Below are 144,179 nucleotides of genomic sequence, written 5' to 3'. Positions count from 1 at the left end.
ATTGTACAGGAGATCTCCTGCCGTTGCACCAGCAACAGTCCATCCTTACTGCGTCACTGGCAGCAGGGCTCCTCTGGACTGGGATCAAGGATTCCCACTGTTGTGCTGTCTGGACCAGCCCTGTGCTGAGTTCTACAAACGTGTGGAGGAACTTAAAGGTGGATTTTTGGGTATAAAAGGACATAGAAATACAGGGTGGATGGGGAACTGTGGGCCTCCAGCCAACATCATAGGGAGAGCAGAGTTAAATCTTCCTAAATCTTTGTTTTCTCAACAAAACTAACTTAAATTTTTCAAACTTAAATTCTTTTCTAACTTCAATTCCCTGCAGCACCTAGTACCATAGTTAATATTCATGCATGTAAGAAATACCCTCTATGCTATTTTTTAAGCTGAAGCAGTTCACTGTGCAGTGTACCAGCCAATGCTGCTGCCTGGTTAGAAATGTGTAGGGGCACAGTGACAGGTCACACTAAATAAAGCTCTGTGGGTTTCTGTACTTGGGAGTACTATATGCTCTTACTGTCCATCACCATCTGCATCAGGAAACACATAAACTCACTATTTTTGTCCACATTCAAACTGGTCATAAATTTTTATAGCCTAGTTTACTGAACTTTCCCATACAAATGCTGCAAGCAGAATAATGAAGCACACCAGCTCATGTTTCAAACGCAACTCACTTCAGCTAGCAATTTATCATGGGCTCTTTTGCAGACCCCTTTTTGCAGGCCTCTTTTTGGTCTGCTCACAAGGCACACACCCTTGCTAAAGACTCCCATGTGTTCTGGCTCAGAGGGATGTGATTTGGTGGGCATTGCCCTGAAACGAGTGAATGCGCTCATTAAAAATGATTTCTGGTTAGAAATTGAGACAAGTGGCACTTAGAACATCTCCTTATTGTGACCCTTCTTCTCCCTGAGGAGATAGGATGTGCAAACATGGCTCAGAGTAATGATAACTTATTAGAAAGAATGAGCACATGCTGGAGGCAGGGAAAGGATTTTTTCGATTTTGCTCTATTCAATGTATGCTTCTACATACTTGACTTGCCTAAGTGAAATTGCCTGACGAGAGTCAAAAATTTGCATTTCTGAGTATACAAGAGGAATGGCCTTCAGCTAATTAAATAAATAAAATGCAGCATCTCTGTGGTTGGATTAAAATGCAATTAAAATGGTATTTCTCTTTCAAAACTGTTCATTTTAAATACATGTCTTCAGATGGTAAAATTCAGCATAAACTTGGACAGGTTTTAAAATTCTTTCCTCAGGAGGCTGGATTATGACATGGAACTAAATGTAAATAATTTGGTTTTCTATTAGGCTATTTTTTTACTTTTACACCATGTTACTAGATTTGATTAACTTTTCCTGACAAAGTTAAATAAAGTGGATATCCTGTCACGTCACAGACCATGCCATATCAAGTGAGGAAAATCATGCACTGTATATGTTATTTAACTGTTCAAGTACAGAATTTACTGTCAAGTAAATGAAGTTCATGTTTTCCTCACCACTAAGGTATATCAGATATTCTAAATGCTTGTTAGAATATGTGAGTAGGCTCTACACTTAAAACATGAGGCTTTATCTGTCTGGTACTTGCAGTACTCAGTTTGAAACTCAGAGATAGCTGTATATTATGAAGATTGAAAAACATTATTAACATAGCATCTTAACATAGCATTCCCTGTTTTAAATGGGAATTACTCTTTCTGTCTGTGTTATTGCTTTGAAATATTTTAGTTTGTAGAAGCGACCCAGGAAGTTGCTAACAAAAAAGCCCTAAAGCATGATAATTACTGCTAACTTTCTCTGCTTGCCCCTTTCTTCACAGTGTATTTCTTCCAGCAAAACACTGCAACAGAATGGAAAAGTTGAACCTTCCCCTCTGGAAGCCTTTTAAAAGGGAGTCTATAAATGTTTTATATTGCATCTCAGGGTATTATGCTACTTCCCCAGGAGGCCGAGTGTTCAACAGGCAACCATCAAAGTGCTGTAGGTTAGTTACCTGCTTCCTCATTTACCTGCATGATCATGACATCCCTTATACTAACCACCAGTAATGAGTGGCAAGGAGAGTAATATCTTTGGCTGTATGAACACCTCTCTTGGAGACAATTATACTTGCAAATGAAGCGATCTTTCTGTCACTGGTATTTTTCTACATCTCATCGCTGCTGATCAGCATGAAGAGCCTTTACAGAGAGCTCCCATTTCCATCTTAAGGGGTCTTTTTCCATGGTTATTTTATTTTTCAAAGAAAAATTTCATAAACATGTGAACCTCCTCTTCTCCTTGAAGGTCCATCATTGACCCTCTCTCTTTACAGCCACAAAAATCCTAGTGGTTTTTCATCAAAATGGCTGAGGACATTAGGCATTGGTCAGGCATTAAAAGAAAAAGATTTTTTAAAAAATTCTTAATTTTTTTTGGTTAATTTTAATGTTTTACCTCTGGCTATACTGAGAGTGACATCATAGCTCTTCCTTGAGCAAAAAGAGAATTCTGAGTGAGCCTTAAGAATTTATGTACCTATTTGCCTACCATGCAACTAGAGGCACGTGTAGCAAAGAAGTCAACTCATGCATCTGCCTAAAAATTCCATCTGGAAAACCCAGGACTCAGTTTGGGTTGCCATGTCTCCATGTGATCCCAATAGGCATCTTTCCACCTCATGTGAGACCTAATTGTGCAGCACAACCTCCAGACCCTGTTCCCTCTCACTTCTGCCACATTAGGCTCTATGCTGATATTTTTATTGTCAAAAAACCTACAAACAATTGCACTGTAGAGGGCTAGAAAAGATTTTGGCCATGATATTTGCAACCCATGACAGTCCATAAGGAGCAGAATGGCCTTAAATGCATCATGAATACAGCTGTGATCATGGTAAGGCGAACCTTCACTGCTTGGAAAGCCACAGATAAAAAGTAATTTGATACTACTGTTCAAATTTTAATAGTATTTGTTAAACTTCAGAATTAACATCTACAGCTATTAATGAGGACAGTTTCCATCTCTTAGAATTACCATCTTGTTGAAACTCCTCTGTCTGAATCTGAAGGTGACCTTTGTAACTGTAGAGGTAAGGTATTAATGAAAGCTAATTCATTAACTAATTAATGAAAGCTAATTATGCCAGGGCTTAAAAGGAGTTGTGGAACTACATATTGTGTTTGTATTACTGCATTAAACATTGAGCTGTGACTAGTGTAAACAAGCTTAGATCACCAGACTATAGGCAGCTCTTGTTGATGAAAAGTGAAATGCAATAAATTTCTCCATCCCAGTGTAATTTCTTTACTAAGGTTAGATTTAATGAACAAACTTTGTCTAAAATAAAACATATAGATGATTAATAACAGTTTCATATTATATAAATAAAAATATAGCTTTTACAGTTTCCTGTAATAATTACTTTGCAAATACTACCAGTGAAAAACTCAATGAGAATGCATTATAATGAAGTGTATTATACAGCATGAAGTACTTTTACTGCTTCGTAAAAACATATTTTCTTGGATAATAAACAACGTAGAACTGGTGTGATCATTTTAATGAAGAAGGCCAACTTTAGCATTACTGAATAACTACACTGAAAATTGTGCTGATTGCCAAAGCTCAACTGGAGTTGAAGCTGGCCAGAACTGTAGAGGAAAATAAAAGAGATTTTTCAAATATATTAATGTCAACAGGCAGCGTAAAAATAACATCAGCTCATTACAGAGTAAGGATGGTCACCCCACAAGCCCAGACATAGACAAGGCACAGGTGTTTAATGCATTCTTTGCCTCTGTCCTCAACCTGGATGATGGACCAAGAGGCTCTCAGTGCCCTGAGCTGGAGGTTCACGACTGCGAGAATGATCAATTAACAGCTGACCCTGAAACTGTGTGGGATCTGCTGCCCCAGCTAGATCCTTGCAAATCTATAGGATTCATCCAAGAATCTTCAAAGAGCTGGCTGATGTCATCCTAAAGGCTCTCTCAATGATTTCTGAGCAGTCTTGGAAATCTGGAGAGGTCCCAGCTGACAGGAAGCTATGGAGTGTATGATCTAGCAGCTCACTGGAGCTATTGGACTGCACCAAACACTTCCCTCTCTTCATGACGAAGTAGAAAAGTTCTTTCCTGAAGGTAATTCCCAGAAGGCACAATTCTTGTCTTTCCAAGCCATGGAGGGCACATAGAGCCATACTGTGACTACATACCATCACAACGCAATCACTATCTACTTCATGGTTTTAACTGGCAGATCTGCACATGGACCAGGCAAAGTTATTTGGCTTCAGACATTTAGGAAGCTGATGTCTCCATAACCTTAGAAACCTGTGAGCATTCTTCAACCTTTCCTCTTTTCGCCCCTGCTCTATAAGATCCTGTACCACAGACCTCCTGCTTGAGTGTTCAGCCACTTCCTTCAAAAGACAGCAAAAAGATGTGTCTATAGGAGCAAATCTGGGGGAAAGGTCCAGTCACAGGAAGGAATTGTCCAAGGGAACATCTTGGTAAGCAGGGGCTCATCGTTGCTTGAATTAGTTTGCCTGTTTCCTGAGCCAACAGGTAAAATAACTGCAAACTGCATTACATGTTCTCTAAGTCACAATGTCCTAGAACTATTTCAGTCTTTCCTAAAGGGTTGTATGTATAATTACATATGTCTGGCATATAAATGTGAAATATACATGAAAAGTAAATTTGTGTAATAATTTGATGAGCAAATCATATTAACTTTGGTGATGGAGTTTTTAAGGATATTTATCAGCAGTACAAGACAAGTCTTGGGATTTACTAGGGCCTTTGGGTGATATAAAAGTCTAAAAATTTGACATAAATCACATCATAAGAGAAGTGTACTAGTCTCATTTTACTAATAAAGTAATAACTATTTGGTTTAGCAGCTCTTTGTATTAAACATATTTTCTAGAGATGAGTTAGAAAAATTAAGAGACAAATCACAATCTGCTCTCAAAACAGATGTAAGTCAATCAACTGTCTCTCCAAGCCCTTCTCTCCACTCATGAATTAAAAGGCATCATTGATGCAACATGATCAGAAGCAGAATGTAGCTGAGCTATTTCAAGGAACCAGAGGCACAGTGTCCAAAGAAAGTACATCTACTTGTTTTCCTTCGGAGTGGAGTCAAAATTTACAAGACAAAAAACACTTGGGAAAACTATCCTCTACCTCCTGCTGCAGTGTGTTAAGGCTCTTTTCCTTGTAAAAACAATGCATTACTTTGTGAATGAGTTGCTCAGAAGTTCAGGACATGCTTATTTTGCTGGCCAGGAATATAAATAGTTCGCTCAGAGAAATCACCTGCTTGAAGTACTGGATACACATTTCTGAACTCTCAGCTACTTTCAGATACTATACATGCAGCTCCCACTGAAGCTGATTAATTACATCTCCATACACAGACTCAGACCTTGGGAAGTTCAGCTCTTTTGAGAAGGGTAATGTAAGGTGGCCAGCTGGAAACAGAGGAATGGAGCAGCTGAGCACCTGCCTTCCTCAAATGCCTGCTTACAAGGGCTGCTGTGTGCTCAAAAGAGCTCAGTTCCAGCAGAGGATAAATATTTGTTACAGCTAACAGATATCTTCGCATAAAATTAGCACATTTGGAAGCATGTGAAAGAAAATAAATGAAAGAGAAGCAGTGCAGTGTTTACGTTACTTTGATACAAGCACTTCAAAGCAAACTAGCCACAGTCCATATGACTGACTGGGCCAGAGCATCCCTCAGAGGTTTCTGCAAATTCTCTTGCACAGACATTTTTATCAATTTATTTATTAAAAGAAGGCTCATGATAGGGTTCACAGCTGTCCTCCTCCACAGGGAATTTGCTATGAGCACAGGTGCTGTGCTGAAGGACTGGGCACACCTGGCTGTCCCCAGAAAAGATGGCACGGACTGGCTGGGCTTTGACAAGGAACCCTGGGCAGGCATTGATGATATTCACAGCAGTATGGATTCCAGCAGAAAACCTGCTCCTGGTAAAATCTAAATCATCTGAGATGATTTCATCCTCTTTCACTGCAGTCTTTTCACAACCTAATTCTTGTTCACTAAATAGGACATCCCTTTACAATTATTTTTGCGTAAGAGATCTGTCCTGTGTTAATTTTTCAATATACTTTTAAATAATTGTTATGGCAAAAAAGAAGGTATCTTTCTGCTGTTGTTGCTGTAGCCTTGAAAGAGGCAGTCTCTCTGGCAGAGAAAATTCTCTTGCAAAGAGTTCTGTATTGTCACAGCTAGAATTCTCATGCACAAAGCAATGCACCAACTTGGGAATCTTTGCATTACATTGGAGGATTACCCCCAGTTTAGAATGCAGTGTTTATCTGTTTTAAGAATTTTTAGACCTGTCTCAAATTTCCTCATACAAAGATCTCTTTCCTGGCAAAGCCCTCTTATCATGTTAAGTACTTTTTACCCAAAGGTAGTATTTAGTCTATGGTAAGTATTGAATGAGGAGGCTTTGGCATTTGGGGGATTTGTTACATTATTTCAAAAGAACTGGCGATGTTAAAGCAGTGAGTGTTATTGGAGAACTAAGAAAGGAACTTATCTGCACAGCATTGCCATTTGTAGCATTTGGATGCTCCTGACAGAGAGTAGTGACCCAGTGTACCCAGGCAATGTGGAAATACAGAACAGAGCTACTCCCTCCTCCAAAAAGTTCACCGAAAAAATGTCCCCAGGTGGCCAAGAAGGCCAATGGCATCCTGGCCTGTATCAGCAATAGTGTGGCCAGCAGGACCAGGGCAGTGACCCTGTACTCAGCAGTGGCGATGCCACACCTTGAGTGCTGTGTCCTGTTCTGATCTCCTTTACTACAAGAAGGGCATTGAGGTTCTGGAGTTCAGAGAAGGGCAACAGAGCTGGAGAAGGGTCTGGAATGCACATCCTATGAGGAGTGGCTGAGGGAGCTGGGTGTGTTTAGCCTGGAGAACAGAAGGTTCATGGGTGACCTTATCACTCTGTTTAACCCTCTGAAAGGAAGGTGTAGTCAGGTGGAGGTCGGCCTCTTCTCCCAGGCTACCAGCAACAGGACAAGAGGAAATGGCCTCAAGCCACACTAGGGCAGATTCAGGTTGGACATGAGAAAAAATTTCTTCACTGCAAGTGTTGTCAAGAATTGGAATGCAATGCCCAGGGAAGTTGTAGAGTCACCATCCCTGGAAGTATCCAGGTTATAACTGGACATGGGACTCAGTGCTATGGTTTAGTTGGCATGGTGGTGTTTGGTCAAAAGCTGGACTCAATGACCTTGGAGGTCTTTTCCAACCTTAGTGATTCTATGATTCTCTGATGGCATGTTTCTAAAAATATTGCTCCCAGTGTAGGCAGAACACTCACCTAGTCCTCCTTTAAAATACTTTATTGTTGAGTCATAAATTTGACCTCCGCGAACTCCTCATTTTTGCATTATCACAAGTTCTGCTTTGTATTATCCACTAGTAAAAATAAAGTTTCAAATGAAATCAGGGTAAGTGCCCTGTCTTTTCCCTCCCTTTTTCAAAGGCAGCCCTCTCTGTTATTAGTTTGCGCTAATGGGAAACTGGCAACTGATGGGCCAAAGAGAGCTGCCTGAGTACCTAGCACAAATTACACCTTAGAACATTTTTTCTGTCACTGCTAGAACTCTGCCTCCACAAGCAAATCTAAATTATCTCTGCCAAGAACAATTTATCCCCAGAGCTTGAATCTCCTTTTCTCGTTGTTGGAGTGCCCCAGGTCACACTGTGGATCACACATTTTTGTGATTTTGGAATAAGGATGGAGGTCTAGTCCTCCTCTGTAATCAGCTTGGTTTATGTCTCTTCGGCAGTACAAAACAGGCACCAAGCCAGAATAACTGGCCACAAAAGGATTACTGGCAGTGTAGACAGACCAGATGCAAGAAGACCAAAGAGCTGTTGCATGATGCCCCACACAACCTCCTTCACTGCAATGGGTCTGGAGACCTGCAAGGTGTTGCTATAATGGGAAGGCCTCTCTCCTTTAGAGCCCAGAAAATGGGCAATCCAGGACAAAAACAACACTGGATCTTACACCACCTTTCACAGAAGTGCCCTTGCTCCCCTACCACATTTGAAGATGGGGACCCTTTCACGTTAGAGAAGAAGGATGTGACATCTGCACAATGTACCTGCCATACTGACACTCTCTCACAATGCACAAACACCCACTCTCCCGCTGACAAATTGTATCATCTCTTCGTAATTATCCTGTCGGTGTTTTGACAAGAAAATTCAAGAATATCCCAGTCCCTTGCTCTTTTTCTCTGAAGGCATACCATCAGAGAGATGCAGATTTTAAGGAGAGAAAAAGTGTCAAAATATTGGCAGCATCCTCATGCTGAAGGAGCAATAAAAACAAAGTGAAGTCAAGGGAGTATTTTGTGCTAAACTGTTCACCCAGGATAGGCTTCTGTCTGACTGTTTTACAAGTTACAGAATTCTAAGCTACTCAGAAGACTTAATAGATGCTAAAAATTTCCGTGCTAGCCTGAACCATCATTCCCGTTATCAAAAGTGTTTATTGCTAAGCTTATTGCAATAATTAGTTCTAAACTAGTAGACTCTATTTCTTTTATCTAAAAAAGTGAACAAAATATAAATAGCTTTCAATTAGTATTATTTGCAAAAGCCTGCACATGAGATAAAACTGAAATATTGTTTTCCAGCAAGAATAGCATAGCCTGTATATAAGAAACATGTGTTTTTGTAAATATCAAATATGCAAGAATTCTAAAATGTACTATGTAAATATACATGTATATATATATACAAATACATGTACATAGAAAAACTGAAAATGCAAAAAATGTATTTTATTATTTGTGCCATTATGAGGTGAAGATACGAAGAGCAAAATTGTATGGACATGTTTCCCCTCATCCTTTAAAGCTAGTAAGAGCAATTCACAAGCTGACCAAGTTGATTGTGCATTACCAATTTACCTTGTATTCTTCACTCAACTGCAAAGCTCAGATCAGCACATACTAAATTTTGGCTGATGTAAACAAGACATTGAAACCAACTGTGAGCTGCAAATATTGTTTATCAGGAAGGTATCATTCATGATCTTTTATTATGACTTGCTTTAAAAACTTATTTAATTGGTAGGATCTTTACTCATTTTTTCACTGTTTCTAAGCAATCATTTTCCTGTGGGTTCCATCATGGCACAGAATTTATGCACAGCTGACCCTCTATTTCCTGATGCAAAACATAATTTTAAGAGTATTTATCATATTCCTTTGGAAAGATGAACTTCTAGGACTAAATTAAAGAGGAGAAGAATGTCCCTAACATTTTCTTATAAAGCAGACAAAAGGCTTATTGCATGGAAGGCAAAACTTTCTCCAAACAGCAGGCTTTGCAAAGGAACTTACTCGTACTTGCAAAGGAACTTTGAAAAGGGAATTAGGGAATATCATAAAGCAAATCCACCTTTAAGTGCAAGATGCTTTACTTTGCTTATGCCTTCTCTCAGAAACATAAGGCAAGACAGTGCATAAAGTATCCCTTGGGAGGGAAGGAGAGAACAACAAGCACTTCATGCATTACTGGAAGGCACAGAGTGCTGTGTAAAAACTACGGGAAAAATGTATAGCACATTCTGGCATTGGTACTTTCTGGTGACCTAGATTAAATGTTAATGCGTGAATTAGCTCTGGCTCCATCAACACAAAACCCTGAATAAGCCTAAATAACCTTAAACTTATGAAAGAAACCATACTATCTTCTACTATCACTATTGCTGCCACATCCTTCTTCAGTAAGTATAAAAAGGACAGTCATTACAGGAGATTTTTGGCTCTACCACCTTCCTTTCTTAAGCAGTTTGTTCTGTCAAAGGTTTTCCCTTTTCTACTTCTTCCTTTCCCATGGCAGAATAATGGAAAATAAAACTGGGAGGGATCTCAGTAGCACTGATATACTATCCATTGATCTCCTTGTACTAAATATACCCTCTGCAAATTTATGTGCTTTCACTGTTGAATGTATAACAATAAATAAATATGTGAGGCAAATATATTTCTGTGAATATATTTCTTGAATTCTCATCAACAATAAGATCACTACTATAATTATTTTGAGAGATGAGATTTTTGTCTATTGATTTGATTTACATCAGCCAGTTCTTGTTTACTTCAAAATTCCTTCTAAACCACAGGGCAGACATGCAGGTTGTGAATTAGTATATAACTTGTATACAAAAAACCCTAGAACTGGATATGGTGCTTCACACCTATATAAGAAACCTTTTGGATATACTATATTCCACATCAACTGCTAAATGCTAAGGATAGTTTGTATAGCTCTCTACAGTGACTAATACTCAGTCTTGAGTCCTTTCCTGCCAGTTAAAATTATTCTAGCTGGTGAAAGCACTAGTACCATCCACTCTAAGCTGGTGCACCACTGCATCATCTGTGTGCGTTTGAAATAGGTCACTTCAATTCATGTTACCCAGTGTCATTTATCAAATCCTATCTGCTATCTCTGTGATTTTGATCAGAAAAATTGCTAAAACTACAAAATCTAGAGAGCTTTATTAAGAACAACAGTAACCCCTACTGGATTGTGATTGTCTCCCTGGAAACCTAGGAGAAAAAAAACACCTTGCACTGCTTTGTGAAAAAGGCATAGTCCGCATAACTGTGATGAAGAACGAGTTATTTCTTTGCTTGCAATAAATTTCCGTGTCATCATCTCCTGGATTAAATTGGAAATCCTGCTGAATTTACACTTGAGCTTGCTGAAAGACATCTGTTCCTCGCAAACTCAAATTCAGAGCATTTTTTTTTGTATTTACAGATAAGTTATGAAACCAGGCATATGCCAGCTAGTTTTTTCTATGTTAAAAATTACAAGTACTAGAATGTATTTCTTTATATGCTAGAAAATAAAGGGACTTCACATATGATTAATAATATAAACAAATTACCACAATCTGCAGAATGCATGACCTAAGCTCATCCGGGTCCTGTTCGAGCACATCAGAGTGTGTGTGGAGCTGTAGGTAGGAAAAATCGGAGCAGAGGTACCACAAGCTATTGTAACAGAAACCTCACGGGCTCGTTAAACAGCATCTACATCAGTATCACAAATTCAGCATTCCAGCCCTTTCTGCACATAGAGCGTTTCTGACAAATGATGAATATGTTAGCAGAGCTATTTTCAGTGACATTTTACTATACTGTCAGAAAAGTTCAAGCACTGTTTCTGCAAGTTTTTTTCAAGACTATCATCTCAAAATAAGATCTCCTTGATCGTTACTGGAAAGTGGAATCGGAGAGTTCCTCTGGGCTAACACAGTGCTTTTTAGTATGTTGAAAAGCTAAACATAAAGGGACAAACAGCAAAAGGGAAAACCTGAATGAAAGACTGGCAACAAATATAACCTTAATAATCTGCTTGGTGATAATTATTGAGTATTTGATTTTATGCATTACTTGTTTCCTAGGAATTCTACCTTTGCTTACCAATGTGAAGTAATCAAGTTTGGTCACAAAGGTGAAGGATAAAAGTAATCTGGATTAGGTATGATTAAATAAACTAGAGAAGAGGAAAGATATTCTGGTAGGTGGTGTTACAGAGATCTCAATTTGAGAAATTACAGAGAGAACAAAGACTGGGGAATTTCAGGAGTTCTTACAAGTATTTATATTTTCTCTCAAGTGTATACCAGACATACACCTTTTCACGTTGAAATTTGGGTTCTTCTGCATTTTGTTCAATTTACCTTAAAAAGGAAACAAGTGTAATTTTCCAGATGGTGTTCAAGAATGTTTGAAAATGAAGCCCCTTTAAGCTACTTTTAGAGCAGTACCCCAGACTTTGGAAAATCTTGACCACTCAGCACCAGTCTTTGTTAACTTGCTGCTAAAGGTTACACTAGGTGTGCAGCAAAATGAATCATGTCTTATGCGCTTCTCAGAGGCATAGCCACTCCCTTTAGGCATTTAGGTCTCCTTTCCAATCTGTGAAAAAAAAACCCTAAGCTAGCCAACAGAATGTTGGACAGGAGAGATGGCGTGCCTTGGATTCTACTCCTCTTCTTTCCCCTCTAGTTTTGCATTATATAAATGTATTTATACATGTATGTGTGTGTATGCAAAATGCTTCTGTATACATATAAAATAAAAAATTCTTGTCTTCTGATGTTTAAGAGTTCTTAGTACCCTCCAGGCTAACTAAGCACACACCTCTGCAAAGATGGAACTAGAAAATCAGTGGGGTAAAACCCCTGACTGAAATATATTTAAATGTGTAACTATCTGTAGGATTCAGTTATTGCTTGTTCATGAGCTATTAATGGGAATTAATGAAGACACCTGCCTGAAGAATAAAACTGTTAATGCAATAGCTTCTTCTTTTTCTTTTTCCATCTTCAGAGGCAACTTAAATTACTCAAATGCTCTTATGTGGTGTCAGTTCATGACTGCTTACAGCATTCTGGCAATAAATGTTATTTTTTCTTATTTTGCTATTTCACTACCATAACTTGATGAAATATAGAGTGAATTATGTTGAAGTGTCTATTTGACTTTTGATAATGTCCATTTGACAAAGGAGTCAAATGTATATATGTTGTATACATTTATTGTATACACGTCCATGACATCACACAAAGCTACCCTGGGCTATGACACAGAAGGGAATTTCTACTGGAACAAATGGAATACCTGAAGCAGACTGTGGCCAGATACTAAGTTCAGTTCTGTGACAAAACTTAGGACAGATCAGGCTACCATGTGTGAAGCCAAACATCCTTCTGTGTTAGCTGTTCTAAGAACCAGTAAAAAACAATGACAGCAAACAATTTAGACACAAAACTAAGTTATCAGCTATGTTCCTGGGACAACCCCAAAAAATTGTTCCTACCTAACAAAATTTTGGACATCTGTATTAGCTATCTATGAGAAGATAAACCGCTGTTCTTCCGTTTGATTTCCATGAGGTTACAATATAAAAAATTTCATTAAAAGAAGTTGCAGGAATAAAAATTTGTCAACTGAATGCTTTTTTGTACCCCTCTGGTTTTCACCTGTTTTCTCTGTTTCAACAGCATTTTTCCTTAATAGCTCCATCAGTAATAACAGTGCCTTTATATTTCACTATGTAAATATGCATTTGAAGACTTTAAAACACAGTCTGATCCAGTAATGAAAAAGATGAAAATACATTACTGTTAAATTTAGAATTGGCACCTAGCTTGAAAATTAATACCACATATATTATAACCAAAAAAATCTATTAAATTAGGTCTGAAATAACAAGAACAATTGAAACACAATCTCTTATATTTACTGGCCAAATTTCTTTCTAAGCAAATAAATGAGACCAACTATATAGACCTTGTTTTTTCACTATTCTATCATGCAAATTCATAGCCCAATCATCACTTTGGGCTAAAAGGAATACAACTACACTTTCAATAAAGACCTCAATATCTGTAAGGATTTATAATAATAAAATAGACAGAATGAACATATAACATTTATAAACAATCTGGTAAATATTTTATTGGGGCTTTCCTCATTAATATTTTTTTATTAGGAAACCAAACTTCAATCAGAAAAAGTTACAGCTGTTTCTTGCACATCTAAAATTTCTGCAACAGTGAAATATTCTAGAACACAAGATTTCTAGCATTTTCATCACCGTATGTACTGAAATATTGCTAATTTATTCAGATGCTTTCATGCATAATTACTAGAAACACAAATCTGTTATTCTGTTAGTCTATCATCAGAGAGGAAAAGCTATCTAGTGAATACTTTGAAACATGTAAGTAATTGCAAATATTAAATTATTAACTATACCACAGATATGCTGGCTAAAGTACTGGTTTAATTTCCTTAATAGTTTGCTTTTTCTATTTAGACTAACATTGGGAATGCGAAGACTGATTTCAAGCTTTGCCTACGCAACAGATGACTTCTGGCACAGCAAGGTTTTCCAAGGATGTGACAACACATAAATTGTAACACAGTTGAGAAAGTGAAAGTCCTTTTTAAGGACATACTTACACTGCAAACCTGTATTCTTCCTTCTGAAGGCTTGGTAGGGTTTTTTTCAACGTGGGAGAGAAGTGCTGTTAGGTTTATTATGTTGGTATAAAGCATCACTTTTCTGCTTCTGCTGTATTGACTTGGGAAGCTAACAGAGTACACTTACTTCTGTATCACCAAAGGACCCTCAGCTCTCACATGGTTTATCTCTTTTCTGAGTGAAGTATCTGATAAATGCTGCACTCTCCAAATGTTCTGCTTTCTATCTCCCCTGTTTTTTTATTGGGCTTTTATTGTTTGATTTCAAGCCAAGGTCTTTTCCCCTTGTAAGCAGCATATTTGCAAAAAAAAAAAAAAAAAAAGGGATTATTAAGTTATGAGCCTGATCTGGTCATTATTAAATCAGCAGGCACTGAATTAAATTCAATCTTCTATTATATTCCACAAAAAACTCACAGTGGAAACACCTGCACTGCAAATATTGTAAGATGGGACGCCACTTGTTAACAAAATGTTTCTATTTATAGCAACAGGAAGAAATTAGAGCTGAACCTATAAAAATTACCAGAACATAACAGACAGATTCAATCAGGAATTGTTCCTGCCATAGCATTGTGACTTCCAGGGCTGACCCATTATGAAGAGGGGTTTCTTTTACAAGCCTCTCTTTCCTTTACAAATTTCTCCTTTCCACTTTCTCTCATAGAATATAAATGTCATTGGGAAGCTTGAAACCAAAACATTTTTCTTACCAAATGCTATTTTCCTTCATCATATGCTGAGAATGAATGGTTCTTCTTGAACATTCAGCTGCTAAAGAGAAAGAAAAAGTGTGTATCAAATTTTCATTCTGTCCACTTTGACAAAGGCTCTTTTCCACATTAAGGCTTAAAGAGAAATAAAGATGCTATACCTCAAAATATTGGTGCAGTCAGACTGATTTCTCTACCTGTGCAGATTCATGATACTCTTTTTAATGGATTTCTTGAGAAAATGAGGCAAAAAAGAAATTATGCAGATGCAGAAAGATTGGAGTATACCACAGGGAAAATACTAGAAGAATAATGAGAGTTGGGAACCTAGTGCAGTCATATTTTGAATAATTTGCCGTGCCTGTTTTCAGTGACATCTCAGTCAACAACAGAACGTGGGTCTGAACAGACTGCTCTGCTTGCTGCCATGTCACTGGGGACTGTCACCAGTGCTTAAAAAGTAAATTACCCTGAATGAAAAGATTTAAAGCAGTTGTTGCAAAACTTCAAACCACTTTCTGGATGACAGAATTACTGGTAATATTATGCCTTGGCAAAATAAAAATTATCTAATAAAATACAAATTATCTCATTTAAAGCTACCTTGATTAAATGAGGTTTTGGGGAATTTTTTCACCTGGCAACATCACTTATCTGAAGTGTTTTAATAAAATACATTAAAACTATTCAACTCCTTGTGCTATTTTTCTAAGAAAATTCTAAGATTGTTACAACTAAAACTACCTTCAACAAATCAGCTAATCCTTGGAAAAAAACGACCCTTTCTGCTTAGCTGTGCAGCCTTTCATGAAGATTTACCCACTACTTTAGTCTGGATGTTTTTCAGTGACAACTATGTCACGCAGAACTTAGAGGATTTATGTATACAAAACCCATTTTAGAGGCATTTAGAACTACATGTGTTTTATTGAAGAATGAATGAATAAGCTGTTTTGGAAATAGTCAATTGGAAGTAGTCAATTGGAATCTTAGGTGTCAAAGCAGAGTATAATTATAAAATGTGCTTCAGAAGAACATTGAAACTAATTTTTTAAGTGTTTAGTTTTTTAATCATGTTCTGAAGTAGTGTGGGAGTTACTTTTATGTGTCTTCTGAGTACCATTGTTAATTATTTTGTAAAAGAAAAGCAAAACAAATTTCAAGCACTGTTTATGGAAGGGAATTTAAGATCAAATAATGCATTGTACAAAACACCAAAGCATTCACTGTTGGTCAAACACTGTAGGGGAACATCATCCAACACAACACTGACACATGCTAAATGTTACATACTAAGAAATACACAAAGTAAGCAAATGACAAAAATTATTTTAAAGTAGCTGTCACCAGATCTCTAATAATTTTCTATTACATTGACTAAGATACAAAAATAATAGTAATAATAATCTTTAGAATAATATGTGTAGTAACAGTAACAACAGTTACACTTGCCCACTATACGAATACTTGCTCCAATGGTGAGAGACTGCAATTAAAGTCGTTGCCTGTCCTTACACAACTCTACAAATGCATGGCAATTACATTAACACATCATGGATAATTGCTTTTACTGTAGTTACTTTAAAGTATCTGTAGACAAAACTCAGGAAATTGCCCAAGAAATGGCTTGGTTTGCACATATTTTATCTATTATATTACAGGAGCATCCTAAGCAAGGATGATGCTCTACTCCTCTTGGCACTGTACAGGTAAGTGTAAATTGATAATCTCCAGAATAAGGGATACAACAAAGCACACTGCGTAGCTACTGTAAATTCTAGCTTCTTACATAACCTATCTGATGTATACCAAGTATGAAGGGTTTGCATAGTGGCAACAGTAATAGTTCTTCACACGGGGGTTTTCACACTATACTTAAAATACGGGCAGCTAATATTCAGATGGGCAGCCTGCTTTATAAGAATCCACAAATTTAATTCATATGCCGTTAACCAGATATTGCTCATACATTTAAATTACAGCAGGAGAAATATGCTATCACTTATTTCACATTAATTGCAAAATATATTGATTTACAAAACAATAGTTGTACTAAATATCCATTCTTTTTTTACTTTTAAGGGTAAATGCACATAAGTACATAAAAAAATCACTGCTGTTAAACAAATCCAATTTAAAGCAGAAGAAAATTAATCAAAAGCAAGTTGTGCTACTTGCTTTGTCTGAAGTTGCAAGATGAAAAACACTTTTGAATAATACTGATGCCCAAAATAGATTATATTTCTTCTGATACTTTAAACACTATTTTATATTTGAGCTCTTACCAGATGTATACATCTATGAGAAAACTGTCACTTCTGAAAGCAAAAGGAATTAGCCAGCATTTCGTAAAATTTGAGAGATGCTCAAGAGCTTCAAGTAACAGTGACCATGGAAAAAGCTCCACAGATAAACTGATCTATATCAAGTCACATCACATTTTTACAGCTGGTGTATTTTATTTTTTCATTAAGAAACCATAAATATATTAGAAAAAGAGCACTAATTATTGGCAGCCACAGCAAGGTTCTTGCTAACCTTTCTATATGTGGTCAGAGTTGCATCTTGAATTAGGCATTCTGAAGGGTTCTTTTGCATGCTTTATCTATTTACAAGAAAATGCATTCCCAAGCAAGTAGCAAGCAACATATCATAGTGAAGTGCACCTGTTAAATGCATTAAGGTAAATGTAAAGTTCCATCAAGTTACTGGATGCTGGATGTAGATCACTGCAGAACTTCACAAGTACCAAGACCTTAAAAAGGAAACAGCAATCTAATAAATGCTGTAGTGATGCACAAGCCTAGAGCTTCCTGACCGCACGATTGAGCTGCATTTAATTTAGTTCAGGACACATAAGTATGTTTTTTTATAATAAGCCATTCCATTCAAGTAAAATTTTCTTTAACTTACGTAGTCCGCAATTTAATTTGGTTGTTTTTTTTTTTTTTTAATTTGGTAGAGAAGACCTTATGAAAATTCTATTAGCTTGTACCTTCCCAGAAAAGTGGACCCTAGCATCTGTCTTGACATTATGCAGGTGCTTTCAGAGAGCAGTCTGAGGGGTTTGTGCCAAGTGAAACTGCTCCTGTCGCTTAATCTCAGTGTAATTAAGCTCCGTGTAATTCTCCTAGCATGTATCACAAATCGAACATTTATGGCTCTAAGCTACACATTCATATAAACTTTTATTCATATTTCTATGGTGTGGCTATTACTTCAGAGACTATAGAGCTATTCACATTCTTAGATGTCCATACTTTTCTCATTGAACAGCAAACACGACAGTTCTTGTAAGACTGTTTATTGAATTTAACAGTTCAGACTGAGTTTAGATGTAGTTTAGATGCACTTTGTATAAAAAATTCTGTCAAGTCATGTAAACTGCAATCAAAAATAACTACAAAATAGCAAGAGACTTACTGAGATCATAAATTTCCTAACATGTAAAACTATACTGTATTTGTGCATGCTTGCTATTCGATTTCCTTCCGAAGAGCTGTTAAAAGGAGTTTGTTTGGTTTTTAAACTCTCAAGATAGTCAATGAAATGTAATCATTGCATCTCAATTCAGATATACAAGATCAAAACTGGCACAGAGGAACATAACGTTTTTTTTTCCCAAAAAGTTGAGGCAGCTTTTGTTGAATGGCGTCTGCATCAGTAAACGTTTATAAACTCTGGTGGCTTTGGATCATCAGAGAATCGTTTTTTTCTTTTGACATCTTGAAAAAAAATTTCCCGCAAGTGCAGACAGGTAAGGAGGAAAAAAGTAGCAGCTTGTTTCCTACACACAGCTGAACGCCATGCTCAGCAGTCCAGTGTCTCAAAACAAAAATTAAGTTGACATCACAGGGAGGCTTATCTCCCTCAAGTTACAAGCACGTCTGAGACTTTTCAGGGGAGATGGAAGCAAGCATAAGGGTAAAGCACAAGTCTACTTTTCATGCATAGGTACTTTGCACTGCCCTGCATCCGGGGCATTTTGTCAGACATCTGAGTTGGAGCTGAGGTTTGTTAACCTGGGGTCTGCATTGATCTCATATCTGTAGTGGTAGCCCTCCATGTGATCCCTACAGGCATCTCTGATGTTGTGCATCCACTTTTTGATTCCTTTTCGGTTCAAGTACAAAACTAGGAGGAATATGGCCCCAATGAGAGCCAAGACTATCCCCAGGAAGACGTATGAAGTCTGTAGCTGGGAAGGCAGGTCTGTGGGCGCAGAGCAGTTCAGGTCCGAGCCATTGATCTTCAGCAGGGCTTTGCCCAGCATCTTGTCAGGGGAGGCACAGGTCAGGGCTTCTTTGCCCTCCACCTGGTCGCTCTCTTTCAGCCAGGCCACCAGGTCCTCGATGGCACAGTCACAGACCCAGGTGTTGTGGTGCAGGACGACGTGCCGGAGCGCGGGCAGGCTGCGGAACTGGGCCAGGGTGCTGTTCCACAGCACACCCAGGGAGTTGTCGCTGAGGTTGAGGCTCTGCAGCTGGCCCAGTCCCTGAAAAGAGACATTCCGCAGGCCCACCAGGGAGTTGTTGCTGAGGTCCAGCTGCCGCAGGGCCGGCAGGGCAGTGAACATGCCGGCGGGCAGCAGCAGCAGCTCGTTGTCGGCCAGCTCCAGGCGGCTGAGGTTGCGCAGGACTCCGGACTGCAGCAGGGCGGCCAGGCTGAGCAGGACGCTGTGGTTGCGCAGGGCCCCGCGGAGGGCCAGCTCCTCCAGCGGGCTGCCGCCCTCCCCGAAGGCCTGCGGGCTGAAGGAGCCCAGCGCGTTGCCGCTGAGGTCCAGCTGCCGCAGGGCGGGCAGGGCGAGGGAGCCGGCCTCCACGGTCCGCAGGTGGTTGCCACTGAGGTTGAGGGAAGCGAGGTCGGGCAGGCGCTGGGCGGGGAAGGCGCCGGCCGGAAGGTCGGTCAGGGGGTTGCCGGTGATGAAAAGGCTGCGCACGTAGGGCGGCAGGTCGGGGGGCACCGCCGTCAGGTTCCTGTTCACGCACTTCACCGTCCTGGCCGGCTCCGAGCACTCGCAGAGAGCCGGGCAGCCGCCGGGCTGCGCCGAGCCGCAGCCCAGCAGGACGGAGAGCAGTAGCCCCAGGCAGAGCGCGCCGCGCCCCGGCATCGCGCCCGGCCCGGCCCCGCACACAACTTTTCCCTCCGGGCGCCTCCGGCTCCGGGCGGCGCGGCGAGGCCGGGGCCGGCTCTGGGCAGCCCTTTCTTCGGGGGCAGGCGTTTCCGCTCCGCTCCGCTTCCCGCAGCGAGACCTGCGGCAGGGGAGGAAAGGGAGACGGCAGCGGCGGGGCGGCGCGGCTCCTCTTGCCCGCGCCCACCCGCCCTCCCTCGACCCGCGTCTCGTCCCCCGCCCCCGATACGCGGCTCTCCGGGGTGGCCTCGGCCCCGCGGCAGAGCGGGAGAACACGCGGAGGAACAAGTTTTCGCCCACTTCCAGTCCAAGCCGCCACCTTCCCACCCGGCCGTCGACTCCACCGGCGCAGCACGGAGAGGAAGAGGAGGGTCTGACTCGCCACCGCCCACCGTGTCCCGCGGCTTCCCACCTGCCGTGCCTGCCCCGGGGCTCTTCCCCTCCGCTCCGCGCCTTGGCCGCTACAAACTCCCGCCCCCAAAACCCACCGCGGAGCGGAGCCGAGCCCGGTCCCGGACCCCGTCCCTCACCTCCCGCCCCTCGTACAGAACAAACTCCGCCGCAGCTCGCCGCCGACTGTCCCCAGCCCTGCCGCCAACTCCGCGCCCACCCTCGCCGCGCCTGGCCCTGCCTCCGCTGGCAGGAGAAACCAAGCGCCGCCCGGCCAGGGGGAACCACCGCCCGCGCCCCGCCCGGCTCCCGCCCGCCGCCCCCGCGCTCCAGCTCCGCCGCCGCTGCCGGGCTGCCTCGCCCGGGAGCTCGCGGGAGGGTCTGCTCGGCGTCCCGTCCCCCTCGTCCCCCGGCCCAGGTGGTGCTTGCCGGAGACTCACCTTGCCGCCGAGCGGGGCTGCGCCATGTGGAGCCGCGCCATGCGGGGCTTCAGCTCGGCTCGCTGGGCGCGGAGCGGGTCCCGCCCGCCTCTCGAAGGGAGAGCCCCGAGCTCCGCTCCCCGCCTCGCAGCGCCGTACTTGTGCCTGCCCCGCCGCGGCTGCTGGGCGCCGTTCCCCGCGGTTTCCACGATGGGCGCGCTCAGGCCAGCGGCAGGATGGGGAATCCCGGCGGGTTTCGAGCGCGGGGGTGCCGTGCTGGCTGCTGGCGGCCGCTGCCCCTGCCCGCCTACCCAGGATCGTGTTTCGGGAGAGGAGGGAACTACAGCAGCCACGAAATACAGCGAGTGAGCTCCAAAGCTAGAGAAAAAAACAAACAAAAAAAAAACCCCAAACACCCCCCCCCAAAAAAAAAAAAAAAAAACCACAAAAAATAACCCACAAAAAAAGCGCACAAAAAACCCGAAAAACAAACAAACAAACAAAACCCTGAAATAACACCAAAACTACACTTAAACCCACCGGGAACTTTAGAGGTCCTAAAATATATAATAATAGTGATTTTTAAGAAAATAAATGGACCTGCAAATCGACAGTTCGAGACTGAGATTTAAACTTTATTATGGTGAAGAAAAGCCTGTAAGTACCTGTCTGTGTGTAAAATGTTTACCGGCTTCAGTCGCTGTGGCTGTCCCAGAACCGTCCTGGCAGGGCTGAACAACCAGGGTGTAGCAAAGTCTGGTTTGCAACCGAGTAACTCCCTTGCCTTACCCTACAGAGGGGGTATTTGAGGAAGTCGTGAATGCTGTGTGTTGCCGTGTGGGCTCTATTTGGTCACTGGTCCCTAGAAAGTTATTTAGATCATTAAGTAACACCTAATTAACACAAAAGATCCACCAGTGTATACAAAGTAACAGTTTCAGCAATGTAAAACAGAAAGTTTTGGGGTGACTCCTTTGGGCTTTCCTTTTCCTTCTGTTGACTCCCTACACAAGATTTCCTTCTTCCCGTATGCCAGAGTTACACTCCTTCTGCTTTCCTGATAAACTGTGTTCCTTTTTTTGGTAGAGTCAGCAGGAATCTCAGAGCTGCCAAAAGCCGTAGGGGAAATGAAGAGATGAATCCAGTATGAAGTCTTGGTAAAATCAGCCCCAGAATCTGGAGAACAGTGAATTAAAACACCAGTTTCTTTAGGATTGTTCTCCTCTCTCTAGCCTGACAGTGGGTGTAATGGTGCAGCAAAGTCTGGGACTGGGGTGACAGGCAAGGGCTGTTCAGCTGATAGAGCAACATGCTGTTGGCATGAAGATTATGGAGAAAAAATATGCAGTGGCTGAAGTAATAGTGATACAAATGAGATCTTGGACTCACAAGCAGTTCCAGAACTTTGGGAAGTTATTGCTTTGATGTTGGGTGAGAAAAACAGTGGCACTACACTGCAGGAATTTTAATTGGTTGAGAGGCTGTTGACATGCCTCTTAGTATAGTGCTCAGGAAAAACAGATAGGTAAAGATATCCCGCAATTTGTTCTCCTAATCTATGAAATTCTTTGAAAAAGTTAAACACCCCTGCCCCCGAATTGTCTAACTAGACAACAGTAAAATTCAGTGACCAATAAATAGTTTCCAAAAGGAGATGGCCTTTAAAAATAGGTAACTGACTATATTATCAAAAATAAATAATACAAAAAATATGAAATCAGCATAACCATAACCACCTTTTATAAAATGTTTAGATACAATGTCATTTTGAATTAAATAATTCAATTAAGAGCAATTACAGTGATCTGCTCATTGACTTGACCATAGTTTTCCTAGCAGTTTGGGCTCTTCCTGACTGTCTAGATGGGACTTTGCCTCTTGTCATTCACAGCAGGTTAGCTCTTTGGGCAGGGGACATGGTTTCCTTCCATCTCTGTGAAGTGCTCACTGACAGGTGTTTGAATGTGCTGCAGTAATGCAAATAATAGATAACAAGCATTTCCCTATTCTTTCCTATTATTCCAGTAGTAAATTGTAGCCGCTAAACTGCTTAAGCTTGCAAGAGGAAGAAAAACACTTGTAATATGATATTATTTTCTTCTTGTTAAAAAAAAAAAACAAAACTTTTCTTAGAGGCATACTCTGAAAAAAATATGGTACTTTCTGGTAAATTCATCTATACTAAGTGGATTTCCTAGATGTGTTTGTAATATATACTAGGAAAATGAAAAAAACCCAACTGGATGTGTTTTCAGGTCAGTTTTGGCTATTATGATTGACTGATTTGTGAATTTGCATTGCACAGCCCATAGAATCTCATCTCACAGTTTTTTGCATAAAGGTTATGCAAAACTTCTGCCTGAGTTAAAGCACAGGATTAAAAAAAATATTGTCGTGGTTAAAGATGCAATCTGGAAGTTAATTTACCATTAGGAAACTGTTCCTGTGGCTGATATTTCCAGGGTTGACTGAGAAGCTCATGTTAAAGGGTGTGAGGGTTGAGACAATGCTTCAGTCTGCCGCTCCAGGCTGAGGCTGGATGACATGCTGGTCATTGGAATAATGAAGGAAACATCTGACCATCCTTCTCCAGAAGGTTAAGCCTTGCTTCATGTGACAGTGATGAGATCTGCTTGTTTTTGAAAATCAGTACTCCAGTAATTCACCTTCCACAAAGTAAAAACCTACCTAAGGGGCTGCAGAAAGTCAAGGGGACAATCTCTGATAACTGCATTATTTGACCATTTTGGTGTTGCTATTCCCCTTTTAAGGCTCTCAGCTTAGAAAGGAATAAAGTATCATTTGTAGATGCTTCTGTCACTCCACCGTCCTTAGGAAAATCTGAAAGATTATTTTAGATACTGAAATTTAAGACTGTTAATTAAGCTCATTGAGATGGATCCCATTCTAAATAATCTTCTCAATGCCCCCTTGGACAGATACTAAACAATGCTGGATACCCTTTTTGAGAGGCCTGACTGCAGCTGATATCCAAGGAGTTGGAATAACTTGGGGTAGGACTCCATGCACTAGTGGCCTTTTTTTTTATTATTATTTATCAACAGGGAGATTTTTGTTTTGTCTGTGAAATGTTTCTACATTGCCTCAACATTGCATGAAGATATTCAGCACTTCATAGGAAGTGACCTTGGAAGGGTATTTATAATGTGCTAAAGATAATAAATCAAGTGAACAATTGCACATAGACCAGAATTCTTTTCTTCTACCAAAAATATCTCCCCACAAAAGTGGAAGAACAAGCTGCAGGTTCTGTCTGCTTCCTCACATAGAGAGATCCAGCAGGTCCTCCAAGGGACCCCTGTTTCCCTTGAGACTTGGCTTCCTTTGAACAAACACCATCAGAATCCTTAAGATTGTGTCATAAAACTACTTAGGCAACCAAATGTTGCCTCAAATTCTTGTTTGAATTTTATTCAGCATTCACATGTTCACAGCCATAAACATTCAGGCTCCAGTTTTCTTTTTAGGTGCATTTAAATTCATGTGATAGTTTTTGATTGAAGCTGTACAGAAGACAATCTTCAAGGAATCTATATTTGCATTTTCTTGTATGTGTTCCATTTTTTATATTGAAAAAATGAAAGTTAATACAGAGAATGCTGATTTTTAATACTGTGAAAACATATTAAAGTTTGCCAGAACTAACAGAAAAAATTATTTTAGCCAAAAGTAACCTTTTTTGGGGGTCTTTAAATATGTTAATTGGGTGTTTTAATTTCTGGAGACTCCTGTATGCTTAGCTGGGAATGGAAGGGTCCACAGGAGACAAAGTGCCCCCATCTGAATGTAAGCAATGCTGAAAACTGCTGAAACTGAAGATGGACTCTTTAGGTGGTCTCCAGGTTTCCCAGTAGTGTTTTATTGTTAAAACCTTTTACTCAAATGAGAAAGAAGCAATGGTGACTTCCTCCAGCAAAACCAGGTACCAGACCTGGAGTCAGGAATGTACTAGGAAAAAAGATTGGGGAAGAGGAGTTGCTGTATTCCAGATGTGCACTGTGTGCTTATCCCTCTGCCTGTACTCCAGTTCGACATGTTCTGACATGTAGTGTATCTGCAACATGAGCCAAGCTGAATAACTGCTTACAAGTTCATCACAATGTAACTGAGAATTTTGCGTGCTTAAACAGGTCAGGCTAAATTTTCAATCATGCTTTTATTCTTTCTTTGCTCAGGAACAATTAATGACTTACTTTTAAGCTATCTTTGATGGACTCCTATATGGATTTTAAAATGGTAATTTCTTTTAATTATAAGTATGCAAGTTTAGTTCTTAGACCTAGGCTATTTTCCAAATAAATTCTACTTGGAGTAAATCACTACAGAGAGTAAAACTTCCTTCTACAAAATAAGCCTTCTGATTTTAGTCCTTCTTGAATGACATGCTTTCTGATTACTTCTTATTACTCTGATTCACAATGCAGAGTGGAAGATATGACTAGGCTTCAGCTGGAAATCGTGTGTATTTGTGTTCTCTTGGGATGTCAATCTAGATGTCTGAAGGCAAACCTGGGAAATTGTCTGAGCAGATTATTTGTTGGATTAGCATTGCTCTGGACCATGGTGACCTGCCTTGCTACACACAGTCACTCGGAGCTGATCCTGTACTCAAAATCCTTTTTGGCCAACTGGCAGTGTTGTCTTCATTACAGTGTATAAGGAGGGCACCATGTTGTATTGAGGTGCTGGGTTCCAGTTCACATCTGTTCATGCTTTCTAGAGGACTCCTAAAGGAGTTGGAGCAGTCCCTGAGCTGTAGGGGAGAAAGGAAGGGAGAGCTGAAATATACTGCTTTCTTCTTTGTCTCCAAAAACCAGAAACCCAGATCTGAAGGGAATTTGGGCCAATGTGTTCCTCACACTTCTTTCAACAGTCCCACTCGTTCCTCACTCTGCAGGCAGTGCCGTGCCAAGGTTTTGCAGCTGCTCGTGGTGCCAAGGGTGTTTCCCGGTTTGCCCTTGCTTCCCTGGCAAATAAGGGTGGCTGACTCCAGCACTCAGGGTTGTGGGAGCTCTAACCACAGAGGACACAGCAAGTTGTGAGTATTTCCATGGAAAGCCTTTTTCATGAAAACATTTTCATCTGTTGAAAATGAAAGTCTTTGTAGGGAAGAGTTAAATTTTATGAATACCCCATTAAAAAAAAAAAACAAAACAAAACAAACAAAAAAAAAAAAACCAAAACCAAAAAAAGGCATATAAAATGCTCAGCAGATTTGAAAACATATGGGGTTTGATTCTCCTCTGTCTTACACAGTGTCATTGTTTATGATCTAACAAAGCAGACTTAAAATGCAACCTCTCTGCCTGGGTAGGATTCTCCTTCACAAGTAGAGAACACAATATTAAAAAGCTTGGTGAATCAGTCCCCTGCTTCTTTTCATTTATGATTGTTGATCATTTGTTACCTGCATTTGACCACCGTGATACATGTAGGTTTATATAATCCTCTTCCACTGAACTCTTCCTGTTTTGCTTTGTCTTCCCATCCTTCTCCAGCTTTAGCTCAAGACTTTGTATTTTTCTGGGTTACTACATCTGAAATGTTTTGAAAGGAATGCATTCATAGAGATTGGAAGAGGGTTGGAGGAACAAGGGATACAGTAATTTTTTTTGTGGAGATGGCATATTCTGTCAACAAAGGAGAAAGATGATACCTTCCTTACCCTTTAGCATTGATGACTACACCTGAAATCCTGAATTCCATTCTGGCATCCTATGACTGGAAAAAATTGTAAGAAATAGAGAAGGAAGGAGGGAAGGAAGGAAGGAAGGAAGGAAGGAAGGAAGGAAGGAAGGAAGGAAGGAAGGAAGGAAGGAAGGAAGGAAGGAAGGAAGGAAGGAAGGAAGGAAGGAAGGAAGGAAGGAAGGAAGGAAGGAAGGAAGAAGGAAAGAAAGAAGAAGGAAAGAAAGAAAGAAAGAAAGAAGGAAAGAAAGAAAGAAAGAAAGAAAGAAAGAAAGAAAGAAAGAAAGAAAGAAAGAAAGAAAGAAAGAAAGAAAGAAAGAAAGAAAGAAAGAAAGAAAGAAAGAAAGAAAGAAAGAAAGAAAGAAAGAAGGAAAGAAAGAAAGAAAGAAAGAAAGAAAGAAAGAAAGAAAGAAAGAAAGAAAGAAAGAAAGAAGAAAGAAAGAAAGAAAGAAAGAAAGAAAGAAAGAAAGAAAGAAAGAAAGAAAGAAAGAAAGAAAGAAAGAAAGAAAGAAAGAAAGAAAAAGAAAGAAAAGTGATTTGGAGGCTAGAGGTATGCTGACTTATATGGAAAGACTGAAATAAATTTTAAAAGTTTAGGCAAAGACTTTCCCAAGGAAAAGGACTATAGAAGATACCTCTGTTTCAAAACAGGCTAAAATTGAGTGAAGAGGGGAGCTAGCTGTAGTACTTCAAGGTGGGTAGGGGTGATTGGATGACATTCAGGAAATAAAAATGCAAGCTTAGTATAAAAAGTAAACTTGCCTACACTGTAGAATTCTGCCCTTAGTACACTGTATTAGTGGTAGTTTACTGTACGTTGTTAAAGAAAGTACTTCAGAATTCATAGTAAATTCCCTGTGCTACAATCAGCTGACTGAACTGGTGAAGACATGACTCTAATACATGCTTATATTTCTGTCGTGCCTGAAAAGAGTCTCAAATATCACAATGGCTGGTGGGTGTATGTGAATCTATCTGTACGAAAGGCAACTCTTATTTTTTCATGACTTCTTGTAACTTGGGGAATCTCATTCCATTAGTTCATGGCTGTGAACATTATTTCTTGCTATTACTTCAGTCCAAGAACCTCTCACTAGAGTCCAGTCTTTATATACCTTGGAAGTTCTGTATCTATCGGTCAGTCCACTATGGTGACAGATGAAAAGGTAAAAGGGAACTAATGTAGTAATGGAGTGTTTTTAAGGAGTGCATTCTTAAATTTTTCCTTCTCTGTTTTTGTGATGTCATAGCCAAGAATCACAAGATCCTCTGCAATTATATGTAGAACATATAATTGTAGTCTGTTCTGGCACTCTTTTTCCAATAAAATTAAAGTCTGGATCAAAAGACCTCAGCTTTCTTTGGCCAAATTTGCATGCTTAAAAATATGCTATATTTAATGATTTAGTGTAATAGTGAAGCATGATGTATGTCATCACCAACTAGCCATGGAAAGTTAATGTCACTGGGCTAAACTATTTTAGTATCTTTTATGGGTAATACAATGTATTTTACATTACAAAGTCTGTTATAATTATCAGCCCAGTGTTGTATAACATTTGAGGTCTACCCCATTAGGTTTCTTATTTCTGAATGTAAATTGAAAAGAATTTCAGTTCCAGAAAAAAAAGCCAAACTCTTGCTATGGCATTGGAGCAAAAGTCTGCCTAGTCCAGCATATTGTTTCTTATTGTGGCCAACACACATTGCTGAAGAAAGACAAACATGACCTCTTCAATATTTTTTCCCAAACTCCATTCATTTGTGGCTGAGGGACTTTTGAATCAGAGCTTAAACATCTTCAGTACTATGAACATAAGTACTGTTAGCCAATTCTTTTCACTTGGAAGATTTTTACTATGAAAAGATTCTCTGTTGAAATATTATTCTTTTTCAGCCTGAAGTTCAAAAACAAAATCATGCATCCTTAATATTTTGAAGGTTTTTTTATAAAAAGTAAAATAGTTACAAGTTTACACCATCTCTTTTCATTTTCTAGCTCTGAAAGATTTCAATCATGGGATGTCAGAAGAATGGGAAAAAATGGAAGTGGAGCAGTGGTCTTAATTAGTCTGTTTACATTCTGTGGCAAAACAGAGAGAGAGAGATGACAATAAAGGGGACAAAATTAGAAAATATCTAAATTTGTAAGTATAGAACATAAGGAGAAACAGAAAACGTTTGACTTTTTAGATCTTTTTCTGATTTATATTTCCATACAATACTATTAACAAGTGACAAGAAAAAGTATTTGAACATTTTTCTGGGAGAGATTCTATTTTTAACCAATTGTAGTAATGACTTTCTCTAGCCATCTGAATATGTCTATTAAAATATTTATTAAGAAATTCAAGAGTTCCTGCCTTTAAAATTCAGTTGCTAATATAATGTTAAACACATGAATTTTAAATTTCCATGTATTTGTAATACACTTCAGAACCATTGCGTATGCTTGCTATGATTGAATAAACTGTTGGAAATGCACAATTTATGTCCTGCAAACTCCTTCAGAAAAATTTGTTGGATGGTTTCTTTGTTTCATTCGGGTCTCCCTGTGTCATATTCAGGGCAAAAATGCCCTCTAGGGCATAAAATGGCTTTCTGAAGTTCTTTCCCTTCTCTGGGTGCAGACGGCCTCTAGAGAAAATGGGGCATGGACATAGAACATTTTGAAAGGAGTACTAGTTTGAGACTGAACCATATATACCTGCAATTTATTGTTTGAATATTGAGGGCAGCAGAAACTAACAGACTGATCTGACTCACATTTGGGACTGAACAGCCACAGCCTACAGCACAGACTAAGACTCTCAGTCCCTATATTCTTTTTTCTACAATTCATATCCACAAAAGGGCAAGGTAAAAGGAGTAATTGGAAAAACCAGCTTCCTGTTGTGTATAACCTCAAGGCATTATGGACACACAGATACAGAGGTTCCCCTAAGTGGAAGAAATGTATCACTGGAAACACGGAAGAGTGGGGATAAGATGGTAGCTTCACAGCCTGCAATGGAGGCGATGCAGGATACATATCAAAGGTGTTCTTGCTGAGCATTTCCTGCTTGAAGAGATTTATGACATGAAATTAGATCCAGGATTGCAAGAGTTGTTTCTTTTATGACGAGGTTAAAATATTCTGAAGTTTGGAATGCTAATACCAAGTATATAAACATGACACTTGAAAATTAATGTGCTCCTGGAGAAAATGGCTGGGAAGCAGTTGTTAAGATAGTTAAATCATCTTTAGGTCACATTGAAAAAAAAATGCACTGAAGTTTTCAGTGCTGTATATGCTTTATTGTTTCTCATATAGAGGTTGCTGATGGTAGTTTTTTACCATAACTGACAATTGATCACACTGGGCATGGAGGTCATGGCTGCATTTAAGCTGGACTAAATTATACTAAGCTATGAGTGCTTTCTTGAATGGAAATCAGTTTCAGTATTAGTAATTCTAATGTGAAAAAGAAAGTTTTTAAAGTTTTTAGTATTTGCAAAACTGCAGGGGCATGACTTATGATATTTATATATTCCTATTCAAATGAATGGGAGCTGCAGAACACCTTGGCATTTTTGAAGCTGCAAGTAAAACTTTTTCTTTATTTTCTTTTTTTTCTTTTTTTTAATTTACCATTCTACAGTGACAAAAAAGTAGTTTTCTCCCTTTTTTAAGTACTTTCAGTATTTTCTTTATTCCTTTCAGTCAACATGTTCTTTCTGACTAGCTTAGACAAACTGCTAACTCACGTACCTCTACAGAACTGCTGCAATCCAGGAAACAGAGCCAGGCAAGGTGGTAGGGGAACCGAAAAAGGACAGGATAAATTAATTTGTTCTTTACAGTGTTTTTGAATGAAACTGAAAAAGTATTAGGAGGATTACAATTTATTGCTAACATATAGTAGTGGTAGATTTTCTACATGCCATGAATGCTAAATCTCTAGTCAGTTGGCATTTTGTCCATCATTTAGTATCAGTTTGAAAAATGCCTTCACTTTGCCAATCTCATGTTGCCAAGTCGTAGTTCAGAGCTGCATGAGAACAAAGGCAAAGTCAATTGCTGAAAAAATAAGAGAGAAAAAAAGACTGGCCTCAGGTAAGATTTCATTTAATGCTGCTAGAACATCTACTGTTGGCTAGATCTGTTTCAAATTCCTGTATTATTATTACTCTTCCTTCAGGAAACAGTACTTTAGCATATCTTGAATACAGTGGAGCCACCCAATGGAAAACTCACTATATAATGATGGAACATTGCTTATTTATATATTTGCCCTAGATGGTGTGTGGTAATATTTTAAAAGTGTTGGCCAGTGTAGAAAATGAGTCTGTGTAAGTAGAGAGGGAAGAAATATTTGAAAAGCTATCACAAAATAATAGGACCAGCATTTTAACCAAGACGTGTATGAGACAGATGATGTTGTAAAGTTTTGAAAGCCACAGGTAATGTGACACTCTGCAGATGTTTTTAATGAGTGTAGAAGCCCTGTAGAAATGTTTTTGTCTGATTACAAAATTATTTATGTTGCAGGCTCAGAATTAAATTGTTTCCCAATTCAGATAGGACGAAGTAATTCCCAGGTTTTATTGTTGCCATTTACACTGGCAATACTACCTGTGAAGGCTAGAACAATCATTTTGTTATCTGAAATATTTTTCAGGTTTTTCAAAAGAATTTTAACTCATTTCTTCCTCAGTTTAAGTCCTTTGTTTTCTTCAGGTTAATTGATAGTAGGCTAATGAATAATCCATCAGCATGTGAATTCAGATTCTGTCTGACGATGAATTGTTTCATTCAGAAAAAAAACAACACTTTAGCAAATCCTACCCTTGTTGTGGTTCCAGGCATTTCATTCATTGTAAGTAACTAAATTCTCAAGTCAGGGCACTTTGTAGGGCTTCTAACTATTTCCTTGCTACAGAGATGTTCTTGTCCTCAATATTCACAGTTGGTATTTCTACAAGGTAAATATATACTGTTTGCAGACTCCAGATAAGTAGAAGAGCACTACTCAAAAAATAAAGGTTCTAGATATAATAACAAAATATCTCCCTTGGGAATTGGGAAAAAATACAATTAGCAATTTTTGTTATTGATTAAAATTTTCTACTCAGTCTATAAGGAAAAAATTATATTTATGCTTATTAACTCTCAAGCCTTACCGTGCCAAATATAATCTTAAAGAAGGTTTATTAATTGCTCAGGCAATGCACTAATAGTGAAACATGAATGGGGAGAATGTATCCCATAATTACTTTTCCATGGTAGCTTCTTCTTGAAAGAAAACTAAAAGTGCTGTAATTATTTAATCTAAAAATAAAGTTAATTTGTAAAAAGCAATACTGAGTGTGTAAAAAGGTCAAATGTTGAGCTTCAAAATAAAAGAGCTAAATTTGTCAAGGCATGTGCTAATTGTATGTAAGAGAAGTCTTTAGTTGGATGGGGAAGAGAACTAGATTTTCATTCAATTAATTAAAAAAATAACCTTATGTCAAAACTTGGACTAGATTTGAACAAATAATTTTTTTTTTCATTTAGATTATATTTGCTAAAGGCTGGGACTTTTTTAAGCTGAGATGTCAAGTGAATTTTGATAGGAGTACTTTTAGTTTGGTAAGGCTACAGCTGACATTTTGTATCTCAGTGGTTGTCTTGTTTACCTGCAATAATAAAACATTTCTCGTTCTGGAACTCTAACCTCTCTTATATTTATACACTAAGGCTCATTTATATTTTTGACTAATACAAAACCACTTTCTCATAGATCTATGCTGCCTCTGTAAATGAGCATGGGCCCATGTATATAACTCCAGCCTGTGGGGAAGAGGGGAGATTTGTAGGAGAAAACCTTTGCATGTGGCTTTCTTAGGCTGTAACCTCAGCCATTACACAGAATCCTTTTTTTTTTTAAATTAACCATTTCCTCTCTGGCAGTGACATTTGCCCTCCTGAAACCGATCATGTTGTGTAATATGTAAATGTTTTTTCGTGTAGATAAGTGATGTTGGACTGTTGCACATGCTGTCAGATAGCATTGGCAATCAATGAGCCATTCAGACTCTGTAAATTTTAAGTTAATCAGATCTTTTCATTTTATTCAAAATTCAAAATTCATCACTTATGTTGGCTTCTTTTGTTTTCTATACTGGTTGCTCCTTATCGACCTGCTGTAGCTATTTTAATTTCTTTTGCATATGAGATTACTTTGACTGTGTTAATATGATGAGACCTGCTATTTTTATAGGAACAGAGTATATTTTTTTATTTTTTCGTTCTCCATAAGAATATTATATAAAGCACCTGACGGCTTAAGAATCCCAGAGATGTATTACATGGAGCTGAAGTAAAAGTCTGCCTTTGTTGAAATGGGCAGAAATTATTTTGGGTGCAATGCTAAGTGCATTATAGAATATAATACTTTGTTTATGAGATAGTCTTTGTAAAATCATAATAATGTGAAAATAGGTAAAAACATTATTTTTCAACAGCTTAGATGACTTGTTTACTGTTTCTTTTTGAAAAGTTAACATCTTTGAGCATTTTCCATTTTTGATGAGGCAGTCTTTATCATGTTCATTTTTGCTAAAGTAACATTTCTTCAACCTCAGATACAGTTCCTATTACAGTGACGATAAGCTTAATTATAGAACGGGAATAACTCTGCTGGGTCAGAACAAATTTAAAATTACAAAAGCTGCTTGACTAAGTTTCAATGCTGATTCTACAAACAGCTCCATATGTTACATTCCTGTTCCTAGCCCAGTCCCAGGAAGAGAGCTGCATTCCAAACTGGGCACTGTCTATACAGAGACAGAAAGCAAATCGGCCCTGTACTAGCATTTGTATCAACTGAAATATTTCTACTTGCCCATTATTCAGTGTAAGAGTAATAAAAATACAGATCCTTGGAATAAGGCAGTGCTTATTTCTCAACACCTTGAGATAATTTTAATTTATGAAAACAGGTAATGAATAAAAAAGGATTACAGGTACTGTTTTTTTAAAGAAACCATCCTGCATTTTTCCTCTGGAAGGCACTGATTCCATTCAAGCAGAGTTAGTGCTGAATTCTTTTAACACATTCATCTTCCTTACTAGTTTCTCACTCCATTTCTGGGCTTTTCTGGGATCCTGGTTAAAGTTATTCACTAGATTGCATCTCTTAGATCACACACCATTTTAATAATGATGATGTTCTTTTTGGTACTTTGGTATCCGAAATCTATCTACAAGTTCCATGGCTCTCTGATACTCTCCTTCTGGACAAAGTAGCCCTACAGCTGTTAAAAAGCTTCTGTGATAATGTGTAGAGCATCCCAGAGATGTCCAATGCTTTTCTTTAACTCACCATAAAGAGCGGGCTCCAGACAGTGTAGCAGATCTATTTAGTGTTAATGTTTCACAGTAATCATCAGATTTATGAACTCAGCTGAATCAGGTTTTTTTTAGTATCATCATTTCTCACAGAACAGCTTCAAGACTTACATTTTGAACAAGCTGACTTCTACAAACTTGTGCAGGCTTTTTTTCCCCTTTTTTTCATTTTTATCTAAGTCCTTCATAAGGAGAATTGGGATTTATGTGTTAATCTTGCTTTAGAGAATTAAAATGTTGATATCATTTGGCAATGGGGCTAGATCTAATGGGAGACAAAAAAGTATTCTGAGGTAAAATGGCTTGTGAAAGGGGTCATGTCTGTAGTGCTTTGAGTCAGCCCCATTTGCTTAGCAGCATGTAGAAAGTCTGACTAGCACTGGTATATATGATTATTTTATAAGCTGCATATAGGTAAGTCTGAACTATGCACAAACACTATAAATGTCTCCTGTTGCATGTACAGCACTACAGATATGGTAAAAAAGGACCAATTAGATACATTACGGAGTCACAAACCTGAAGTTTTTCCAGCAGCTGTAGTTTTAAGGGGAGGCTGTCATGTGCCCCAGGAGACAAAGGAATGCCTTCCTCTCCTTGTGCAAGGGACACAATGGGCAGCTGTTGATAGCCTGGTTTCCTCATTGAGAGGCATTAACATGTTCAGTACTCCTCTCACAGCATGAGAGATGCACTGGTAGCATTCTCTCTTGCACTAAGAGAAGAAATTACCTCCCCACCAGCTTTTCAGGTGCATGAGGCAAATGCCTAGCACTTCAGCTATACTGTTGTAGGCATTGCTGTACCTGGTGTGCCAGGTAAGTGTGCAATAGAATGAATTACTGCTGTTTGCTAGAGTGACGGAGCACTCTGTTGAAGGTAACAGGATGACGTTTGTTAATATGCTTTCAGGAAAAACTCCTTAAAACATTCTAATGGACTTTCTTTCATTACGTAGCTAGCTACATTTTAGTATCTGAGAAAAGCAATCCGAGATGAAGTGCATGAGGTCACACTGGATTTTTTTTCCTGCTTTCTTGACTGATAGGACAATAATGGTTTTGTTTATCTTTTGTCCTAGCAGCCGGTAATTCCTATTGTCCTTTCATCTCTAGATTGCTTTTCCTTCTGCAGGACAGATTGGAACCACAGACCTAATCTTCTGCTACTTTATATCCTATGCAGCCACTTACAGATGTGTGTATAGTTCACCTTACCAAAATGACAATGCTTTACAGAGACATAAATTAGAGGATACAAAAAATGAAAGCAATTTAAAGAGCAAGGCAGGAGATAATCAAGTCCCAAGGAGACAGAGAAACTATGTTTAAGTCTTATGCCATCTGGACACAACTTTTTGTGAGTGCTTATGAGTTTAAAATATCTGTAGGTGCTGAGGCATCTGAAGGTTCAGCGACATATGCCATTTTTATGTGATGAGCAGCTGAGTCCCAGATCAGAGATTTACTAGCTGTTAAAGGGAGATACTCCTTTAAAGACTGCAGCAGACAAATTAAGCTTCTTAGTTTTCAAAAGCTGCTTTTAATAGAAGTTTTCTGTATTTTCTTCCCCTTCAGCTTGTCCTTTGTAAAAAGCTATGCTGGCTTTGGTGTTTGGCTATGTGTGAGACATGGCAAATGCTGCTGTCCAAGGGTAGAGTGCCTGTACTGGTAATACAGAGCTCTTTGTTGGACAGAGTTGAGAAAAATCTGGCTGAAATCTTTCAGGCTGAAAAAGACTGAATACAAAGCTTTAAGTCATATAAAAGCAGGCTGCGGAAAGAAAAGGACCCTGAGGAGGGCTTGTAACAGCAATGTCCTTACAGAGTAACAAGTGAATCATCACATTGACTACATGATATCATTAAATCCCTCCTATTTAGTCCTGTTTACTGCAGAAATTGTGTTTTGTGTCTCATCCCTTTCACAGATGTGCAATACCAGTCACTTAAAAATTTCTTAATGGGTCTCTTACCTCAGAATACCACCTCTGAGTATCTTTTCTCCAGCCTTGTTTTTCTGTGCTTTGTTGAAAGGATAGCATAAAACCATGCAGTATAAAACATGCCTGCATTGGTAGGAAGATCTAAAGATTTTGTTGTGCTGCCATATAGCTGGGGCAAGACATACGACAGAGATATTGCTGCAAACTCTTTACTAAGGCAACGAAAAGACAGAAAAAATAATTTTTCACAGGTTGGTTCTCTAAGGATGCTATTGAATTATAGGGAAAAACAGGCTCCTTCATTGCTTTTTTGCCTTTTCTTTTTGCTTGGGAGCTGAACCAAGTCTACTTAATGAGCTTTGGCATGAAAAATGATCTTTGTTTCTTTCTTTCTATTATTTTCTATAAAAATAGAGCTGAGAGAGCAAGGAAGAATACCTGAAATACAAATGGGTATATTCAGAGAGAAATGAGCAGTTTCCTCAAGATAAAGCAAATGTCAGGGCACAGTGGGGCTGGGGACTGGAGTGGCAGGGTCCCCCCTGGGGCTCGCAAGGTCTCATAATCAGGGATCCCATCACCACAGCCAGCCAGCAGGGCAAGCCCATGGGGTTTTCTTAACCATGTAATTGGTGGGTAAAATGATACCCAGCAGCTGTAGCTGAGAGTTGCTTCCAGTCCTTCTTCCTTTTAAAATCCATTTTAATCTGTGATTTTTTAAAAACATAATCTTTTCATGTACTATTTAGCAGGACAAGGAGTCTGGACTCTTGTCAGTCCCTATTCTGTTTACACTCTCATTATGTGAAGGGCTGAAACAGAGCTAGTATGGTGAACCAACCTGGAGCTTCACAGTGATTTTGAAGTATTTTCCCACACACCTTGGAAATGTTACATACCTCTGCTAAAACATCCATCTGCAGTCTGGGCAGTATTATGCTATTATTCCAGTGTTATTGCTGATAAGAAAGATGTTAGAATTGTGCTGTGAGCTGTGAAACAGACGGTGGGGTATTCCACGTTTTCTTTTGCATAGCTGGCCCACAAGTTTCCTACCTCTCCATCCTGTCCTCTGTCATACACATTTATTGCCATGTCTCTGCTGCTCTGTCGGGCTCAGGCAGGTTTGTGAGGCTTTTCTGAAGAGAAGATCTGGTGTAATTTGGATTAAAAAGAGGAATACTTTTGAAATCCACCTCACTTCAGTGTAGATCTAGTGATGTGGGACTACATTATCTTCACTGATCTGATACTGGCTTAGTAAAAACTTAATCCAATCCTCTATATAATCTGCCCTGAAAAGTTTATTCTGTTAAAAAAAAAATTAAAAGCAGCAAGCAGCAAGCTGATAAGGCTGTTTTTCAAGAAGTAACAGCCACATGTTCTGTAAGCAGTTTACTGCTGACCAAACTCTTAAGCAGAAACAGCTAGGGAAGATGTATGCATGGTAAAAATTACTTTTAAAAATGAAGAATGAATGAATGAATGTTTTTACATTTTTAACATCATTTTGAATTTCAAATACTACAGGTTTTAATTCATTTTTCAAAGTACTGAACATTCACTGAATTGCCACTTATAGATTCTGAGCACAAGTCTTTTTATTTCACTTCCAAATGATGCCAAATTAAAACAGTTCCATGTTTGATCAAAACAGAATAAGAATTACTGCAGCGTGTCACTCTTTCTCAGTTGATGCTTCAGGTCAGTCTCCATTTTCTGCTAGCCTATCCAAGCCTGGAAATGGTCCTGCTGCCTGCAAGTACCTTGGGCAGGAGTTGAATAATATTTAGCACAAGGATAGCTTTTCAAGTAACTACAAAACCAAATAAATATGGGACCATGTGAACACGTTCTGGGTCAGGAGAACTGCACATGATTAAGGAATAACTTCTGTTTCCAAGATCTAGCAATAGGATTGCAAGTTTGCTTTAGTCCCAATCAAACCACTGGATGGAGTCCTCCTACTCCATATTATACCTTCAGAATAATGAGAAACCTCGTATTTTCTTCATTATTGTATAAAGAAGGTGAAAGAATGGTCCAGCTTATCAGTGCCTTTTTTTTCCTCCTGGCTGTTGGTTATTAGCTGTCTTTCACATGAGAAAGAATAGAAGTTTTTCAGCTCAGTGAGGAAAGTATATATATTCCCAGATAAGAGGACTGGAAAACCTAGGGAAGAACTAACAATTTTTCTTGGCCAAATGAAATAGAAAATTCACATGCCAACTTCTCTCCCAAGTTTTGATTCTGTAATTGTCGGGGTCGGGTTGGCAAGACCCCAACAGTGTGAAAGCCCTTCTTCCTTAGCCCGGCAGCCAAAGAAGATGTCTGGAAGGCATGGAGCTGAGTTTTCAAGGTTGTTTATTTCTTCTTATCTAAAATATTTTCTCTCTGACCTGCCGAGGTCCTGCTAGTACAGAAGCCATGGCAGTTTTCCCCAAGCCCCGAGCGTCTCCCACATTATATACTCAAAATTACGTGTACCATGTTTACAGTTCCCATACCAATACCTAAAATCTATGTTGGACAGTGTGTCACTATCCTAGACCAATAGAAAAGTGTCACTATCACACCGAGACATGGAGGACAAGAAGAAGGAAGAAAAGGTTAGGGCACGCCCAGATTCCTCCATATTGTACCCTGAGTTACATTCTAAAAACAACCCCAAATTCTACTTTTTCACCCTGTGTCAATTCCCTTATTTCACTACTCGAGCCCTTTTGGCTTGTAATTCCTCATATAAGGTTGGCAGCTTCTCCCATGGGCTAAAATCGAAGCCACAGGTGTTTTTGACTTGCTGCCAAGGTCCCTGAGCCCCCTGCCAGGGTCTCGAGGCATCCAGAGCAGCCAAAGGGACGTTCTGGACTCCGACATATAATTTTTGAGTAGGCTTGCAAGTAGCTAACAGAATTTCATTCTGTCTCTAAATAGTACCATAACTATTTAAACAGCTAAATACAACATGAACTCATTTACTGGCAGTAGTCTGAAAATATGCTTCCCTGGTTCTACTTCAGGAGAGTATGCCATTTTCGCTAGAAATTTTAGTTTCTTAGACTGTATTTTCCCCCCACGTTTTAAGAATAAGGCTATCCAAAATACTGCTTAGAAATAGATCTTGCCATTCTTTTCATTTATTTTTGGATAAGCGGAATCAAACGTGTCTCGACAGTGACATCTAGTGGCATAATACGTGCGATGCCCTTGAGAGAGCTGCAGCCTCTTCTTCACACTGATTAATGTTTGGTCCACAGATTTGTACCTTGGGAGCTCTCCCTGCGGGCGACTTGAAGGCTTCTTCCAACCTGAATAGATGACGAATATATCCAGGAGTTTGCACGGGAGATGATGTTGTTCTGGGGGAAGAGGTCCATGACTTTAGTTCAGTTGCTAGAAAAGACTTTCCCTTTGCACATTTGAAAAGATTTCCTGTGTAATGAAAATTTAAGGGGAGATTGGTATCTTCTGAGGAAATATTTAAACTAGTCTGACACAGCAAGTCAAACTACAAGGGCATAAGGTCTATGAATTTGTGCTGGGGAACTGCAGAAGAATGTCCCAGCAGAGCTAACAGAACTATTTAACCACCTGGGTACATTAAAAGAAAAGGAGGAAAAAAAAAATCACTTTTTTTCTTCCTGTTTCTAAATAGCTTCACTTTACTTATGTTTGTGCTACTGTACTTATGGTGTGACCACCACATTGCAAAACTCCAGTGTACTGTCATGAAGATGTGGATCATCACCTTGAGTCACTATCTGGGACATGAGATGTACCTTCCCAGTCAGAAGAGAGAGGTACATCCTACAGACAGCCATGATTATCTACAGCGATGACATCTATATGTAATCCTTGACTGCCCAGCACTGAAGAGTTTAGAATGAATGTAAGGATAGGAGCTGGCTTGATTATTTAGAGCAAACTTTTACAAAAATGAGATACAGGTATGAGTGCAGTGAGATACACTACAATTGTATTTGGACTCCCAGTTTTGGAGGTCTTAGTCCCAGGACATGGAGCCAGGTAGTTGAATTTACTGTTCATTTGGGAAGGAAAGCAGGAGAGAACTGAGTGATTTTTTGTAGTATTGTTGTTCAATCCATGCTGTCTCAGAGACATTAATGATCTTTTGGGCTACAGTACTACTAAAACACCCCTTTGTACCTGCAGGGCTCTACTGGATGTTCACACTGCATAATCAATGCTATAAGAGGAGACAGAAAGCTATTTCCTACCTGGAAATAAACAAAATTAAAAACTAATCAGAAACAATTACATCAAACTTGGGATTACTTTATTAAAACTTAGAAATCAGCATGGAAATCCATCAAATGTATGAAATCCATCAAATCTTGTGCATCCTCTTTGTGAAACTAGAGCAAATAATAAGAGTTTATAATTTCCATTTATGCTTATTACAATGGCAGAAATGCTTAACTTCTGCTATTAGAATTCTTAACAGAAACTCAAACAATTATATCAAAGTTGCTAGACTTAATGTTGAAAACTATTAATCAAAAAATTCCTTAAAGGTGTTGATTGGAAAAAAAATTTATATGTTTTCTGATATATTCTGTCTGAAATACAATGTATTTATGTACGATCTATTTACAGTAGACCTAAATGATAGCTGGGTAGGTTGGAGTTATCTGTGAGAAGAAAAATGAACATTTTCAGTTTCCCTGCATTTGACATATGTTGGACCTCTTGGAGTGAGTCCAGAGGAGGGCCATGAAGACAATCAGAGGCCTGGCGCACCTCTCCTATGTTCACAACCCGACAGAGTTTGGGTTGTTCAGCCTGGAGAAGAGAAAGCTCCAAGAAGACTTTATAGTAGCCTTGCAGTACCTAAAGAGGCCCATGAGAAAGATGGAAAGTGATTATCAGGGAGTGATAGGACAAAGTCTATTGGTTTCAAACTAAAAGAGAGTAGGTTTAGATTAGGTATTAGGAAGAAATATTTCACTGTGAGGGTGGTGAGGCTCTGGAACAGGTCACTCAGAAAAGTTGTGAATGCCTCATCCCTGGAAGTGTTTGGTCAAAGCCACCCTAGATAAGGATTGGCCTGGTCTAGTGGAAGGTGCATATGGCAGGGGGCTGCAATGAGATGATGTTTAATGTTTACAACCCAAACTAGCCTATGATTCTGTATGTTTTAAAAATTGTGGAAATAGAAGGCTCTAATCACCCCTTTTATAGTTTTACTTGTATCTTCATTTGCACTTTTATCACACACTAAAACAAAACTAAATCTCATATTTTAGGTATTGAAATATTTACTGTTTCTTATAGAGGCTTTATTCATAGATTTCAATCCATTTTAGAGAGTCCTATTTGCATCCCACCTTCTATTTCCCTCCAGTACCCAAAGGGAGCCTGCAAGAAAGGAGGAGAGACACTATTTACAAGGGCATGTAGTGACAGGAGAAGGGGGAATGGCTTCAACCCGAGAGTAGATAGATTTCTTGCTATTAGACAATAGGAAGAAATAATTTATGGGAGTGTGAAGAGGCCCTGGAACAGGTTGCCTATTGAAGCTGTGGATGTCCCATCCCTGGAAGTGTTCAAGGCCAGGTTGGATTGGCTCTGAGCAATCTGGTCTAGTGGAAGGTGTTCCTGCTCATGACAGGAGATTGGAACGAGATGACCTTTATGGTTCCTTCCAACCCAGGCCACTCTGATTCTGTTTTGCTGGGGAGTCAGTGATCACAAACAGCTTCGTACCGGGGACAATTTAAAACAGAGAAGTTAAGTTCTTGTTTTCAGCAGTCCCAGTAGAGGTGCTTATTTAGATTGTACATGGAGACAGACCACGGTGAGAGTGAGGAAGGATGAAAATTCTTCCCACTGCCTGATGCAATATTGAGCAAGCCACTGGCACAGATGAAACTAGGTCAAGAGAAATGCCTCGAGTTCCGAGCCTGCAATCCACAAGCTAAACTTGCAAAGAAAACTGCCGTGCCACAGTTTTTGTTGCAGAATTGCCTGCTAACTGAACAACACTGAGGTGTCATCTGAGTGTCGCAAGACTTTTTCGACTGTAGATGGCACTGCAAGGTAAGTGCAAAGGTGTGGCTCTAGTAGCTGTGGAGATTTTTTTCTCTTGAAAATGTTTTTTTTTATCTATCAAACACTGACATCAGGAGAGCATTTTATGACTAAAGACCTAAAAAGAAGTAAGGTAAGGCCGGAGGAGACCTGTCTGGAGGTGACGGAAGGAGTGCCGTGCTATCTTTGCCAGCGTACTATTTAATGCAGTGCTACTGGGAACCAGCACCTTCCACAACAGCGGTGAGTTGCTACAGGGATGGACACGAGTGGTGCAAGGCAGTTCCAGTCTCCTCTGCCACCCAAACTGAACTCAGCAAGATCCTACTGCCAGCATGGCCACTATACCTCGGGCTCAATGCAAGAGAGGGGGTCAGATGCCTTTGTTCATGGATAGCACCAACATAGCTGCATCTGGGCATGAAATGGACAGAAACAAATCAGCTGTATCATAAACAGGATGTTTACCTAGTCTTTACAAAAAGTTTTTAAAAAAAATCTTTTTGGCTGTCATCGGAATAAGGCAAGAAAGGCAGTTTCTCTCTGTTCCCACAAGATCAGAAGAGAGAAACAGATCTTCTTTTTCTCTTAGCCACCATAATCTTTCCTCTCCCCTCTCTGTGAGACTGCCAAAGACCAGCAGTGTTATTTGCCATGGCTGTAGACTCTTGAGATTTGCACTGGAAAGTCTGTATGAAGCCCAAGAGAATGTCCTTGATTCTTTTGTCTTTTCATCCATCTCTCCTATCCACGGAAGGCTGATGCTCTAAAACAATCTGCAGCCTTGCTCCTTCTATTCAGGAAGATAAGGGTGATGCAGGAATGACAGGCCACAAACTGAATTTTTTTCTGCACTTGTAAAATAAACTTCCTCCAGAAAAAAAAAAACAAACCCAACAACCACTTTGTTTAAAATCAAGCTCTTCTGAAAAATATTTCACATCACAACAGATAATACTACAATAACTTTACATGTACTGTAGTCTCTGTTTTTGTTGAAGATTACATTCTAATAGCTGTCCCTTTAACAGCTAAGTACTAACAGGTACTTTTAGTACCTGTGGGATGCCAATATAATTTTTGTTTCATGTATGTTAAGCTCTTTATCACAGGATTTTACAAAACATTTTTTAAAAATATGGGAATTCTGAAAAAATGGGGGACAATGCATTGTCACCACACACGCCTCATATCACTGATAAAAAACTGTCATTTCTGTGTCTCTGGACTAGTGCAATAACAGAAAATCTACCTTGGGTATCAGAGAGGGTCCCAAGGTCTAATTAGACAAGCTGGAAATCTTGCAAACTAATGAGAAGATGGAGTTTCTGACATGGCACAGCTACATGGGAGTGTTCCAGCCATGCAAGCTGAAGAGCCTGCTTTTCTGGAGCCATGATTTGCTGAGAGAAAGCTCCTGGATACTCATCACATCTCTATTTCCTACTTCACAGGGGAACTCTCAAGTAGATGGATCCGTTTGGGAAACCCATATCCATCACCATTGTCATTTCCACGCTGTTTGATCCTTGGACTTCTCCACACTTTTCTCAGACTGTTATACACCAGGAATTTAATGACCCTGTCTGAGTAAGAGGATAAGCTTTGTTAAAGCAAGATGCACATAGTTTTAGTAAATTTGGAGACACTTATTTTTGCAAGCTTTCCCTTCTAAGAGGTGTTACATTGTGGATATTCTCAGTTCAGTCAGAGAGAAAAAGAGGTTTTCTAACCACGTGAGAGCCTGGGAAGCAGTTGGGAAAGAACGTAAATAATTCTCTAATCTATCTTGTTGTTCACATTGTTTATAGATATGTTCTGCCACCGTGCGTCATTCACTGCACACCAATGGTGTGAGATGTTTTTACTCTAAGACCAATGAAATTAGTCCGCACAATGTTCTCTATAAATAGAGTGGTGCATTTGAAATAAATCGGAGTTCATTCTCTTTGCCTTTGATTTGGAGTAATTTTAGTTCCTGTCCTGCTCTACAGCAACATTACATTGAATTTTGCTTTATTAGTTCTGTAACACGATTTTTCTAGCATATTATACTCTTTTTTTTCCAAGTTCATTAAAGAGAAGGATCATGAGAAACACTTTTAGTAGCAGAAGTTAAACCTGATTAATATTTTTTTCAGCAGAGCATTACTGCTGCCAATAACAGTTATTACTCAAGGTTACAGAGGACACTGGTAATAATTAGGCCAGCTAAGGCACATAAATAGATATGTGAAGGCAGAAATCTGTCACTTGACATTTAGTATAGCCAAAAAGGAAACAATTAATTATTTTTATTTTTGATATATAGATTGAACTTTTTGATTACTGCCTTAAAAAAATAATCACTCTTATTTGTTCCAAGATTCAGGATCAATTTCAGACAGAATAAAGCACAAAGTTATTTTTTTTTCCTTTTTGTCACTTACATCTCCTCCTCTAATTCCTTCAGTAGCCTGAGTCTGGTGCAGACTACAATAGATGGATGGATGGATAAGATTATTAGGTCACTAGAAAGCTGCCTAATGGGTTAATGTCCTGCCTATAGCCTAGATTTATCTTGCCTAACCTTAAATAAGTACACATATTTAGAGCACAGCCAATTTGTAATTCTTCAACAGTCAATGAACTGAGAAGCATATTAAGACAAAAATACACTCTGAAGGCTAGTTAAGTTGTTCAAAATTGATGTTCCTCCTCAAATTCTGAAGATGGCTAAGTATACTGGTTTTCCTTTTTAAGTGTTACTCTTCCTTCCTTTTTATGGATTAAAGTCTAGAGCTTCTATAAAAAGTAACAACAGCAGATAGAGACATATTTTTTCCTATAATTACTTTTTTATTTCTGAAAATTCAGATCTTTTCATCACAGACTGAAAAAAGCCAGATGATCAGTTCTTTATTGACAGACACATGCTACGTGTGTCAGGAACTTACAAACCTGGCTGTTGGACTACCCAATTAAAAATACTCTTCAGTGACTTGTTGCTGGCTTTTCATCTCCACATCTGTAATTTTTTTTCCAAAAGACTTAACATAGCATATTTTTATGCAACAGTGTTGTAATTTTCCACAGTAGAAAAACCCAAACCAAAACAAGTAATTTAAACAGAGGCTCAAGTTACCATGTTTGAGTTACTTTTGTGTTACAATATTACTTTAGCACCTCAACATAGCTCTGCAAATCAAGCTGTAACATCCTGGTTCTGTGAATGGTGTTCACTAGTCTGCTGCTGCTTTTGCAGAGGCAGTACAAGATAGCAGGAATTTTTATTACTGACCTGTAAGCTGGGGTCAATTAGAAAACCTAAGCAATAAAAAACAAGCAAAGCAGTTAATATATTATTTTTCCATGAATATACTAAAAGTCCTGCAAAGATGCAACTCTTGCATAGAAAATTATTGCCAAAAGCCTTTGGTTATTCTGTCAAGGTTTTGTCTGACTTGGACTCTTATAAGGTTCTATTCATGACTGTCATTTTCCCACTTTTCTGTGTCGCTTGTTGCACTTTTCTATTCTTTACAGTAGTATTTATTATGAAAGATCTGAGGGGCAGTCCAGCTTCCAGAAATTATCTTTTTCATATAGAATCTTAGACATTATTTTACTTTAAGCCTCTTCATCTTTCCATAATACTCTTTGCTCCTCCAAAATTGGTCCAGGCTATTTGCTTGAATTTGTTATTATGCAACAAAGCATTGCTTACAACTGACTTCAGTTGTATTTGGACCTCCTCATCTCCCCAGATGGTCACCTCTGTCCTTAGGCCAGCTGGCAGCAGACTTGGAGCATGGCCACCTCCGACCTTTATTTGTGACAGAAACACTAAGAAACTATCACTGCGAAAATAATGCATAAATAAATTTCACATAGCTTGCAGTTTTAGTTACAATGGTGAATAGCTGCTGGGAAACTACACGTTTATACAGCGAAAATTGGAGAGCAGATTGTATAGTTCACATTAACTGAGTCAGATGGCACAGGTACAAAGGCTTGAGATTCACCTAAATACAATTCATACTGAATCTTTCCCAAATTGAACTGCTGCTGAAGAACATGTATAACTTTCTTTTCAACTGTTTTGTGGTCTTAAATGTTATGAACAAGTTCAATATGGTTAGAACTGTTAATGCACTTAAAGATGTAATAAGCTAATAACCCTTGTTGTACCCCTCACTGTTAACTCCCTTGCATACACCCTGGTTGTACCCCCCTCTTACCTGTACCCTTACTGAATCCCTCGGGTATTGCCTCTGCTGCTCCCCAAAACGGCGGCCAGAAACACTCCTGGGAATACGCAAATTAAGAAAGGCTCAAGAAAACCCAACAAAAGACCCTAGAAACAATGAGCCAGCCTCAAATTTGAAGAACTAAGTGACTGGACCTATTGGAGAGAAGTCCCTCTACTCCACTAACAGGGATTTGAAGGTCACCATCACCTAGTGGAACTGGACTAGAATGAGGACCCTAGCTGAGGAACCAGGCGACGTCTTCCTAGGCGCGCCCGTGGGGATGGAAGCCCCAGCTGGGCTGTGAAGCAGAACTGATCTCCTCCTCTGCGTCGCCAAAAGGAGCAGCGGCGGTGTGTGCGACCCCTCAGGCCCCCACCCAGAGCTGATCACTTCATAAAGGCATTGAAATGGAGCTGGTCTCCTGGCCCATTTATTACATTAAAGACAGCTACGTTGGTTTAAGGTCGTAATGCTCACACTGCATGGGATAATAATGTGGCTTTAAAAAACACAGAGGAGCTCTGGCCATTACACTACTATCAATACATCATTAGTGTATTCCTTGGGAAAAATATATCAATTTATTTTTTTTAAAGGTCATGTGTGTGTTATAAACGCCAATCACTTGGTTTTTAAAATTTTAAAAGTTTAATAATAATAAAATGGTTATAAAAATAGTAATACAATTAGAGTAATGAAAATTTAGAGTTAGGACAATTACAAGACAATAAAAAGCAAAGAATTACGGACGTCCGGATGCTCTCGGGGACTTAAGCCCAATAAGCATGCCTTGTGAACAAAGGAATAACCTTTAAAAGCAGTAGCCTGTTGCATATTCATACATCTCATACATGATGCATAAATTCCTTGCAAATTAAGAACTTTTCTGGTTTTTGTCAACTTCTTCCCCTTAATCCTGGTGGTTCCATAAAGACAGAGAGAAGGTGGAAGAATGTTTGTCTTTTCTGATAAGGAGGCAGTAATTCTTTATGGGCCCCCTTCATTGTCATCTCTGTGTGAAGAGTTTCTTCATTATCTCATCTCTTGCTTGAGCTAGTAAAAAAACCCCCACATACATAGGCTCTATTTTAACTACAAAACTACATTTACCATACTATTAAAATGTCAATACAGCACTTCCAATCAACACAACACAATACATATAGCACTCAACTCAATACTTGCGAAAAGCCAATCATAAAATATGCATTTTTCACATGTGTTTGTTTTACTCTGTATTTTACATTGTTGACAACTCAAGCTTGTCTTGAGTTCAGCTTCCTGCCCTTAACCAGTACACCCTAATCCTGTCCCCGATTAATCGTAATCTGTGCCACCTATTGCATCACCCAAGACACAAACCGAAATGAACGGAGCCCTCATGGAGTGCCTCGCAGGAGTCACAAGAGCAGGTGTGCAAATCCTTGCGCACACACCAGCCTTGCTTACGAGACTGCCCCGAGACGGTGTCAAAAGCCTCACAAAAAATCAAGCTGTATCTGATACACTAGACCATTTGCTCTGTCAGAGAGAGAAACCGCTGTGGCTTAACACAGCGTCTGAATCGGCACAGCCTCCTCCACGCGTTCTCTCCATTGCTTTCAGGGGACCCACAGGCTGGGTATTTAATGATTTGCTTTGGAGCCCTCCAGGAGGGAGGCGTGACCTTACCAGAAACCCATCCCCCTACTTCGCAGCAAGACACGGCGCTTCTCCCGCCAAGACTGGCAGAAGGAGGCCCCTCAGCTCCTTCCCTTGCCCCACACGAGCACCGACACCCACCACCCCGCCGGCCACATTGCTTTGACCGCGGCACCACCACGGCTGCCCCGCCCCGGGCCCGCCCCTCGTCCCCTGACCCCGCCTGTCAGTCAGTCCGGGCTCGGCCGCGCGGGGCGGGGCCGAGGCGGCAGCTGCAGCCAATCGGCGCGCGAGGTGCGGCGGCGCCGCGGCCAATCGGCGCTTCTCTTCTTCGTGGGTGCGGCGGCCGCTGTCGGTGCGCCCCGCTGAGAGCCGTGGGCCCCGCCTGTCGCCGTCGCTGTCGCCGGAGCTGTCGCGGTAGCGGCTGCACCCTTAGCCTGGCCCTGCCCCGGAGTCACTGAGGATGAACCCCCGCGCTGCCCAGCGCGCGTCCCGCCCTGCCCGCCCGAGTCCATTCATCTAGCGACTGGTGAGGGGCGGGCGTCCGGCGGGGGAGCCGCTCGGGGAGCGGGTCCTGTCGGAGGGGTCGGGACGGCGGTGGTGGGCGGCTGAAGGAATGGGGAGAGCTCCTGGCAAGGCAGCCAGGGAGGCTAAAGGGCAGCCGGCCACGTAGGATGGGAGGAGGCCGGCTTCGTGGCTCGGCCGCCTGTGTCAGTAGGTCTCTTGTGTCTCTCCTCGGCTACGTGGACGTGTGTCGTGGGAGTCGGAATGGCCTCTTGCCCCTCTGCCTGCCCCTGGCTCCTTGAACACCTTCCCTGTCCCTGACACTGATATGAGTCTCTCGGCAGGTTTCCTTACCTGTCAATTCAGGGAAAGCCTGGCGTGTTTCTCTCCTTCGTGGTGATACTTGCCTGTTTTTGGTAGCAGCTCACAGTGCTGCTGGGTTAGACCAGCACCGTAAGCACTGGAGAGCCGCGGTCTCGTAGTTGTCTTAAAAGGGTACTTCGCAGTCTTCCTAGGCGAAATACAACTCTTTTTCTTGTTATGTAGTCAGTGTAGTCTGTCTTTGTGGAAACTGGTCGCAGTTTGTGGTTTACAAAAAACAGTAATCGCCCACCAACATCTGATGTGGGTAGTCTGCAATAAAACTGTACCAGAAGTTCACAGTTAATACAAAAACATCGCTCTTTCCCAAGATGGAAGTCCTTGATGGATTTATCGGACATAATTTGAAGTGGGGTGAAGTTCTAGTGCACACTTGTGGTTTGTTGTGTTTAACTTCCCTTCAGCATTATCTTTTTCAATAAAGCCTATAGCAAGGTCTTGATGGATTGTGGTGGTGACTGTAGCTGCACTCACTGTATTTTGCCGGTAGCACTTTGTTTTAATTTTTTAAAACAGTATTAAGTTATTAAACATAAGCAGTCCTGAGTATTTCTAGATAAGCGCAGCACAGTAGTTCACAGTTTACTGTTTATGTTCAACGATTCCCAACTAATAGATGTGCTCTGACGTTTGTAGCTGAATTTAGCTACCAGTGGTACTTTGGTCTTTTTTTGACAGATGTGTCAGCCTTTAATTGGCAGTGCTGCTTAGCTCAGCTAGGAGCAACTGAATTAGTTGTTGAATTGCTGAATGTCTCATTCTGATAAGGATTATGCTGTTGTTGTTGGAGGAAGTTACAGAAAATCTGGAGAGAGCATCTAAAGGTCACTTGTGCTGGGGTGTACCTCTGCTGAGTGCATGGAGGCCCCATCCCAGTAAATGAAGCAGCTTGGATCTGCCGTGGCCCAAGGGACATAGTGGACATGGTGGAATGTGGTGTCTATCAAAGCAAGTTGGTTTTCCTTTGTAGCTTTACTTCTGGACAGGTCACATTTATCTATAACTTGCTTGTTGTCTAGCCTGTTTTGAGAGCCTCACGTGCATTCAATCTGTCATTTGAAAATCCTTCCTGACATATAATCTGAATCTTTTATGAAATTTGTCCACTGTCAGGAGTAAAAGGGAGTGGAGTTTTGATGTTTCTTCTTTGTGTAACAGATGCCTTATTCAAAGGCTCTGGGTGATCTGCTGAAGCTGCAGCTGAAGGAGAAAAGAGATCCAATTTGCTTGTACTCAGGGGTTTTTCCATAAACATTCTGAATCCTAGTGGCTCTTTCCAAGTTTTTCTTTACTTACTTGCTGCTCTTAAAACTTGCTATCTGAACTAAAAGCAGGACTCTGATATTTTGTGCATTGAGGAGAGCAGAACCCTTGTTTTTTGTGTCTCAATGCTCCTATTATATAGTCAAGAAGAAGCTGTTTTTTTAAAGGTCTCTCTGTGGGAATTTCAGGCTGCTAAACAACTCTTAGCTACTGCATAGCTTAGATTTACCTGTTTTTCCTTGTACATTCAATTACTTTTCTCCCCATAAAATACATTTTGTGTTCAAGGGGTTGGAAAGTATAGATTTTTGCCCATTCTTCAACAAAGGTACAAGGAATTTCTGAACGCTATCTGTGAATATGTGACTGTGAGCACTATTCTGCAACTATCTGTGGATATGTAATCTGAGCAGGAACTAATAGTCTAACTGTTCTTTAAAGGCTAGGACAATGTGCTACCTGTACCTGAAAGGTGTACTTGCTTTGTTTATCTAGGAATTCATCTGTGTTTCCTTGAGGATATCTTGCTTAATGTCAGTGTTAAGGCTGTTTTATTACTGCCTAGTCTCAATTCTCTGGTCACTTTTGTCAGATTCTGAACTGTTACTTTAATATGGATTAGTGAAAGTTGTCTTTAGTTAAGAATATAGTCGACAGAAAGTCCTGAAAAAGTGGTAACATGATGGCAAATTCTCATGGCTTTATTTCTGTAAGCTGTTTTTTATTAGCTTACTATTCAAGTAGTCTGTGTAGTGAAGTTTGCTTTAGGTACAAATATTTTAAGGACTTCTGTGCTGTTATGGTTACAGGTCTTTTGTGGTGTTAGGAAACAAATACGAATGGACCGGCGTGGAGAAATGTCAGCATGCTTGTTTAAAAAACAACCCCCTTCCATTCCACACTGGAAATATTTAAGATATTGCAATTCCCTTATTAGGATAGACTTAACCTTCCTGAAATGTGTGGTGTTGCCAATCTCACTTCACTTAGCAACTTATTATCAAAAGAAAAAGAAAATTAATTTAGTACCTTCAGAAAAACCATATTACTTTTACTTTTTTTTTATTTTAAAGGAAGGGTGTTAGGCTTGACAAGGAAAGCTCTATGCTTCTTTTATATGAAAAATAGAAACCATTGCTTAGTTCTGTTTTAGGAAAGCCAAATTAGGGGAGCTAGGTAATTTTTCACCATGTGCATTTTAGATGTCACTGGTATTTAGTAAAGTCAGTAACACTGAAAAAATAAATGAATAAACTCTGACAAAAAAACAGTGAATGGAATGAAGTTATGCCAATTTTAACGTCTTGAGAAATATGTTTTTAGTAAAGCAGCCCAAGGATGGGTTTCTGGGCCATGTGACTAATTTGACAGTTGAGTTACTTTAATGCAGTGCACATTGAAGATGCAAACCCAACAATCTGTCTTTGAGTGCCACTGAATATTGAGTAGCTGAATCTCTTCTGTGTTCTCTTTCACTTCCATGTAAGACCATTGTCTCTATTAAATGAAAAAAGGCACGACAGCAGCTACCAGCCACTGTCTTGGTACCAGTATCCACATCCATGTTAGCCAGGTTTTTGTAGCTCCAATAGCTGAGTGTAGGCGTTCATCAGGAAGAATCAGAAGGACCACAGATGGCAGTTCTAGTATCAAATCAGACTGGATGCTAGAAAAATACATTGACATTGCCACCCATGAGGTGAGGCTTGGTTGTTGTTTCCTTGTACCTCTGAGCTGAGAGCACACAACCTCCATGGAAATATTTGCTGGAAAAAGAGGAAATTGGGAATGCATTGATAATGAATATGATACACGGAGAGAGGTTTCTGGAACTTCACAGTGGGAGGCTTCTGCCAACTCTGTTTGCTTTTCCCAAATGCTGAGATTTCATGTCTGCTGTTTGCAGGAAATGAAATCTATCACCATCATCCTTAGTCACTAAGGTATTTGTAGAATCTTTGTTCGCTACATACTCAGGAGAGGTGTGACAGCTGCGATTTTTGTAGTGACTTCCTGAGAGAAACAGATTTTTGAGAGAACCACAGTAGGTACAAAGGTGCTTTTTCAGCTGTAGGAGTTCTGCCTCCATAGGGTCAGATGACGCATCTGCCACACTCCTTCATGGAGGGTGTCTGACAGCTCTGATGCAGTGGTGTTTTGCCTTCTCTGAGGGGGAGAGCTGAGTAAGACAGCCCTACCTACCCACTTGCAGGAGGCAAGACACCACAAACACTTTCTTGTTACTAAAGAATTGCTTCCAAATTGGTTCCAATCTTATAAATTTTCATGGGCTGTGAACATGTATAATAAATAGCTTATGTCTCTGAGCTCATTTCACCACTTGCTGCTGAAATAAAATATCTTTGGGATACTCTGAACAGTGCTGTAATTCCTTCATTTTTTGTGACTTTTTTTCTACTATGTTAATTAGGAATCAGTTTTTAAAAATAATTTTAATTCCAAATTATGCCTACTGTATCATAAAAGTGTTAAATTATTATAGCCTTATTTAGCTTTTTATGTCTTTTAATAATTACAACATTAAGAAGACACTGGTATTATAACATGAATGTGATTAATGCTGAGAAGCCTACAGAAATATCAGCAAATAAAAGTGGAGACACATAATCAAAATGGCTCCATGTTCTAGATCATCTTAATTCAAAATTTAAAAAATGCTGGGGCTTCCTATTTTGTGCTTGTTTTAGGTGCTCACTGTTCAGCTGAGACTCCATATACTAAAAGTAAGCATTTAATAGTGGAAATGCTTTCACAATGACCTGAGCTTCAATTCACAATTTGAAAGTTTTAAGGTTTTTCTTAAGGACTTCCTTTGTGCAAGAGTCAGATCTGATGATCACCCTTTTTCAGATTTTGTTATAATGTGACAGTGTTTGTTGCCAGTGTGGCAGTCTTATGTGAAAACTTGATCTACAGCCTTCTGTCTTGAGCTCAAGGTGTATATATCGGTATACTAATACAGTATTTAGTTTTGTAATGTTTACAGTAAAGAAAGGCTGGGTTTGGAATGACTTATAAAGAAATAATTCAGCAGAGTCAGGTTTCACATAGCTGAAGTAAATGTCACTGTGATGGAGTTAGTGTGTGATAGGCAGACTTATATTTCTGTTTACTAGCAGACTTTTTATTCTTTTAGTATTTGCTTTGTTATTCACATAATTTTGGTGTTTGATAGGCTGGAGCTCAGGTGCCTTCAACAAGTTTTTTTCTGGCCTCTTTGTTCTTTTCTTGTAATGGCACAGCTTTCTTCTGAATCATTTTCTTATGCAATTCAGTCCCTTAGATAGGTGTGGATTTGCTCAAAGGATGGTATCACACAGGGGACAGCAGGACTGCTTTCTTGGGTGGTGGTGCCATTTCATACCAGTTTAACAGATTAGTCAACCTTATGTCTCCCCTGAGTGATTTTTCTTAATGCTCTTTTTACCTTTACCTTTATTTTCTTGGGTAACAACAACAGTAATGTTTAAACAATGAGCTATATTTAAAATGTGCTTTACAAGGCATGCCTAAAATTTTTCCTTCTTCCATAACATAATTCTATTGCCTAGTGTTGTATTAGTGAAATGTGATAAATTTTTTCCTGTAGATCTTGAAATGTTTGGATTTTCTTGTAGATTTTTTTGAGGGTGTTTTGTTTTTAATTATTAGTTTTAGAAGGGTGTTTGATGTGCTGGCAGTCTGAATGTGCTAATAGTTACCTATCACACTTTGATTCATTGAAGCAACAAGTCAGGTTGTATTCTTGAAATCAGAGCTTTTTTCCAAACCTGTTACAGTGATTTACTTCTCTTTATAGTCTGAGGCTTGAGAAGGTCAGAGGACAAAAGTACACACATATATATGATGAATTTCTTGTGTTAACTGCAGAAGTTTGTATGTTGTTTGAAAAATGCCCTGTAGAGTGAACTGAAGCTTGCTGTGACAAATCTAAGCTGAACAGTTGTGGTCAATTCTAGTCTTGTAAAGATTTCCTGGTGTGCTACAGCTGGTCAGGGATGAGAGATTAAATTGTAGTGAATAAAAAGAATTTTTTTCTTTCTTATTTGCCTACTCTTTGAACTCGTTTTGAAGGTATACACTGAACAACTTCTGGTCCATAGATTTGCATTCTTAGTATTGTAACCCTTCTGAATGAGGTGGAAAATAAATTGTTGGAGGCTTTGTTATGAGATATTTAAATGAATACTCTGGACTAGATTTTTTTAATTGAAAGTTTAGATTCTATTGCTAATGTTTGCTCTAAGCTGATTGCTTGCAGCTTTATGGAAATCTTGATTCTTAAAGCAGGAGGAAGATTGGGATTTCTCTTTTCCAAACAAAAACATATTTTTCTGATATGTCTTTGCAAATAAAGATATTAAAAAATATGGTTATACATTCAGTGGCTGAAAAGCAATGGAAGCTAAGCTCAACTTTTTTGAAGAGGTTGGGGTCAAGGAGTAGGATGTAAACATTTATAATGACTCCTAAGCTGAGTAGGATGGGGGAGTTATGTGTTTTGTTGTTTTTTTTTGGTGTGTATCCCTGTCTTATCCTCCCCCCCCCCCCACCCCATTCCCCACTCTGAGGGTTTGTTAACACTTTTAGCTTTCAGGATGGCATTGCTCAGCTTCTCTTGGAATATTTTAATTGTGGGTAGAACAACGTTGAATAACATTTTGCATAGCAAACAAAATCATGAACTCAATACTGTTTCACTCAATTTGAAACTTATATCTGGAAGACTGAAGTGTGATTTTTTTGGGGTCTTAATAGTTCATACTTAATTAGTGATGTATGTAGTGATGTATGTAGTGATGTATGTAGTTCACCTTTTCTGTTTTCTGGGTTTATGTGTGATTTTTATACTGCAGTCTGCACTTATTGTGACACTTCTGACTATAACTGCAGACATTTCATAAGCTAGGTGAGTGTTTCTGTCAGCCTCCTTTACTTTTGAGAAAAGGGATGCCAGAGAAAGATGTATATGCTAAAGATAAGTATGCACAGCTAAGCAGAAGTGCTCTATGTCCGAGACTGTGACTGTATTTTCATAAAGAAGAATTATTATTTTTGCTTCTTTTTCTTCTTCTTTCTCCCTTACCCCTTCCAACTTAGACCTTCATTTCTTCTTGCCTGTTTCAGGAACTTTAGACCTTAGCCCTGCATGAGTGCCAGAATTCATGTCTCTTGTACAAGCTGCTTTTATTTGCTTTGATGCCATCCTCCGACCCACCTTTGTGAGCAACTCTGGGAGTGGTGGAAAGGAGCCTTCCTATTGATTCTGCAGATTAGAATTTCTAGGGACATGGGTAGGCCTCCAGGCCAGGGGAGAGAAAATGGGACATAATACTTTTATTGCAGTGGTTGTGAAGATTGGTGGTGTCTCCTTTCTTCTCCCGTGTTACTAACAATGCCTCTGTTAGCCATGGTGTACTCAACAGCTGAGGGGATTTTTTGGTGGATGGCTTCCCCCCCACCCAGTCTTTAGTTCAGTTCTTGCTTTCTGATCACAAAGTAATGATACAATTAGACACTAAACAGTCAGGATCCTGAGGACCCTGTTGGTGGGAAAGCAAACTTTTTTGGATCTAGTTTACTTTGTGGCCTAAACAATTTATGTCAAAGAAAGGTAGGAGGTGCGTTTGGAGGCTGGGGTAGAGAAAGGAGTAATGCTTTTTTAATCTGATTGAATGTCTTGAGTGTAAGCTCAGATGGCATGGGACAGGTCAGTCAGCCCTTGTCACATTGTCTTCTCCTTTACTTGCTAGTTTGATATGTGGTTAAATCAGTACAGTTGCAGGGGAAAAGTATTTTTGTTTGCTAATCTGTTCTGGTTTGCTCTCTTTCAGGTCTCCCTTGCAATTATGGAGTTTTAGAAGAATAAGGTAGTGTGGAGGGGGAATCCCCCTCTGCACGCTAGAGGTAGTTGACTTTTGGAATTGTCTATGGACAAGATTATTTGTTATATAAGATGGTGAAATAAGACTTCTAAAAATATATATTTATAAATATTTATTCGCATCAAGTGCCAAACATAACAGTACAAAGATTTCTAATGGCAGCTCAATAAACTTGGATTTACATCCTTGGAATTACAATTTTTCTAAGGCACTGTGTTGTGTACTGAATTGGAGTGCCTTGATACACTTAAGGGTTGTTCCCCTTAAGGAGAAGAGCAGCTTTAGAACTGAAGATGAATTCTTACATGCCAGAGTGCACTTCTAAGTGTCGATCTCTACAGCATGCTTTGGATGTTATTTCTGTAGTTACCAGAGGAAGTGAAGGCCAGATCAAGGCCTTTCTCTCTTCTTACTGCTACAATGCTGCAACTATCAAAGATGCCTTTGGTAGGAACGTTATACATCTTGCTTCGTCTTGTGGCAAAAAAGGTGTGCTGGACTGGTTGGCTGAGACCAAAGGAGTGGATCTCTTGGCAAAAGACAAAGAGTCTGGATGGACAGCTTTGCACAGAAGTATATTTTATGGATACATTGATTGTGTTTTGTCATTACTGAAGGTGAGTGATTTGCAACTGTAATTTTCCTTGGCATCTACAATTTTTAGAGTTGTAATGCTTATGTAAAAGTGTGTTTTTAAACTTGACTGGAAGCCTTTTGAGGCTTGTCTTAATACTGTGTTCAGATTGCAGTGCATTGATTTACTTGAAGGTTGTCTCTGTTCATACAGATGTCTGCCTTTGCCTATGCAGAAATCAGCACTGAGAAATGATCCCTGATTAATTGTGGACTTCCTTGAAGACTTGTTTGTGTAGATGATATCAGGCTCAGGATCTTAAAAACAGAGTGGTCAGACTAAAGATACTCTGAAAATAGACCTGCAGTAATTGTATCAATTGATGTTAGAGAACATAAAATAAGGGAAAATTAAATAGAGTTATAATTAGAAATTAATCTTATATTTAAGAGATAAACAATTCAAGATATGGAGTAGTCTATTAAATGAATCTCCATTTCATTAGTATTTTAAACCAGGGCTTTTGCTCAGTCCTCCTTATTCCTTTCTTACAACTGCTGTTTCTTCCCATCCAATTAGCAAGTTGCATATATTTTTAATTGATCTTCCTTCTGTTCCTCCTTTTGCAAGTACAGCAAAGGGAAGAGATGTTTATTTGAGATATTCAGAGTCTCTTTAACCATGTGAGAAAATGAAATATTTGTGGTTTGGCGTTATTTAAAAACAAACCTTTTAAGGCAGAGAATTTTCCATTTTGAATGCAGTCTTTTAAATTACAGTGACTAGCCATTTGTAGATGTAACTCTCTGCTTTCTACAATACTTTAAACAGAAAGATGGTGGATCTGGAAGGGTCTGATATTTATTTCATGTGCTGTCCCCTTACAGAGTGGGCAATTTTTCAATAAACTTGAAAAAAGTTTTTTTAAGCATTGTAAGCATTGTATGATTCCATTCTCTAGAAACCTGGAAACTCTGTACATGATATATGAAAAAAGTATTGAGTCTTCTAGTGCATATGTGTCTAGCTGTATCTTTGATATTTGCTTACAGGGGGCCTGTACAGGTTTTCCCCAATGTCTTTTACTTTTCTGTCAGTTACATAAGTGAATGAGATTTTTTGCTAGCCAGCTTTGTTGCTATTATTCTAAGAAGCAGAACGAAACAGTTTCTTAACTGGTGTCTGTCTGCTGTACTGTATTATAAAAAAGGGTATGTTCTTAAGGTATTATAGCAACAACAGAAATTGATTATAGAATAGAATTATGAAATAGCTGAGATAGGAGATCTCTGAAGGTTGCCTCATCTAGCCTCATGCTCAGGCAAGGTCAGCTAGAGCAGGTTGCCCAGGACTGTGTCCAGTTGGATTTTGAGCAGAGCATCAGACATCTGTTCCAGTTTTTTTACTATCAGTGCAGTAAAAATGTGTTTTAGAATTAAACAGGATTTCTTATATGTTAGTTTGTGCCCTTTGCCACTTTTTCTGTCACTGGATATCACTGTGATCCCTACCTCTCACCTCCAATTAGGTATTTATTATGCACAATAAGGCATGCTGTCCCCCTCCCCCATCCCAAACTTCTCTAGGCTAAGCATCCCCACTCTCTCACCTTCTCTTTGAATGTCAGATGTTCCAGTCATTATTTTCATGGTCTTTTGCTGAGCTTGCTCCTGTGTGTCCTTATCTGTCTGGGAGTCGAGACCTGAACCCAGCACTCCAGCTGTGGCTTGCCAGTGCTGAGTAATGCTTGCTGGCAACACTCCCACCTGCAGCCTTGGATGCTTTCACCATTCTTAACTCTGAGCTTGCTGGCTTGTGGTCGTCTGGTGGTCTACAAGAAGCCCCACGTCCTTTTCTACTAAGGTGCTTTCTAGTCACTCAGCTTCCAGCTGTACCAGTTCACCAAGTTGTTCCTCCCCAGGGCCAGGATTTGCATTTCCCTTCATTGAACTTTATGTGGCTCCTCTTAGCCTGTTGATCCAGCCTGTCAAAGTCCCTTTGAATGTCAGCACAACCCTCTGACTTATTAGGCACTCCTCCTGGTCTCCTGTCATCATCCTTGCTGAGGGAGCAGCACTCTAGCCTATCATCCAGGTTGTTAGTCAAAATGTTAACCAGTACTAGCTCCAGAATCAGCCCCTGGGTTCCTAAACTAGTGTGGATGACAGACTTCTGCTGTGGGCTGGAGGCAGTCTTGGCTTATTCTCAGACTGTATCTAACTACAAGATTTGCCACTCAGCGACTGGAGTTTCTTTTCACAAATTTGGACCATGTAAATATCCCTGCAGCCTCTGTCTACTTGTGAATATTTTAAACAACTTTCAAAAATGAAAATATCCAGCTATCTGTTAAGTCATAAAAATAAGTCAGTCTTTTCTGTCATATGGTGAATTAATCCCAGCCCTGTTGCACTAGGGTTGTCTTTATAATTTGGAGAATGTATGCTGTTGTTCTTCTAGGGAATGTTTTTCCAAATAAAGTTGTATTTCATGTGTTTACCTCTTAAGTGTAAAGTTTTCTAAGGTTTCCTTTGTATTGGTCATGACCTCAGGTACACAGGTACAGCCATGTTGGCCATTAGGTTCTGTTTGAAGACATCTGGAGTTCTTCCCTTTTGGGAAGTGATTGATTCCTTCCTAAAATCAATGCTGCTGTAGCAGCACTCTTTTGTATTGAGAAAATGGTATTTACAGAGATTGTCTGTATCTCTCTAAGTTCTGAAAGAATGACCTGTACATGTTTTGTGCCTCTGAACCTTCCCTAGTGCTCTCTTTCCTGGCTGTTTGTGTCCTCCTTGCCTTTTCTCAGCAACTGTGAAACTCCGTTCCTTGCTTGTTTTCAAAGTAATTGTATTTTTTTTTAAATTTTGTCACTTGTCTAGATTGTCAAAACTGGTTCTGTAGAATGCCAGTTTAGGAAAATGCATCCTTTGAAGCTGGTAAATTCATTTTCGGTGAATACTTGCCATTTCTAGATGTCAGTGCTTTATCTTCACATCTGGTTTTTTTTGTGTTTGGTGGTTACAGTTTATTACACAGTCAGCGTTGAGACAATAAAATCCATGTTAATATATCAACAAGATGTGTATATGGCAGAGCAGATTTGTAATGTTTTTGGTTTATTTTAGATTTGCTTACAGTTTACTTAAATCTGAAGATTTTCTTTTGTCAGTATTAAACTTCAGTCAAGCTGTGCAGTTAAAATTAACTTCAATTCTTCTCCTCTCCTCTTTCAGCATGGTGTTAGTCTGTATATTCAGGATAAAGAAGGCTTATCAGCCCTGGATCTTGTGATGAAAGATAGGCCTATCCATGTGGTGTTCAAGAAAACTGGTAAGAAATAAAATAGTCTAATTTGTATTTTGCAATTAGATCTGTTTCAACAATGTAGTAATGTATGTACCAGTGTATACAATATTTTTTGTTTCTAATTGGTACTTCATAAATTGTGAGATGGCTGATGCAACTGTTGATCATCTGTACAGTATTATTGGAATATTTTGTCATGGTATCTTCTTATAATAATAAATGTTTTAAAGTTCAGTTTTAGGTAAAAAAAAATCCTCTTCAACTTTTAGATAGAAATAGCAGTTGTTGTTTTTTGATATCAATGTGCACAATACTGATAAATTTACAAGCTTCAGAGAGATCTTTTTCATTACAGATCCCACAGAAGTCTACACCTGGGGAAGCAATATAAATTTTACTTTGGGTCATGGTGGTCAGCAGGGTAGACATCACCCTGAATTGGTGGACCTTTTTCCTCGTAATGGCGTGTATATTAAACAGGTATTCTTAATGTATTACATAGGCACATTTCTTGGTGAGGGGTGTGTAAGGGGGAAAAAGAAACCAAGGAGTTATCAAGTGTTTAAGATTTCCATGGACAAAAAAGTTCTTGGTGCCTTCCCATTCTGCCCACCTCCTTACCTCCCTGCAACCCCAATCACTATTACTGAAATGTGGTTCTCTGCTTTGGTGGGGAGAACAGGGGTTTTATATGATTTGCTTTGGATATATGGTTTGTATATCGTTCAATACATTCAGAAGTGCAATACTTCTGTAACTGTTTTGAGCTGCTGACTTCCTGTGTGATTCCAGTACTGAACTGAAGTGGAATAATAAATATGCTTGGTACATGTTGAATTAAAATTAATTTTGTGTTCAAAGCAGCATATACTGTTAAGCACATGTCTCTAATAACTGTATGACTTCACTTTGAGAATATTTGAAAGTTTAAAGTACAACTTAAGCAAACATTCAGGGCAGACAATCTGTACTGCAGTCTTAATGTGTTTTCTTTGGCATTTCTGAGGCAGCATCGTGGACCTTAAAACTCAGTCTTTCGAGTTTCTGTCAGCCTGTGGGGCCATGCTTGATCTTATCTTAATAAACTGTTTATCAACTGAAACTGTTGATCTCTTCAAGTAGCTTAAGGCAGTACATAATATGTTTAAAGCAAATATTTTATGTGTCCTATGATTTAGTACACTATCTTACTTGTATTTTCATGAATATATCTTTAAAGCAGAACTTCTTCACAAAGTACTTATGGCAGGTGTTTTCAGTATCCAGAAAAATTAATCTGTTCTACGTCTGTCCTATGTTGCCTCTTCCCCATCCATTTTTTTCTCTTTTTTCAGGTGGTACTCTGCAAATTCCACTCTGTGTTCCTTTCCCACAAAGGCCAAGTGTATACATGTGGACATGGACAAGGAGGGCGCTTGGGTCATGGTGATGAACAAACATGCTTGGTATGCTGTCTTGTGTTACTTCTTGTAGTCTAGTATGATGTTTCTTTTGTTTCTAGCAGCAAGTTTAAAAAGGGAATCAGTGTACTTTCAAAATGAGTTTGCCATTCATTTTAAACCAAACTCCTTGCTTCCCACCAAGTAACAGAAAGACTTCTCCAGCGCTAATAGTCAGGTGGCAGAGAATAGAGGAATGTGTATTTAATTATAGTTTAACTTCCAATAGCTAGGTGCTGTGGTCAAACTTGTGTTGTGGTTGAGTTGATTTAAAGGCCAGCTGATGCTAGATAAGTGGAAGCAAATGGTTTTTGGCAGAGAAACAGCAGTACAGTACTGGGAAGCTGTAGTGGCAGGAAGAGGGATAGTGGGGTTGCTTTTTACTCGACTTATGCAGCTTAAGTAAAAAGTCACTGGTCATTTTCATTTGAATAGTACATTGTTGCAATGCACAAAACTAAAATTTGAGAAGACTAAGGTATAATGACAATACAGTTCTTGGAGTTAAGCATCTTGTCCTACCTTGTAGTGTGCATTTTTCTTGCAGCACAGTAATTTTTAAAAATTTCTAATATCGACTATCTGGTAGAACTTGATATTCAGTTGCTGAATGCTGTAGTGGAGACTGGAGCTCAAATTTTCTTTTTTAAGAAAGTAATTCTGTTAAATTAGGATTTTTTTTTCAAATTGCTGTTTGAAATTGTGATGTTATGTAGTTGAATATAGAAGAAGTCATGTTAGAGTGCATGAAGACTCAAAGATACAGAACTGCTTCCTTATTCTGTGAAATTTCATTGGGATTATCCTGTGTCAGAGCGAGATAGCTTTAGTGTTTGTGGTATTTAAAATACCACATGATAGATAATATTTGTTCAGCTGTCCTGAAGATGTAGTTTCCAATCTAATTTCAGAACAGGTGGTTTAAAATTCATCTCCCATGATAGAAAAGGACACTTCTCTGATAGCATTTCAAATGACAGTAATTAATGTTGCTGCACTGGGCGTGGTTGTTATGATAATGAGTGTATTTCATGTTCGAGTGCATTTTATCTTTATTTCAATATTTGGACATGACTTTCTGTTGCTGTAACTTTAGTTTCATAGATGGCCACTGGTTAATAACAAAACAATATGCTTTTATATCAACTTTTTTTTTTTTCCTGATTTAGGTTCCAAGACTTGTGGAAGGCTTAACTGGTCATCAGTGCTCCCAGATAGCTGCAGCTAAGGATCATACTGTTGTTCTAACAGAAGATGGATATGTTTACACGTTTGGTTTGAATACTTTCCATCAATTGGGTATTCTACCTCCTCCTTCTAATTGCAGTGTTCCAAGACAGGTAAAAATAGCATCAGTCAAAGCTTAATTGTTTGGTGTTGCTGTTTTGATTTTTCTTAACAGAAAGTAAAATGTGAAGATTATAAATATAACCCCTAAACTTTTTCAGAACAGCAAAGTTTAATGTGAGTTCAGATAAATCTTGATTCTCTGTTATCAGACATCTCAGATCTTAACTGTGTACTGATAAATGTCTTAGTTTGTAACCTGAACAACACCAAAATTTGTAGTGTGAAGTATGATACAAGGTAGGACTGCCAAAAACCTTTTCTTCCCTCTTCCCCAAATTGTTCTATAGCTGAAGTATTAATAGGTATATATCACTTGAGAATCATGCTCTTAACTCCTTTTGGATCATTGGATGATGGCTATCAGGGTTTGAGCATTACATCCTTTGCTGGAAGCTCTGGAGTCAGTGCTTTGGAAAGAGTAGTGACAGGGAAGAGGGGATATCAGCAGCTTAACTATATTTCTATGCCTAATCTCTAAATTTTATTTTTTGGTAAGTAAAGAAGCTTTAACTTTATTTGAAGTAGAACAACATGGCACTATCACTGTTGTGAAAGTAAAAAAGAATGATTGGCCAAAATGCAACAGGATAGTGTTTTGGAGTACCATTTGTTCTTCAGTAGTGTAATGGCAGCTCTATATCCACAGTACTTGCTTTGATTTTATCATCTTAATCTGGAAAAGTCAAGTTAAATGTGAAGTGTGGAATTAGTAGTGTAGTGTTCTGCAGGGTGTTTAGGCCATTAGGACTTGCAAGTTTAAACTTCTAGCTGATATTTTGCAGCACCTGAGTCTTCTGTGGCTGTGCTATACATGTCCTGTTCAGTCTTGTTCAACAGCTTACATGTGGAGACAGCCTAAGGAGACTGGATTCCAGTTCTGATTAGATATTACAAAAAGTTTAATTTTTTTTTGTCATTAGTGCAATAGTGCCCCACTTGACAAACTTCTGAAATAACCTGATTTATTAGACTGTATGTGGATTGATATCAGTGCTTCGCTCTTAATGACTTTAGGAGTTCAATGTTGTCAGAAGTTTGTACATGTGAAATTCACCTGTTGCTACTTAATATTAAGATGTACTTTGGATTTGTGCTTAGGTTCAGGCAAAAAACCTGAAAGGTAGAATGGTGATTGGAGTGGCTGCAGGCAGATTCCATACTGTGCTATGGACTAAGGAAGCAGTGTATACCATGGGGCTGAATGGCGGCCAACTAGGTAAGGTAGAAGCATTCTGAAAGTAAAACACAGCCATTGAAAGATGTTGTTCATGCTTAACCTGTCATCTGCTTCTGAGAACAGAAGCCTGGGTGAAGCTTTTTTCTCTCTCTTCTGTTCTTCTTTTTTTAACCAATCTGATGGCATCATCCCTTCACACTTCTTTCAAAGAATATTTTTCATTCCTACCAGTTACTTTCACATTTTGAGATAATAGGAGCTTGTCAGATTTAGCTCTCATTTGAACTCTTTATAACTTCTACTTTCCATGTATCTTATGTGGTCCTGCTGCTGGGGACTTTGAGGAAACAGAATGTCCCTGTGTTGGAAATTATTCCAAGGCAAGCTTGTCTCCTTCCAGCAATCTGGCTGGCACTGCCTTTAATAAATGATAAACTAGCCTTCAGCTCTCCTGCCTATGTCCTTCTTTCATCAAGCACTGTAAACATGCTACTGATAACTTTTTCCATACTAACTTTTTAAAGTGAAATAGCCTATATCTAGATTTTTTTCAGCAATACCATTACCAGAATTTTCAATTAACTCTGTCTTATTCTGAAGTCAAGAAAGAACCTTTAAAAAATACATTACCAACTAGTGAACTAGATTATTTGTATGAATGGGACATGTAAATTGCTTTTATATTTTTAAATAAACAGGTATTGCTATATTGGTTTGGATTTGCATTTTTGCAGTTTTGGCTCTATGTGCGAACAAAACTGTTAGCTATCTCTGGTACTTAATCTGCGTCTACTCTGGCCTCAGGTTCCAGCTCTTTTGTGTTTCTATGTTAAGGTGTCAAAGGTATGTGAAAAAACCTGTCTTTGTCAGAGAAATACCTTACTAATGAGTATCTTGTTTGTTTTTGCCTTTTTTTATATATGCACCCATCATGTAAGCTTTTTTTGTGGTTTGTTGTGTTGTTGGGATTATTCTGGCTAGCATGTGGTCCAGTGCAGTATCATAGAGAGACAGTAATTGAATCTTAAGTGATATTATCTGTGTCAGCTGGGCCCCATGGTAGACCTGTGGTGGTAAGCCTTGCCCCCATAAGATGTTTGAGCATAGCCTACATTGTCCTGTGGCAGGCCTGCTTCCAGCTGTAGGAGCAGCTGTGGTGCTTGTTTCTCAGTATCTGTACCCTGCTCTGCTCTCTGGTGCAGCCATAAGTGCCCTGCACACAAAACAGCATTATGCTGTGTATGAGATTCCTGATGTTAGGTTTCTTGTTGCAACAGAGCAGCAATGACCTGTTTTTATTTTTTTAATATTTTCAGAGATCGTGCATTACAGCTCCAGCCTTTTCTGTATCATGTAACTGCTGCCTTCATGCTTACCTGTAGTTACAGTAATTTTTTTGACAAGCTTATTTTTTTTTATTCCAGTGTCCAAAATAATCTGTAGTTTATGCCAGTGTTATGGTATTTCTACTGTCTTAAATTTTTGTATGATGAAATAAATATTCTTTTTTTTGGAATCAAAGCAGTAGCACCACATTAAATAGCTTCACTGTCAAATATGCGTTACTTCATTTTTATGTATCAGGTCTTGGTTTTCAGGTGTTTGTAGTGAGCTAACAAGTAGGTGTGGTAGGTCTCATCTGTCTAAATATTTTGAAGATAAATTATCCAACTACCTAAAAAATCTTTTGGAATTTAAAGGTTCTTCAAAGTAGTGTCATAAAGTATCCTTTAAGTGCACAGTGCTTGGAATGGCAAATAATTTTTTGGGTGTGTTGTGTTTTCTAGGTTATCTGCTGGATCCTAATGGAGAAAAATGTATAACTGTACCTCGCCAAGTCTCTGCTCTACACCATAAAGACATCTCTGTGTCCCTGGTCTCTGCAAGTGATGGTGCTACAGTATGTGTTTCTGAAAGAGGAGATATTTATTTACTTGCAGACTATCAGTGCAAAAAGATAGCTTCCAAGTATGTGTTACTTTTCTAATTTGTCATGAAGAACAAAAGGGGAAGATTCCACTGTAGTTGTATACTTGCAAGCTATTTTAAAGATTTTTGTGCATAAAGTACAGAAAATACAGTGGTGCCCTTTGTTTTCTTCATTTATAGTTCTTTCTTATGAACTAGGGCTGTAATTTTTATTTGTTTCTTCATTTGTTTTTTTGGGTCTTTTATTTACAAGAGGCTAAGGTGCCACTTGCTGTTTATCAAAGATATTTAAAAAACACGTTAGAAGGAAATATTTTGTGCCGTAAGTTTAAAAACATTGAAACTGGTATTTTTTCTTCATCTGTTACCTTTAATTTGTCTAAGTGCATCTTGGTAGAGATGTTCAAGATCTGCTATTCTGTTTATTTTTGTTGTTATGATTTTGAATCAGTTATTTGGGGTCTGAATTTGCTAATTAATGTGTAGATATAGTATATTATAAAGAGTAATTTAGGTTGCAAGGAGGATGTTGTAAAATCATCTGGTCTATAAGCTAAAACCAGGATGTAAAGCTAAAACCTGTTAAAGAAGCTGGATTCTTGACTCATGAATTTAGGGAAATATTTAATCCTGTTCTCTTTTACTTAGTTTGCAATGGCAGATTAGAATAGATTTTTTTAGATTTGATTTTGCCCACATAACTCCCCCCTACTTTTTCAGCTTTGCTTCAAATTCTAACAGATATTATAGCTTAATGATTGCCTTATACTTCATTTCTACATGGCTGTAAGTGAAGGTGTTGACACTTGTAGAATCTAAATGCTGTGTCCTGTGCTTTTACACTAAGCATCTGAGAAAAGATAACGAGTATGATTTTGATGAGCTAAAAACCAAGACCTAGCAAACCCCTGAGAAATGACCTACTGGGATAGGATAGATGTTTTAATACAGACAACTGAATAAATTTTTGTTAATGATGAAATCAAAGCTACATCATCTACTGATTTTTCACTCATGGAATTTTGTGAATAACTTAGATATACAATGTGATGTACTTTAAAACAAACAAAAGTTATAGTCTGCTGTAATTTTAGCAACTATGTTAATAGTATCAGTAGGATGAAACTAAACATAAGTAATTTTTCAGTGTCACTGCCTCAACTTTTTTTACTGCTTGTGTAAAAGAAAAAGGTAGCTGTCATAGAACCAACATTAAGTACACAATAGGGAGATACTAATTTAACTTGTTGTGTTCTTTCAGACAGCTGAACCTTAAAAAAGTTCTTGTCAGTGGGGGATATTTGGAATATAAAGTAGATACCCAGCATCTTAAAGAAAATGGGGGTCAAAAGACTTGCATTCTGGCACTGGATGAAGCTGGAAGGGTAAGTTATTATAATTATATAGCAGGCTGCATAGTGATTAATCAAACTTTAAACGTAAGCTAGGACAAAATCATGCATAGAAAATAACAAATTTCACAGAATCATAGAATATGCTGAGTTGGAAGGGACTCATGAGGATCACCTGGTCTAGCTCCTGCCCCTAAACGGGATCATCCCCAAAAGTCACACCAGGTGCCTGAGAGCATTGTCCAAATGCTTCTTGAACTCTGTCATGGTTGGTGCTGTGACCCCTTCCTGGGAGAGCCTTTTCCAGTGCCCAACCATCCTCTGGGTAAAGAATCTTTTTGCAGTAAATGTCCCCTGATGCAACTTCAGGCCATTCCCTCAGGTCCTGTCACTGGTCACCACAAAGAAGAGATTGGTGCCTGCCCTTTCTTGTCCCCTCACAAAGAAGTTGTAACTGCAGTGAGATCTCCCCTTCAGTCTCCTCCAAGCTGAACAGACCAAGTGACCTCAGCTGCTCCTCACGCAGCTTCCCCTCAAGGCCCTTCACCATCTTTGTTACCCTCCTTTGACACTCTTGAATAGTTTAATGTCTTCTTAGATTATGGTGCCAAAAACTGCCCCCAGCACTCGAGGTGAGGCTGCCCCAGTGCAGAGCAGAGCAGGACAATTCCCTCTCTTGCCCGGCTTGTGATGCTGAGCCTGATGCCCCGCAGGACAAGGTTGGGCCTCCTTGCTCCAGGGCACTGCTGACTCATGTTCAACTTGCCATTGACCAGGACTCCCGGGTGCTGCTTTCCAGCATCTCATTCCCCAGTTGCTCCATACATCCAGGGTTGCCCTTCTCCAAGTGCAGAATCTGGCCCCTTCCCTTGTTGAACTTCATGTGGTTGGTGGTTGCCCAGCCTTTCAGTTGTCAAGGTCTCTGCAGAGCCTCCCTGCCCTGGAGGGAGCCAGCAGCTCCTCCCAGCTTTGTATCCTCTGTGAACTTGCTCAGTATCTCTTCCAGTCCTGCCTCCACGTCATTTATGAAGATGTTGAAGAGCACAAGGCTGAGGAGCCCTGTGGAACACCCCCAGTAAGTGACAGGTCACCAGTCTGATGTCACCCCATTCAGTATAACCCTTTGTGTCCAACTTGTGGGCCAGTTGCTCACCCATCCCATGATGTGTTTATCCAGCTCTGTGCTGGACATTTTGTCCAGAAGGATCCTGTGAGAAGCAGTATCAAAAGCTGTGCTGAAATCCAAAACGATTGCGTCAACTGGCTTCCCTGGGTCAGCTAGGTGGGTTTCCTTGTCATCAAAGGAAATCAGGTTTGATAAGCAGGACTTTCCCCTCGTGAAGCCGTGCTGGCTGTGACCAATGACTGCATTGTCTTTCAGGTGTTTTTCAACACCTCCCAGAATAATCCTCTCCACAACTCTACCAGGCACAGAAGTGACACTGACAGAACTGTATAGTGTGGGGTTCTCTTTTCTTGCCCTTCTTGAAAACTGGGACAATGTTCATCAGTAGCTGGGACCTCTCTGGATTTCCAGGACTGCTCAAAAATCATGAAGGGAGGCTTTGGGATCACATCAGCCAGCTGTTTGAGGATTCTCAGATGAATCTCACCAGACCCCATAGCTTTGTAGAGGTCCAGCTGGAGCAGCAGATCCCACAGAGTTTCAGGGTTGACTGGGAGTTGGTCATTCTCACAGTCATGGTCCTTCAGCTCAGGGCACTGAGACTCCATTGTTGAAGACAGAAGTGAAGAATGTGTTAAACACCTGTGCCTTTTCTTTGTCCCTGTTTGTGAGGTGGCCATCCTCACCCCTTAATGGGCTGTTGTTAACTCTTACACTGCCTATTGCCATGAATACATTTGAAAAAGCTCTTTTTATTGTTCCCCAGTCAATTTGTTTCTGTAAAGCTGCTGGTGATTTTTTTTTTATATTATGGACATGGGAGGATTACTAAAGTAATGTACAGTCATTTATTTTTAAATCTATGGACTTTTAATGGCTTTTCAGTGAAGGTGTAAACTTTGTTTTTGCATACACATTAGTGGTTATATAATGTATGTGGTTTAGGTTCTTTTTGTTGGTGGTTTTTTTTTTTTTTTTTTTTTTTTTTTTCCTCCATCTTTTCATCCCACTTATGCCAGGCACCTTTACACCTTTCAAAGTAGTCTCTGGACTTGAAGTTTTAGAGCCTTTGCTGAAACACGACTGTTTTATGGTCAAAATGTTGCACCTAAACCTGGTGAATCATTTAGTATATAAGTGTAGATGCTCTTTTGTCTTAGAATTGGAATGCCATGGTGAATTTATTTTTTTCTTCCCTTACTTTTTTTTTAAACGCTTGTTTACAGGACCCTACTAAATCCCTTTTTTCCATCTGCTCACTGAGAGAGCTCGACCTTCACTGCCATCTAGTGGTGTTTACAAAGAAGCTTTTCCTACTGAAATGCCTTAAAGAATGTTGGAAAAGGTGCTTGTATATCCAAATAGGGAGCAATGTGGTTATTTCCTTTTCTTTCCTCGCATTTGGCTGAATTATGTTTTGAGATGATCTTATCTTTTCATTAGGTTATTAGTTGTCTCAGAGATTATAAACTTTCAAGTATTTGATCATGTGAGGTGTAGCCTCTAGCATCTGCAATATTGGTAGTGCCCCTTCAACATCTTTGGGACACTGCTTTAGCAGTAAGAAATTACTTGTCTTCCTGCATCAGAGGAAAAATGTTTGTGTGCATTTCATATCTTTCCATGTTGGATACTGACAAGTACTGGGATCTTCAGTGCTTTCAGGCATTATAAACTATTGAATAAGGAGAGGGATGGGATCTTAACACTTGGATTTACTGAATCAGTGCTTCCTGGTTTGGCTTGATTGCACTTTCTTGAAGGGAGTACTGTTTAGCCTAGAAAATAAAAGTCACAAGGGAAATCTTGTATATAGATTCTTGAAGAGAAGATGTGAAGAAGATAGAGCCAGGCTATTTTCAATGGTGCCCAGAGCCAGTACCAGAGGCAGTGGGCACAAACTGAAATAGAGCAGGCTCTATCTGAATATCGGGAAGCACTGAGGGTGGTCCAGCACTGCCACAGGTTGCCAGTTAAGGTTGTGAAATCACTATCCTTGGAAATACTCAAAAGCTGTCTGGACATGTTCCTGGGCAGCTGGCTCTGGGTAGTCCTACTTGAGCAGACCGTTGGACTAGACAACCTCCAGAGATCCTTTTCAATTTCAGCCATTCTGTGATTCTTAGGGCTCAAGGCAGGGGAAATGAAATAGGTTACTCAAGTTCTTCTGTCCCTTCCTTATGTGGATGCTACATAGACCTGTGCAGGTCCTTCAGTGGGAGAAAATGAAGGCCTGACTTTAGCACGGCTAATGCCACATTCGGGCTTTACCTTGCTTGGGGCTGTCTTTCAGACATGTACAGTGTACCTTGTTGGGGTCTTGCTGTGCATGCAGTGCTTCATATTCCTGAGGGTTTTGAACTTTGTGTTTGGTCATGATCTCCATTCCAAACCTAGACTGGTACAGAGAAATTTGAGAATTTTGTCAAACAATTAACAGGAAATGGTTTAAATTTCCAGTGTGCTAGCTTTGAATTTTGTCTGATTTATAAGCAAACCAGCTGGACAAATCTGTAAATTGAGAACTAGATAAAACTTGTTTCTTGACCTGACACCTCTTACTCTTCTTTTCAAGATGTCAGTAAAACCTGTCCTATACATGACTGCCGTGACAATATATCAGTATTTGGAGAAGCTTTTCGGATGCTCTTCATGAGCAAATGGATCTTGATATCATGATAGATTTTCCCTGTTTTACTTGTGGATTCTCCCTAATAGATGCTCATAACACTTTATCCTAAAATTTTGAAGAATGTCTTTCTGCTTTTATATGCAATTTTGAGATGGCATGTTCTTGTGTTTAAAAAAGTAGTGTGTAATACATAACTGCTTTTTAATGATATGAAGAATTTCCCTTTCTTTAAAAATTTGATATTATAGGTGTTTTGTTGGAAGTCATCTAACAACTCCATGAAGCAGTGTCGTTGGGTGTATGGCCGGCAAGTCTTCATGTCTGATGTTGCCTTGAATGGGAACGAAATAATGTTTGTCACACATGATGGTGAAGCCTTTACAGGGAAGTGGCTGGAAGAAGGGAAAAAAAACTCAGAAAAGAAGGGTTAGCTGTGATTTCTTAATAGTTTTTAAGTACTTTTAAATCAGTAAAAAAGTTTAATTGAATCTTTACAATCTCTAACAGTTTATGTGGCAAGTTTGTTCTTTCCTCTGTACTGCTGCTACTGTACTCTTTCCTCAGTAATACTAAGATTGACTTTGCAGCCTTCAGTTTACCTTTAGGTGGAGATTTCTGGGAGGAAAAGTACTTCTGAAGAACAATAGTAGTACAATGGTCTAGTGTAATGATCTTGTCACATATTAGATGACAAGTCTGAAGAGAATTGGTATTCAGCAAAAGAAGGAGCATGTACTTGCTTGCAGTGCTAAGTCTGTGAAACCTGTTTTCCAGTCCCTTACCTGGGCACAATTCAAGGTCCAAAACAACTTCCACCTTATTAACATGGCTCATATTACTGGAAGTAGGTCCTGGTGGTTTGTTTTTCTGCAAGGAACATGCCTGTCTCGTACAGGATAAAATTTTCAGTGAAATTGTCAGATCTCCTATATATTCTGTAAATAAGCAAGCCTGAAATCTTCAGCATGGCTTAGCCTTATTCAATTACTTCATTAATGCACATACAGAAGTAGTAGTATTGCCTTTTTGTTGTATTAATTGTATTTAATTAACAGGATCTTTCTGTGATGTGTATTCACTTTCATTTTTTTAGCAGAACCTGTATCAAGCCTTCAGCATTCTTCATGTGATGTGTCTTGTGAACATGATACAACCAGCGTGTATGAAAGAATTCGACTTCAGAAGCTGACTTTTGTCCACCGAGCTGTCAGTATTGCCACTGATCCTAGTGGCTGCAATTTTGCTGTATTACAGTCAGATCCTAAAACCAGGTATATTTCAGATAACAATAGCTGTAACTATTTTCTATGTGTGATTGAGGTTTGAATAATTCTTTTCCTAACTGTTTTTTTGGCTCATACAGAAGTTACAGGAACTACAGTTATCCACACTGCTAGAGAATGGTACTATGTTAGTAATTATGTTGAAGTTGTTACCTAAAGGCCTCAGCTTATGTATGCATAATAATAGGCAGTATTGATGTTTTATCTGAAGTGTTTAAGGCAAGCATTTGCCATGTATTTCGTAACACACTTTGAGTTCTAAATACTGTAGAAATTCACCCTTTCAGTAATTACCAATAATCAGCTTTTAAATAAAAGTGACAAGTGAATTTTGCTTTGTTTGGAAAGAAATGCATGAAGTACAATAAGTAAATAGAATACTGAACCATGTTTCTTATGCTGTCATAATAGGTTCCAACATTTGTGATAAACAGCTGAACATTAGCTTTTTTCCCTGATTGCTTTAGTTTGTAATATGAAATACAGCAAGCATTTCTGTGTTTTCATGATGGAAAAACGAGATGAAGATAAGATAGTTCTGATAATAGTGGTACAGTATAAAGGCAAAATAGTACATACTGTAAATATACTGAAGCTAGACAAGTCTTATTTATATAGTTTAATTGTGTAAATACCATATTATTACTTATTTCCGTAAAGAACAGGGCAAGAAATGTTGAGCAGTGCAGCAATGTAAGAAAAAAACCAAAGAAACCAAATGGAAACAACATTTTTTCTCTTCATTAAACATCTCTCTTCATTAAAATGTGATGAATGTTTTAAATAGTGTTTGATTATGGATTTAATTTTATTTCAGTCTCTATGAAATCCCAAGTGTGTCACTATCAAGTTTTGGAATGGATTTTGGCAAACTGTTAGATGAAACAGATGAAATGGACAGCATCCATGATGTGACTTTTCAGATTGGTACGAGGATGTACCCCGTGCACAAATACATCTTGGCCATACGCTCCGACTTCTTCAAGAAGCTCTTTGATTCCAGTGACAACCAGCTAGACACTCCAGACATCTACCGTAAAGATGAAGATGCTGTTGGATGTGATCTCTATGTAATTGAGAAGGTCCATCCAGATCTGTTTGCATACCTTCTGCAGTTCATATACACTGATACTTGTGATCTTTTGACTCATGGTTACAAGCCAAAAATCTCATATAAAGAAAAATCAGATGAATATCAAGATACTTTAATTTCTAATCTCAGCAAAATGAGCTTTGATGAAAATGTCAATGGAAACTCTGCATTTGAGATTTATAGGAATAATCAAGTGCAAGTTATAAATGAAAAACAGAAGAGCAAATCTAAAAAAGGTAAAGCTGGTGATGAAGCTAATCTCATTAAAATGTTGCAAAATGCAGCAAAGAAGTTTGGGCTCAGCAATTTAAGTGGAAGGTAGGTGAAAGGAAATGCATTTATATTTTGACAAACTCTCCATGGCACTTTTTTTATGTAGCTGACCTAAGTTTAGTTGTTATGACAATAGTGGGAATTAGAACACTGATGTTAGAATAGAAACTAGGGGGAGATGATGAGGGAATGCTGCTTATGAACTGACTGGGCTGATTTCCAGTACATATAGGAGTTTCAGGTTGGTGGGTGGTGAGCTATTCCATCACTGTTTGGGCATCACTTGTTTTGTATCTGCTCATTCTGTTAGCATTATTACTATTTTCCATTCTTTTTCTGCCCTATTAAAACTGTCTATTCAGCCCACAAATTTTACTATTTTTTCCCCAATTTTCTCCCCCATCCCACTGGTGGGTGGTGAGGGCAGAGTGAGTGAGGGAGGGACTGTGTGGTCTTTAGCCAGATGAGTGAAACCATGGCAATATCCCCTAAGACACGAGCTCTGCAGGATTTGATATCTGGTATAAATCATCTGACTTTCCAGAAAGACTGCCATAAAACATCAATACTGATTATGTTAGAGATAGCTGATGTAACTGAATTCTGGACTGTATAATTTTTACACTGTGGTCTGTAGTCTAGCAGTTTTTCACAAGATAGCAAACATGTTTAGTATAAAACAGCAAAGAGCAAATTTAAATTCTTGTTCAAATGATGTAATTTTTATGTTACATACTGAAACAAATGGAATTGAAATAAATTGTCTCTGTAGAACTGCATTAATCAGTTTTTTTTTTCCTGCATATGTCCTTTCAAAAGAGGGATATGAGCTTTTTCAGGGCAGTTTTCTTACTGTACTTCTTGCATGTACAGCCAAGATGTGAGGCTGCTGCTAAAACTGAGTTCCTAAGTAATGTTTCTGTGGTAAAGTACTTTGCCTTTAAAGGTGTATTACTCTGTAATCCACCACCAGCACTCCTGTATCTTTACCATCCTGTTCACAAGCCTCCCTGATGAATTAGGATGCTAAAAAAGCCTGTGCTGAAATTCCCATCTCTTCCCAACCACTGTGTTTGCTCAGTTTATTGATTGGTACTGATATGTATTCAATTTCTTGGTTTTTGACCCTTTAGTATTGAACTTTGGCAGTGACTCTACAGTATAGGTTTCATCTAAGATGAAATATATATCTAAGACGAGGAACGAATGTCAGTTGCATTTTACATCTGCCTTGAAAACTTTTCAAGTAACAACTGGCTTCTATTTTTTTATGATAAATCGTTTTCATATTCACAATATGAGCCCACTGAAGTACTGTTGCTTTGTAAAACTGTTCTTAATGGTTTGAACTGTACAGTAATTGTATTGCTTATTTTTAATGTTAATAATTTGCAGGTTGGATGGAGTCAGGTTAGAAAATGGAAAAATTAACGTTGTCAACAAGAAGAATGGGAACAAACCAAAGTTAAATCAGAAGAAATGGTAATTTTAAAAATCAAGTTTCCCCTACCCCACTACCTTCATCTTATGTCATCTCTTTACTTGTTAAGTAAGGACTAAGGTTGATACAGCTGCATTTTAATTTCTGGTATGCAATTGTCTCTATCATAGTAATTCAGCTTTAGAAGTTCTCTGTAGATATTTGTAGACTTGATCTGTAAATTAGTAAATGGGGATAGATTATGTGTGGTATATCTTTGTTTCTTTTTATTGTACCTTAGTGTGTCTGTGGATTAACTGTGTCATAGAATGCTAATGCCAGGAGAAATGGTTTGGGTAATCCAGTCAAAAGCAGTTTGATTTCTTTTAATCTGCTTTCTGTAGCAATAAGACTACATGGATTGGAAATAAGCAAATGCATAGTATGTTTTCTAATTTGCTTTTAGCAAAGTGGTGCTTGTTTTTTAATTCCATTGATGTGATCGAGTTACTTATACTCGAAGTCCTGAATAGTCTGTCTATATAGGAGAAGCAACATTGCATGAAAGTAGCTGGTTTCACAGAATTTGGGTTCATTCTTAAAATGCATTGTCAAGGCCTATGGTACCTCCTGATAGAGAAGAAATAGGTAAATTAACATAGACCATTTAAGATTGACTAAAATTAGCCATAATTATTTTGTTTAATCATAGCTTTTTTGAAACAGTAATTGACTGAGTTTTGAAGGAAATATTTCAGATGGAATTTTTGAAGCTGAACTTTGGACGAAGAAATTCCAGAAAGTATGGTGCCTGTTCTTTTGGGTTTATGTTCTGTGGTATTATTAAAGTTCAGGTGTGTGTTATTTCAGAGGATAAATCCTAACTTGCTAAAGTTAGCATTTAACTGTAGAGTGTACAACTTGTAGCTCTTCTAAATAGTCACAGTTCTTATGCTATTAAATATCTTCTAGTTCATACCTCTGCGATGTGACCCTGAAATCTTTAGATGGAAAGGAGTTCCCGTGTCATAAGTGTGTACTTTGTGCAAGACTTGGTATGTGTGTGTATTTTTATATATATTTATATAACATAAGTTATATTGTCTTTTTTAACTGTCATTTTATTTCATCTTGAACTGAAATGCCTTTCTTTACAGATTATTTTCACAGCATGTTAAGCAGCTCATGGATTGAGGTAAGTTTGCCAAAATCATGTGTGATGGTACATTTTATTTTGCATCAAATAAGTGACCGCTTTTCAGTTTTTCCTATAATAACATATCCTAAATACTAGGGAAAAGGATGGGTTGCATTCTTTGATTCTGTTTGCAAGAAAAAAAAACAAGCCACATTTTTGGTTACTCTGTGTTTGTACTATTGAGATTATGTATTAAATGAGAATAGTAAATACTGTATATCACAGGAAATTGCTGCTTTTATTTTAAGGGTTTAGTTTGAACTAAACTCATGGCTTTATAAAAAACCACTGACAGGACTGTTCTTATGGGATATTGCTTTGGATGAATTTTCATTTTCTTTCTGTAAAAAATAGTACAATTTACATAGTATGGAGTTTGTAATAACTTGTCATATGTACTAGTGCAAGAGAGAGCTGGATTAAGGGTCAGTGTGTAGAATTCCAGCTGACTTTTGCTGTTAAATGAAATAGAAGATATCAGGGACTATTCTACTTAGTCACCAACTGCTGTTTCAAAAGGTGTAGATCTTTAATTTGTCTTGGTTCCTATTTGATAGCTGTGTGTCAATGCCCTGGTTGTTCCTGGACATTGTAATTTGACAAAATACCACTGTTTTAACTACCTGAGCGCTACTGGTAATGTTAATGGAAAGAGAGGAATGGTCTAAGTGGAGAAGCGTTTTTCTGAGACTGAAAACTGAAGCAGTGTGCAGGAGTTCCTCGAATTTCTTAGCTTTTCAGCAATACATTAAGAACATTAAGTGCTTAAGTGAAGTACTGGCAGTTCTGCTGTGAAAGAGAACTTCACCCATCCTCCATCTTACTGAACTGCCTTTTCCTAAGTTGTCCCTGAAAAAACATATTTGAAACACTGTGAGACCAATGATTGATTTAAGGGTTTTTTTTAAAGTGTTGAGTGTCCATTTGTATAATGGTTTTGTATATCAATATGTAGTTTCCTATTATTTTGTTCGTAAACCTAAATCAACCTAAATTAATAAGTAAATATTTTGTGAAGCAAGGGCTATAGATGTTATATAAATATCGTAATGTCTGTAAGAGGTTTTTAACTGTTAAAAGGAAAATAATGTCAGTAGCAGTAGCATGTTCTAAAGCAAAGTAAATATTTTAGTATGAAACTTGGGTACCACCTGAAGTAAACCAAAGTTGTTAAGCAGCGATGAACACAAATGGTGACAATTGCATGGTTTAGTGGCAAATGTTTGATCTTATGAAAGCTTTACCTTAATGGTTAGGATGGTTCTTCAAATGGAGGGCTTGATGAGGGCCTTGTTTTCAGAGTCCTTAACTGTAGCGACTGCTTCAATATTATTGTTATTTGGAACTTGTGATTTCATTAGCTCTTTTGACCTTGAAAGGAAAGCAGTTCAGTACTTGCATAGAGGCTTCCTGTAGTTCTACTTTTAAGCAATTGTTGGTAAAGTAATATAGTCAAGGAGGATTGTTAGAGTAGATGATCAAAGTGATCAAACATGAAACTGTTTCACAAGTATTTATTCAGAAGTTTGAACAGATTTTAACTGCTTTGCTACAATCAATTCTTGATTGAGAAACTTGGACAGATTTTGTACAAATGCTTAAGTAATTGTTTAACTTTGGAAATGTGACCTTCAATCTGAGTTATTTTCTTAATATACCTACTGTCTTAATTTTGTATTTTATTCCAAGTAGTCAGCCTCACTTAATCTTTCTGTTTCTTCTTTTTTTTTTTTTTTCTTTAAATACTTCTGCCTTTTAGGCTACCTGTTCAGCTCTGGAAATGCCCATCCATTCTGACATACTACAGATAATTGTGGATTACTTGTATACAGATGAAGCTCTTGCCATAAAAGGTGCCATTAATATATTTTCAGCTGTAGCTTTTGGAATTTTTGTATTTTTAAAATAGAAATTCAAAACTTAATGTGCTTGTGTTGGAGTTACATTTAAAAAAAAATCAAAAATTTTGACTTTTTCTTTAGACTTTGAGGGGATAGCAGTATCCCAGGCCTTATTTTACCTTTTCTTTAGTTTGTTAAACTGCAGCTTTCCTTTTGCCTCCTTCTGTTGCTTCAAAAAGTGGACTGTTAGTGCTCTTCTAAGCTATTTCTTGTGCTGTGAAAATCCCGTCAAAATTTGTGAAGCCATTATATTTGTGCTTTGGTAAAATCTCATTGAAGCTGTTTGTTTTATAGTTGCTTTTGAATTGCCTCCAGTGTTTACATGATGCTTTGTTTTCCAGATTCTCAAAATGTGGAATTCATATGTAACGTTCTTGTGGTAGCAGACCAGCTTCTTATATCCAGACTCAAAGAAATCTGTGAAGTAGCCATTGCAGAAAAATGTGAGTCCTTCCACATGTACTGTGAAGGGTTAGAGAACAAAAAATGGTATTCTTAGGTCTTCTTGCCTTTTGCAGCAAAGAATTTGTGTATCTTCCTTTCAGATGATTACATTTTGATGTTCATTGCATGTCTGCTAATAATTGCTGCTTTAGTCCGAGCAATATTCTACATTAGCGTATTAGTGTGATCTTCCATTCCTTTTGCATCATCTTTACCTCATGCTCTTTAAAAAAAAAAAAAGTAAAAATTAAAAAAATAAAACCTAACCTCAATGGAATCTTCATTTCATTGAATTGAAATTTCTTTTCTTTAAAATATGATAATTCTGTTTCAATTTCTGTCCTTGTATGTAGTGTTCCCTCTCTCCTCTTTCACTCTCCTTATTTTTTCTTTTTCTGTACTAAATTGGAACATTTGGAAGTTTAACAACTGTTTATGCTATTTATGGAACTTGCTATTTTTATCTTTCTTTTTCCTTTTTGTTTTGGACTGCTAGGTTTTAATATTTTGAAACTGATCTGTTTGTAGGTTGGGCTTTTTAGTTCTGTGAAGCAGCTATTGCATACAAGCTGCTACAAAGTTACATGGAGCTTCCTATAGTTTATGGCCATTTGAGTGTTAACATTTTTTCTAGGAATGAGGTAGTATATGATACATTTCAATAACTAGATCATGCTGCACAATAATTCTTAAAATGGCTGCTTGATACTACAGCCAATTATCTAATTTAGTTTGTTGTGTTTTGTTTCTGCAGTGACCTTAAAGAATGCTGCTGAGCTGTTGGAGTTCTCAGCAATGTATAGTGCTGAACAGCTAAAATTGTCCTGCTTGCAGTTCATAGGACTCAATATGGCAGCTTTGCTTGAAGCAAGGTAAGCAGGAATGCAAATATGTTCATGTATTAGTTGTAAAATTTAAATATCCCAGAAAGGTAAAAGGATTGGAATAACTAATATGGACAGTTTAATGTTAAAATGCAGCTGAATGCTTCCAGTTTAAAGGTAGGCTCATTTTTGTCAGTTAGGGAGAGAGAAGCTAGTTAAATATCTGTACATACTGTACCAGTTCTATAGTACAAAACCATATGCTACAGTCTGGCATGAAGAGCCTCTCTGGAATTCAGTGGGCTTTAACATTAGGTCTAGTCTAGGGTTTTAAAAGCATTTTTGAAGATGCATAAAACTGCTGTGGGGCTTTTCTTTTCCCTCCATTTGGAGGTTGTTTTTTGGGGCATGGGGATTATTGTGGGGATTTTTTGTTTGTTTTAGGATTGTTTGTTTGGGTGGGGTTTTTTTTAAACGTGGTTGTTAACAATACATATTTGATTTAATACAGATTTGATTCCAAAGACGATGGGCCTGCCCACTGGTAGTCTTTTTGCTTTAATGTCTGTAGTGAGAGCTGAACAAATTAATTTATTATCCTTGCTTTCCACAGTTCTAAAGTTCTGAGAAGCTGAAGGTGTGCTCTGGCCTTCCTTCTCTTGATGCTTTTGGACAGGCCATCAAGTTGCTTCCTAAGTACATATCAGCTCTTGCTTTTCTCAGAGCAAACCTTATCAGCACTGATTGAAGTTCTTTTCTAGCAAAACCTTAAGAAAAACACCAAAAAGCGCAGCCAAAAAAAAAATCTTTCTTGTGAGTTCTCTCTGTCCTTTTTGTCAGACTTCTTTTCACTTCCAGAAGTTCTTAGAGATATGAAACAGTTCAGAATGCCAGCATTTTATTGCCATGTCACACAGTGGCTTCACTTGCATCCCAGATACAGAAGTTCATTCATATTAGCAATTTCCCGCTTCACCTCTCTATAAAGTATAAACATTCTAACCTTTGATTTTGGAGAGAAGAGTAAAAATCTAGTAATGTTGCCTTAAATATTATTTGGAATTCAGACTTGTTTCCTGTTAAGCCTATATGCGATATTCTTACTACAATTAAGAGTCTATCTAAATTTTAGTGAAAATCTGAAAGTGTTAGTATTGGGTAGAAAGGCTATTAATTTGAGAAACCCGAGACAGAACTAAGTCCTGACAGCTTTTTGCAATGAGAACTGCTCACATGGACAAGACAGTTCTGTTGAGTCAAGTTTGTTGCTGTAGTATTGTTTATTGGCATAAATGTCTATGTTGTGTGTTGTGTTTCAGTTTTTTGGAGAATTTACATAGATTTGGAGTATTTAGATACATGTCAGGAGGACAGTATGCAGAAATAGGTAAAACAATGACCAGTTCTTGTTAGCCTAACTATATAGGTCTGTTTTGGCTGTGATATTAAGTAAAGGTAGGTGGGAAGGTTGTGTATTTAATCCTGCCCTACAACAAAGGTTTTTATTTTGTATTCAGTGTCTTCCTTTAGATTCTGAAGAGCATGAATAGGTGATAATACCTGTGGGTGAGATTCATCCAAAATGTTCATTTGAATTTTTCATTAATGTGATTTTTCATAAGCTACTAAGATTAATTTGGTATTTAAGGATAAAGATAATTTTTTTTAGGACTCTGGATGTCTTAAGTGATGAAGTTGTGAAGGATCTTTCTGTTTATTACAGGAAAATGGTAAGTTGTACAACTTGAGTGTAAGCTGATTAGGTGTAAAATGAGCATAGATAAAGTTGTCTGCTTCTATTATCACTCTCAAGGAGTTCGTATTTCATTATTCACTAGCTACTGCTGCATCAGTGTTGTGTCTTTTAAATTAATTAGTTATACACATTAAACATATTAATGTTCCGTAATTAACAATTGTTGCATGGAACAGCGTAAGCAAAGCCTATGGAAAAGAGCATCCCTTACTTAGAAGAAAGGAGAAGAAAGCGGAAAAGTTCAGGGTGATTGTATAGATGTTAAGATCTATACGATGTTAACAGTAAGAAGTAAGAAGAAGAATGTGAAAATTGAAATGTAATGCAATGGTGAAAGCCAATACACATTATAATACAGTATTCTCTTACTGTAAAAGATAAATGTTTGCAAAATCTTTAAGCTTTTTTTTTGCCATAAGTTAACAATAGATGAAATATAGGCATTTTGACTCTGTCACTTAAGATACTTCTTCAATTTTGCTTAAAGATATAACTTAAGTTTATAAGCTTATTAAGTAATTAATTACCTGATCTGTGAAAGTGTTTTAAATGATGAACGGTTTTGGCCCTCTTACATAAATTTGCTAGCATACAACTTCAGTGAAACCTAATGTAATGACTTTTAAACTGCAGATTCCGGCTATGGTCAGAAGAGTAATTACTCCATATCCAGATGGACCTGACATAAGTTCTTTTGAGCCTGAAGATGGAGAGAACTTCGTATTTTTAAGGGAAGAAATGAATACAGAACAAAATTCTCAGTAAGTATTTGTTTTTCATCAATATTTTTAACAAAATAAACTGTGTGTGGCATTAATCCCCATTTGCATTGGTGCCTGACTGCATTTAAGTTCAGAATTGAAAGATTAAGAAATGAGATTTCAGAGACCATTCTCAGTTTCCTTAAGTCTTTGAAAATGTTGCAAAACTGCAGCAGAGCACTTTCAATTTAAAAGTGGCGAGTAAAGGTTGCGAAATGAGCATTCACAGCGATGTTTGGGGCTTGTGCATGTGATAAGAGTATCTGTATATGTGTGAGACCAACGGTGCAGTTCATTGTACTTCACTGAATTAGGAGAGGTCAAAAGAGAAAAAACGGACTAGTGAATGTAGTACAGATCTGTTTGAAAAATTGTGCTAATCTAAATTTTTTTATATTAACTGAATTGCCAAATGAAATACAGAGCTTTGTAGTGTGATAGGATGGCTTGGTAACAGGCTTCCAAACAGTGGGATAAAATGTCAGTCTGCAGAAGAAACTTCACCTGCAGTATTGTGTACTGTTCTGAGCACTTGTGTCAGGAAAAGTTGCACTAAATAAACTAGTGTAGCTAAGAGCTAGTAGATCAAGGAAACTGAGATGCTATTTTGTATTCAATTACAAGCCTTTCAGTGTTTTTCAAGGCTGGGTAGTAGCTTCTAGGGAATTGTGTAGTCCAAGGATTAAAAACTAGACACCCCAAGTGTAGTGTAAGGTGGTGCTGCAGTAGTGATTACGTAGTTATGTAGTTACTTAACAAAAAGCTGCTTGAAGAAGCTTTGAAATATTGCACTGTAGCTGCATTTCATGTAATTCTGAGTATCTAGTGGTTTTGTTAAAATGAAAGATGCCTTTTATTTGATTTCACTCTTTCTAATAGCATACACAGGAACACATGAAATTTGGGTAACATCACCCTGTATCTGCTTTATTGTAAAATTAGTATTATCATAATGGCAGTGGTTATGTTGGGGAAGAATGAGACCAACTGTGCCATTTATTGAGCTTCAGTAATTTAGGAGAAAGCAAGAGAGAAGAAAGTGGAGAGTTGTCTGTAATTTGCTTTAGGTCAGTTGGTGTAATTTGTAGCAGGTTTAATCTGACCTAGATGGCAGTGCCAGCCTGTGCAGCAGCTGTGTCTTCCACTGTCTCAGCAGAAGTCTGTGTGCAGTATAATAGTCCAGAGGCTAGATCTAGACTGGAAAGAATTTTTTTCTTTTCTTCCTGGATTCTTCTTTTCCCCCAAAATCATTTATGTGCCAGTGCATAAGCAGAGCAGGAGCAGGCAGCTAGTGCCAGCTGCTGAGATCAGGTACTACACCTTGAAGTATAACTGCTGCTGCTGACTGAAGAATGTGACATTGACATGGGTAGTTCTGAAGCTCAGTTTCTTTGGCTTTAATGCATTCTGTGGGTTTTTTTGTTTTTTTCCTATTAGGGAAGCCCTTTTCAAAAAAGCAAAAACTAAGGCAAAAAAGAAGCCAAGGAAACGGTCTGACAGCTCTGGAGGATATAATCTGTCAGATATTATTCAGAGTCCGGCCTCTACAGGTCAGTGGGAAAGAGATTCCTTTCAGGTATAAAAACAGAACATAAAGTGTAACATGAAACGCAGTTTCTGTATTTCAAGAAGGAAATAGTAGTATTTCTTTCCTTGTGAACACTATAATTAAATTTAAATAGTGAATTCTTAAGATTAAGGGTGTTTTTGAAAGAGTGCTTGTCATCGTACCCAAAGTTCAGATAAAAGCAGGTATTTTATCAAATAAATATAATGCACATTTTCTTATGTGGTTTTAGTAAGTGGAACATTTCTGTTAATGCATTGTGGGGTTTTTTTCTGAAACAAAGAATAAATTATCCACTTTTTACTGAGAAGATGGTAGAAGAATTTAAAGGAAAAGTGTTTTTATTTGAATATTGTGAGACAGAGGAAGAAAACTGGGAGTAATGTCATTTTGAAAAAATGTTACGGATAGCAAAAAATTTGCTTATACTTACCACTGGCTAGTATTCTGGACTAGATAAACTTCTGGTTGCTTCATCATATGGTGTGAATAATTTTTGTGTTTGTTAAGCAGTGTTTAGTCTGGCTCTCATGATTTAATAGTTCTATCTTTTCTTATTTCTAGGCTCAGTAAAACTGGATAAAACGAACTCAGTAGACTCACTTCCAGAACTCTTAACATCTGACTCTGAAGGTAGTTACGCAGGTGTGGGTAGTCCCAGAGACTTGCAGTCCCCTGACTTCACAAAAGGATTTCATCCAGAGAGGACTGAGGTTGGATTTTCTCTTAGCAAGTTTTTTGTGTTTATCTAGTCCATCAAAAGCAGAGTTTGTATTTTAGAGTCTTTCTGTGAATCTGTTGTACTTAAAATTGAGTAGACAACTTGGAAGAGTTGCTGTTTATTTGATTAAGAAAATAAAACTTAGTGTTTGAAATGTTTATTCAACAATTTCTGCCTGATCTTTAGGTGAAGGACAAAGTATGCAGTCAGGGTGTGAAACCCTCTCACCCTAACAAGGAGATGAAGTCATACAAGGGAGCATCAGCATTGACGCAGTCTGTTCCGCAGTCCATTCCCAGTGCCAGACACAACTCTGCAAGCTCTCCCAATTGGGTAGCAACCACTTTCAGGTGCAGTAATACCTACAGTCACTGTTTTACACTTGGTAGTGAAAGCTAATAATGTTCTATTCAGACTAAAAAGCTATCTGCTCTTCAAAATGATCGTACATTACATGACACGTGAACTCAAGATCCTGGTAATTTAATAAAAGGACAACATTTTGTAATTATTCATTGAGAAAAGCAATTATATATATATTATTTTTTTAATTGTTTCTACTCTGTACTTTTCTAACACCTACTTTGTTAATACTGTGTAAAATACTGGAGAGTTTTTTATAGAATCATACCATGCTTGAAGCTTTTAGAAGCTCTGCTGTACTTTGAGATTTTTTTAGGCCTTTAGACTTGAACGGGCTGTAAAAATCAACATCACAAGTTGAACTGGTACAATAAGAAAAAATTGAGTATTGTTTTTTATCTGTAAGGAGAGATGGAGGAAGTGCTGCTTGTTTTATTCCAAAGCCTGTCCTTGAATCAAGTTGTAATTACTTTAGGTGCCTTTAAGTACACATTTTAATTTATAGTTTTTTGTAAAGCTTGGGAATGTGTAGATTTAATTCATGCTTATTTCAGTGGAAGTTTAAAATTAAGTCAAGTATGAAAAAGAGACTGATACCTGAAGTTTGAGAATGTTACTGATGTTTGTGTAGCACTCTGACTGCGAAAACTGCTTTGTTTATCGTGTGAAATAATTTTAATCCTGCACTTAAAAGAGAGAACTAATTCAACCTTCAGAGCTGCAAGCAGTGCCTTTCTATAACTTAGCATGAGCATTTGACTACTAAGTATCCTTATTTACCTATTTAATTTTTTTTAAGTAATCTTAGCTTTAGGTATCTAATTTTTTTAGGGTTCTAAATTTTTCAAGTAATCATAGTCCACATCTTTTTTGTTTCTTATTATAATGAGTCTTGAAAGTATTTTTTAGTGTGCTCTTAAATATGTATATATTTATAAAAGTTTTGTCAGAAACATTTTATTTGAGGTTTGCCATAATTGAGGAAACAGACATAAATTATACAACCAGTTACCAATCCTATGTATGATTTAGAGGATTTCAGTGAAGGATGGAACTGTGGATTTTAAGTAAAAATCAGTGCCTTGTAAGGTAACTTTTTATTTTTCATATAGCCCTGCCAGCCCTCCTGCTATGGATCTGAGAACCATCATGGAAATTGAAGAAAGTATGCAGAAATGTGGAACCATGCCAAAGGCAAATTCAAGGTTGGTAAAAAACCAAAATCTATAAAAAAGTGTGATAGGCCTAGGTTGTTACAAATTTACTTAGTGGTTTAGGCCATTCAGTTTAAAAAAAGCAGGATAAAAGTTGTCCTATTTGGTTTTGAACAGCTTTGTTTACTTCATTATGTTGTTTTTTTTGAGCATACAAAATGTATCCCTTTATTTTATTCTAGTCTTGTTTTGTCAACTACTGCAAAAGAGCGAGTGAGCTAGTGTCTTAAATAAGTGGCCTGTCCTGCTGAGCCTTTCTGTTTCCGACCAAAAAGAATTAATTCTTGTCCCTAGGATGCTGGAAATTACTTGTGCATGAGTACTGGATTTGAGAAGTTCATTTCTTGTCTTGCATTCTCTGACCTCTCCCAGAACTCATGTCTTGATGTTGACAATTCTTCAGACAGAAGCAAGTGTGGTTCCTTCTTGTAGAAGCATCCCAAAAGACACAAGGAGATAAATGTGCTTTTTTACAAGGCAGTATATAAAAGTTAGCGTTGTTTAAGTGGCAACATAGGGAAGAGAACAGGAGGTGACTCTCATTACCTTTGAGGTGTGGCTTTCCTATAAAGGAGAGTTAAGACAGTACTCATGGAACCTGGTAAAGGCTTGCTTGGTAGATAGATCCAGAAACTGCAAACAAAACAGCCAAGACTGAAGAATCCAAATAGCTTAGAAAAGAAAATTATTACAGATAGAAGAAACGTCTCTATGCTGTTGTATACATTTTTTTCTGCATGAATATTTTTGGTTTAAGGGAGCTAAGCTTGACAATCTCTAAAAAATCACAAGACTAGAAAATAGTCGTCATTTGGTAGTAGTCCTCTTTTGGTGACTTGATTCCTATTCTGTGTGTTTTCATTTATGGACATCTATGTGAAGAATATTTCTATGACGTGTTCTTTCTGTCACTCTTGATATTAATTGATCCTTTTTTTTTGCTTCCCGGCCATATGAGCCCTTGCCCCCCACCCTTTCCTTTTGGCACTCTAAGCAAAGTATTTTTGTTTAGGAAAGAAGTTATTTCTCAGTTTAATTTGCAGGATTAAAGGTGAGTCATCTCAAAGGACATGCATCTTACAACTTCTTTCTTTTCAATGTCCATTCAAAGCAGAATGATGTTTCATGGAATCAAGCTTTCTCAGAAGCAAAGGAAAATGATTGCCCTGGCAGCAAAAGAGAATGGAGCAGTAGGTAGCAGCCTGGAGCCTACCGCTGCAGTAACTGCACCACCTCCACCCACAAAAGTTGCAAAACTAGGGAATGCATGGTATGTTATAAATCAAATATTTTTTTTTTTGAGAGTTTTTACATTGAATAGGCAGACTGAACTATTTATATCTACATTTGGAAGTAATCTAGAAATTCCATGGGGTAGGGAAGTGCAGGGGTTGCAGTTTAACAGTTCTTTGAAATTTTGCTGTGAGTCAGAAGACTGCATCCCATCTGGTGCTTTCCTGTGTATGATGTTGTATTTGCAGATGGTGTCCAAGTAAATCATGGAAGAAGAAGATTGAGAACTAGCTCTGAAACTTAGCTAGGAAGAGGTTATTGAAAACCATTATGAATGATGTTTTTTCTCTGTCAAAACCAAAGGAAAATGTTAGCCCTTCCCAGGGAAGGTGTGGAATGACTTTGGACTAGAGGAAAATTGACCCAAATTAGGGTAACAAAGTTATCTAGGTGTCTTGGAGCTGGAGGGAGCTTTGGATACTTCTAAAAGTTTTTATGGTGGAAAGATGCACAGGGGTTTAAAATTACTTTGAATGCTGATCACATACAAATTAAGGGTTTGAGTTAATATCATAGTATCGAATGCAAAATAGTTTATCATCTGTTCAGTGAATTAGGTTTATAACAAATGTAATAAGGTGCTAGCCCAAGTTATGCTTTGTACTTCACTTATACTGTTGGTATTGGATAAAAACATAAACAAAACATGTAGAAGTTTCAAATTATGTATATTTAATGGGTTTGATTATCACGGGATTAATACTTATTTGCATGCTCTAAGCATGAAATAAACATTCATTTCAAGTTCACTTAAGTAAATGTGGCCATTTCTCCAGTTTTACCCATTCAAGAAGGTCTAGACTTTTATTGAAGATTACATTTGTACTGTTTCCCTAAAAGGACCATCAGTCTCTTCTCTCTGTAGCTTACTTGGCTGTACCTCAGTGGGAGCAAAGGTTTCGGCATACACATCACAGTCACTCTTGAGCTTTCTGTCTTCGCAATTGATTTTCATCCATGTACACCTGATACTAAAATTTAGGGTCTCCTTTACTCCCCCAATTCCTTAAATTTGTTATGATATAATATTGGGAAAAGCCCACGATTTTATTTTTAAGAGGAAAGACAATGAGTTGGTTTGCACTTAAGGATTCAGACTCTTCCTGATCTCTGGACAATAACTGAGACCTAGATAAAAGGAGAAACAAGGTTTGTAAGATTCATCTTCTGAAGTCTAGTGAGTGGATGAATTTGTGTCCTTAAAACTGGTCCTCTCAAATGCTTTGAAGAACATGCTACCTGCTTTTTGCAGGTGATTTTACAGGTCAAGCAGCAGGTTAATTATTTGCCTTAGCTAATGGAGGTGTCACAGGGCTGAGGTGTTACAACTCTGAGGCTTAAAATTTACTAGGAGAAATTGATGGTTGAATCACATGTTGATGAGCACAGCAAACACTGATTCATTCTATCCTTTATTATATTAAAAAAAAAGTAATACTCTATCTACTATTTGTAATCTCACTACTAATGTTATAATTATCCATGAGGACAATGCCATATAAAAATTCTATAAAATAAAGTCAAAATTGTTTATAGAAATAAAATGAAGGTGAAGGAGAATATCCTTTTATCAGGTGCAGTGACAAATTATGAAGGAAATCCTGAGGCACCTGATGTCTTCTTTGACTCAGTCAAAGAATGAGTCATTCTCCAGGTCCCCAGCCCCATGGGCTGGAATGAATCCCCCATAATTTAAAGGGGGTCAGTGATGTGCTACACCTCTTAGACACACACAGGTCCATGGGACTGGATGAGATCAACCCAAGGGTACAGAGGGAGCTGGTGAAGGTGACCACTGAGCCACTTTAAATCATTTACCAGCAGCCCTGGTCAAATAGAGAGGGCCCTGGTGTCTGGAGGTGAGCCAGTATGAGACCCATTCAAAGAAGGATTGGAAGGAGAATGTGGGGAACTATGGGCCTGTCAGCCTGACCTCAGCTCCAGGGAGGCTTATGGGGCAGATCATCCTTAGTGCCTTAACATGGCATGTGCAGGACAACCAGGTGGTCAGGTCTAGCCAGCATAGGTTTAAGAAAGGCAGGTTCTGCCTGAATAGTTTGACTTATTCATATTAGTCATCTGCTCTCTGATAGATAATTCTTTACCCTATTGAGTGTTATTTAAACTGCAAACTGCCTATAAATTCTTTCTCGCTTTTAAAAAGCAAATAAAGACTGATTTTTGAATATCCCTCGATAAATGTCTCCAAAAAGTATCTTGTGGTCTTAAGGTTCTGATTAAAAAGTTTCTGGAAAGAGCTGGGTCTACTGTGTTACACAAACCATCCTAGGTGGAAAGGCTAGGGTATATTTCAGGAGGATGGAATCCAATCTAACACTCGTGGTCACCATGCGTGATTCCACACGTTCCTCCTGCGTTCCTCTGGCTGCCGATCTGGAAAATACCGTTAGCTCAAAAGTTCAAGCACAGAACCAGTGGGAGCTATATGAAATTTTAAAATTAGGCCTTGCTGCTGGAAGAAAACATTTATTGAATAAACTTCAAGCTACTTTAGGCAAGCAATCAATTACTTGATTGCCGCTGCTAGTTGTTCAAAGTATTTTTGTGTGTAAGGTAGAATGGTTGTGTTACTCATCTACTCTAATATTATATTTGCAGAGTTAGTCTGTAAATTCACAGTGGACTATTAGTTGACTGCATTTGGCAGTCGATTGAGCTTTCCACACTTGCAATATAGTCAAAGCCACAGAACTTGTGTTCCAGTGAAATCAGATACTCAACTTGGATGCTGAATGTGGTGAAGCACACTTGCCAGAAGGGTGTGGGACCTTCTGGCTTTTTTAGGTTGACTGAAAGTCTGTCATACACTATGCCCTACCTTTTCCTCTAAGAGAAACCTTCAGCTTTACAGTTTTTTGGGAAACTGAACCTTTGTTTCTTCCTTTGAAGAAAACTGAAAATTAGAAGGAAAAAATAAAATAGTGCTCTAGTAATACTTTGAAAAAATGTCTAAAGTTAACTGCATGTTGACTTTATTAGTTCTCTAAACCCACTTTGATCAAGGAAGTAGGAGTGTTGCTTACTTGTTTTGGGCCTTTTTTAAGCTCAGGAGAGTCTGTGGCTTTTCAAGACCAGAGGCACGAAGAAATATGAAGTCTGTCTTGAGAATTAACAATTGCGTATCCTGATGTCTAGGTTGTCAGGTTGACGGTATTCCAGCTTACAGTAACATCAGCAGCTGTTTTGGAGCTCCATGCTTTGATGGTTTGCAGTTACATCTTAGAGAACCATAGTCATACTCCACTTTTTTTTAAGTATAAATTAGTTTTTCTAATTTTGCAAATTAGATAAAAATGTCAATTTATCAGACAGGACAAACTGAAATTTAGAGTTGTTACATGTTAGGAAAATTTTGTACCGCTTTTCAAACAAATAATTTTAAGCTACAAATAATTGTTTTGGATAGGTTCACAAACTGAGAGTGACACAATTGATTTTTCTGGGAGATGTTGTTTGTGGATGTTTTTTTTTTTGGCTCTCTGTTCCAAGTGGATCTGATTGCAGTACAGCATTTTTCCATTTTTCATGGAAGTGGGTAAATCAAATCAAAGCAGGCTACTTAAAATATTACTAGCAGAAGCAGCTTCTATGATAGCAGATCCCATGGGCCATATGCATACTCAGTATAATAGGTTTAGGGGAGCTCTGGTCAAACACTTGCCTGAACTTCTGTGTGCCAGCTGGTTGTAGGAGTAGAGGATGTGCAAAATGACTCCGAGTCCCTTTATCTGGAGGGTCCCATTCTGCTTTCTGTGTCTTCTGTGCTGCTTATCCAATATTTAAATAAAAGAACAAGATCCAAACTTAAGCCAGGGACTAACATCAGACATCATACATAGATTTCAGATGCTTTTGTTGTAACATTTCAGATACAATGTTGTGCTTTTAAAATTCATTCATCTTTGTTACCTTAAATTGTGTCCCACCTAGATGTAGCTTTAAAGTCTTTGACTTGAGATGCTGCTCTTTTTATGGCAGTTGCACAAATAATTGGCATTTTATAAAAAGCTTGTTTTACTTCTGTAGTATTTATGAAGAATTAATTCCAAAGCCTTGATAGGTAAGAGAAGAACTCATGGTAACTGCCTTGAATTCTGTAAATAAAAAGGTTTTGGGTTTGGAAAGTGTTCATGATACCTAAGATGCTAAATTGCTATATTTTCTTACTGGTTTATTTTTGAAAGATAATATGCAGGCTCTAATTCAGTAACTTTTGCTTGGATAAGTAAAAGAAAATGAAGGATATCAGTTTTATTGAACTTCACTGTGGATTAAGGGATTTATAGAGCCTCAAGCAGGTTTGAGTAACTCATTCAGTATTTTGGGAAGAAAAAGTCAGGTATACTTGACTTTCATGGTGTTAAACTGCCTGTGTTAGACCAACAGTACCTGGAGCATTGTGATTTATGAAAATATTTTTCAAGGACTAGCACTGTTAGAAAAGGTACAGCTTATCTAAGATAAGCCATCTGTGAAAAAAAAATACTTTTTAATAGGATGAGGTGCAGGAAGTAGGTGGCGGAGTGGGGTTTGATTTTTTTTTTTTTTTTTTTAATTTTAATGAAATTTCAAAACTACTGGCTTCCTCTGTTCTCATAGATATTTATTTCCTGTTCTTTGTATGACCCAGAATGACTTGTTTTAACACATGGGGTCTAGCGGGGTAATGGTGGTATACAAAACCCAAGTAACAATGTATTTTTAGTAATAAATGTATTTTTATTTATGTCTTTAAGTAGAAAGGCCTCTTTGCTATCTGAATCATAGAATAATATGGGATCTTGGAAAGTGCAAGTGTCAAGTGCATTGGTTTTGTTTCATTTTTGTTTCTAAAAAGGTCATCTTCATTACATTCTGCTTTGCCAAAGTCATTCCGTGATCTTGTGATGGAAGAAGAAAAATGTATGAGTGTGAATAATTCACCTGGTACTGGTATTAAAAGATGTGGATATAAAGGATCTGAGGATTCATCAGTCCAAAACACCATAAGGTAAGAATGCATTTTTTTCTAATTGGTCAACCATTGTACAAGAAGCACAATGACCTGTTAAATTCTGCTGAAATAAGAATAAAATTGTCATTTAAAAAAGCATTCTTCTGACAATTATGTTATAATAAGATTTATGAATGAAATACTCTTAAGAATAGAAAGCTTAAAGACTTAAGTAATTTAATGCCACTGCTAATACTTTGTTTCAGTTTCAAAGTGTATGTATCCATATAGATGGATACATGTTTATATATATAAAAATATAAAAATATAAATATAAATATATATATGTATATAATATGTATATAAAAACTTCACACTCCAAACAAAACATATCTGAATCTGTTTGCATATGTATCTGTGTATAAAATGATAAACCAGTATTTTCTAACCTCTGCAGTAATTAGATATTCATGAACATTCAGATATGGCATTCATGAAATATTTTGCTAAAAGTATTTCTATGTAACCACTGAGTGGATAAAACTAGTTTATTCAAACACAGTTCTGGCATTTCCTAATCTGAGTTTTCTTTTAAAATCGCTTAATTGTTTAAGTGCAGTTTATCACGGACTAGGCGGGCTTACAGAAACATTGATGCACTGGTTATAATACTCTGTGTATTATAATTACTGTGGGGTTACAGTTCTAAGGACAAAAATAAGGCACATGTGAATTATATCTCTGGTTATTAGACAATGTTGCTCTTTGGTCAAAATGTTTTAGCCATGTATCCTCTTGCTACCTCCAATAGAATCACTGTTCTGGGTTAAAATAACTGCTTAAGCTGAGGAAAGAATCTCAGCTTTATTCTTGAAGGTCTGTTTGACTGAACTGCCTACCCTCCTGCATCTCTTCCCCCTGTCATCAGTAACTTTAAATGCTCGATGTTTCAAATATATTTACAAAACAGAGAGCCTGAAAATCTCACAGACTCTACCACCTACTATTTGGAAGCACTGCAGACCAGCTGACCCACAGTGGTAGGGAACCCTAGAGTGACAGCACAACTGGCCGACTGGTGGCTTCCCTGGCAAAGGCAGAGCCCCAGTGTTCCAGAGGGAGGTGAGCAGGGCAGGCTCTGTGGCAGAAACCAGGATGAGCCGCAGTCAGTGAGCACAGACAGGTGCATTGGTATCAAGCAAGGTTGACATCAAACCTGAAAATCAAGTCAGGGTCAGGATCAACAAAGCTGGGCTTGGCCATGGCTGCAGCAAAGCTCAATAAAGGCCTGAGGGACTGAGCTTAAATGAAGCTCTTGAGTAAAGAGAGGGAGCTTCTGTAATCCTTCACACAACTCCTCTTACAACACAACTTTAGAGCAATCTGACTCAAGTTTACGCAGCTGTACTGGGGGAGAAGTTTGCAGAGCTGTTGGTGCACAAGGAGCTGTGTCATTATCTGGCTGTTTTTCTTATGAACTCCTGTTCCACTGTCCTCCAATAACTGACTTCTCTGTGAGGAAAAGAAAGTTCTGCTGAGCCTTGCTTTTCGTTGTTCAGCTTGTATAAAAACTGGTGTTTCCCTAGGACAGAAGTAGTACATGTTTTACTGCTATATAAAGAATAAAATGATGGTAGAAATGTAGGAACACTGTATGTGGGATAGTGTCTGAGGAGAGAGGTAGGAGGCATTTGGAGTGTGTGTGACGGGGAGGCATTCCTCAGGAACAGAGTGATAAAGCTGAAGTTACTATGGTGAGTGGAGGTGTGGGGACATGAAACACAAATCTGCAGAACTGGTATTGTTCATTTTGTTGCTAGGACAATAATAAAACTTTTCATCATATGGGAGATGCCTGGGGCTGGTAATAAGAAAATTTGCACTGGATGCTATTATTAGCTTTGCCACAACAGCTCTGTAATCTTCATAAAGTAATTTCTTTTCCTTTTGCATTGCCCTGTCTCATCTGTGCAGTCTGGCCAGTCTGCACACTCCCAAAGTGGACTGTTTGAGCTGAATCCAGGTCTAATATATTAAATGTCTGAAGATGGTACATTAAGCTAGTGGAAGCTTGGTAGATGACTAAATTGACTATCATCACTTTGGAAAGAAGGCTCCTCCAAATACCTGTTCTTGAATTGTGTCTGAAGATGCTTATTTTTTTCTAGTAGGTATAAAGAGCCTAGGTGACTAGTTCTTCCATCTGAAACTTAGAAGGGGAGTTTCTAGTTTGAGGTAGTTTTATTTTTTGACTGTGCAGTTTTGTCACAGTAGGCTCTGATTTTTACCTGTGGCATTTAAGGTCTACTTCTGTAAAGATTCATTATTCACACCCTTACCCCTTCCTTTTTCAGGGAAGGAAATTGCACAAGAGTAGAGCATAAGCAATCCTCATCTGTTGATGTCAGACTTGGTGATGGGAGACTGAAGATACTTGCATGACTTAATGGACCTGCTTTGTCTTTCTCCTTTGGATAAACTGTGCATTAATTAAACTGACAGTTTTCTTACCTCTCTGGATGAGGGTATTTTGGATGGTGACATAAGCATTCTGCTATGTACTGTCACTTTCAAATTTTTGCAGTACAGATTTTTTTTTTTTAGGCAAACCATGTCATGAATTGTGGTGATTTGAACTGCATTTAATCCAGACGCAGATCATTCCAAGAGCTGGGGCATGTGGATGTGGCTGTGTTGTTTCCAGGGGCAGCTCAGCCTTGGGAATTATGCTTTGCATATGTGTACTCATAGTCCAAGCTATGTGTAGCTCATAGTCCAAGCTAAAAACATAGGCCTGACATGACTTAACTTAGTTGTGGCAGCCTGAGTTGTCTTCACTTTGTTACTCCAGGGAGCAGTGAAGCGTCTTAGTGGAAAAAAGTATTTGCGGCTTCGTATGGGAATGGCCTAGTTCTGTCATGGCTAGTAATGAGCTAATATGTAGCTCATGACTCAAATGGTATAGCAAAACCCAGGAGGGTTCTGCAGGAGACTAGGCTTTGTGTTCTTTTTCTGAGAGCAGTTATTAGGTCAGGGAGACACCAAACCTGACCTGGCATCTCATGAACAAATACTCAAGAAACTCTAGGGAGCTGAGGGCTGGGACATTTTGGTGGCTGCACAAGAGTCATGGCAAGTTCAGCCAACTGAGTTAATCAGGTTGGTTCAGTACAGATGATACTTGGCTGGTTTATTTCCATGCAGAACCATTTATGTGTCTGCATCAGTCTTAATTTCTAAGACTTCTAGGTTTCCAAGTTCTATATTTTTGTGGCTCTTTTTCCATTTTTCTGTATATGCTAGCTTCACGTTTCCTGTGTATTCAATTTCTCCTAGTCATTTTGATGCCAGCTGGGGAATTAATTTAGAATGTTGAAATATCTGCAGTTGATTTAATATCTGGACTGAGTGTCTTCTTAGCAAGAAACACGGATGTACATATGTACAAACAGCTTCAAAATACCTGGACTTCTTCCTGCATTTTAAAGCCCCATTGGCTTTAAATGAGGGAGATGATATAGGTATTTACTTATTTTTAATTGATCACTAGAGTATGCTGTGATGCTGGAACTATTTTTTCCAGTTTTGGGAAATTCCTGTTGAGGTGATTTGTTTTGGATGTTACTTGGGTTTTTTGGTGTGTTTGTTTGTACAGAAGTCATCAGGTTTAAGTGTAACAATCCAGTTGGGTTACTTTATAGCAGTGCTGTAAGTTCTTTGGATTGGGAATGGAAAGAAGAGTGTAGCTGTCAGATCAGGTACTGTCAAATGTGCTGGAAGGTGCATATTAAAGCAGGTGGAAAAAGAGATAAAATTGAGAGATAACGTCAGTATAAAAATACAGAAGGCTGCCTTCATCTCCTCTTCGTCTTCCTTTTCTTTGGCTCTTTTCTGCTTTTCAATGTTGTCATCTTTAAGTGCATTAAAATCTGGAAGCTAATTTATCACAGAATGGTTTGGTTTGGAAGGGATCTTAGAGGTCGCCTCATTGTAACCCTCCTGCTAGGAGTAGGGACACCTCCAGCTAGACCAGGTTGCTCAGAGCTCCATCCAGCCTGGCTTTGAACACTTGCAGGGATGAAGCATCCACAGGTTCCACAGAAGTTCCATCTCATATCTAAACTAGACCTGCACTTTTTCAGTTTGAAGCATTGTCCTGACATTAATGTGCTTGTAAAAAGTCCCTCTCCATCTTTCTTGCAGGGTCCCCTCACATATTGGAAGGCAATAATTAAGTCACTCTGAAGCCTTCTCTTTTCCAGACTGAACAAACCAATTCTCTCAGCTTTTCCCTGGATTGAGAGGTGCTCCATATCTCTAATTATCTTGGTGGCTTCCTCTGGACTTGCAGCAAGGTCCATGTACTTTTTTGTGCTAAGGACCTGAGAGCTGGATGCAGCTGAAAAATAGTGCCCTGCTTTGAAGTCACAGAATAATTTTGGTTCTGTAGTTTAGCCTCCTGCTCAAAATAAGTGAAACTAGATCATGTTACTTAGGACCGGGCCTGGTTGAGTCGTGACTGCTTCCAAGTGTGAAGATACCCCAGACTTTTTGGGCAACATGTTTCAGTGGATAATCATCTCTGTATGGTATTTTTATTTTTCCTTTTATCTATGTGGGATTTACTATCTGCCTCTTGTGTGTGTACCCTCTAATCTATCATTGTGCACCTCTAAGAAGATTCTTGCTTCATCTTTTCTCTGTCCTGCAGTTAACTAGTTGAAGACAGCACTGATATCTCCCCTTTGCTGCCTCCCTTTAGGATTAACAAAACACAATTGTTCCTAATCCTGGACCTTTTCCAATCTGACAGCATCCTTCTTGTATTGTGGAGCCCAAAATTGAGAATGATACTCCATATGTAGAAAAAGAACTACAACATAAAGGGGAGGAATCACTTCCTCTGCCTGCCTTGCTACAGTATTGCTAGCACAGCCCAGCACACAGTTGGCTGTCTCTGCTGCAGTGGCGCTGGCTGGTAACATCTTCCACTTGTCAGCCAGAACTCTGCAGGTTCTGCTTTCTCTCTGCTGCTTTCTAGACAGTCAGTCCTGGCCAGTACTGCCTCGTGGGGCTGTTCTCTTCCAAATACAGGACTTTGCACTTGCCTTTGAAATACATTGGTTCTCAGTTGTCCATTTTTCCAGCCTCTTGAGGGCTTCTGAAGGGCAGCCTGGCATGCAGAATGTGCACCGTCCTCAACCTCTCCACAGCCAGCTGTGGCCTGCTGAGGGTCTGTTCTCTTCTATTCTGTTCTACCAAAGATGCTTAACAGTTTTGGTTCCAGTATCAGTCCCTGAGGACCCCCACTAGTATTTGGTTTCCAGTTGGGCTTTGTACAACTAATCCATTTCCAGACCATTTTCCACCCATCTCATAGTCCATTTGCTTGGTCCATATCTTTCAGACTGAGTACAAGGATGCATGACCTGGCAATGTGCATTGTTTGTTTTGTGGGGAAAAATATGTTTTGTGACAAAAAGCTCAACATGATTAACTTAAATCTGTTTTTGATGATGGATGTTAGATTTCAGACTTTTTGAGATCTTGCCCTTACTACTTAGTGGTAGGAATCATGTTTTTTGTTATCCTTGGAATTGTGTTCTGGGGAAAATATTTCAGACAGGGAACATGGTAGTTACTGGAATTCCCTTGACTTTCTATAGATTTTTTTCCTGTTTTATCCAAGAGCTTGTGGTCACTTACAAAGGATTACCAAAGCATTAAAGAAAATTGAGAGTGATTTATTGAAACAGCAACACCCTTAGATTTGTTTGCAGCGCCATAGAATAATTCAAAAAATATTTGCCAGCATGTCACAGTATGCTGTAACACTTTTTTAAGGTTCTGGAAATTGCAAAACTGACCTGTCAAAGATAGGTATTAAAGCATGAGAATAGGGCCCTCTCTTCCTACTGGTGTAGGATTTTACTGACAAATATACTTGTCTCTTAATGAATACAGTGTAACAAATGTGAACTTATTTTTGATGAGAGGTTAACATTTTGCAACTGAATAGAATAACTTCCTGTTGGGAACTATATAAGTAATTCAAGATTTTTTTTTTCTAGTCTGTTAATTTTAGTTTTATGCTGTTCTTGTGATTGTGAGAGGTGGTTACAGGAAATGTACTGAAAGTCCATAATTTCTGGGTTTACACTCAAAGAATTTACTCTAATATTAGAGATTGTAGCATTGGCTCTTCTGCTTGAAACATTTAATTTGAATGCAGGACAGTTCAATTTTTTATCGTGAATCTTTATCTTTTTAACTTGACTTTTTTATTCTTTCATATTAATTGCAAACATTTATAGGTAGTGCTGTTAGTGCATAACTCAGTTGGCTAATTTGCATTTAAAAAATCAAAAAGACCCTTTTTTTTTTTTAATAATCAGAAATGAAACTCTTTTTTTCAAATCCTGAAATGTTAGGAAATACCAGAATTAATGCCCAAGGTGAAATTCCAATAGGGTCTGGTAGTTAGAAATAGGAAGCGGTGTCTTTTTCAGGCTCAGTATCACACTTAAAAACAAATTCCACACTATATCCTAATACCTTTCCTCTGTAAAAATCCTACACATTTGTTGTAATTTCCTACTGCAATTTTGTATTTCACAAAATGATGTAGGAAAATACTCTGCCTACATTTTTACTGATTTTTACTCTCCTTTCCTACCTCCCTCCAGGTGCAACACTAGAAGTAACCCAGGTCTGGAAGACCATGTTCTGGATTCTCCACAGCTGGAGAGTCACAAGTAAGTTTGTTAGTGGCTTAGGTTCTGGAACTTTTTTACTGTGTATTGTGCTGTCCTTGATGTTGCCTCATAATGTTGTTTGTTTTTTATTTTTTTTGTAGTCCTTGGTCAGCAGCATCACCAGCCAGCTCTCCTGTGATAGCACCTGTCATGTTCTCAGCTATTGTAGAGGAAGAGCTCCAGCAAGAAGCTGCTCTTATTAGGAGCAGAGAAAAACCTTTGGCATTGATCCAGGTAAAGTGCTAAGTTACTGCTGCTCTAAAGTAACATGAGGAGTTTCCAATGGCTCTTTCGGAGATCAGTTATTAATATTAATTATGTATTAGTACATGTCATTTACATAATTATATTTAATATAATCTAATAATAACAACACACTGCTGTTTGATAAGGTAGGCCTCTATTAAATTCAAAATGGCTGAGTCCATGATAAATGTATTTGCAGCATCAGAGAGTTGTTGAGTTTGGAATGAACCTCTGCTCAGAGCAGGTTTCTCAAAGCCAGGCAGCATTGATTATCTGCAAGGATGAACACTAATGGCCTCTCCAGAAAACCCATTCCAGGGACCACCCTCACACCAAAAAAGATTTTTAAATGCAATTTTCTGTTTTTCAATCTGTGCCCACTGCCTCTTCTTCTGTCTTTGGGTACCACTTAGAAGAGCATGGGTAAGTTGTCTTTATTCTCTCCTAGCAGGTATTTATACCCTTTGATAAGATCACCCTAAGTCTCCTTTTATCCATGTTGAAAAAGGGCAGTGTTCTCGGCATCTCCTCAGTGTCAGATGCGCTGGGCTCTTAATCATTTTTATGTCATGTCACTGGACTGTTCCACATTATATCCATGTTTCTCTTGTACTGGGAGGTCAAGAAGTGGGCCCAGCACTTGAAGTGTGTCTTACCAGTGCTGGGTAGAGGGAAAGTGTCATCTGTCTCATTTTTCTGGTAGTGCTGTCCCTCATAGAGCACAGGAAATTATCACTCTTCTTTGCAGTATGAGTGCACTGCTGGCTAAAAGGCTAAATTGTGTCAGAACTCATCCCTGTATGGGCCACCAGTTGTTGGCATCAGTGCTTGGCACCAATCAATGGTCGAGGGGAGCTGACTGTCACTGTTAGTTTATTATCTTACTGTAAGACTTTCATACTTTCTCTCTGTGAGTTCTCACAGGCAGCTCCTTGTAATGCTGACTCCTTTTCTTTCTTCCACATGGCTGGCTGGCTGACTTCTACCTGTCCCTATCACGACTGCCTGACCCTTTCTGTCCCTAGCAGCACATACTAACCCTTACTGTCCCTAGCACAAATGCCTGACCCTTACTCCTCGCAGCAGCACACCAAACCGACTCCAACTCTCCTCTCAACTAGCTAATCCACTCTTTGGTAACACCCATCCTTATTGGACACAGCTGTGACCTATTAAAGGCAAGGCTGCTCCTGCTCTTTGGTAATTAGTATGGCTGCAACTCCTCAGGGGTAAGATTGCCTTCAGCACTGTCTCTATTCTCTCACAATCCATCCTCCCACAAAACTGTCCACCAGGACTCCAGCTCCTTTTACACTAGGCTGCTTTCTAACTTGTCAGCTCTCATTGTGTACTTGTGTCTGGGGTTTTTCTTCCCAGGAGCTGGACTTTGTGTTTCCCTTTCTTGAACTTCATGAGATTCCCTGTAGCCCATTTTTTCATCATTGTCTGGGTCTCTCTGAGTGGCAGTACAACCTGGTATATCAGCCAATCTGGTATATCAGCCACTCCTTCCCATTCTCTACTGCTTGCAACCTTGCTGAGGGTGCACTGTCTCTTCCTGTGGGTAATTTATGAAGATGTTGAACAGTGTTGGCCTTAGTCTCCGTGTTGGTGTGGTGGACTTCGTGCCACTGGTCAGAGCCCTTTGAGATCACCAGTTCTGCCAGTTTTCAGTCTGTCTCACATTGCATTTATGAGGTATGTTCTTGAGTTTGTCCACTTAAACTCTTAGTTAATACTTAAGCTGTACCATTTTCCCAGGAAACACCTAGTGGTCAGTCAGATCCTCTTGCCCTTCTTGAAGGTAGGAATGACACTTGATTACTAGTCCTCAGGAATCAACCCTTATTGAAACAATTTTTCACAGGTTTTTCTGAGAGTGGTCTTGCAGTCGATTTGGCTGGCTCTGATCTCCAGGGCCTGGCATTGCTGGAGACATGACCTTTACACTTAAGACCAAAATGAAGGTCCCCAGCCTCTTCCATGTCTTTTTCATTCAGTAGTGGATCCATGTTGTCTTGTTTTGCTGCCCTTATGTTCCTTGCGAGATTTCACCACAGATGGGCTTTGACTTTCTTAATTCATCCTGTGTTGTCACACAGTGTCTCTCTTTTCCTTCTGTGTCACTTTTTTTCTGCTCCCATGTCTTGTATGCTTCCTTTTTGTTTGGATTTTGTCAGGAGCTCTTCTTTTCAGCTGTGCAGTCCTCCTGCCATTCTTACTTGGCTAGGACACTCATTGGCATGGTGGGTTCTTGAGCTTGGTGGAGATGATCTTTAAAATCAACTAGCAGTCTTGGACCTTTCTTCATTCTGGGGCCAAATTCCATTAATTTTTTCTAAGCAGATGCCTTCATAATCTTCCCTTCTGAAGTCCCAAGTTATTTGCTATTTCTCTTGTTCCCAGCTTTCAGGATCCTGAACTCCAGTATCTCGTTGTCATTGCAGCCAGGGCTGCCCTTAACCTTCACATCCCTGACCAGTTTTTTTTTTTTTTTTTTTTTTCTGGGAGTATGAGATCCATCAGAGTGTCTCCCTTGATCACCTCCTTCATCATCTGTGTTAAGAATTTTTCACCAATGGAGAGGCATCTTAGAGTGTTTGTGTCCAGCTCTCTTGCCTTTCCAGCAGATACCAGGGTGCCTCAGAGTTTCCTCTAAGGAGCAGGGCCTGAAAACATGAGATTTCTTCAAGTTGTCTGAAGAATGTATAATCTACTACTCCTTCCTGATTAGGAGGTCTGATGCATTCAGGATCAGTATAGCTAGTTCGTAACCATGCCTGTGGTGTAAATGTAGACCTGACACTTACATACATGCTCTTTTTTTCCTTCCAGATTGAGGAGTGTGCTATTCAAGATTTGTTAGTCCACTATGAAGCTTTTGACAACCCTGAAGAATTTGTGACCGTTGAAAGGGCTCCACAGGGACCTATAGCAGCACCTACGTGGAACAAGCACTAATTTGTACTCTTCACAGTCCTCCCTTCCACAGTTCTCACAGCTGTATGTGCACTTTTGAAATTGTAATAATTCTTACAACTAAAACAGGACTGGAAGAATAAGAATCATGTAATTTTTAACATCAGCATTAAAACACTGCCCATAATCACTAGTTATTTGTTAGAGAGAATGAAATAATGTGTTCACTGTGTCTTTTACCCACAGTATCTATTGTATGTATGTTTTGACAGCATTTCTTTAATGACACCAATAATTAGTAATGTTATATGAGGCTGTAGATTGGGAATGTATTTGCTAATTTAAGTTGCAAGGGTTTTTTGTTAAATTAACAGGTGAAAAGTGTTTATTTTGTGATTTCATGTGGAATTGAATGTGCAGAATTAAACACCTTTAAAGTTTGGGGGTGTGTCCTTCAGACCTTTCTTGAAAATTGGGAATATTGGGAAAAAGTTTGTGCTTGAACTTCATGTAAAAGTACAGTTTGACAATGCAGTTTGTCTTAAGTGTGCAAGTCCTGGTTCTCTGGTTGCTGTGGCCAGCATGTTTCACTGCTGTGCCCCAGGCTGTGCCATTGTGCCCCGCCATTGCCTGTGCTCGGCTCAGCTGTGCATGTTTGTCACTGCTGTGAGTGAGCCCGGCCTTGGAGCAGCCAGCTCTGTCTTGAAGTAAAGCACACAACTCAAGAGAACATGGTGCCACTTAATTAGCCCATCCATAGTCTTACTCTGGTAAATATGGTATGGTTTTAGAACCACTGTGTTTGGGGACAATTCGCTTGAAATGCTGAGGAAATAAAAGATCAGTGTATACGTTGTTGAAGCTGTAGGGGCGAGTGCTTGACTGGGAAATTTGCAAATACTGAGCTGCAAAGATTATCATAGATGGCTTTCAATATTGTGTTCCAAAGTTCTCTGTGCCTGGTTGAAACAAATTTATAGCTATAAAAAAAAAAAAAAAAAAGATAAAAGAAAAAAAAGTTGTTTTATCTGCAATATTTTGTCTAGTTTGTCTTGTTTGTATACGTGTGTTTGAACCTGTACTTCCTCAGTAATGTCAGTACTCTTGAACTCTGGAAAACTGGAATGGAGATATCTACAGAAAATGAATGTAAAACACTGATCACTGTGTGATAAAAGAATCTTGAAAAAAAGTGATGTAGATATGTCTTAATGATTTCAGGTCAAGCTACACCAAAAAAAATCCCCCACAAAAATTGTAAAAAAACACAATAAACCATAAAATCTTGATTTATACAAAGTTAGTGTACTTTTATGTGCTCTCTATATATAATTATTTATTTAGGTAACTAGAGTAATTGATGAGTATTTCTTTTGTGTCTGCAAAGAACTGCAGACTTTTTGAAGCTACACAGGCCAGGAAAGATGTAAGTTTTAATTCTGTTTCAAATTCTACTGGTAATTCATTCAGTAAACTGATGGTAATACTTGCATTAAGGGCTTTACTTGATACACTAAAGGGTCTTAGGTCCTGCTGAAACTCTGGTTTTAAAGAAAGCTTATGTAGTGTGAGAAATAGCTATAGAAGCAGCAGGCCTTTCCAGGTGGGATCTAATTTATTAACAAATGTAAAATTATTGTAGATTTGTTAATTTGCTTTTTTTTTTAATATGCTATTGAAAATCTCATTTTCATTGATGTTTCCACCATGCCAAAGAGCTTGACTGCTTTCAAGTTGTGATTTTTATTGTCACAGTTTGTTTGGGCATCATCATTGGTTATATGCAATATTTATAAACAAAAGTGAGGAATGATCAGTGTACCACTCTTCTGGAGTTGAGAACACTAAACTGCTGTGGTAGAACTGCTTTGTTAAGGTTAAATGTGTCACAGAAAACTGTAATTTTCTAGCTCAGATGCCCAACTTTGTGGCCTTTTTTTGTTACAACAAACACGAATTCAGCTCTAATCACATTTAGTCATTTTTGGGCTTGTTAACTCCTTTAACTTGCACCAAAACAGGATTGAGTTCCCAGGTTCTAGTGAGCATAATGTAACACATCAGAGTTTGCAGTAAAACACAATATTTCAAATATAGATTTATAAGTAGAAGGAGATGTATTGCAGCTATTTAGTGTAAGAAATACAACCTAAATGAAAGGATTATAGTGAAGTATTTGTTTTATCTCAAACACAAATGAAACATCCTCTGAAACAGTTTCCTTGAATAAGCATTTTGTCTTTTCTCCTTCATCATTCATTATCCCCAACTTCAGTAACTTCTTAAAAAATAGAGGGATAAGTAAAACTTGTGAATTTTCCTCCTTCAAATGGATGAAAAAAATTTAAAATTTTAATAATACTGCACTACCTTCAGTACTTGCTGTTACTGTGTCAAGGCATTTGAGGAATGCATAACTTTTCTTCACTGTACATTGAAATGAAAATGTAAGTAAAGTGGGAGACTTCAGTCAATTGTAGAATCTTTGCTACTTTTGTTCCTCAAGGATAGAAGTTGTTTTTAGTGACTAATCTGACAGTATTGTTGAAGGGAATTTCCATATAAGGACTGATTGTGCAACCTTTCACAGAACAGCATTGACAAAAAAATTACTGAATTTCCTAATGTAGCTTGTATTATAAATCTTGAGGATACCTTCCTACTGTATGTTTTTTAACTGAACTCCCTATCCCCCACCCTGTAGTTAGCATCATTTATAGGTGGCAATAGGATATTTTAGCTGCATGTTTTAAAATGAACACTCTTGAATTTCAAATGTTCAAAATTTTCATCCCCATGCCTGCCCCTCTTTTTTTTTTTTAATAATATAAAAAGATACTCTGAGCTCTTTCAACAGTGTTCAAGTGTTTGATTGTGTTCATTGATTATTCTGCAACTGAAATGACGTTCTGCAGCTCCTTGGCAGCCTGAACTCTCATCCTTACCCAAAGAATTGCTAGCTCTGAAGTAAAGACAAGTCAGAACAGAACACTGGTTTGTTAGACCATATTCTAAATATAAAGGTAAAAGATTTACACTGGAATAAAGTAACTTAAGCCCTTAATACTTGACTTGCAGGATGTCACCAGAGACACTTTGTAGTAACTGGAACTATCAATTAAGATATCAAATGATCTCAGAATGCATTCCATCCATTTTTACTCCAAGAAAAGTTTGTAGAACTCCACTAAAGTGCCTGCTACATAAACTGAAGGGAAAGGTTTTCTCTCTGTTGCCTCATGTGCTGGAAAGTGGTCAAGTGAGATGTTGAGGCATACAAAATGAATCCCTCTGGTCAAGGCTCTCACTGTGTCAGACCTGAGAAATGCCAAGAGGGAAGGGACTATTTTTGTAGTGTTTCAGGTGTCTAACCTTGAGAAAAAAACTTCATTAATTATAGAAGGCCAACAAATTCACACACACATACAAACACAGTGTATGTTTGAAATGAAAGGGTTTGAGCAATGATGCAGCAGAGAAGTTCTTGTGAGTTTAGGGAGTACCTCTAATGGCTTGTGTGAGATTTTTCTTGTATGAGAGAGTGGTATCACAAACTCTACCTAGAAAGTTTTTGCTTTCCAGTAAAATTCTTCCCGAACTACAGTGTGTATCATGGCACAAAAAAAATGCCATTTATATAGCAGCTCTCAGATACCTTCATGGACTCTTATTACACTAGACTTTCAGCACAAGGAGCTCTTGCAGGCTTTGCCTGCAGGAAAGGGACTTGGATATGAAGAATGTGCTGGAGATGAAGATACTCCTCAGATGAGGTGTCTGTTGTTCTAGCAACAATTCTGCTTTCTGTTCTCTTTTCTGTTTTTCTTTTTTCCCTCTCTTTTTCTATTCTTTGGGTTTTCTCTTTCTGTTGTTCTGTTTTTCTGTTTTGTTTTTCTTTCTCTATTTCTATTCCTCTTTCATTCTCTATCTTGATTTTTCATTTTTTTCTCTTGTTTTTTATTTCTCACATAGAATACTATTTCTTCAGTATGACCTGTCTTTTATCCCCTTATTTTGTGGCACCTGAATAACATGAGACAAGAGGAAACTTTTGCAATGGCTTTAGATAAGGACTGTCAGGAATTTATAGTAATAGTTGAAAGTCTGCTCTTTAGATCAGCCTTGAGGAATGCACTCTAGTTTATCAAGGTGTTGCTTAAAGCATGTTTTATTTCCTGTGATTTAACTGACTGAAATGCTTACAGTGTTCTGTTTCTATACAAGATACAGATTTCAGCTCAGGCCTGAAACATGAAATTGGGCCTTGGTGGGTGATGTGTGACTGAGCCATGGTGACAGACAGTGAAGACTTGGGCAGTCAAGTGAGGGGAGCATGACCATCTTGGAGTGGCTTCTGAGGACTGTGCAGGGGAGTTCTCTCCAGCTTCTTGTGTCCTGGGCTAGGTCTCTGCAGCTCCATTCAGAGCATGTGACGGTGCCTGAATTTTCATGTCTCAACCTTTGCAAAGAGGGAGGAAAATGCCTTGGTTCACGTTTTCATGGAAACACCATGAGTCTGTCAAATGCATTGGCTTTGTGCCAAGTGCATTTTCTTTGTGTGGCTCATCTTGGAGAATGCTTTTTACTGGAAATACCCAGTCAAAATCAGGCCCCTCAACAGGATTCATAATCTTATGGAGTGGGAGAACAATGTTCTCATTCAACTGCAGTTTTCTTGGAGGAAACTGATCCAGGGAGATAAGAAAGTTTGAGTCAAGTGATGGTTTGGAACAGATCATCACACTCCTTGATCTTGATTTAAACAAATTCTTGGTAGATCTAGAGAGTTTTTTCAAAACACATACTTATAATGTTTGGGGTCAATTCTTCCAAATCATGCAAATCATGCATGAGTTTTTCAGATAATGAAGGAAATATAATTGTTAAAAGCCTGGGTATGCTTGGGGGATTTTTTCTTGTTTCATTTGCATAAAGGATGTATGAAAAACAGATAAGCAAGCAAGCAAGCAATCAAAGGCAAGTTGACCTTACAGCAGACTTAAACAGATCCACTGCATTTGCTTTCAAGTAATAATGTACAGCTGAGAGAAAGTGAGAGTCAGTTCTCTCCCTAACAATAATAATAATAATAATAATGTAATAATTTTCATGAATAATTATCAAATAAGAACATGAGCAGGGAAAATGGATACAAAAGTTTTTATATCAGTCTCAGTACTGTAAGATTTCATTTTTTTCCTCTTCTTTTCTCCCTTCTATATTATTTTAAAGTTTGTTTCAGGAAGATAGGAAGAGTGTAACACCTGAGGCTAGATTCTCAGCTAACTTTTCATAGTAGTGAACTGTTTCCAGATTTGTCACCTCAGACTGCATGCCATTAAAGCAGAAGAGGGGTCTTTCTTCTTCACATAGTCTTTTCACCAACCTGCAATTCTGTAGGAATGTGTCACGTATGTTTGCCAGGCAGTGGACCTTGACTACAAGGAAATAGCTGCCTGTGCTGTAGGTTACGTGGCTGGGAGGGTGCCAGGTGCCCTTTGCTTTAAGCACAGCCACTGTACCTGCTGCGTGAGCACAGCTTCAGCCCCTGGGCAGTAGGTGAAGAGGTCATGAGAGCTGTGCAGGGAATACAAGCTGCTTGCTCCTGCCTCCTGCTCATCTCTCTGCAGTCTTCATGATTCATCAGCTGTGACTGCCTTCAGTGTGACTGGGCTTCTAGGCCAACTTTTTCTCTACTGTTATAGGTTTGTTCTGAAGAGGATGCCACCATTTCTGCAGATGTCATAGATGGCAACACAGCACTTGGTGATGAGAGCTGTGTTCGTGCCATTTGGTGACACAACTCTGGGAACAGCTGATACATTAGCAAAAAACAAAAAGGTCTAAAGGATATATTAATGTTCTTTTCTGTTTTCCTTATGCACACATACAGATATTTTTGTTCACCTGGCCTTCTCTATAGTGCCTCTATTGCAATAGGAGGGAAAAATACGCAGAATCTAAGTCTTTTTCCCACTATGTGTATTTTAAGATGTTTTCAAGACACACTGCCCATGTTCAGGCATACTGCAAAGATGGAATTGGGCCGTGAGTGCAGCAGGGTTTCCAGGATCACATCTTTGTGTTACACAAATAGCCGATAGCACATGGGCTGAAGGAGAATGTGTGTGCATGCACGTGTGCATAGCTGTATTTGCTTATGGTTGTAGAATTGAATTACATTGCACCATTCAACAAATACAGGTAATGTGTTATCTCTTCCCTCCATCTTTATGTACTCAGTGGTAGTGAACCTTTTCATCTGAACTTTATCTATGTGCTTTGCAAATGTTAACAATTACGTCTCACTGTATTTGTGAGGCACACTAACTGTGGACTGTTATCCAACTTCCAGGTGGTGGCTGTCAACATGCTGGTTTGTCTAAGGCTAAGCAGTACATTTATGGTCATGTCCTCAAGGAGAATCTGGAAGTTTCTCCTTCCTTTCCTGTCCCATGTGGAGCCTGTAGCTCTTCTGGAATCAGTTGTATAGGCTAAATGCTGAAACACTGAATGCCTTTCAACCAAAACTTGTTCCTCTCTCTCTGACCCTCTCTATGAAACAAGTACATCTGCTGCCAGAACAGGCTTGCACCACAAGAAGAGGATGAAATTCCACTCCCAGGGCACTCTCTCTTTTCACTGATGGCATAAAAAATGAGGTTTTGGCTGGAAATTGGCTGAAAACCCATTGTAAGTTGCAAGCTGCAATTTTTTGGGGGCTACCTTTTATTCATTCTTGTCTTTTAGTTTCCAACATCTTCTTTCCTAGAAACAATAAATCTAAGTTTTACTTAGTCCTTTTCTCCCTGCTTCTTTGCAGCTTCAGAATGAGTAGCAACAACTGAAGGTCTGGTATTAATAAATATTTGGTAGACAAGGAAATAGAAAGGATTATGTGCTACTGTGCATTGCAAGCTTACTCTCTGAAGTGCTATTGGATGTATTAGATATGCACCAGTTGCAGCAAGAGCTATAAGGCTTTCACCATAAAGTGGCAATGACCACATGTGTGTGTGTTGTTTTCTTTTTTTTAATGCAGTGGAGTTTATAATATTCCTAATATTACCAATGTTTCTATAAAAAAGTCTTGCCCTCATAGCAGTCATTAAGCTGTGTTGTACAGAGCCCAAAATGATCACCTTAATTTCAGTAATGTTCAAGGTCATGTAGTTTTGAAGCTGAATTTAATTTCTCCTGAGTTGTGCTTTCAAACCTCATGTAACTTGGAGCACAAACAATTCTGTGATGATAAAAAAGTTAGTACATTAAGGGGTTGTCGTGGTTTGACAAAGAAGTGAGTTTTCTCAGGAAGCTGGGGTCAAACCAATCAGTGGTCAGGTTTGGATATTGACACTTAGAGTGACCACTGAAGACATTGGACACACCTCTGAGAACACAGGGGGTTAAAAGCAAAAATCTCCCAAAAAACTTGTTTCTTTGCTTTTGGTCATATGACAACAAAATATTTTCCCCTCTACATCATAATCATGATTAGGAATTTTTTTTCTGTAGCTGTTTGTGTAGTAGTGTTGTTCATGAGGGCTGTCAGCCCATTTCTTCAGCCTGTGGAGGTCCTTCTGGATGGCAGCACAACCTCTGGTGTATCAGTCACTCTCCCCAGTTTGGTGTCATGCGTGACGACAGTGCACTCTGTCCCATCATCGGGGAACCTCAAGATGAACGTCTCATTTGGCTTTTGTTTCTAAATGTGTTGGATGCTGCTGTGACCTTTGTGGGGATTATAATTTGATTTTTAAATTCCATTTTTATTGCAGGCTGGATAATAAAATATGCTCTTGTTTGTATCAAAACAAGAATTGAGAGCTCCAGCCTCTTTCTCTTGGCCTGTTTTACAGAAGTCAGCATAAGGCTGACTTCTCCTACTACCTTTCTGTCACACAGTGTTGGAAATCACAGCAGCCACATCTGTAGCCTGGGGTTCCCTTTTGGCAAACTAGTTATCTCACCAAGGGAAAATTGAATGTCCATGCCTTTGTACTGTCTAGGAACATTTAGGGGACAAGCTTTCCCTTTTGATTGTCCAAGGGCCTCATTCAAACAGTGGGATCTTTGAAGTGGAATAGCCCTAAATTTGGGGACAAACACCATTTGACTGCTGAGATTAACTCAGTAGGTTAGAGCATGGGGCTATTGGCACTGAGGTTGTGGGTTTGTATCAGCCATTGAAGAGTTGAATTTGAGGATCCTTGTGGGTCACTTCCAATTCAGGATATTCTGTGACCCAGGAGAATAGGTAAGTAGAATATAACCAATACCATTAGTCTGAGTACCACTGTCTCCTTTTCAATTGCTCAGGAGTGTTTTCATTTCTCTCCATTTAGGGTGTGAACCCTCTTGCCTTTTCCTTCCCATTGGTTTGGATGAGACATTACAGATGGGTGAAAGAGATCTTTACTGGCTGTATCTATCTTAGGCCTCACCACCTAGCTGTCTCCATGTTTCTGTGTTACTGAGATGTTAGGTGAAAAAAGCTGTCAGAGTTCACTTACTGATGGTGTCTTTGTTTACTTTTTTCAGTTGTTTCATTAGTGGGAAAGGAGGTTTCTCTGTTTTTCACCTCCCCCCACATCTGCATTTGTGTCTTTCTCAGCTTTACTTAAAGGAGTTGTTGATAGGAAGTGTCAGCATGGTCAGAATCATCCTTAAACAATAGTTTAAAGCAGATTACCATATCATTAATTGTCTAAAACTATAATATATATTTATTGCTATTACTGTGATTCTGTTGTTGCAGCAAGATCTTGACCAGATTCTCAGAAACTTTACTTCAGGGACAGAAAGATGAAAGTCCAGCAAGCTCTTAAAGCTTGGTTAAATAGGAAAGGAAATGAATCTATGAACTATTGCAGGCAATCTACTTTGGATAAGACTTCTTACTGGTACTATGGAAAGATGGGTATATTGGAGATAAGGAACTCTGAAAAGAGAGTTTTTGCATCAACTATTTTCAGGCAAGGAAAGCACAGGAGCCTTATCTCCCCGTGTAGCCAGTGCAAGGATTGTTGTGGGTGCCTTTGAAAGGAGCAATAGTGGACTGAAAATCAATGCTTTGCCTTATCACATTTAAACTCATTGCTGCCTTTTTATTTTTGTCTTAGTCTAACTGGGTCCTCCTGAAAGACTGTAAATCTGTTTGCTTTAGTTTTGTATCTCTGGGTACAAAGCTGAAGAATATTTTGAAAAATGAAATGTTTTTGTAAAATAGTTTTCTGTAAACCTGTCTGTTTTAGACTACTGTTTCACAAGGTTTTTGCGTGAAAGAATCATGACCTGCTCCAAACTGTAGGCATGTGGTTGTGTGGAAATAAAAAACTTACACATTCTGCTCTTTAATATGGTCCTGCAAACAATTGTGGACTGCTTATCATGACCAGATATCAACTAAACTATGATGTATGGTTCAGGATTTCTTTGGGTTACGTGATTGGGGAATTTTGTTTGTTGGAGGCCATGGCCTGTTTGTTGGAGGTTTTGGGTTTTTTGTCATATCCATTGTTCCATCCACCACCCACCCCTACCCCAAGTGAAGTTACAGATGAGAAATGAGAAGTATAGAGACATTTACTATATTTAGGGATTGTGGACTGGCATATGAAAGGTCTTTTCCTGCTTTAGTCAAAGAAAGAATTAAGTTAACTCAAGTAGGAGGTGAGTGCTGTGCATTATTATTTGAACACATATTTTCAGCAAGGATGATGGGATCAGGTAAAAACTGTTGAAAATGTCACTTTCTGTTTCATTTTTGTCAGTTCTGGCATTTGGGAAGAAACAAGAACAGTTCCATGCTTTCATTCTTGAAATATTGCTAATAGCTCATAGCAGCTGGAGGAGTTGCAGTGGGTAGAGCAGGAAAGTACAAACACATGTCAATTTGAAAAATTTATCATAGAATAAAAGTTGATGATCTTTTATTTATTAAGAACATAAATCAATGTCCGTTCCGGAAGAAGGAAGATTTTATGAATAGAAATGCAATATTTCTTTAATTAACTTATTAGAAGTGTTCAGAGTTGGATGTTTCTAATGCTGCCTTGGACTCTGAAGCAATATGCTGACATCCAACAGACTCAAGAACTGGCTTTTTTAGTCTTGCTTTCTTTCTTAAAACCATTTCTTTTGGATTCTACTGCTGACAGCATAATGATGAATTATTTCACTTACTGGATGCTGAATCCCTTTTAACCTCGCTGAGCAATTCATGGGGAGAGAAACTAAGTCTTAAGTTTTGTGAAGTCCAACTGTGAGGAAGAACTGGAAAATGTCATAGAGTCCTACATCCTGTTGAGCTGTACACATAGAGTATTTCCCTTCTGGCTTCTCAGACTTTATCAGACACCAGTTTGCCAGCCACGTTTTCCCAAAAGTATCTGTGCCTTGAATATCTCCAGCAAGTATGGCTGCTTCTTCATGTGCTCTTGTGTGGTGGTACAGCTGTGGCTGTAGGGGCAATGTATTGAGCCTGAGCCTTTGCAACACTCCTGGCCTCCTTCTATCAGTTTAACATATTTTGGATCAGGCTGAAAGGGAGGAAAAAAACCCAAACCAGGTTGTATTTACTTTAATGTGTTACGCGTTAAACTAACTGAAACATGGTCTTGCAGTAGTAACATTACCAAGGGCTGTTTTAAGGTTTTATGATGGGATTTCATGGCAATTACTAACTATATAGTATCAGAAAGCTTCCTTTAAAAGAAAAAAAAAAAAAGAAAAAGAAAAAAAGCAAGGATTATTTTCTCATTAAACCATCTTATGCTCTTGACACATGCCATGGAGGTTACAGTAACTTCTAGTCAGTGCTATAGAGGTACAGGCATGTAAGCAGTGAAGAGCGGGATGGAGATCTGACTGAAATCAGGAACCAGTTTCCTTCTCACGCACCTTCACGTGTTCACTTTCATGGTAGGAAATGCTTCCTAATGAGCTCAGGCAAAATTATTTTCATTCCCTGTGGCTAGAAGAGTTTCAAGCAGATAAATTGTCACAGAGACTCTTTTGGTTCCCTCCTATTTTGTGTGAGATAGGAGTGAGACACAAGAGTGCAGTGTCCTGGTCCTGCTTCTTCTTTCACACATGTTGTTCTCACCAAATAAAAAGTCCCGAAAGTTGTTTTCAGTTTCTTTATGTAAGATCATAGTGTCCTGTTCAGGGAGACTGCATCACTTTCCCCTCTGTCATATTTGTTTGAGATGTAAATTTAAAAATCAAAACACCTGTTAGGGTAGATTAGCTGACTTGTTTATACATGTGTTATGGTTTAATCCTGGCCACCAACTCAGCCCCACACAGCTTCTTGCTCATAAAATACTTCTGTTTTCTTTTTTCTTCTTCTGTTTTCTTTTCTCTGCTTTCTTGTTTCCTTTTTTATTTTTTCCCTTTTTCCTTTTTTTTTTTTTAAACCTGTAAAAATTTATCTGGAACTAGTAACTCTAAAATCTAAACCCTGCTGCTAGTGCTATGAGCTGTCATTATCCCTTTGGCTCTTGACTTCTGCAAGTACCATGACCACTTAACCCAGTGTCGTGGGCTGAATTTGGCAATTCTGACTTTTCAGAAATAGCTTTCCTGCTGACAGTGGCTCAGACTTTTGACAACCCTTTTGTTTTGGATGATCTACTCATCTTTTAAGTGATTCTTTCAACCTGGCTCAGCTTTTCTCTGTGCTTCTTGTCTTTCTGGGCACAGAGAGGAATTCCTCTCTGGCAGGTCCAGTCTAGCAGAATAACAAATGTGCCCACTTGGAAACCTCTGCTTTATTTCCCTGTGTCTTTCTAGTGCCTGCCTTAAAATTTCCCATTAGTTGGGATGGTGATGTTTTCTGTTCGATTGTGAGGTTTTTGTTCAGTTGATGTGTTTTCACATAGCAAGGCCATTGTCTCAGCAATTAGCTGTCTACCTCTCAGTCACCTTAGTGAAGTACCTGTTTGGATTGTGATATTTTTCATTAAAAATGAAACAAAATGAAAAAATACACCTCAAAACTCCTACAACCCAGAAATCAACTAAGTGGAAAAGGGAAAAAAAAAAAAACCAAAAGACCTGCCTCTACTTATTGGCTACTATCCTCTAATATCCTTTGCTACTCATTTTTACCTACACTTAAAAGTTCTCTCTGGCTTTTTTCAAGAAGACATTTATTTCAAGATGCTCTTTCCAAGTATTTCTTGACCACCCCTTGATAATGAAGCTTATGTGCAATCCAGCAGCTCGCTGCCTTTTCCTGGAGTGGTATTTCTGCTCTGCCTGGCTGATCTCATGCTGTATGCTGATTGCCTCTTCATTCATGTTTTATTTTACAGGATGTGGTAGCTGGCTTCCAGCTCCCATCAACACTCAAACTGCAGTGTGCTGAGACAGTATCCTGTAGAAGCTTACTCCATTTGTTGTCTCAGGTGGCAAATGTAATTGGAGGTTTTTGAGAAAATATTAGGTAGTTTTATATCTTAGATTATTGCTCTGATAATGTAGTAGCATTTTTACCTCTTTGGAGTCAGTGATAGACAATGTGTCACTTATATACTGTATCTGACTCGTACATAACCTGGTTTTAATCAATATTATTTTTTTCTATATCTTAGTTTTAGTGTATGTCTCAGGTTTCGTTACCATATACATTTTTAATTCAGAAACTGTGGCTTTTCTTCCCTATGTGAAATTTCAATATTTTCCTCTTTTCATGAGTCTAAGTGTTGTTTATAATAAAGTACCCAGACTCATCTTACTATAGGTTTAATTTGCACTATTTAGTACAGACTTTAGCATGGGAAAAAAAAAAGTGTTAGTTTTCTCTTTGGTTTCTGTTTTCCTGCTCATTCACTGCTGTCTTTTTTTTTGTTTGGTGGGGCTTTTTTTGAGGGGTATGACTAACCCCTTTTTTACTTATGTACTTTTTACTTACTGTGTTTCATTAATGTTATCTGTGAGAAATCTCAAAGTTATCAGCAGTTGAATTTGTTCCTGAAACCCCTGACATGATGATTCCATGCATAAGATTTTTCCATTAAGCTTTCTACAAGACATCACTGCTTTCCTAATTTTATCTTTTCTGTACCTTGTACATTTGCTATTGACTGTGTGCTGATTTATTTTCTGTGTCACTTGCCTGCCCCTTTCTCTTCAGTGTTCTTGTTTGTGTACAAGCTTGTTTCTCAGGTCTGTGCGAGTCTCTACTGTTTGCTAGAATTTCCATCTTTCTGTGCTTTCATTTCAGCTGTTGCTTTTTCCTTTTCTGTTACTAGTGCCATCTGTTCATCTCTGGAAACTGGGTAGTTACAAAAGCCTGTAACTTTTTTTGTAGCTTGACAAAATAGTATTGTGGGGTTCCTTCAACATCTTCATAACTCTGTTCAAAATGTCTTTCACACATGCCATTTTTCTACAGCTTTAAACTGCTTTTGGAACATTCCCAGGATTCCTCTCCCTCACCCCCCACAATATTCTGTTTCATTTAAATGCCCTGGCATTGTGTTGCACCGGTTTCTAATTGCTGCTCCTTGATCTACTGCGCTTAGCTTCCTGCTACCAATCGTTTTCTCTCTTACTGCAATTGCATGGTACCTCCCTTTACCTAGGGAAAGACTACTTATTATACATCTTCCCTTTTAAGTTCACCTGCTTATAAACAAGAATCTGATCTACTAACAGATTCTCATTGGTTGTATTTCACTGATGCTTTTCTTTGCAATACTCGTAACATCTGATTTCATGTCTGTTTCTGCAGTCTGAATCTATATCCAACTTTGCTTCACCAGGGAGCCACAATCACACTCCATTTTTTTCTAGCCTTCTTATTATTTCCAGATGCAAACAATTGTCTTTTTTTAGCCCATACTAAGCCAATACAGTTTAGAAATGGGATTGAAGTTTACAATCTTTTCTGTGCTTCCACAGGGGCCTGTAAAACTGTGGTCAGACACATCTCTGGTTACAGTTTTCTGTTCCCACAGTGTGTTGCTAATTGTTAGCCAGCACATTTGGACAGTAAATGCCTTTTTATACACACCTGGGATTTCCCCTTATCTGATACCCTTCAATGTACTATCTCATATGTGAGTTTTCAACAGTTAGTGCTAGTGTTTTAAGAAGCTTAATTAAATATCTGTGAAATCAGATTCAAAGAAGTCAACAAGACTTGAGTAAGATAAGGTAAATCAATAGAGGGACTCTTCCAGACCAGGAAAAGAAAAGTGTTTCAGTTACTTCTTTTCTTACTTTCAGCAGAAAATCTCCATTACCAAGCATGTGTCCTTTATTTTGTCTTGTGTAAGCTGACACACAATTTAGGAGAACAGATGCAGGTTTTTGTGAGAAGCATGTGTAGAGCTTGCTGGGGGAAGCTCACCAGTACATTTCTGTCTCAGGAGCATATCTGTCTGGCCGTGCCATGGGCAGAGATGGACAGTGCAAGGGAAAGTCTCAGCTGAGTTGTCTGTCCTTGTGGGCTTTACTACGAGACCAGTGGCTCTTCCAATATGTAACTTCATATTCTTACTTTCCTTTTCTGTTCTGAACAAAAGAAACCACTTTATATTAAAATTGAAGACTGACAATAACCCTGTGAATTAAGAATTTCAAAACAACCAAGTTTTGAGATTACAACATTAACTTAATCAAATCTTGATGTAAGTGCAAGTCCTTGACATTTAATGCACAGAGTCTACTATTCAAATGGCAACTGACAGATCCCTAGATCCAGTAAAACATTCTGAACAGTTTTACACTAGTGGGTTGAGCTTGAATCTTGGTCATCTCTGAATCTTAGCTTCAGCTTCCAATCATTTGCTTTGTGTGCGGGGCCTCAATGTATTTATAATCCCAGAGGATGTAACTAAGTAACTTTGTGAACTAAATGTGCTAGATTCCTAGAATGATTTTCATCTTTTAGTTATTTAACAGCTCTTGACTGAACATGTCTGGATTGTTTTATTCTTTTCTTCTTGAAGTCTTCTTTGAAATGAGAATATTTGTGTGCTGTGATTTGCTACAGCACTCCACAGATGTTGCAGTATAACCAAATGCTAAGATATATAGTTTTCCTGTTTTTCTCATCTGATTTGTTGACATGTACAAAAATCCAAGTAATCCTTCAACCTCATACTCGGTGTTTATGTTCATGTCATCATCCCTACATTCTCATCATCACTGTTTCCTTGGTTAATCTCTCATTCTCACATGTGGCTTTCATTTTTGCCTCTATATGTATGATTTTATATCAATGTGTAGAGTTATATATTAGCTGCACACACAGAGGATGCCTGTTGCAGTCAGAGGTCACAGTGGGCTTTTGGAGCACCTCCTGCTCAGTCTCTGCAGTAAAGAGATGCCTGTAAAAGTGGGCTGGACTTGCTTTCCTGTGCAGGTTTCTAGATGAGGTGAACACATTTCCTCTGAAAAGTTATTTCACATGTAGAAGATACCACCACTGAAGAAGGTCTGGAAAAAATAAAGTTGTTTAACCTCAAGAAAAGAATAGTAGTGGATCTTACAAAGAAATAGAGATATACCACACAGCTGGACCATTAAGCTGAGGACTCAGTTTAAACACTTGAAAAATCCTTGTGATAACAAGTATAATGAAGCCTTGCCATGCCTTCCCTAGGCAGTCTTAATCACTGATGTCTTTAATAATAGGCTGTATGAAGGCAGGTGTAGCTAATACCAACTCAGGATAAGGTGATCTGGGTTCCCATCCAAGCCATTTCTTCCATTTCTTGTGCAGATAGCCTCCTGCAGAGTAGTTCACCTGAAAACACGATCAGCACTCTCCTAAAAAGGGAGCATTTTCTGCCACTGCTGACATCTGTATGAAACTGAGACCTTTATATAGAGACAGTTATATGAAAAGTTCTGCATTAAAGGCTGTAATTACTGCAATGAACTTTTAGTATTTTTAGTGACGAGCTGTGATTAGTTTGATGTTCATGAATCATGCAGGTAAGCATTCAGACTTGCCACTTATTAAGAACACTAGCAATTTTTTCAGGACAAATTATTTTAGAGTAATTAATAACAACCCCAGAGAGCTACCAAATCTCCAGAAATGAATGCTTGGAGGGAAAACAATTACAGAACTAATAGACATCAGAACATAAATCTCATGTGCCATGGCTGGATAACAAGACTTGACTATCAAATTTTCCTGTTTGGAAATGAATTTTCTTTAAACATAGCCAGAAATTATTTTAATTATTTCAGTTTATTTCTGGAAGTGGCTTTTAATATGCATCTGTGTACTTAAAGGGCCATGCAAAGTAGTTAGAGTTTGGTGTTGTCTCAACGAAAAGAATGTACTAATTCTACTATGCCTGTGTGAATTTACATAAAACATCCTTTTTTGAAAACCCCATTATGTTCCTAAAAAAGGATAACTGTGATTGGGAAAGTTCAGTAACTGAAGCAAGAGCCAGATGCTTTTTTTTTGCAGTCAGGAGAAGTAGAGCACATAAGTGCCTGGTTTTTACTGGAGATGTACAATAGCAGTGTGGATGTGCAAGTGTGCATGAACAAGTAAATCAGGTTGACACAAGTGCCTGATTTAATCTGCTCCATTTTCACTATTTGTAGTAACTACATAGTCTCTTTAGACCTGATCCTCTTCATGTAGTGTCCCCAGCCCTCTTAGTTGCTCAAAATTAATTTTCAGACAGCTTCTTAGCACTTCCTTTTGTGTCAAGTCATCTACAGAAGCAGAAATGAAGCCATTCTATGAGAAGTGTTCTGCAGTGCTGAACCTCATAATTAAGTATAGTAGCTGTGGGTTTCAGTTTAAATTCTTTTCACCTGAGTAAAACAGAGGGCATGAGACTGTTTTGGTAAGCAATCATAAGATCATTTAGAGTTTACACATAATAGCTGACTTTCTAGTGACCTTTTATTGAAAAAAAAACAGTAAAAGAGAAATTTTTGTGAAACAGTGATCAAGACCAAACCAAACTGTACTACAATATTTTTAGTTTAAGTGCATTTCTTGTGGTGATTGTTTCCCAAGGTTTTTTCTACTCACTAGTAGTTATAGTGAACTCAAAGTAACTGTGGCCTGGCTGATTTTATTTTATTCCCCTGCCCCCCTCATTTGAGTGTCACTAAAAAGGTTCAAAAATGAAGTCTAAGTGAAGGAAATTGACATTTCTTGAGAAAAGCAAGGGCATTGTTGAGCAGGGCTCTCAGAGAAATGCACTGTTTCAGTTTGACACTGCTTGGGCCAGACCCCATTGTGAGACAGTGAGGTTGTGTCCAGCACATGAATTTAGAGCATAGGCTCAGATTTTACTATATGTACCATTAGTATCAGCCCAGAGTAATGCAATCCACTTGTGCTTGATCTCAAGGTGGGTGAGGGGACACTCACTTTGCAATAAAAGAGGATGTTTTGCAGTCTGATAAGGCAGTGGAATGTTGTGTTTCTCTATGGATAAGGCATGCACAAAACAAATCAATTTTGAATAAAAAGCAAAATATACTGTAAAAACATCCTCTTTACCTTGAGGAAGCTTCCTTTCTGCCTTCAGACCTCTTGTCCCTTCACTCCATTTACCTCCACTACAGCTGAACTTGAGACTTCCCTTTAAGAACACCTCCTGTGTGTGCAGTTTGTAGATCTGTTGTTTCCCCCTTATTGTGAGAGTTGTACCCACTGACAACTCTGGAAAGGTTTATTTAGATTCTAAGTTAAGAGATAAAGATATTTGTAAAGAATGGTTACAAGATATGGTTTTCCCTGGTGTCCAGTCATAGCTTTTGTGCCTCCTATTCTTGAGAGGAGATTTAGTGGACCTCTGAATCAGGAGCCTCTACCAGTGAGACTTAGTTGTGAATTTGGAGATAAGGAAGATTCTGAGGCTGATGCCAGAGCAGGGGTCTCTGAAGGGTTTGAATCTCTCTGTGCCAACACCACTGACACATATCAGTAGAGCTGAGAAATCAGGATTTTCGTTTAATTTCCCTTTCTCTTGGACTTTTTCAAACCAGCAAGTAGATCACACTTGCTTCTTGGCCTCACAGTTCACAGCTCCATAGGACTTTTTCCTCTGCTAATCATGACTACACAGATTGTTTCCTGAAGCCACACCACTTGCTGACTCAGGGCAGGAATGTGAAAAACAAGAAGGCTAGACATCTCAGAAATGCCAGAGGTGAAAATCCCTGCATAACATGACTGCTTTTCATGGCAATTTAGCTAGTGGAAATGAGGAGGAGAGCCAAAAAGCCTTTCACAAGTTAGGTTTTCACAGACCACGAACAAACAGTGAGCTCTTGGTCTGGAAACTGCAATAGAAACTGGCTCAGACAAGTCAGCCCAGAGCAAGACCCAGTGGCTGTACTTTCCCTCATTATCTCTCCCCATTTCACACACACACACATACACACACACACATACACACAAAAGCACCTCAAAAGCCAAAGCCACCACCTCAGTTAACACCTGGCCACTGGTAAAAGGTGCAGCCTTAATTCATGGCCATACCCCCTAAATCATCAGAAGACAGGTCCCAGACAGTCTAGTGGTTAAGATGTGGATGGCTGTAGAAGCCTTGTGCAGGGGTAAAGTTCTGTGTACTGGCATTAGGAACTGTTGGAAAGGAAGCTGGCGTGGTTTTGATCGTTGCAGGTGAACCCATCCTAAATACATTTCAAACCTATTTCTGCTCTAGCCTGACCATAAATGTTTTGTCTGGAATCAAAATTTCTGACTGTTGCTTCCAGTCTGAGTTCTTGCTGTATTTCCTCATTTTCCTTCCTCCTATATTTTTTCCCTGTCACCTTTCTATGTGATGCCTTTTCTCTTACAATTTCTTGTAATCCCACCATTACAGTAAACATTTCTTCCTTGTTGTCCTTCCAGAAATGTGTTTTAGAGACAAAATGCAATGCAATTTTAAATGTCCCTCCTTTCTGTTTTCCTGCATGCTGTGTCACATATCTCACACCTCCAGTCTCCCAGCAGGTATATTTAAGATCTTCATGTTTAATATAACCAAAGAGTTTTTACCAAGTCTGAGGCAGTCATGTGAAACAGTGGGGCTTAGAGCAACTTTGTGGTGTGTACTGGGACTAATGGTGGCTGCTCTGGAAAACAACCTCCTTCTCTGCTGAGCACCTAAGTGTATTATTTCACAAAATGTATACCTATTTAAGAAATGTCAGCCTGTAGGGGAGCAGCTGGAAGCTAAAGCATGTTATGACTCTTTCCCTGCTCAGCTACTCTCTGGCTGGTGTATGGCTGGGGTTTGCAGCCACTCAGCTTACCATAAAGAGCATGTGGAGCAGCTTGAGTGTCTGGGGGAGGAATGCTCTTTCTTTGCTTTTACTGCCAAAGGGAGTGACAATATCTTCTGATTATGTTTATGCCAGTTAGTCCCCAGCTGTGAACTCAAGGTGGGCAGCAACCTCTCTGTGCCTGCTGATGACTGTTTCTCAGAAGTGTGGAGTGGGTGGGAAAGTTTCCAGGAAATAAAGGATTTGTCATTGGTACATCTCCGGTAACCTAGGATGTACCTAGTGCCCTCATCAGTAGCTGTGAGCAGGAGTAACCAAGTTCAGGTCTGAAGAGACAGTCAAATTTCTGGAATGTTTCATGTCATATTGACTTAAACAAAGCTGTAATTCTGAATAAGAAAATAACAGAATAAGAAAATATCCCACGGATAAGGGGCAGGTCTGAAGGCAGGGTTGGTTCCCCTGGGCTGCGGAGATGAGGTTTGCAGTTTCCAGACTAGCCATCCAACTAACATAAAAAAGGCAATATCCTATCAGTCAATTTTTTTGGTGTTTATTAAAATGTGCATTTGGGAAAAAAATCCATAAACTGGGTCATGCCCACCTAAGACAGTTGGGTTCATAATTTTTTTTTTTTTTAATTTCTTAACCAGAGTTTATTGTCAGCGTTTTGTCAAATGGCTGATAGAAGACTAATGTTCAAGTAAGTTATGCAGCAAAACTTTATTTCTTCACTACAAAACTCGATGCAAATGAGTACTGAGAGAGCACTGCCTGCTTTGGGGTCAGATTAATCTTGCTGAAGCTCATGCAGCAGAAAACCAGCAAGCAATATCATTGTAGGAAATCTATTGCTTGAAGAGTGAAGCCACAAGGACTTCACATTGTGTGGGGAAGACTGGGTTAATATGGTAAGCATGCTTTGAGGACATTTCTTCCTTAAGGATATTAGGCTTACTCAAACATGAAAGGTAAAAACACTTCAGAATATGTATTTGCAACCATTATCTCAGTTAATTACCTATTCAAATTGAAACATTTAAGGATAATCTCCATTTTGTAATTAGAGTTATTAATCTGTTCTTCAATTTTCCCTGCACAACTCATGGCTCCTAGATTACTTTGAACTTTTCCTAAGGCACAGGCAATTTAAAGATCTCTTTTATTTCCTTATGGGATTTGGTGCTATGTGGGGAAGTCTCTGTGTGTACACGAAGTTGGTGCTTTGCAGTTGGGTGAATGCGTGCAATGGTTACAGATCAACACTACTGTTAATAACACTAATGGAATCTGCACTGAAGGAAAAAAAATATTTCCATATAAACAAAAACTAGTAGAGCCTGGGGAAATGTGGGCAACTGGCAGATGTATACATAACATTTTCTGATCTCTTTTCCATACTGATTAAAGTGCTCAATACTTGTTAGTGTCATGTGGAATTGGAGATATCTCTGCATTCCTCTTCCTCCATCAAAGGTATTTTTTCATTTTGCATCTTCCATCAAAGGTGTCTTAAACTTGCTTGTTTGATTCCTCTTTCATAAGCCTGGATTCCTACAATGTCTCATATTCAGTTGCCACCAGAAACAGTTACTTTCATTGCATTGAAAATAACTACTCACTGTCAGTGTTATTAAGTAAAACACACTATAAAATGAGTATCACTCAGTAATGACCTTGCTGTGGTTTTGATGTTTTGCCATTCTCTGCAGAAGTTCTGGCTTTATCCTGTGTTATTCACCATATCAGTTTGTGTCAGCGGTGACTGATGCAACATGACAAGATGTCAGTGCTTTGCTCCCCACCAGCCAGCTCCACCACTGAATGCTAATAACAGCACTGGGAAGTAACTTGTGGAAGAAGGGCTTGTGTTCTGCCTGCATTGCTGCAGGCATCTCTAAAGTTACCATATTTATGCGATTGCTGAGGAAGTGATGAATTTCAGATGCAAAGGATATTTTACAGAGCACTGCTTCCGAAGTATGCTATGAGATATTTGTGACTCTTTTGATTGCCTTGAGACTATGTCTAATATCATGAGTCGCTATTCAAATGCAGAACGTTCTAATGGCATATTAACATTAATGAGAAAATACTAGGAAATCTGAAGACAGCCTGAGCACACCAGTAATTCTCCTACTTGAAATTTTGATGAAGTAATGGCTAAGTGGGCATTGAAAGGTTAGCACCGTTGAGACAGTAAAATTCTCTTTCAAGGAGTAAATGGTTTGATTTATTGGACTCTTTCTGTAATTTGGATATATTTTCTTTTAGTAAGTAGATCCTATTTATTCACTCTTACTGTTTTAAATCTGTCCTTATTTTTAACTACCTCTGTATTCTTCTAACATGTTTAGCAAGTCTGTGCAGTAAAATAGAGAACATTTAAAACCCCCAAACTCATTGTTTGAAAATTATTTAAACACAATTACTGGAGTTGTTACAGGCTATTTGTCATAGAGGATATTCAAACTCTCACCTGGGACCTCAAATCTGGAAGACTCATGCTGGTTTTATTCTTAAATTAGATCACGTTGCCATTCAATGCAACTGTGGTATGCAGCATCTCAGTTTTTACAGCTCAGTGTGTTCACTAATTAGTACATTTCTTCTCATTTATGTGAACTTTCTTCTGATCATGATGTTGTCCAGATTATTTCAATATCATATCTTTTAAATTTAGACCTAGGTCTATATTTTAAATAACCTCTTTAGTAAAAGGGAAGTTCTTTAATTTTTTTTTCAAATAAGGGGATAGGCTTCCTTCCACCACCTGGTCCTTCCCAAGACCTAAAACCTTTCCATCTGAAGACACACCAGCAGTGAGAGGCCGTGGCACACGAAAACATCCAATTAAAGGTGAAGAGGGGCTCCATTTTGGAGGCTGGATGGCTCTGAAACTGATGTTTTCTAGCTTTTCAGAACATCATAGTAAATTGAACTCATCAGGCAAAACAAACACATTAAAAATGTATCCTTTGTAGAGTATCAGTTGATCGGTTTGAAAAACAACTGAATTTCTGAAATTTCTAAAGCGCTTGTGTGGGTCTTGGTCCATATCTTGAATGCTTCCCATGTGGCCTGGTGTTCCCTGTGGATTGGGTTCCCATTTCAGAAGATCATGTTTAAGGAACCCTGCAAGGGCTAATTAGGTGTTACAATAACTGCTAGGTGGGGTCCATGTGGGTAACTGCTGAAGGAATACAGAAGGGCTACTCAACCTATAGCAAGCAGCTTTGTTTGGGTGGATTAGCAACTCTTTTTCTTGGTTTTAAATCCTTGTACTTCTGGGCTCCTTGACTCTGGAGGAATAGGAGTAGGTCAGGTGTTCTTATAGGACAGGACACTCCTTTGGGCAGTGCAAAAGCAGCCTAATCTTTCTTGCCTGAACTGAATGAGCCCTCAAAGGTAGAGTGTAAGTTAACAGCTCATCTTAGAGTTCCAGAGTTACTCAAAGGTGAACAATTACCGTTTTTCTTTTTATTTATTTATTGTTTTGTTTTAGTTTCTAAACTGCAAAAGGTTCCATGGCAAAGGAAGAGCAGCTGAGCTGCTTATCAAAGCAGTCAGGGCTATGACAGACTTTGAGCCTATCAAGAGCAGCTGGGATGGCGTCTGGGCCAGGGTGCTGCTGTACAGCACATGTGCATGGGTAGAGGACTCTACATCACCATTTCAGCCCACATTCAGCACAAAACCCTCTGAAAACTTGAACACACAATGGTCCTTGTTGATACTTGAAAAACTTTACCTGTTGTGTCAAAAATGCTTTGTGGTAATGAAAAACCCCATCAGGACTCACTGCAAGTCGCCAGCAGAGAGCAAGAATTTGTTTGCCACCATGGCTGCTGGCTGAACAGACAGTGAAACTTTGAGTCAAGTAGAGACCATAACTTTTGAAGAATTTGATTTTCTCTGGAATTTTCAAAAGTTAGTAATTTCAGAAATGCTTGTGCGTATTTATTTAATACAGGTAGACTCACCTGTTGCATCCATCTGCATCTGAGTGCATACTTTTAAAACACAAGTCAAACAATTTAGAGGGTAGAAATCCAGGTCAGAGTTGTCATCTGCATAAAACACTTCATTTGGCCTGTGAAAAAAATCACACAGCATTTTTGTTTAATCATCAGCTTTTATTGTGGTGCAAAAACTCTGTTTGCTCTGCCTTCCCAGGTCTGCTGGTGACAGTGGGCTTTGGTGCCCGAGAGTCTGGGACATCAGGCAATGACCTTGGTGTGAAACACTTCTTATTGAAATGTGTTTGTTTATTATGTTGGGGTTCTTTTCTGATGAAGAGTAATAATTGTCTATTAAATATCCAGCAACCATACCTGGCTTTTTTTTTTTTTTTTTTTTTAACTTTTAAACAAGAAAAGTAATATTTGTGCAGGGGAAAAAAACAGTCATCCCCAGTCCTCCATGTTGTTCCTTATTACTGTCAGAGACTGCCTATAATTTTGGTTGTTTAGGATTTTAAACTTTAAAAAATGAGTCATGTAAAACTTTGTCTTTTTTTGAAGATACATGAGAAGAAATAAACATACTTAGTTTTTTATTGCTTGCTGGGATCAAATATCTGCAATCATATTATGGGAAAAGGCTCTATAAAGAGCCCATTTGAACAGAAATAAATTTCTGTTTAAAAACAGTGCCACCATTCATTTGTAAGAAAAGTTTTAGTCTCATTAGAAAAGATTTGTCTCTAACCAGAATGCTGAATTCATCTAAGGTAAACATAGTTTATGGTGACATAACAGAAAAATTTTGCCTGCAGAAATTCATGGCATTGCAAGTATACTCAAAGGAATATTTTACTAAAGTACTTCCCTTCTCATGGAGGAATCGAAAAACTGTTACAATTTTGTCACTTAAGAAAGAAATAGATCATCCCACTCAGACCCTGTAGTACAAAAATTGGTAAAAATTTCTAGTGCAGACCTGAAATGATAAAGTTGGAAAAATCTCCACAGTACAGAGGCAGAGAGATTAGAAATAAAAATTCTCTTTTGCCTGTATAAGCTACAAAAAAACCCTCTTTGTATAGCTTTAAAAACATATGGGATGGGAAAGAAAAATGGCTTCCTAATTTTGGATTTTTTATGGTATATCTAAGTTAGTTTGATCTACAGCTAATTCTTTTGAAAGCATTGACAAAGATGTGGGTATTTTTGTTGAAAGATATTTGTAACATCACTATTTGATTGGGATTAGTGAATCAGAAAAAGCTCTTCAGCATGGTCTGTTCAGTATCAACCTGAGATCATTAAAGAATCTTCCTGTACATGCACCACCCCAGTTCCCCATAAACCAAAGCATAATGAGGTGAAATGTTTGTCTCTACATATTTATTTACCGCTCTTGGATGGTTCAGAAAAAGGCCCAAATAATGTTTTTCCTGGTCTGAGAGGTAGGTTTATTGTCCTCTATTGGAAAGTTCATGTTGGTCCAGGAAGCAGGATTTGGACTTCATTTTGTTAGAAAAACATGTTTTACTGCATTCTGAGTAATTTCCGTTGGCGACGATTATGCTTTTGAAAGAAGGGTAAATAATGTTGTGTGGAGCTTCAGCACCTCTCATGGGAAACCTATCTCTTTTCATTAACTTATGAAAACATAAAACCAGGAAATGTGGCTATTGTTTATGTGTGAATTGTTGAGCTGTTGAGGGTACAGATGTCAGCTGTAGCTCTTAACAACTCTCGGCTTATCTCCATTGATTTATACAGATCCACCACCACGCTTTGGCCACTGAAGCACTGAGAAGGGGTTTGAGGTGAAATACTACTCTGTATCAAAACAGCTATCAGCAGATTAAAGAGAGAGTAAATCCAGAGAGGAGAAATGGGTTGAACAATGCAGACTATGAGAGGCTCTGTTGTGCTCTCTCTGAGACCTCTGGCTCCCACAGAAGAGCAATGGGAGTAGGGAGGACAGCTCAGCCTGTACTGGGATGGTGCTTCCACATGAGTTACAGATGCTTTGCTTTTACATGTTCAGCACTGTTATCACTTTTTGTACTTCTCACCTTATGTTTACAATTGCACATATATCCTAGTGCTATGTAAGGTGGTTTGTGCTACTCAGGATTCCTATTCCTCTATGGAAGGAATCAAATTAGAGAGGAAATGTTTGCTGAAATGTTTAACAATGGCAGGAATGAGTGTGAGATGCTCCATCCCTGGAAGTATTCAGGGCCAGGTTGGATGGGGCTTCGAGCGACTTGCTCTAGCAGAAGGTGTCCCTGCCCACAGCAGAGGGTTTGGAAGTAGATGATCTTTAAGATCCCTTCCAACCCAATCTGTTCTATGATTCTATGCTTGCATGTGGGCCTTGACAGTATACATGTCCTGCACACCATGGAAAATATTTTTTTTTTTAATTGGAAAGCAGCAATTGGCAGAAAATTACAAGCACCCAAACCCAGGGCCATACGTTTTAGACTGGTTAGCTGCTGTGAGTCATTAGTAGCTGCTGCTGATTTTTTGTTCCTGGACTACTATATTCTTTTCAAGACAATTATTGAGACTGACAATGGAATAAATTTTTCTTCCTTATTAGAAAATGTTTAAGTTTAGAAGATTATGAGGCTACTTGGAAAGTTGCATCTGTGTGATGCTTTTGGCATCACCATTTTTTGCTTGTGGTGGATGATGACGGTTGCTCCAGTGGAAAAATGTCATGTGATACTTGTCTGTGCCTTCTGCACTGTAGGGATCTTGTCTTTTTTTTGCTTGACCACAGATGAACAGATATATAGTTGGAGCTATCTGCTGAGTTTCGTATGCATGTATGCATACTTTGAAATAAATCAAGTGAACAAGGAACAATAGCTCTCTGAAGCTGTGTTTTCCTTGGCTATGCAGTCAGGGCCTGGAATGCAGTTTAAGCCAAATATCTGCAGGGATGTCCCTGAATGCAAAATATGGGCTACACAGACACCCTTGTCGTTGTGTCTGTTCACAAGGCTGTGGACAAGCCATCTGAATCCTTTTGGCACATTGATGTCTAGTGGGCTCACAGAATTATGTTTATTAATAAATGTGCCACTAGATGGTTTTTGAGACTGTTGAGTCTTAAGATACAAGACTGCCTTGCCCAGCAGTTATTGGAGACTCACTATGTTCTGAAATTGAACCGGTGACACCAAAAAAATTGTTATACAGGGAAAAAATAAGAAAAGAACCCTATATGCTGAAGGGTCTCTCTTGGACTTGTTGGACCTGATGTGCTCCCTAGCAATTCCTGCCACGCTAGGTGAAACTTTTCTCAAAAGTTCTTCTCTCTCCTGTCTGTTAAAATGGATGTGGTACTTAAGATGTTTGTCAGTTATCAGCAGGTAGGGCAGGGAGACAGGTGGCATCATTGCACACATTCTGGGAGATCTCCCCTCTTACAGGGTACTGGCCTAGCTAGGTAACAATGAGCATCTGAGTCACTGTAACTATTCAAATGCATTCTAGAATCTCATGGCAAGCATAAGGTAACACCATGTATCTAATGAAAGAGTTTTTTAGTATAGATTGCATGACTTTCTTCAGAAGGCCAGAAAATCCCTGAGTGTGCAATAATGCAAATTATGTGTCTCAGATCTGTTATTTTATTGGGGGCAAAAATAGGAAAAGAAGGTAAGTAATGAAACAAAAGCATATGCTCAGTACTACTGGCACAGACCAGAATAGCAGCACTGAGGAGAACATCCCAAGTCTGCAGGAATTGCTGAGTGTAATTCTTGCTGCCACAGATGGCATCTTTACAGCACTGACTTCAGTGGGACCTTCGGTGATTACAAATCATCAAGATTTCACTGTTTGTTCTTGCTCTGGCCCACACCCACTCGAAAGTTAAATATATAAACACTCAGATAAAGCCACTAATTTCAACAGTTCTATCCATGTGTGTAACCTTAGGTGTGTGCTGAGCTGGGATTGCCTCTCCCATGGCACCCACTGTGCTGCAGTGTTTACTACTGAACTACAGAAAATAACCCATTCACAGGCTTCTGGAATGTCAGTGCAGTTGTTTAGATGAGTGTTCAGATGAGATAATTTCATCTAAAGCCAAAAACAGATATTACTAAAGATAAAATGGATGATCCCAGAATCCACTCTTTGGGGCTGAATTTTATTGGGATAAATTCTGAAGACTGTCTTATCTTCATGAAAGAGTTGTTTGAATTTAGGTTGATTGAGAAAGTTTATTTAGTATCCTATCCACTAATGTATCCTATCCACTGTGTCGATACTGCAAATAGAATGAAGGACTTCTCCGGCAAATTTTGTAGCATAAAACTGGTTTTTGAACTCAAGGAAGAAAAGCATGCTGGTCAAATGGAGCTGACCTGAGACATGAATGAAATTTTTTCAATTGATACTGAATTTAATTCCTTGCTCTACTTTCTGGTTTCCTATGGGAATTTGAGTTATGCTTCAAACCTGACTATTTCACTTGTACCCAAGATGGGGATTGCAGTGCTGTGGCTCCTCTGGAACTAGAAACAAATTCCATTTACCCTCAGCATTGTTGGTGCTTATGCCTATTTTTTCAGAATGGGGATTTCTTCTCTCAGGGATCTTGGAATGGAACATAGATTACCAGTAGTAAGTAGCACAGATACAACAAAACCAATTGCCATACAACTTTGAAGAGAGTTAAATTTGTGCATTTTTTGCATTTAGCTCAGATGGGTGAAACCACTGTGTGACAAGAAGAGCTCTGATTTATTGAGAAGGCCTGATGGATAGTGTTTACCTTTGCCTTTTCTTTCCAGCTAACTTTCAGGGGAAAAATTGTCCAGAGTTTTTCTGTAAGCCATTTTGCTTTTCTCCTCTTACTCTTGTGAGCTCTTGCAATCCCATTTGTCTGTCCATGCTCGATTCAGGCAATGATGGATGAATTGTTTGAGCATGATGGTGGAGTTGAGAAAAGTCAAGACTCAGACCAAAGTCCAGTGGGGGGGTTGTTTGCAAACCTTTTGGGCATATTTCTTGTTATTGTTAATGAACTACATAAAATACAAATTACACTAGGAAATATGAAGAAGAGGAAGAAATAAGGAGGGAAATTATTGAGTGTGGGCAACTTAAAGGAGTTAAGATGGTATTCATCTTCATAAGAGGAAAATTTCATTTTTTCCTAGCTTGCTTATGAGACTTTTTGTGATGTTATTATCATGTGCATTCAGTATTTTTTGAAAAAAGGGAGCTGGGAGTTCAACAGAATTTCCCCATGGTCATTGCCACTAGCTCTTATTTGTTTGGTTTCAGAAAGGGAGTCAAGCATTGTTTAATTAAAGGACAAAAATCCAAATTTATCTTTAATCCTTCATATTGTTCATATTGTCTCACTCTGTGCATGCTGCCAATAGGAAGGGAGGCTGTGTTAGCTGCAGAATAAAGAGATGCTGTATTTGTTGGCAAAGCAAATTCCTAATTATTTTCTTTGTTCTGTTTTGCTATTCTGTTTCTGAGGTAAGCTCCAGAGAGATTTCTTGGAATTTTATAGACTCTTGGCCTAGAGTAAAAGGATGTCTTGAGATTTCCAGCTCACCACTTGGATGAGAGCATACAGGTCTGCATGTCGAAAGAAAGACCTATCTCTTATCTCTTATGCTGGAGAAGATTTATTGCCTTGGAAAAATGAGATGCTTTCTAGCCAGGTCTCCTGGAGTAGTGGCATTCTTAAGCTTTCTTGTTGGCACCAGCCAAGCAAATGCCAGGAAACTCATAGTATTCTTTGAGGCACACAGCTTTTGCTTTGAATTTCCTGTGGAAATTCTTTAAAGTAACACCCTCTCTGTGATTTTACTGCTCTGAAAATTTAACTTTGTGTAGCAGGCTGGATATCTTCAAATAAATGATTCAAGAAAATCTTCTGCTGTTTCTAAGGTGAAGTTTATTGGTTTGGTTTTTAATTTTTTTAGGTAGTTTTGCTATTAAACTAGGACTCCACTATAACCATGAATGGTATAAAAAGTGCATAATTTTCAAACAGCATTTTTCAGCTCTTCTCTTTACTTTGAATTATGGCTCTCCTACAACTCTAAGACTGGTGTCCAGCTTTTTAAAATATATGAATTTTGATAAACCATATATCTAATTTTTCCATACACTGTACTTTAAAAAGCTTGGAATAAATAAAGGCAAGGATGTGGTCCCAAGATATACAATAAACTGCTTTTTTTTTTGTATAACCATATAAATGCCTTTTTTTCCCAGTCTCACAGTCATGTGAGCTTTTTAGAACATTATTTAGAGCTTTTCAGAACATTATATTTACTGCAAATGATCAAGACTTGTGTATTGGGAAATGTTGAAATAATGGGGGTTTTTTAAATGTATATTTTTCTTTAAGGACTAAATATCCTTTCTGAAGAGGCTTTTAAGCACTTGATCTTTCCCACAGTTATTCTTTTCTTTTGCTCCTGGAATGCTGACAGAAAAAGGACCATCAACTACAAAATGCATTTTCACTTCCTGAATTTCATTGTTTAGTGGACTTAGAGTGGAACACTTGGTATGTGTTCCAGCTCTGGAAGCTTTTTATGTCTGCATCTATTTCTAAGCATATATGTGCCTTCATATTGCTGTGTTGCAATGTTCTTAACTGTCTTGCTGAATTACAGACAGAATGCTCAGAAATGAAGCCTCAATGAATATATGTAACTCACCCCTATACCTTCTTCCCCCCCAAAACTGGCCCCTTCTCTCACTGAATATTTTGAGTAATATTAAGCAAATTGCAAAAGCTATATGAGAAAAGCAAAATGACAGTGAATTAAAATCTACAAGTCTTCAATGTGTTGATGTCACTAAAAAGGCACAAGTTCATTAGCTACCTAATATTTAGAGGAGTGCTTCAACAGCAAGAACAGAATACTGGTAAGTGGATGAATAGAAGTTAAAGATATCTACATTGCTGCCTGGATTGACTTGCTTCTCTGCAACCCAATAAAAATTTTATAGAATTAAATAATTTTCTTCTACTAATGTGGTATCTGACTGGGCTTGGAAAGAAGGAGGCAAAAAAAAGGTTCAAACTGTGTTGCTTGCATGTAAGTTTTCTGCAGAAGCATCTTGAGCACACATGTATGACAGCATCTGTCTCCCCACCTATGAGTGTAAATGAAGGGGTGTATCACTAACATGAGTTCAAAGTTCAACATCATCTAATTTTGCTGTTTGATGGGCTGGGCTAGACAGTGTGTTAGCTTTTCAAAACATATGAAGAATATCTAGCATGTTTAACAATAAAAAATGCAAACAGAGAACATTCAGGATTCTTCCCCAAAAGTTGTGAAGCTTTGAGTGGGCACCACTAAAGTGTTGGGGAGTGATGAGAGATGAGGATGTGTCAGCAGATTCCCCATCTTCCACTGAAGCTGCATTTCTTCTGGGACTATCAGGCTCATCCTCCCCTAAGCTGTGCCACAGCTATATCTGTGTCACCCCTGTCCCCATCTGGACTTCTTGGATTTCCTTGGCTAACCAGGATATCTGGTTAGGATATAAGTCTGTAGCCCCATAGCTACAGAACAGCCTGTGGCAGCAGTGTCTTGGCTGAGTCCACTGCAGCCTCATCCTGTCCCTGCAGTTTGTAGTGGATCTGCTCTTAGTCTTCCTGGTGGAGAAGTGACTGGGACCTACGGCTCCTTTCTTGAGTGATTGTGCCACCTGGATAGGAGCTCTTCAACACGTGATTAATTCTGCTGTAAGAGGTTGCAACAGCTCATAGCAATTTTTCCTTTTGAAATCGAGGGATTATTTAACATTTGACATTTGTTTACTGTTTAACTGAGATTCTGTTACAAATTGCCAAAGTGTGCATGTAAGTGTGTTCTCTGGGGCTCATGCCCACATCCTTGGTGGTAAGGTGTGTGGGTTACTGACTTGTTGCTACATCACTGACTCACCTTAGGAGCCCTCCAAAACAAGGAGCCCAGAAACTGACAGGCTTATATTGTTTTGCTTTAGTTCCCCTACAGAGATCAAAATGGGAAATACTATGGTACCCTCAGAAGAGTGATTTGATTTTTGACTTTAGTTATTGGTAAGGCTGGATTTTACAGAGTAGAGTACTATTCCCTCTCCCCGAGAGAGATATAATGACATTCCATTGGTTGTAACATGTGATTTATATTCCAGGCATAATTAGGACCAGAGATGAGCTGAGTTTTAGTAGTAAAAATCTCTCTTTTTTGAAGGCATCATCTGTGAGCTACCCTGCAGTCACCCGGCAGAGAAGAGCCTTCTTAGGATGCAAAAAGGGAAGAGACAGACAGAAAGAGGAGAAGGAAAAAAGAGATACCTTCTCAGGAGTATTTCAGTTCAAATTTCTCTCCCCTCCACCATATCAGGCTGTTGTTAATTAATTATTTGTTGGGAAATACTGCTTTCTCATAGGCCCTGTGTCAGCATCATCTTTGTCCCTTGTCATTTTCTAGTAGCTGCTTTTGAGGTTTCTCCAGTTGTTGCTTGCTCTCAATTTCATAGAGGAGAGGGCTGCAACCTGAAACAGTAGATATTTTCCTCTTCACTTCTCTTGCTATCCTGTGTGGAACTCTATTCCTCCTAATGTACATCATACTAGGAAGGAGCCTTCCTGCAGGTATTGCAGGGCCTGCCAATGACAATTGTCATCCTCAGGGAAGTGCTGCCCAGCCCTGTGCATCCTAACAGATTTTGGGGAGAAAATATACTTCAAGCAAAAGTCAAGAAGGAGCAGCTGCAGCAGGCTGATAACCAGCTGTGATAAGAGATCAAACTCAGCTGAACAAATGCCAACATCCAAACAATGTGGAAGCAGCAGTTCATGGTAAGTCATGTAAAGTAGCAGGGAACTCCTGTCCTGAAAGTTCACTCGATCTTGACACTAGTCTTTAATTCTTTTCCCAAAATTGTCAAGTTTCAGGTCTGCCATTTTCTATAACAAACGTACTCTCTTCAGAGCTGATTCCAAGGAACAGAAAGGTAAAATTTCTGTGTCAAGAGGGGACTTGAGAATCTCATGAAAGAAAAATCAAACCAACAACCAAGAAACCTCCAAGCTGATGATCCCAGTGAAAAAGCAGCTCTAAGTTGTGCCAAAGTTTAGTGTAGAGTATGAAATGTACCTTGAAATCTCCTTACTTCCTCTGCTTGGAACATGGCCACTATATTTGCTTTGGAAGCTTTCCTTTCCTTTAAAACTGTTGTCAAAAAGTGACCATATAGAATCACAGCTTTTATAAAGTGCTATGGAAACAGAAACTCCAGTGCTGTTTTGTCTTCACAATGCTTGCCTTTCTTTGTTATTCCCACAGAAATACTCAAAGCTAAAAAATCAAAACAGAACTTATTGTTATAAGATAATGTATATAATTTATAGCAGTCTGCTCTTTGTGTTTTTTCCTCAAATATCTCAAACAGCTGGCTAAAGACTGGCTAGCAAGCTTAGAGTTGTGCGTGTAACTACAGTGTTCCTGGCTGCACAGCTTCTGAGAGGCAGGACCCCAGCCTTAATCTGTGTCACCAAGGGGTCTTTTGGCCAAGTGCACATTTTTTATGTGATTCTTCTTCTCTGGGTATGTGAGAATTGATTATTATTTTATTTAGTGAAATTTTAAAGGTGTGAACATTCTGCTTGGTTTTAATAATCTCATTTCACATTAAAACAGCTTCAGAATGAATAAACTGGTACCTCAAGCCAAAGCTGAGGTGAAACTGGAAACCTCCTGAAGAGCAGACAGCAGTACAATTTAACACCTAATGGTGACAAGTAAGGAGCACTTGGTTTCACAAGGTTTTTTTTCCCCATTTTTTTCCTACTTATGTCCATATGAGCAGGTAAGGGGACTCCTGGGGTAGAGGTTAGGGTATTGTCCTTTGATCATTCGACTGCCAGCATGCTCTCAGGCATGATTTTGGTCACTAGTAACCAACATGTGTCTCAATAGTGCTCTGACATGATCCAGGTGTGTTATGGCCCAGAATTATTCCTGCTAAACTATTTGGACAGGAATACTCTTTTGTGGGAGAAAACAGAGACAGATGGGGTATGGGAGGGTGATGCAATCCCCTCTGACTGCCCCCCTGAACTGTTATGCTAGCTCAGTCTTGGGGGACGGCCGAGGAGCAGAGCTTCAGAAGCCAGGAGAGAGAGGCTCAGTTTCCATGTGTTTATTTTCTGGGGAGAAGGAGGAAAAAGAGATCGAACAATGGCGGAGTGGGTTTTTATCTAGGTTCTGGGGGGTTGGGGCCATCTGGCCTCTGGCCAATAGGTTCCTTCTAGGGTTTAAGGGTCATTCTAACATTCCTATCTGTGGGGGTCTGCTGCAGGGTGATACCATTCCTTAAAGAACTGCAACAGGAGGGGGATGCAAAGTGTGGTATAAAATCTGAGTCAGAAAATCTAGCTTCGTTGTAGCCTTTGATTATCAGGTTTATGTAAAAACATCTTCTTGGCTTTAGTAAGGGACAGGTCTGACTCTTAGCTGCATCTTCATTTAAAGCGACTTCATCAATCAACTCTGTTATTTGCAACCACTCTCCTTTACTTTCTTTTCATTGTTTTTACAGCTCTAATTTCTTTCCATGACCTCCTTTCCTTGAATTGCTGTGCAGTGTTTGCCTCCATGTCCTTGGCTGTATCTGCATCACTAAAGAGCAATCAGCTGGTTTACAAAATTTGTAGAGACCTGCAGTGAGGGCTGGTCCCCTTCTCAGCAGCCATGGCAAACTGTTAGCATCAGCAACAGTTTGTTAGTCAAGACTTACCAAAAAGGAAACTGGGCTGTTTCTGAAAACCAGTGTAGTCACAGAGACCAAGAAGTTTCACCATCTCTCTCTTGGGGCATGATGGTCATCTTCTGTTGACATCAATGGAAAGATTCTTCTTTTTGAAAGAACACTGAATTGGACCATTACTCAGAGGGAAAAGTCACAGTTATTAAGTCACCCACGCCTTTTCTTATGTTTTCCTTGGAAATCAGAACTGTCAGACCTTCTGAGAGCGATCGTGTCTTAGGCTGATGGACAGACAGTGTCTGGTTGTTTGGTACACCCTTGGTCTGCTGCTCTTGTTGCTTAATTCTAGACTGTGTTGGTGCATTCATGACAGAGTGCTAGCAAAGCAGTTGCCCAGTTTTCATATGGCAGGTCCAGTATGCAGTATTGTTTGTACTTGGAACACATGCAGATGTAATTTGAAGATAGTTACAAAATTACTAATTCTATTCCAAAGACGAAGTTTCTTCTGAGGTGGCAACTGTGATCTGCTACCCACCTCCATCTCTAGCAACTAGTTTTCAAGTGCTAATCTGTTTTGCTGGAAGCCATCCAGGCGTGACAGTTGTGGTGAGAACTGAGTCAGAATCTCTGGTGGCTCCGAATTGTCATCAGATGTGTCAGAGCTATACCACAGTATCCCTCACTTCTCAGAATAAGCTTATGATGATCTCTATAAGGGTCACGTCCCTGTTTGAATCCCAGCAGTCAGGCCTCCACTCCACATTTATGTAACTTTAGATCTCAAGCTAGATTTCCATTATTTTCCCACAAGTCAGCAGGAGGAAAGAATCTGATACTGAGAATTATATTGTTGAAATGTTTTGTGTCTCAGTTGTGTGAATTTCCATCAAATTAACTGAGATGTGGGAGAGGTGATTGGTAAAAGCTGTTAAAATGCAAAGATAAGATGAGCTGTAACCCCCTCTGAGTCACTGAGCAACAGGGTCAGCAGCAGAGTTCTGTTTTTCCAGCCAGTTTAATTAAACAACATAAACTATCTCAGTTCACTTCATCCCAAAGCCTTTGCTATAAAAGCAGACAGCCAAGGCTTCCCAGAAACAGAATTTTCCTCTTTACTAGTGCTCTGTTAGGAAAAAGACCATAACAGATTTTTACTGAAGGAAGAAGGCAGAAATGCTACGGTGCAATTCGAAAAGCCTGACTAACCTGTGCCCTACCCTTTTCTACTCAGCTAGAATGTGCTGGCCTCCTCTAAGGGCTGTGGGGTCCTGCTGGAGGAGTCAATTGTTACTCTCCATGTCCAAATGATCCCCACTTGGAGTCTGTGACCTCCAAAGGATTTTGATATGTAAGAAGGGATGAGAACTTCTGGAGACTCTACAGCTCCCTTTGGAAAAGAGTCACTGTACTCCACTGAGGGGAAAAGGGTCTTCTGAGTTATTGTTGAGCAGCAGTTGCATAGGAAGAGATTTGCTTGCACAGCTCTTTTCACTGGGCTCTGCTCTACCTCAGCTTGCAGTGTATTTAGTGGGTTTCAGCTCCTTGGATGAAGTGGAATAACAAATGGAGTTTGCAGTCTGTCACAGAAAGGTTCTTCCTAAACAGCTTTTTTCTTCTCTTAGGGAAAAAAAAAAAAAGAAAAAAGCAGTTTTTTTCCTCAGCTTCAGTGGAATTGGCACCTACCCTTTGGGCATTCAGTGTATTTGGGTTTTCAGTGGTTGCCTTCATATTTTTATTTATTTCACAGCTCCCTCCTTTCCTTTAAGTTTTAAGCAACCAGGTTCTCCTCCTAAGGATGTGACTGCAGGGGCTTTTGAACTTGAAAAAGCAAAGACCTATGCTGAATCACTACAGTCTTTAGAAAATGAGGCATCAGTGGGAGCTTTTGATTTTGGCAGGTTTTTAAAATTAGACATTTTTTTCATCAGTAACCCAGATGCTATCCTTAATCTAACTGCTTTGGGATGTTCAGTGAGCCAGTCCCTCCTGTATGAGAACCAGGACTTAGCATTTTTTATAGTGAAATCTCTTCCAAGGGCCTATGTCATGGGACAATTTTGAAATTACAATTGAATTCAGTGTAACAGCAGAATTTCTGCTGAGAATGTTTTTACTCTGGGTTGAGAGTATCCTCACTGTATTGCCTTGGTTCAGTTTCCCAGTGAAAATCAAAGTCAGGCATGCCTCTTTATTTTAAAATATGTATTTGAATTTGTTTAGGGAGTGTTCACCTACTTTGATCGTACCTTCATCAGCTTTTAAAACCAGGTAAGCATTTCTTCACCATGACAAATTATGTCAGTGTAATAATAATAAGAATAATTGAAGGTGGCGGAAAAAATCCTAGGAGATTGCTACTGGCATGTATTTGGAAGGAGATGGAATCTGTTTTATTGCCAGATTTGTGTTTAGCAGTATCAAATAAAATCAAAAGTATACAGATGTGTCTGTTGAAGATGTGCCAGGAAGATGAGTGGTTGGATGGGTGCTTGATGCAATGGAGATGGGGAAATCCCTGGCAATTAATCTGAGTAGCCTTTTCCCCCATATCATGGCAGGAGTGATGACAACACCAATAAGTCAAAGAGTTCCTTGTTTTTTTTTTGTTTTTTTTTTTTTTTTTTTTTTTTTTTTTTTTTTTGTTAGTTACAAGAAGAAGTAATAATAACAAAATGCAGTACATGCATGAACTAGAGAATATGTGTGTGTGCACCAATACCTATGCACAAGTTAAGGTGACAGCTTAGTTAGCAATTCTATGGCAAATGTAGGTCAGTGTCCAGAAGCCTTGGTCTGTGAGTCCTCCTGAGAGAATATTCTGTTCTGAATCACCAGCCAGGCCTTTTGCTTCAGCAGGGCTTGTCAGCTCTCTCAGCTGGTGCTCCAAGTCAGGTTTTGATCATCTATTTGTGATAACAGAGGTGGAAATGCCAGAAGACACAGCTGAACTCCTCAGAAGCAAGCATTTTATTTCTGTATAAATATCCCTTGCAATAAAGGGAAAAGGAGGAGAAAATACAGCAAATCTGTTACACAGCATCAGCAAAACTGTTGCTAGATAGAATGTTTTTGTGAGCAGTCAGCAGATGCTGAGGCTTAGATATTAGCTTAGTGACTGTGTAACAAATTAGTCATAAGACTCAGTTCACTTTCACCATCTTGTGCTTGTTTTAATAGCAAATAAAGATCTAGTTTTTGGGGGGGGTGTTTTAGGGGTATTTTTGTTTGTTCTGAGGTAGGCTTTTTTCAGTGAAAATTCATATTCCCTTCTGGCATTCACCAGACTGGAATTTAAGTCAACAACAGAGAGCTTTGCAAAGACCTTGTTATCTTTTTCTCATTTATTGGTGTGACTTTGCCCTCTCTATACACAAATAAGTTCCTTAAATCTCTTTGCAGGCTTTTGTGTTTAGACTCTTCCAAGGGCAGCAGCTTAGTCAATGTAACATATAGCCAGTCTAAATTTTACAATAAATACCTTTTTAGGATTCTTTTCTTACTACCCAATGTAATTTTGGGGCTCTGTGGATTTGTGTCATAGACTTAACTAATAAATTCAAAAGGTGATGGTTGTGCCTGAGGTCCAATGAATTCCTGTTGTCCAATTCATGTTAAAGCAAGTTAGTAGGAAAAAACTTCCATTGGGCCCAGCAGAATTAGACCAGCCCCTACACCTTTGACAGAACTCATATGGCTTGAAGGGCAGTGAATAAAATTATAATTTGCATTTGCTTCCAAAGCTGGAAAAGGAAAGCATACTCTCTGCAGCTACTAAATGGAGCTTATGCCTGAATTGTTTCTGGTTTGAACTGTCAAGGGAGAGCATAGCACACTGGCTACACATGGATCTAGTAATTGTCTGCAATAATCAAGATAGAAAAGATTTTACTCTTTTAGATAATTACACTTCTCTCCAGACATTTAAAAGAGATAAAATAAGGGAGACATTTTTCATTATTATCCCACTACCTTTTATCCTTTGTAGCTCTAATTTTAGGACAACAGCTATTTCTGATGCAGGGTCTATGTACCAGTGCTGTCAGCTGAGAGATGCTCTTATTGAGCCGAGCTTTTCCTGTGCTCTGGGTTATCTTCTATTTTAAAATGCTCTGGACTGATGGCATTTGTGGCAAACTAAAGCAACCTTCAGAATCCAGCCTACAAAGAATAAGTAGAAGTTGCCTCAGCCCACAGAGGTCTGAAGTAGATCATATTTATATATATTGTGTGCCCTGCCCATGTATTTAATGTTAATAGAAATATTTATTAGCATGGTAAAATGAGTTGAATTGAATAAGTCTGTAGGCTCAACTTGCTGTTTTCACTTACAAGACACAACCAAATGGGAAACGTTCTGCTAATTTTGTGGCAGACACCAAGTTGGCTGGTGCAGTATGCTGGAGGGAAGGGATGGCATCCAGAGGGACCCGATGGCCTTGAGAGGTGGGCCCGTGTGAACCTCATTAAGGTAAACAGGGCAAAGTGCAAGATCCTGCACCTGGGTTGGGTAATCCCTGGTATCAATACGGACAGGGGTGATCAAACTGAGAGCAGATTTGATGAGAAGTACTTAGGGATATTGGTGGAACAAAAATTGAACATTAATCGGTGCTAAGCACTTGCAGCCCAGAAAGCAAATCCATTCCTGGGCTGCATAAAAAGAGGCGTGATCAGCTGGCTGAGAGAGAGGGTTTTCCCACCTCTACTCCACTCTTGTGAGGTGCTATGAGACAGAACAAATCCATAGGAGAGCCACAAAGATGATCAGAGGGCTACAGCAATAGAAGGTTCCAGGGACAGCTTATATCATCCTTCCACTTCCTGAAGGGAGTTTATGAGCTAGACAGAGACTTTTTATAAGGGCCTGTAGTGACAGCACATGGGGCAATGGTATTAAACTGAAAGAGAGTAGGCTTAGACTGGACATGAGGAAGATATCTTTTTATGATGAAGGTGGTGAGGCACTGGCAAAGGTTTGCCCAAAGAAGTTGTGGATGCCCCTCACTGGAAGTATTCAAGGTCATGTTGGATATGACTTTGAGAAATATGACTTGGTGAATGATGTCTCTGCTACAGCGGTGAGGTTGCACTAGATGATCTCTAAAGGTCTCTTCTAACCCAAACCCAAGTTTTATGATCCCAAGTTTTTCAAGTTCTTGTTGCAGAAGTGCAGGAATGTGCCGTAAATGGTTGGGAGGTTTTTGTGACCTCCATACCTCGAAAAGCATTGAATACTTGGACAGCTTTCTTCTTCTTTTGTAAGGCTGCATTTAATTTGTAACATCTGGTGTAAATAAGTAAATTCCTTTTAGATGCTAAATTCTTATTGTTTTGAAACACTTTGCAAATTTTCCAATATTGTATTATTTTCCTTGCTTGTGGCACATGTGTGATTGCAGTAAATGAATGTTGTGTGTTTGGGATAGAAACACTCTCCTGTTTTATCTGAATGGAAATTACTCCTATGTGTCTGTGCCTTTTCAGCCTGAGGTAGTTTATGACTAAACAGCCCATTTCCATAAAGTGTCTTATTAACTGTTTTCCTATTTTAATTTTAATTGCAAATTACATTACATTCCAAATGTGCTTAGATAGCTTTCAAATGTATGGATGAGTGGATGAGAGCTGCCCCATTCCCTCCTGAGTCAGGGAGCTCACCACCCTGCAACCATGTGGGGCAGCTCTCCAACTGCAGGGCCTGTTCCTTGTGTTTGGATGGCCACAGGCTTTACTGACTTGTTTGTTCAGTGGAACAGAAAATCCCATGAAGCATACAGAAATATTTGCACTCTGTTTGCACTTTGCTACACTATGAAAATTAAGGGAGAGGGTATGGGGATGCATTCTCAGCAGGTGAAAATGGGCAGGGCTTAGGTGAAAGGAGTGGTGTTTTGCTCTGAAGCAGCTGTGGGGTTGCCACTGTCCACTAGGATATTGAACACAAAATAAAATATCAGATTAAATGTGAGGGTGAGTTTTTAGGGAAAGCTATCATCTTACCTCTGTTACTAGTGAAAGACTTGTGGAAAAGAGATGAATATTTAACACTTTCAGGGAAGTGTTTTTGTGCTTGAAAATATATCTATTATCCAGTGGCTACAGTAAGTCCAATTAAATATATTGTTTTTCCTTAAAATAATGACTTTCTATTATATGCTACAGCAAGTGAAGTGATGTTTGCATTAAAAAAAATGTGTTGAGAACCAAAGATGAATTATCAATTATGCCTGTTTCTCTTCTACTTTGTATGTGGGTACAAACTTGCAGGCAACATTATCCCTAAATTAATAGAAATGTAAACTGACAGGTGCAAATCAGGGCTGTACAATTTAATCCTCACAGGAGATTATGTTTTTTACATGAATTTGTATGAAAACAGGTTTGAGATCCTCAGTTCAGATTTTTAATCAAGAATGAATTGCAAGTGATACTTGCTCAATTGGACAGAAATAATATTCTTGGTTGTCTGGCAAAGGCCTTGGTTAAGCAAAGTGTGTAGAGTAAATTCCTGCCTGCACAGTGCACAGAAATATTCAGCATTTGGACACAGCCAAATGTTTCCATTTCTTTTTCAGTTTTACGTGATCCTGTGAGATACTGAGCACAATGAGGATCAGGTGCCCAGCAGACAGAAGTTCACCATATCAACAGGCTGAGGGTTTTATACTGGTTTTGTCTCGGTGATACTGAGAACAGCTTTCAGCTGTTGTGACAACTCCTTACATCTTTGATGCACCACATCATGCTGAATAGTAGTGATGAGTCACGATTCTTCTGCCTCCAACAATATTTGAGCAAACCTGGATAAGATGAACAGGTACCAGCTGCTGGGCTCAGCTGTGCCCTGCAGGGGGTCTGCTGGAGCGGCTGGAATCCTCTGCAGCCCCCACTGCCAGCTCCTCCCTGTTTATACCTAATGCCTTCCTATCTTCCCTTTGCCCTGCCTTCCTGCCTTTTATATCACGAATGTTGTCTTCCAAGGTCTGTTTTGCAGAAATATTTCTCCGTACAGGAAAGTGTACTAAATAAACTTGCCTCTTCAGCAGGGGACATTAATTTAGTAATAGCTCGTACCATCTCCATTTGGATTCTATACAGGACTTTGAGACCTACCCTCCCACTGAGAAATCAAAAGCAGCTGAGATCTTTCTTGACACTCCTGGAGTATAAATTGTGTCAAATGTGGCAATAAGTGAAGGTGAGCAGGGCTGGAGTTCATCTATCCCTTTGGCTTTCTCACTGGAGGGACATCTGCTCCCAGGTGTTCTCCATCACCACCTAAGATTAGTCTGTAGTTTGCCAGGCAGTTCTGGAACATGCAGCGAGGACCAGGGCTGAGGCAGAGCAGATCTGCTGTCCTTCAGCACAGTTAGCAAGTGCCAGAATTTAGTTTACACGCTGTGCTTCCAGCTGATGAAAGAACAGATCTGAAAGGGCTATGGATGCAAACAAAAATTAAGACCAACATTTTCAAACACAGCCACTGCATGCCCATGGACTTACAACAGATTTTTGGAAGCTTTCCACATTTCATAATCTCCAAAGGGAGCAATGTTTATTGAATGAAACCACTCTTTTTAGCAGGTTTTTTTTTTCTGTAGCAGAAGGTGTGCCTATATTTGTAAAGGCTGGAGAATAGGTTTAGCAGCACTAAATTCAGTAAGGATTTCCAACATAGGAGTTAGAACCAAAGAAGGATAGCAACCAAAGGACCCTCCTTGATTCATGACTTCACACTAAGGACTTTTGAATCCAGAAAACGACGGGATTTGTAGCTGCAAAAAACCTAAAAAATTGTAGTAGCCTTTGATTCTTTCAAACCCAAAATTTACCTAGGACTGAACCACAAGATAAGAAGACACTAGAATATATATAAAGACAAGATGTGAAGGAAAAGTGTGTTTTAACTGCTGGCTTTTCTGAAGAATTGGTGTGACAGGCTCAAGCTGTTGCTAAGAATACAATAGGAACTTAAGGCAACTCAAGGATCATATGAAAACCTAAAATTCAAATGAATTAATGCAATATTAGATGTTATTTAAAAAATTAATTTATCAGATGGAAAGTTCTGTAAAAATATCCTCAAGTTACTGCACTGTAAGTTCCTTTCCCAGATAAGTTTGATCTGGTTCACAGCAATTATGAATGTTAATCAGAACTCTAAAACATATCTGCTTAAAAGATTTGTTTTCACTTTGTCATTGAGCTTTCTATGAAATAGGAAAAAGGGAACAGGAGGACAAATCTCTTACAGAGAAATTTGAAGATCATTCTAACACAAAATCTGCATGGTTTTACATAAATTGCAGCATTTGAGCATCTTCCAGATAGTTGCTTTTTGTTTTAATTGATTTTCCGCATTCTATGATATAAATACCTTTGTGTTTTTTCAGGTATTTTTCATATTCTTCTATTTTAGTGTGAATGTGCAGTAAATTCAAGTCCAGTAGGTGTTACATTTAGATGTAAGACATCAGTTAAGAGGCTGCCCAAGGTGGAATTTGAGTCTGTAGCAGTTTTTTGCTGAGCTGAGGATGCCACATCATAGCAAAGGTGGTTTGGGATAAGTAGGTAATTCCTTTATCAGATAACTTAAACCAATGTCTTGA

At 38.8% G+C, this 144,179-nt stretch overlaps 2 protein-coding genes and 2 long non-coding RNA genes across 6 annotated transcripts; 1 reads left to right on the top strand and 3 right to left on the bottom strand.

Moving 5' to 3' along the window:
• Positions 1-15,945: 15,945 nt before the first annotated feature.
• TPBG (trophoblast glycoprotein) lies at positions 15,946-20,930 on the bottom strand. 2 transcript variants are annotated; one of them, XM_068183925.1, is made up of 2 exons: positions 20,754-20,930; positions 15,946-20,044 (listed from the first exon to the last, which is right to left on the bottom strand). In XM_068183925.1, exons 1-2 carry the CDS (start codon positions 20,792-20,794, stop codon positions 18,781-18,783), a joined length of 1,305 nt encoding a protein of 434 aa, XP_068040026.1. In that variant the 5' UTR covers positions 20,795-20,930; the 3' UTR covers positions 15,946-18,780. The 2 variants fall into 2 exon arrangements, with proteins under 2 accessions (XP_068040026.1, XP_068040027.1); XM_068183926.1 differs by lacking the exon at positions 20,754-20,930 and adding an exon at positions 20,454-20,602.
• Positions 20,931-33,565: 12,635 nt separating this feature from the next.
• On the bottom strand, positions 33,566-38,008 carry LOC137470491 (uncharacterized). The gene is made up of 2 exons (XR_010997094.1): positions 36,657-38,008; positions 33,566-35,880 (listed from the first exon to the last, which is right to left on the bottom strand). It is a non-coding gene; the product is annotated as an uncharacterized lncRNA (long non-coding RNA).
• Positions 38,009-48,054: 10,046 nt separating this feature from the next.
• On the top strand, positions 48,055-102,050 carry IBTK (inhibitor of Bruton tyrosine kinase). 2 transcript variants are annotated; one of them, XM_068183924.1, is made up of 29 exons: positions 48,055-48,210; positions 55,685-56,352; positions 59,546-59,642; positions 59,974-60,098; positions 60,953-61,063; positions 62,227-62,397; positions 63,506-63,623; positions 65,372-65,552; positions 66,775-66,898; positions 70,872-71,049; positions 71,720-71,894; positions 72,724-73,317; positions 74,668-74,754; positions 75,665-75,747; positions 75,850-75,887; positions 77,650-77,743; positions 78,133-78,234; positions 78,990-79,107; positions 80,729-80,789; positions 81,449-81,576; positions 83,014-83,126; positions 83,708-83,856; positions 84,051-84,214; positions 85,340-85,432; positions 86,556-86,711; positions 91,593-91,745; positions 98,375-98,443; positions 98,545-98,677; positions 101,525-102,050. In XM_068183924.1, the coding sequence occupies exons 2-29, from the start codon at positions 56,029-56,031 to the stop codon at positions 101,648-101,650; spliced, it is 4,065 nt and encodes a 1,354-aa protein (XP_068040025.1). In that variant the 5' UTR covers positions 48,055-48,210; positions 55,685-56,028; the 3' UTR covers positions 101,651-102,050. The 2 variants fall into 2 exon arrangements, with proteins under 2 accessions (XP_068040025.1, XP_068040024.1); XM_068183923.1 differs by having other exon boundaries at positions 86,553-86,711.
• LOC137470490 (uncharacterized) lies at positions 91,547-98,499 on the bottom strand. The gene is made up of 2 exons (XR_010997093.1): positions 98,365-98,499; positions 91,547-91,812 (listed from the first exon to the last, which is right to left on the bottom strand). It is a non-coding gene; the product is annotated as an uncharacterized lncRNA (long non-coding RNA).
• Positions 102,051-144,179: the final 42,129 nt, after the last annotated feature.

The sequence above is a fragment of the Anomalospiza imberbis genome, chromosome 3 (genome assembly GCF_031753505.1).
Source record: "Anomalospiza imberbis isolate Cuckoo-Finch-1a 21T00152 chromosome 3, ASM3175350v1, whole genome shotgun sequence".
NCBI classification, from domain to species: domain Eukaryota; kingdom Metazoa; phylum Chordata; class Aves; order Passeriformes; family Viduidae; genus Anomalospiza; species Anomalospiza imberbis.
Note: the sequence above shows the minus strand (reverse complement) of the source record. Positions and strands in the feature narration are given on the sequence as shown.

Bases quoted from the DNA above. Each gene is read 5' to 3' on its own strand.
- TPBG (XM_068183925.1), bottom strand. From the start codon at position 20,794: ATGGCGCGGCTCCACATGGCGCAGCCCCGCTCGGCGGCAAG. The intron at 20,045-20,753 runs GTGAGTCTCCGG...CCCCTGCCGCAG, and splicing joins CAGCCCCGCTCGGCGGCAAG to GTCTCGCTGCGGGAAGCGGA.
- IBTK (XM_068183923.1), top strand. From the start codon at position 56,029: ATGAATTCTTACATGCCAGAGTGCACTTCTAAGTGTCGATCTCTACAG. The intron at 73,318-74,667 runs GTAGGTGAAAGG...AATAATTTGCAG, and splicing joins CTCAGCAATTTAAGTGGAAG to GTTGGATGGAGTCAGGTTAG. The intron at 75,748-75,849 runs GTATGTGTGTGT...CTTTCTTTACAG, and splicing joins TGTACTTTGTGCAAGACTTG to ATTATTTTCACAGCATGTTA.